The sequence below is a fragment of the Falco punctatus genome, assembly GCF_963210335.1.
Source record: "Falco punctatus genome assembly, chromosome: 1".
Lineage (NCBI taxonomy): Eukaryota > Metazoa > Chordata > Aves > Falconiformes > Falconidae > Falco > Falco punctatus.
In genome coordinates this window covers 91,223,812-91,367,990 of record NC_137580.1, presented here as the reverse complement: position 1 = coordinate 91,367,990, position 144,179 = coordinate 91,223,812, and the positions used below count along the sequence as shown (strand labels likewise).

General features: G+C 44.6%; 1 long non-coding RNA gene across 2 annotated transcripts; it reads left to right on the top strand.

The window, feature by feature from the left end:
* Nucleotides 1-31,567: 31,567 nt before the first annotated feature.
* On the top strand, nucleotides 31,568-95,745 carry LOC308064221. Of its 2 annotated transcripts, XR_013928313.1 has the most exons (4): nucleotides 31,568-51,050; nucleotides 56,528-56,698; nucleotides 60,495-60,591; nucleotides 61,365-95,745. It is a non-coding gene; the product is annotated as an uncharacterized lncRNA (long non-coding RNA). The 2 variants fall into 2 exon arrangements; XR_013928314.1 differs by having other exon boundaries at nucleotides 56,528-61,474; nucleotides 61,607-95,745.
* The last annotated feature ends 48,434 nt before the right edge of the window (nucleotides 95,746-144,179 follow it).

The window sequence follows — 144,179 nt, the reverse complement described above, 5'->3', positions numbered from 1 at the left end:
TTTTGGTGTTTTTTTTTTTTTTTTTTTTGGGGGGGGGGGTTCCCCTAATGTAACCAACTGCCAGACCCCAGGGGAAGGTAAAGAAACTGTTGGCAGGGAGCAGAGTTGAGTGAACCAGGACTGTCACTGAATATCGCAAGACTCTCTGGTAAAATTGTATGATGCTCTGCTGTGACTGCCTATACTTTATACCTTCTGAGGATCCTGGGGACTTATCAAACAATTGCCTTAACACCAGCACCAGAAAGTTTGGGGACATGGAGAACTGCTGGGTTGGTGCTACTTTGTGGTTAGCATCATTTTCCTTTATTTAGCTGCTTCTGCTAGAGATTCTCCACTCCTCACTTTGGAAGTTTAGTTTAGCTGTAAGAGTAAAAAGCAACTTCTGAGTTAATGTAATTTCTTGGTTACTGTTTCCTTTCTGGTCTGAACACATACATATGCATATGCACACACCAACATACATGTATTCTCTGTCACACACACACACACACACACATAGTCAGGTTTCCTCAGCTTTGTATCAGAAGATGTTGGAATGCCATGGCTGGCAGGAGCTACTAACTGGATTAGCTGATAAATCCATCTGGAGCTCCCAGTGGGAAGGATGGGCAGGTTCAAGATGAGTAACAGCTTGTCTGAAGCAGCAAAATGGATTATTTTATGAAAAAAAAGGGGGGAAATACCCTTTTTCCCCTTGTGGACTTTTACCTGAGACAGGAGGGGGTGGTTTCAAGAAGGTAAGGGAAAAGGAGATGGTTTTTGAAGAGGAGATTAATCTAACTGTGTTACTAAATACAGTTGTCCATCCTTTTGTAGTGTATTCAACTGCATCTTCTCTTCCTATTAAACTGTTCCTTTTCCTAAATCTTCGTTATGAATTTGAGACTGTAAGGGGCAAGGCAGCTCCCCATCAGGTTTCTTAGCAACATGATGAGGGCATTTTATTTTTAATTTTTTTCCTCCCTTGTCTCACTTTTGTTGTGCAAGATGTAAACTGCTTCCAGAAACATGCCTTGGTACTGACCCTCAAGACTTGGCCAGTGCATTGGGGCTGAAGCCACAGGGTTTCGCAGTGTACTTCCCTGTCCAGCTCTCAGGCTGAGATTTGACATTGATGGAGTGAAAAGAGTCACTTGTTTAGTAAGATCTGAGCTGAGATCAGACAGCTTCATCTGCAATTCAGCACCAACCTTACTGCAGATTTACCTGTGCAAAGCAAGCAAACCAGCAGAAACCAAAATGCTGGTGAGAGGGAGGAGCCTCTTTACGACTATTGATAGACTTGAACAAAGTTGTGTTTGCTGATGTATTGCTTAGATAAGTGGCTGAAGAAATAAAAATAGCTTTTCCTCCCCCTGCCCTCATCCTGTTGCATAATGTTTCCTGCAGAAAGCCAAATACAGCAAAATGAGAAGGGTGTTAAGCCTTTCCTTTTTCTTTATGGTTGTCTTATCCATCCACGGTGTTGCCAGTTGCATTGCAGGCTTGCAAGAATGCATAGCGTGCAGATGTGTGCTCTGCAGTGAAGTGCCAGCTTCTGGAAGCACTTCATCATGAGAGAGGCTCAGTCTCTGTTTCCTTTTTTGGGGTCTTTAGTTGTTTTTTTTTTATATTTGCTTCGTTGTTTTTTTTGTAATGAAACTTTAAAAGTAAGGTTATGTTTACAGGGAAAATGTTCTTGAAAGAATGACCATCCTTAAGCCAAAATTTCGTAGGATATTTCAGGCACAATGAGTTTTGAAGGTAGACTAATGATTTCCAAGACTCTGCTTTAGGATTAGTGCTGTTAGCATAAGCACACATAGCATCAGGGTTCGAGTCGTGGTTCTGCCTCAGATTTCTGCAGTCTTGGATAAAGTACTCAGTTGGCTTTGTACCTCAATTCTGCCATCTCTAAAATGCAGAAAATAATTTCTAGTTTATGTAACATGCTTAAAAATAACACAAGAATAGTGTGTCGTTGTATGAAGTTCACCTCAGTCTTTAGTGAAGTACCATGAGCTGCTGTAACTTCAGTTCATCTTTCTTTACTGTGAGCTTTTTGTCTGGTCCTTCCGTTACCTCTTCCATAGGATTACATCCTGCAGTCTGTGCTTTTCCAAGGCCTGTGTAAGCTGCTAACTAAATAGCTAGGGAGGGAAAGTAACAAGCATAATGTCTTTGGAAATATTCAGGCATGATTTCAGTAACCAGAATTAATTAGCTAGGCTGGGGTGGAAGCAAAGAGCCTGCCTCCAAAATGGGAGTGGACACAAAGGCAGGTTCTCGGCAGAGTGTGTTCGTTATCCCTTTGGTGCAAGTGCTAACAGCTTTTGACTGTTAAAATGCAAGACAGTTCCCAGTACTGGGTGATCCCATTGGCACCCTTGCTCCCTGCAGCCTCCTCCAGGCAATAGCAAGACCTTTTCTTCCTCCCAGCCACACCGTTCTTCATACCTGATCTTTGCAACTGTAGTAGATTAGGGCAACAGTGGGATTTCCCACTTCAGCCTGTGTCCTAAAAACATACAAGAAGTATAGGAAAAGACATTTGGATATATACTTTGTATATAGGCCATGAGGTTTGAGGCTGTGGTAAGAGAAGTCCTGTGTGATAAAGGGTTGCTAGCCAGTCTGGAAAACATGACCAAACTATCAGGGGCTGATTGAGGGAGTTTTCAGCATCATCCGAAAACCACCGTACTTCAGATTTTTCTCCCATCTCATTTTATGACAGCATCATGCAGTCTTAGACACAGCCTCCTATCCTGTCACACACAACACCATCATCCCCAGACCTTCAAGGGAGGAGCTTGGTTTTCATCTCATGGTGTCAATGACACAATACTGTGGCCGGGAAGGAACAGTCTTTAAAAGAAAGTAGTACAGCATCCAGCAGTTCAGGGCCAAGATTCCTACAATGGCAGCAGTGTTGTAAGAGGGGTTGAGGAGTGTGGGGGTGAGGTCCTGAGGGACTCCTTTCTTTGATTCTGGGCTGGGAATGTGTTGGGTTCTGCACAAAGCACAGCTTGCAGAGCCTGGAGAGAGCTGCAGAGGAGACCTGTGGCCAAAAGTGTGCACGCTCACATGTGCTATCTAGCATAAAAGGGCCTGTGTTCTTCCTAGATTCTTAGAACCAAGGATAAGAGCTATAATTAATAACAATAATAATAGTAACAGCAACAGCAATAATAAAAATAATTCTGCTGCCATTAAGCTGTGACCTGAAAAACAGAGTAGCTGATGAGAAGTTGTGGGTCTGATCTCTCCCCCTCCTTCTCCTCCTCCTTCTCCTCCACCCACGTTTCTATGCTTATTGCTCTCAGTCTTATTTTTCTTTTCTTTCTAATATTTTTTTTCTGCTCTGGACATATCCTTGAATCCTGGCCATTCCCTCAGCTTATGGGATTCCCATTATACACACTTGATATTTAACAGCTTTGGCGTCTTCCATAGCTGGGAGTGAAAAGAGAAAAAACAGCTCAAAAACATAATGGAGCAAAATCTGCATACTGAGCCCTGGTTCCATGTCCCTTTACACTGTTTACTTAGATCTTAAAAGCTACGAGCTGTGGCATCTACTCAGACTTCATCAGCCCATCCTGCCCTGATGCTGGCCTTGGAGACACTGCCAGCTCCAAGTTCCCTGCCGCAACCACCTCGTCAGACCAGGAGGATTTTGTGGTTCCTGTGGCCGCCCCATTCCTTTTCAAGTCTCCTTTCTCCCAGCCAGCTCTCCCGCAGACTGCTCCCTTCTGCTGCACCCGAGCAGGGAGGGGGCCAGGGGTACTACTTGGGCATTTGCAGGGACAGAATATATTCTCTTTTCTTTAATCAGAAATCCTGGTTATGGCCAAAAGCTAAATTTACCCCTACATGGATATCTGCTTTATTCGCTCAGTAAACTGTTGTGCATCTTTATCACATGGCCAGATGCTGGTGTCCTCCATCCTGCGCAGATGGGATGAGGAGCTGATCCTTCTCGCAGGAGATCCTAACCACTCTGTTTATAACTGTGCAAACATGGTTGTTTTAAAACTGTCGTCATCATCTTCATATGAAAGAGAATATTATGCCACAAATGAGTGGAATAGTTCAGTATGAGCTAAGCCCTTTAGAAGAATAGGTAAAATACCGTATCTGAAATCCTGCCTCCTCCCATGCCAGCCTAGTTCTGCTGCCTTAAGGAATGCCTAGAAATCCCTACACGTCTGAGCTTTTCTTGGTGAAAAAGGGTTGAGGTCAGGTGGACCTGCGTGTCATGAGCCGAGCAGTAGCCATCCCCAACCTTCTTTCCCACTAGCTTACTGGTTTTATTTTTTCTGTTGGGTATTTTTTTTCTCTTTCATTCTTTCTTTTTTCTGTTTTGCTTTTTTTTCCCCACTGGATGTGTGTTTTATGGACATCAAAAGAGCAGCACGCCGTTCCTGGTGACCTGTCTATTCTGAAAGAACTGGAGAAGTGTCTTAAGAGTATTTAGGCAGTCCATTTTATCTCCTTCCTTCACCTGTCTAAAATTTGGAAGTCAAAATCTGAGCATTGTCGTGTCACTCCCTGCGAGTCAGTGGGGACAATTAGACACTTCCAGAAGGCACTTCATGTGCCTGGTCTTAAATGTTTATTTTACAATTAGTTAAATTGCTCATTTACCACGGCTGTAAAGAAAATGTCTGAATTAGACACCTTGGTTTTAGACATCTAAGTTACATCTGACTCATTCCATGCTTTGATTTCCAGTTTTCATAGCAGCTTTGAAAGTCTTAACAGAGATTTCTCCTGCTGAAGCACCTTCTTTTCTGTCTTCCAACATTTTTCTTTCCTGTTCCCATCTTTTACACCTGAGATAAGTCAGGCATTTCTTTTTCAGTGCAAGAGCCAGAAGATTGTCACTAAAGTTAAGTGACATATTTAAAGCTCATGAAAGCAAATAGAGTTATGACCCATTGATTTGTTACTGAATGGGAACCAGTGCTACAAGTTACCAGTGAGACTTTAATTTTTGTAGTATAAAAGATTTTATATGATTTGTGACAGCATCCACAGTTTTATGAAACAGATTAAAAGTGCATAGGCATCAAGATGAGACAGCTGTTAACAGATTGGTATTACAAGAGAATTCCCTTAGAATCATCCATGACTGAGCATGGGGAGGGGTTTGTGATTCTTCATGAGTCTCCTTTGTGGTCCTTGCTATATATCCACTTGGCTTTTTGTCGTTATCTCTGACCCAGCACCACAGAAGGAAGTTATCCTCTCTCATACAATTTTATCTTCTGACAGACTCTGTACAAGTGTCTCAAAGGTGAAAATTCAGTCTACTTTCCCAAAGGTTTTTTTCCCTTTGCATTAGGGAGAACCTCTGCTGAAGCCCTGTTTACCTGGGAAGAAACTTCCCTGCAGGGCTGTTGTCTTTGGGTCCTGCTGAGCTGCAGACTCGGCTGTTTGATTTGTTTTATGCCCTGCCCAAGAACTGTGGCCCCAGAAAAGGCTTGCTTCCCTCATTTTGGGACTCGTCTATTTGAAAAGCCATTGCAGAGCTGGATCTCTGGATACAAAACCGGGAGGAGTGGCAGAAGGCTGCACTGCCATTCTGCAAGACCTGGGCAGGCTGGAGGGGTTGGGCAGAGAGGAACTAATGAAGTCCAATAAAGGCAAGTGTCAAGTCCTGCACCTGGGAAGGAACAACCCCATGCAGCAGCACAGGCTGGGGCTGACCTGCTGGGAGGCAGCTCTGCAGGGAAGGACCTGGGAATCCTGGTGGACAGCAAGTTGCCCATGAGCCAGCAGTGTGCCTTCGTGGCCAAGAGGTCCAATGGGATCCTGGGGTGCGTGAGGAGGAGCATGGCCAAGAAGTCCAATGGGATCCTGGGGTGCATGAGGAGGAATGTGGCCAGCAGGTCAAGGGAGATGATCCTTCCCCTTTACTCTGCCCCGGTGAGCCCACGTCTGGAGTGCTGTGTCCAGTTATGGGCTCTCCAGTTCAAGAAACTGGGAACAACTGGAGAGGGTCCAGTGGAGGGCTACAAAGATCATTAGGGGACTGGAGCATCTCCCTTGTGAGGAAAGACTGAGATAGCTGGGCCTGTTTAGCCTGGTGAAGAGAAGACCAAGAGGGGATCTTATCAATGCATACAAATATCTTACAGGTGAGTGTCAAGAGGATGCTGCCTCTTGGCAAAGGGCTGAAACTGAAGGCAGTACCATCTGAATATGAGGAAGAACTTTACTTTGAGGGTGACAAAGCACTTTTAACAGGCTGCCCAGAGAGGCTGTGGAGTCTTCTTGCCTGGAGACATTCAAAACTCACCTGGGTGTGACTCCATGCAACCTGCTCTAGGAGAACCTGCTTTGCAGGGGTGTTAGACTAGATAATCTCCAGAGGTCCCTTCCAACCCTGGCCAGTCTGTGACTCTGAAGTTCTCTCTTTCACAGGATGGCTCTCAGCATCAGCCCATTAAATGACCGAGGAAAGCTTCCTGTGCTGCTCTGATCAAATCTCCTGCTTAATGACACCATGAAAAAGCAGCAGCAAATATGTACATAAGTTCTTTGACGCAAGGTGCTGCCACATACTGTTGTCCACTGGGACTGGAGAACCCCTACATACTCAGGTAAAATTAGTGATTTCCATACTGGAAGTAGGGTGACAGTTGGGCTCACTGGGCTAACCCCCTTTCCTTAGTTGCATCTTTCAGTTTGGTAGATGTTCATATATTTATAGCTCTGTGTACAAGCAGGTCAGCATATTCTTCAAGGGCCATTATCCTGCTGTTCCCTACAGTGTTAGGTACACAGCAGGGAGTTGCATCAAGGAAATGCATTAAGACGAATCAGCAAGAGAGAAAGGTACCTCTGGGCCAACTCCCTGCTTCTCAATTATTTATACTTCATAATTTCCAGCAAATCACTGGCTGTTTATTGGTGCTCATCTATAATTGAAGAGTTTCCTAGATCACTGGCCAGCTTTGCTTAAGATGTAGCTGGCCGTGCTTTTGAAAGCTGTTACGAAAACCCCACAGGGAAAGGCAGGGTCTCGGGAGTGGCTGGTCATCCATTGAGGATACACCCTTTTAATTTTTGGCTTTTGTGGGCACCTGGGACTGGTAGGTTTCCAGCATGTGGTTTACCATCTCCATTTGACCGCACCACATCACATAGAGACTGCATGCTACAGTACCAAGATGACCCTGACCAGGAAGTATTTCAAGGAATATGCCTTTTCCAAGCTCTTGCTCGTACAGTGTGCTGTTTGTTCTGCCAAAAGAAAAAAAAAAAAAAAAAAAAAAAAAAGGAAGGTTTTGATGTTCCTGAAACTCTTGAAGAGGCCATGAAAAAGGGAGCTACTGTTCTGAATTGAGATGAAAAACCAAAGCCTTGAAAACTTTCAAGAGCTTAAAATCTGAAGGGAAAAAAATCAAGCGCATACTTAGGCAGGGGACAGAGCTGGCTTTGCATGCTTTGGATCGCTCCTTCGTCAGGCCTGGCTGGTCTTTCTCCAATAACATTTTGACCTAGCTTTTCTCTTTTAATTTCAAAATGAAATTATTTTGGCTGAAGCAATTGAACTTTTCTGTTTAGAAACACTAGAACAGGCTATTTTGAAAAAAATTTTTCTGGTGGTGTTTTCAAATAAAAAATTATCTGGAACCAGCCATTTCAGTGTGAACAACTTCACATTTGAGCAACTAGGAAATTCTAATGAAAAAATGTTTTGTTGAAATGTTACCAACCAGCTCTATCCATCACTTCCTTTCACTACTACCCAATAAAAATAGCTCCCACATACCACTGCAGTCAGGAGTGCCATGTTACCGAAGAAATAACTAAGCCAACAAAATGACTCACATTCCAAAGATAATATATAAGGTAGGGCCCGGCCAACTGGTTAGATTCAAATTAGAACCAGCCTCAGCCTTCCTGCCTGAAACAAAATGATCAAAAAATATGATCTGTTGTTATTTTTTGATGTTTGCTCACTTTACTTTTGCACACTTCTCTTCATGATCCCACTTCTGACTTAGTGGAAGTGGACATGCTTTTAATGCTATAGAAACTGCTATTTCTTCTCATTTTTAACCTAACTAAAAGCAGGAAGCACTAGGACTGTGGCAAGGGGATTTGTTCTTGTAAAGAGATTTTTTTTAGCTCTGTTTTGCCAGTTTGGATATTCTGATTGAAGTATGTATGAAGACCTAGACCCCTGCACAACTGAAGTTTTACACTATTGACTTCCTCTTTTTGAAGTAGCCAGAATTGTGGACCTCACAGAAACCAGCTAATGTAATTCTGTGGGATGCATTACGCATGGATGTAAAGAAGTAGAATCACTATCGTCCCATATGTACTTACTGCCTAAAATACCCTTCTTACTTTTAAACATATAAATCATAGACATAAAACTTTTAATTTTATTGTAGTTGTAAGGTACTGAACTAATACCCTGAAGTTTTTTAGCTCATTAATTCTGTTGATCTTCACTAAAGCACTTGTTCCAGCAGAACGAGTCCTTCATGTATATACAACTTTTCAGCCAGGTTGGTAGTGCTTTTAGGAGCAGCTCATGGTTTAGGGTGAATGCTTTTTAAAGCAATCTATAAATCTTTATGATCTTTGTTTTTCTTTCTCTTGCATGCATACTTGGCAAGGATTTTCAGTTTGCATCATTGAAAATTTGATTCACCTACGTACAATGGGTGAGATGTGTCCACATCTGAAAAGCCAACATCAAGCCCTTTGCACCTTTTAAATCTTCAAAATAGGACTAAAGCAGGACATTATGGTTTGCCAAGCTGTTGTACTGCCTTCCCCTGAAACTGAACTGAGTTTCAGCCAGGTGGAATGAAGGGGGTGATGGTGGAAAATGAATTACTGTGACCTTGCAATGTGCTATGGAAGAAAAAGGTAATTTGGGTACTGATTTTTGCTTTCTTTTCTCCATGGCTTTGGTACTTTAGATGGCTGCTTGGACTATTGCATCCTGTTTGGGGCAGCCTCCTATCAACATTTGGAAGCTTAGAAGAAAGTAAATTAATGTTAAAGGTCTACAGAGACCAACTTTTGGGGAAAGGTTTTGAGTACAGTAGATTTAGTTTACATGAGCAATATGCAGCATGGATAAAGTGAGAGGCCAGCACTTGATGGGCATACACACAAAACAGGTGGAAGAGTAGTGAAGAGTGGGCTGCAAGAACAGCTGGGAACAGTGACTAGATGTGAAAAGAGGAGATTTTTCTGGGCATGGATTTGTCTGCTGGCAGAGTCAATTTACTAGTTGGGAGACTGAACAAAATCCTGGGTGTGTGGTGGGCATGGCCACAGGGTCATGCTTTATGGGAGAAATAGATATTCTTTGTCTCTGGCTTAGTTCTGTGGAATCCCCTAAGGGTATAAAGAACTGGGATAACCGAAGCTTTGGATGTTTGGTTAAGATCTCAGCTGTACTTCAGTGACAGTCGGGGGGATGTTAGGACAGCGTTGCCCTAGAAGGGTCCCTGTGCAGACACTGCTGTGGCAGGGTGGCGAAGTCCCTGCCCTGACGACATACAGACGAGGCTAGTGCAATCCAGCTGGCTGCTGGCTGTCCCAGTTCCCCCTCGATGTCTGTCCATCTGGCCTCTCCCCTTTTTCTTGGAAAAGAAAGGAAACTGCTGTTTTACACAGCCAGTGATTGAGCAAATGCCTTCTCCTGACCACAGCCAGCTCCCAACCTGGAGCCACTGCCACGTCTGCACTCCTGTCACACAGGACGGCCACGTGTCCTCAGTGTGTGTGGACCTGAAGAACCCAGGCTGCTGCCACTGCCTTTCTGAAGTGAGGAACGGGGAGAGAAACCGGCCCCATAAACGCTTGAGGGTTACAGTGTTTGAGAGGGTGATTGAAGTGGCCAGAGTCCTGAGGTGCTGCCATGTATGTGTGAGGGGCGAGAAGGAGGGAGAGGTGGTGCAGATGAGGACAGGACAGCCTGAAACTGAGCCTGGACCCTTTGCCTTGTATCTGAATAAATCAATCCAGACAGGGTGAGGGCACAGGCATTTCATGGGAGAGTCATCAAAAAGGCTTTTGTGCCATATACCTTTGGCTTCCGCCAGCTTTGAAGCAAGCCTGGAATTGCCAGTGTTTACAACTGAGCACGAGCAGTATTTGGCGGTGTTTAATGCTTGGCATTATTAAACATCTTTGCTGTGTGTTAACTTACTGGTTCCTAGGGACGCTTAAGAAGGTTAAGGTGAGCAAGCTGGAAGTTGAACATTAAAGTGGATACTGTGGGTGCTGCAAAGTGGTCTTAGTTTGTTTTAGGTGAGTCTCTCTTCCGAGCTCTGTAGTTGGACCAGCCACTATCCAAGGTCTGTGAAAGCACCACAAGGAGCAGGATGCTTTGGAGACACACTAATGATCCCTGAAGCGTCTGGTAGGATTTTCCTTTGCCCAGGTATGGGGGGGTGGGGGGGGGTGGGGGGTGGGGCTTTTCAACACTGTTGTCAAATGTCCCTGGCAAATGTACTGATGATTGAAATGATCTACACTGCTAAATAAATAAATAAAAGACATAAGAACAGAAAATGCACCCTCCCAGGATAGCTTTTATGTAGCTAGAAAAGTGAGGTGGTTTCCTGTTCTAAATATTTAACATGATGTTTATGATATGTCCTCTGGGGGAAGAGATGCTTGAAAGCTAATGTTTATGAAGTAAGTCTGGAGGGATGGAAAGGGGTGGGAGGGCACACTAACTAGGAAAAAAAAAGGGAGAAAAAAAAAAAAAAAAGAACCTCAGGAGATGTCCTGATTTATGGCTTTACTTGCTGGAGAAAAATCTCTTGTTTTGTTAAAAAGGTTGCATCTGAAGGAAAGCAACTTCAACTCAGCTCCTTTTGAAACCAGAAACCTGTTCCCTCAGTCCAGACAGGGTCTGAGTCTGGGCCAGCAGGAATCTTTTACTAGCTGCTGCCTTTGTGCTTTCGAGCCCTGCAGAAGGCGTATGTGTCTACGCATCACGTGAGGGTTGGAATGATGGTCTGATGTTTAAGAAGCTGAGCTACGTTTCAGAAAGGAGGGGTGAGTTCAGTTTCCTACTCTGCCAAAGGCTTGTAGTGTGATATTTGGGTTTTTAACCTTCCTTTGTCTCTGTTCCCTGTCAGGGAGTAGCAACAATTTCCTGATTCACTGGGAGATTGAAAATAAATCACTTTATTGTTATATACTTAAAAAATAAAGGCCTGGATTGCCATTATTTCAGGTGGGATGACTGAACCCCTTGTGAAGCATGCTTTGAATGGATGGTATTTTTCAACCCAGTTTATTAAAAGTAAACCCATGCTTGGTTTGTTTCACTTTAGTAATTCTGTATGTAAGCTGCAGCAATTCAGGACCAGTTTCATGTATGGCTTTGCCATTCCCGCCCAGGGTGTAAATCTTTTGGGGGAGAGCTGTAGGACAGAGGTGTGGAAACACGCAGTGTTCTTGCTACTCTGATTTTCAGTAGTGTGAGTTACTGCAGTTTTATATACTGACAATGTCTGATAAAGGGTATGTAATGAAAGAGGCTGCATTTGAAGAAGGCTAGTGCAGCTCCTACATATTTTACTGTAATGTCTTCTGGGTCCTCAGCAGAGCCCTTGGCAGTTCTTTTGGCACATGCTGCAGACCGCAGCAGACCTTAGATCTTTGGACTGAGGAGGCTGGAAGGTAAACATAAGAAATTTCAAACATAATCTTGTCTAAGATGAAACTCCCTGTGGCTTTAGCACTGGACTTTGAAGGTTTCAAAGAAGTCAGAGGCCAGGTAGAAAAATCCCATGTCTTAATCAATACTTTAGGTTTCTTCAATGCATTGTGCTCAGGCCATTTGTTTCAATTATTAAATACAGATTTATGACCTGTTGTTTTTCTTGGAAATAGAACCAGGCTTGGGACCAGTTTTCTCCTTTCAAATAGCTGTGTTTGGCTGTAGTCGGTCCATGCAAGCAGAAATGTCAGTCGGGTTTATAGACATCCAGTTTGCTACTCCGTTTTCTCTCTATCCTCATGACTCTGACCTTTCTCATCAAAGTGTAACAGTTACACATCCCTTTTTCTGAGATTACTGTGTTTTGCACAGGACTAATCTGCATTTGATGGCTTTTCTTTGGCATGGTATCAGCAAGGGCTTAAATAATTTTCCAGCAGGGAAAATCACTGTGCCGTGGCAGTGCATCACTAGACAATCCTGTCTGGACAACAGGCAGGTCTGATTGGTCCGGCATGGGAAGATTGCAGCTAGTGTTGATAATATTAGGATACTTTCTCACTCAATTAGCTGATCTGCAGTAACTGTATTCTTCCAGTAACAAGCATGGATATTTTCCTTTTAGTTAGGTATTTGTAAACAACTGTTGTTGAACAAAGTAATTTTGATAGTAGTTGAAACAGTGATGGTTGAAAAGGCATTTGAACATGGGTTGACTTCAGATGTCTTGTGAAAAATTTATCTAGCAAAGTTGATAATGTGCTTTGTGTGCAACTTGTTTAACTGTAGTAGCACATTAAAAATGCAGGGCAGGGAGACAATGGTTTGTTACTTCTCCCAACTAATCACTACAAAAGGAGGTGTGAAGAAGGTCCCTTTTCTAAACATGTCAATAATATACAGAAAAGGCTATTGTACAGAAGTGGCATTTAATTTGTTTAATAATCCCCTTTGCCCTAAAGTTGTGAATCTCTTAAATTCCAGTATAAGAAATTACTAAACATAAGAAAAAGAGCAAACCCTTCCCCTCCCCACAACCGTACCTTACACACACCTCCAAAACTTCACGTATTACCTGAGCATCTGGAGCACTGAACTGAGGGGAACGTGTTTTTTAAAGTTTTTTCTAAACAAAAAATCCCTAACTCTAATCTACAACCCCCTTCAGACCTGCCTCTAGGGAGAAACCCACCAATTACTATTTACTTTACCAACCTAGAGTGATTTGTGGACGTATGTAAGAATTATTTACGGTTTCATGCAGGAAAAACTTTCAGCTCCCTATTTGCCCTTGTAAGTAATGAGTTGCCTCAGGGGATCAAAGGTCAGATTTTGGTTTTAATGCCCACCTCCTTTTAAAAAATAAATAAAGCAATCTATGTGAAAAGAAGAAAAAAACCCCAAACCCCTAACAGTCTGAAAAGGCTCTGACTCCGTCTCTGCTTTGATGTTTTAGGTCTGGAAGGGATCATAAATTTGCTGGTGTGAGATAGAGTGATAATAAATGTAGCTTTTAACTGCTGGGTTTTTAGCTCACACAGCATCCATTATCACTGGCAACTGCAAAGGGATGTACTTTTTTTTTCCTTGTTGCTCTTTAGAAAGATAAATACTCACCCCGCTATCCACTGATGTCCCAAAAGCTCAAATGAAGCCTCTCCTTGTGATCATTCCCCAACAACTTTCATTCTTGGTCGAAATGATTCAGTGGTGTTGATAAGAGTCTGGAGGTGTCAGCTTGCCACATAGTTCAGTGTTCACTATTTCACCTCTTTACTGGATGGATATTTTTCCAGTAGTTGGAGGTGTGGTGAGCAGGGAACAGCCAAGGAACAATTTGAAACACACACACGCGTTTCGTGCAAAGTTTGAGAACTCTTGAGGGTTCCCCACTGTAGCCAGAAACAGAACTACTATTTGGTTTTAGAAGGATCTTTGCATCTGTGTTGTCCAGCTTCCTGTGAAACTCATGCCCTGGAGCAGTTCCTTCTTGTTTTCTTAGGGACAAAGAGGTCAAAGACAATGCCTAGGCACAGTGACCTCTGCGTGCCGTGTCAGCACGCTTTCATGCCATCCCTAGGACTCTGTTAAGCTCAGACAAAATGCACTATTGGAGATTACTTTAAAAGTCCGACAGATACTTTGTGCCAGTATGGAGCAGTGCTTCCAACACAACCAGCTTAGTCATGTCATAATATTTTAAAACTATGTTGTTAATAAATGATTTTAACCACTTAGATGTCTATTAAAGTCTTTTTACCGAATGCCAGCAACCTCATATTCCAGCGATTTCCACAAGGACTTATTGATCATGTATAGATTTGGAATGAATTTTGCCAAATCAGTTTATCATCCCTATATATCTCTCTCTGCTTTGCTGTGTGGCATGAACACTTCAGCTATTGTTTTTATTTTCCCTAGATCAGCAATTAAGTCATTTTGACTCAACTTGCATCCATTATGGATCACTTCTGTTAGTAATATCTTTTTTTTTTTTTTTAAGGTCAATGTAGATTTGTTTCTTTGGTCTGCTGCAAAACTCAATGATTTTCCATATATTCTTTCAGGCCTTCAGTCTAAATGAGAATGTCATCTACTGTAAGTTCATTGCTTTGAGAGCTTTCAGAAACTGTTAGAAAACTCTGCGAGTAGAACAAATACTGGGCAGCACTTACTTAAATAAGTAAGATTGAAAGGGTGTATTAAAAGACACTGACTTGATCTTTACTTGCAACTTGCATGCAGTTAATATTGTGCATATTTTTATTTGCGGTAGCTTTTGTTCTTCTTCTAAGTGTTGTATAAAGTTTTTCATGTCTTGAATTAAATGGCATATATCAGAGGATACCTTTTCTTACTTGGCTTTCCTATTCCAATTTTCTATTTTCTATTCAAAAAATCTCTTTTTATAGCTTCAAAAAATGTAAGGTCAAAGGGGTTTATAATGTAGTCTAAATTCTTCTGCAAAGGAAGCCAGTCCATTTGAATTCATTTAGTTATAAGCAGCTGACACACCTTCCAGAAAAGCATCCAAACTTTCAAAAGTAGACAATGCACAGCATTTCCTAGCAGTTTGTTGTAACAGTTAATTACCATGACTTTTGAGCATTTAACTGCTAATTTGAATATGTCTGGCTGTAGCTTCTGGTCAATCTAATCCACCTGTGGTTTTACTTTAAGCTGGAGTAGTCCACCTTTTCATGTTACCAGCTTTACTTCCGACTTTACCATTGGGGCAGACCAGATTTTTATTGAGTACATCATCTTGGCTTTTTGTTGAGCCTGTGTCTTTGAACACATCTGAGAATTATTTCTGAGTGTTTTCTGTGTTCATCACATGGACCTTGGCTGCTTGTTTTGGCCATGCTTTTTGCTGCTTTCTGGCTCCACGCAGATGGCCATAGCTGTCACCCAGAGGTGGTGTCTAGCATATGCTAGTTAGAAGGTGAGCCATTTCATCCTCCAGAAGGTATCCAGAATCGATGGGTTGTCTTACCTCAGGGAGATGCCTGTGCGGTTGGCTCAGCAAAGAGCCTGGAAGATTGTCTAGGCTAGACCTCATTTTCTGACTACTAAAATTAACTGAGATGAATCCTGCTGAGTTGCATGCAGTTACCTAATTTCTATAGCTGTAGAAAAGTTTTTATGGAAAATTCGATCTTAGCCGTCTGGTTTTATTGAAAGAATCATACTTCTTCTGATTGGCCATTTCTATCAGTTCATTCTCAGTTCTCATTTTTGATAACCTCTCTACTCAGACTAGCACAGCTGTCCGGGATACCATATAAGAAAGTTTGTATGATTGTCAAACAAGAGACAACAGATCGCTCATTCTGTGAGTAATCTCATAGTAAAAAGGAGACCTACATTTCAGTGACCACCTGAAACTGAGTCTGGGAAAAATATCTTAGCATAATGTAAACTTGAGCTGGACTCCAATGACCATGAAGGCTGGGCTCTAGATAAGGTGTGTTCTGTGATTAAAAACATCTGCTTCCCTGGACTGAATCTTATCCATACTCCTTGGAATAGGACAGCTACTCACGGCGAGATGTAAGCCAAGTTCTGGATGTAGCTCTTGTAAAATCTCTCAGGAAGCTCCTGCTGTTCTTCCTCTGCATGCGCTGGAACTGAAATGCCTTGGGAAGATACATATACTAATCTTTACAGCTGCTATTTCAACTTCCGTACCATGAACTGGCCGTGCTGAATGTTCAGGTGGGCTGAACTGACGATGACTATGTTGAAATGACATTTCAGTGATTGTGTTTAGGCAGTAAAATATGAAGAGTATGAGGAACTGGAAATGGGTATCCTCAGCTAACCTGCGACTGCCTTTTGAAGGGCAGTTGTAGATGCATCTGTACATTGCAGCTAGAAGCTGGAGAACACTCTGCTTAATAGAAGACTGCACATCTAAGCGCAGCAAAGTCATTATTACTGTTGTAGCCATGATGGGCTAAGAATTTGAGGGAGGCAGATTTTGCGGGCAGAAGATAGGTTTTTTTTTCTTTTATTAAACCAAGTGAAATATTTAGGAAAGCAAAATTTTGGGTGCATCTCTTAACTGATTTCCTATTTGGGGCAGGTTAGCCAAAGCTGGATATCTGAATGTATACATGTGCTGTCCCAAAAAGGTTTGAAAAAGAATTCCAAGCGTAAAAACCAAAGAATTCCTGGTTGGCCTTAGGAATGAATGTCACAGTAACATGCTGTTTTCTTTTTGTTATCAGTGACTAATACTTATTCTTTCCATGAATGAAATAATCACTGTGGTGTGTTAGGTTGTTTTAAACTGGGAACAGGGATAAGAAAATCTGAGCATCCAAGCAGTCATGAATGTGGGCTTATCTGTGGAGCAAAGGTGGAATGAACATACACCGCTGCATTTTATGGAGTTAACCTCAAGGTCTGATAATTTGCATCACACCAAGATGCTGTTGGATTTCAGCAGTCAAATAGAGACAGGTAAAAAAAAAACAAAACCAAACTACAACTAAACATTTAGCTAATCAGGATTACACCCAGCTAATGGAGAGAGGTTGTTTTTCCCCCCTTCCCTATCATCCTGGTCGATTCAAATTGATCTTAGTTCTGCTGAGGGAGAGCAGTCCTTCAAAGTTTATTCTGGTGTCAATTTTTATAGTTTCCCCCACCGATCAATAGAATGCATAATCATTAAGGCAAAGTTTGTGAAAGCTAATCCTTCAATACGAGTTTTATGAATGGCTCAGAGTCATGGCTCTAACCATTTGGATGTAAGTGGAACCTTTAATCAGGTGAGTGACAGGAGACAGTCAATAGAATTTGCTGAGATTGGATTCTGATTTTCTATACAGCTATGCAGAGTGAGCAGGAGAAAGGGGAGTGGGGATGGCCAGAGGAACAGACATAGGCTAAAATGGAAGTTTCTCCTCTTTCATTATTTATAAAATGTATTTCCAGCATTTTTAAAAAACACTTTGCACTTGCATATCATTTTTCACCTAGGGAGCTCAAATGGGGACATTTGCTGATTAAACACTACATCATCTTTTTGTGAAGGTGAATAACAATTAGTGCTACTTCACACTGGTAAGACCTTACTGTACCAAGTTTTCCAAATGCAACACATTTGTAGCTTCTCAGAAAGGTGAGAGAAAGCAGAGACATGTGAAGTGACTTCCATTAGGGGCCATAGAGTAGGTCAGTGGCAGAGGAAAAAGGCACCTTGGAATCTGAATTGGTTTGGTTTCACCCGCTAGACATGTGGGTGTTACTATGGATTTGTTTTTTTCTTTTTTGACACATCCTTATGTCCTGTATTTGCATGGGGGAGATGATTTGAATTGTATACACTAAGAGGAAGAATAAGGAATTATGTAAAACAGGGAACTGGAGAACTGGAGGATTTGTGAGAAGAGTAGCTGTTCTGCTGACCTCATCACTGTTGTAGCTGATGAAAAACCACTTAGTGCCAGCATTAGTATCTCCTCTGCTCTCCTTTTCTGTCATTTCAAATGCAGTGAAATGAGAAGAGCAAAAATGCTAGCAAGACACTTTTTCTAGCAGCAAGAAGTGGTTTTGCTTTGGCAAATAATTTCTTTCTGCTGAAGGATTTGCCATAGAGTTCCAGGATAAGAAGAAAATAGTCAAGGGAGAATTTGTTTCCATTCGGTGTGTTGAAAAGTAAAGGGCTAGGTTTTAATATTAGTACAAAGGCCTGTACGGCAATCAGATGCTCTGAGCGCTCAGCCCCAACACTTAGCTGTTAGATTAGACAGTACGTTGAGGCAGGAAAATGAAACTGCTGAAAAGCAAAGCTGGTGTTTTCATTTGCACTTCCCAAGGAGAACAGAATAAAAATGTGAATAATGTAAATAGTGGTCAGTAGATTCCTTTGCAGCTGGCAGACGGAGTTTTTGAAGAATGTTTGAAAGTAAGTTTAAAGTTTCAGCAAGTTGCCTGCTCTAAACTCATACAGCTCCATTGGCTTCCTTTGCTTTGCATTAGCCAAAGAGTTGGCCTGGGGCTCATAATCTTACCTATTCTCTTTAATGATTTAACAAATATTATGAAGCAGATTTTCGTTTGGGTGATTGAGCAAGGTTGTCTTGAGCTTCATCAGCTGAGGACCTGGGGCTACATCTACAAGTGGTCTAATGTGATAGATCTGGGAGGGGGCTATGTCATGGCACTCTGTACATTAAGCTTGGTTCATGTCATGTGTCTCATCTTCTGACAGTGCTGGATCAGGAAATTGGTAGAAATAGGATATTTATTTTTTTTAGCTAATGTATTTTCTTTATTTATTGCTGTTTCATAGTCCCCAGAGCATTTTGTCATTGTGAGTGAACAGCAGCATGAGTAGATGGATGACAAGAAACAGAGAAACTCTGCTTATGCCAGCGTCTTCAGAAATTCAGAAAAGACAGACCTATGTGGGAAATACACCACCACTTGCTAAGAGGTGATCTCAGAATAGATCATGCCACAATAAACTCAAGGACTGTGGGGATATTGGCTCCGCATACTGGCACCGACCTGGAAATGTGGACTCTAATGCTGTCAGATTGACAGGTGCAGATGCAGCTCCAGTGCAGGCAGGGTTATGAAGGCTGTGATGGGGCAGCACCTCCACTTCCCCATGGTCTCAGGGGAAGCGCGTGATGGGTGAAAGCCCCCTTCCACAGCTGTCCCTTGCCTCATAGAAAAGTTACTACCTGGTGACTGCTGATAGTTTCACACCTAGATCTAGAGCCGAACTTTGTTTCTTGATCCCGTTGCTAAAAGATTGGGTTTTGGCATCTTCTGTGAAATGCTTGCAAGCCTCTACCCTGAATTTCTTTTGAGTGACAAAGAAAGATATGGGGGCAACTCCCAACTTGGAAATTATTAGTTGCTGAGATTTATTTCAAAGCTTTTGCTCTGACAAGAGCTAACCTTTGATCTGGTAAATGAGAACTTTACCCTATAAAGGCAAGAGAAGGGGAGGAGAAGGGAGGATTGATAAAAAGGCAAGAGTGGGATGCCTTGGGAAAGATCAGTGGGAGCTGAGAGCTGCATTTGTTGGTTCAAACTCGGGTGGAAGGAGAGACTGAGGAAAACGGTAATACATCCTCTGTGGGGCTTAGGAAAATACAGACAAGTAAGCTTGTAGACTGTGAGAGTGCTTCAGCTTTCATTCCTCTCCCTTTCCCTTCTCCATCTTCTCCACCTAGTCCTGAATGCACTGGTCGTCTATGCTAGGGTGGCCGGGGGGTGGGCACTGCTACTCGGGGATTAGGTAGTGAGAAGTGTTGTCCCACTCAGCGGCTGCCCCTGGGGTGTCCTGACCATCAAACTGTAGGGCACAAACATGTATCTTCTAGGAAGCTGTGTCTGGAGAGGTTTCACTTTCAGAGCAGAGAGTGGTTGTGGTTAGACATTTGGGAAGCTCACTGAACCTTGTTTTCTTGTTAACCTTGAGCATAGCCTTGTTGTCATGGAGCCTGTGAGAACCAGAGGACAAAGGCAACTTGGGTTCAAACTGGCCTTGGCAGGACACAGCGTCAAAGGTGCTTTCCCAGGGTTGTTTCTCCAAGAGATCAGGGGAGTTGTAAGAATATTGGCTCACTCCAAAGCTGGAAGGCTGTGTTTATGACACATCAGGTTTTCCTTCTTTTTTGTCACTACTTTCTTCTTCTCGCAACTTCTTGCTGATCCAGTAGTTTTCCTGTTGCACAGAACGCTTCATTTCCTGATGGGCCCTTCCCCAGGCTGACGGTGCTGTTTACAAGCGCTGCTGAGGTGCCTCTTTGTGAGTGATGACCCTGTTCCCAGTCCCTCACCACACACCCTCCCCCTGCCTTTCACTATGGTAAATATTTTAGTACTCGTTGAAATCAATTGAGCCTCATCAATTGGAAATAGAGTGTAAATCACTGGGAGTTTTGCATTCACCCCAGAAATCAATTTTCACACATTAGGGCTATTAGCTTATTGAGAACTGTGTGATAAATGGCTGTGGGCCATCACAGAGCCACACCTGCCAGCTCTACATTTTGCATCTTAGATAGGCTCAAAAGTAGGGGGACGCCAAGGGAAGGAAGATCTCAGGTGGGTGGAGCATTGCAGGGTAGGAGACACAAGGACCGTGCAGCCAGACAATCTGTGCCTGGAGATCAATAACAGCTACAAAGCACTAACTCATCCTCGCAGGGACTGGAGACAGACGGCGGCTCTGAGCCAAAGTTCTGGTTAGGCATCTAATGTTTTTCTCTTACAAAGATGAATGTAATTTGGGGAGGACAGGTGAAATGTAGATTACAAACATTTAATAAAACTAATGCAGTAGTTTAAAAAAGAACCTTTTCCATGAGTAAATAGCTTTCACACATCAGCTGCAGATAGGGTGTAGAAATGCCGCCTCCTTCTGCCATCCCAGCGCTCTGGGTAAAGAGGATGTGCAGTTTATCTCCAGCTGTGATATGGAGCTAGCTGAGGGTTCTACTTTCACTCTGTAAGTCCTTCCTATTCTAATAGTAGCAGCTAATTAGTTTTTTTCTGAACGAGCCTGGGAGAGATGAGGGATCTGGTGGCCCAGTTGGATGAAGTGTACGGTGCCCAGCAAATTCTTCTGTGGCCATCAGGAAGACCTTGGTCGCTGTTTCTAAGATAAGGCATAATTAATTCTTCTCAAATTACTACAACCAATCAAAAATGTGCGTGACTCCAGGGACTTGGAGGCTCTCCAGTGGTGTAGTCTGTGCTTATGTGCTTTGTAGTTTGGTGTTTTACACATATAAGCCACCCCTGGAGCTGAGGCAGTCAGGCATAGCTAGGGCAGTCTCTTTGACTAGAGAGCTTCGTATCCCTGTATGTCTCTAAAAACTTGCATAAAGCGTACATTTCCTGGTATTGGATATTTGTCTGTACAATACGAAAAAAGGGAACCTGGAACACATGATCACCAGATAGATTGTGCAACGTAAATGGCATTGATTTTAAATTTATTTTCTTGCTGTTAAGTGAATACTGTGCACATATACCCCTGTCATTCTAGGAGTAAAAACCAGAGGTGCTTTAAGAGATCTGTGTCACCAAAGGTTCTTTCTCAAGATGAGCGAGGTGGGCTTAGAGGCAAAGTTCCTTCCTGTGAGGATCTGGAGGAGAGTGACTCAGATAATTCTTGGTCTGCACATTTTGACAAGGAAGCCCAGGATGATGGTGTAACAGGAGGTATTTCCTTGCTCAGACATTACAGAGACTCGCCATGGCTTGGTCATTTTTAGTGGCAGTGCTGTTGGATGGACTCAAATCAGGAGAGCATCCAAAGAGCAGCAGGCAGCCGGGAGAGCCAGCACAGAAAGCAAAGGTGTCCAGTAGTAAGCAGCTTGGCTAATACCTGCAGGTAGCTTTGACCTGCCCCCTGGGATCCACTATTTTGCTGTTGATGCTTCATCACCCCGTATGCCTGTTTGCTTCCAGCTCACTTGCTTTGAAAGACCAAACCGAGGGACTGAGAGTCCTAACTGACTTTTGGATAATCTTTCCAGGCCAGCTGGAAGCAGGAAGCAATGACCTGCTCCCCAAAGACTGCCAGCATGGTTTGGCAGCTCTCACAGCAGCAGACAGCTGGCTTTAAAATGTTCACACCTAAAAGCTCCTGTGCTTCATTCAGCCACATTTCTGGAACATTTTCCAGTCGCTCCATCCAAAATTTTGTCTTTCTTCTTCCTTACAAGTTTCATATCTAGCAACACACCCCGTGCTGTGCAGACCTGTTGGTTAACTTACTCCCGGTATCTGGAGTTTCAGTCTGGCCGGCTGTGATCAAGACTCCTGGGCAGGGGCTGCATTACTTCTCTGACAGTCTTGGGCTCTCACCCTCAGCTAATTACTTTGATCCTTTACACTTTGTAAAAATTCTTACAACACAAAATAAGTCCCCCCTGGCTTTAACCTTGTGACCTAACTGGCCCTTGTAAAAGGGAAGGAGAAAACACACAGTCATGCACTCCCAAACACACGCACACGCACTCACGCATATGCCTATATACACATCCCCACAAACTGCCTAAAGCCTGTTCCTTTAATAGTTTCCTCCCAGGACTCCCACAAAAAGGCAAATAAAACTCCTTTTACAAGATAGCAGGGCAGCATGAAGGATCAACTTCACCAACAACAAGTTCTTTCTTCAGTTCATTTGTTTTAAACATACCTTTCCTCCAGATTTTGATCCTCTAAGTGCCTCTCCCTTCTCTCCCCTTCCGTTTTGAGGCTTCCATCATCATTCCTCTTACCTGCCTTGCTGCCAACAGCTTAATGGCTAAAGCAAGCAATGTATTTTTTTTCAGGATCTGCTTGTTCACAGGGAACAGCGTGTGTGTGAACACATACTTTTAAGTTCTTTTTCCATGAATAGGGAATGTTTCTTCATTCTTCTTCACAGGACCCAGCTAAGAGCAGAAATCCAGAGTAGAGAGAAAACCATCATATTTATGAAGAGCAATTAAAGAGACCAGGGATCTTCAGTCTGCGAGGTAGCTGAGGAGAGGTACAATAGAGGTCTATAAAATCATAAGTGGCCTGGAAAAATGAGTAGGTTGTTACTCTTTTGCCTCAGTCACTACAAAAAGCAGATTCAGTTCTTCACACAATGTATATGTTCCTTTATCTGGTAACCAGAGCTGGGGGAAGCATTTCGGAGAATTGTAACTTGGTGAAAAGCATAAAGAAATTCAAGTTTCTGTATGGTTTAAATTAAGCATGGAGAAACAAATTTGCATCTTGCCCCTTTACTGGCTGACCTGTATTTGTGATACTTACAGACACTTAATAATCTTGAGACTTCTTTCTCTCTGACATAATTGGTTAAGAATGCTCAACATTTTCTGAAGTTACCGTAAACCAAAAAGCAGTGCAAGATGCATATACATCATGATTCACAAGCCTTGCCTCCTTAGGAAAATAGAGGGGAAAAAAAGAAAAACCTTAATTTGCCAATAAAACCCACATTTGGATGCCTTTGCCATTTCCTCAGCTAAGCCAAAACCCAACTGTTTGAAACCTTTTAAGCTTTCATTTCTTTCTCCTGTCTTTCTAGTATTTTCTGTTTCCCGTGCTTGAATTAGAACTGGTAAAGGAAGGAGTTCAGGAATAAAATCCTGCATAGTCTGTCCTTCTTAACAGATCACCTGGATATGATAGTCGAAGAAATCACTAGGCTCAGGTGAAATTAAGGGTGTCATCTCAAGTTTTCTGGGGTCCAAGAAATGGATTCTGGAAACACTGTTTGAGGGGAAAAGCACCCTACCCTTCTATTGAAAGATCTGCAGTAGACTATGCTGTTTGATTTTGCTGGACATCAAAGTCTTGGATCCAAGGCTCAAGGCAGTGAAAGAAGCTTCCATAGCATTGCTGCAGGATCACTGTGTGTAGGCAGTACCTCCACAGGAGCTTGCTGTATATGTTCTTCAATGAGAAAAAACACTTATCATGAGTGCGGCTGGTTTCTGCAAATCCATTTGACAATTCTAATCCTGGGGGAAAGACCAGAGGTTCCTGTTAGCTCGCCACGTGAAGTCCCTATGCATCTCTTCTCCTCTTTCCACCACTCAGCCTGAGGCACAGGGCAGCCACAGTGTCTAGTTAAGATCTGGGAAAGTTAGTTCAACAGATAGTGACATAATTAGGAAATGTAGGTATTTGAAGAAAAAGTGGATTTTGCTGATTGCTTGGGCGTTAAGGCTTTGGGGGATCAAAATTGTGACCAAGACACTGTGAAGGACTAAGGGGGAGTCTTGGCAGGGTTTTCAAACTCACTTCTATTGCCCTCTTTGAAAAGGATAGTTGTTGGACAGGGAGCTCCCTGGGCTGGGGTCTCACTTTTTTGTCCTTGTTTATAGAGCACCTAGCACAGGAGTGCCCTTGCTACTGGCTTAGGAATCTTTGGGATTCTTCTACTATGCTTTGGCAGTGCTTGGGGAAGAAACTGTTCATGTAACAAAAATACCAAGAAGAATCTGCCCCAACACCTCTTCCCCTGTGAGAGATTCTTTGTGGGTTTTCTCATACCTCCAAGGCTTGTGAGCATGATTTTGTCCCATGTCAAGGGAAACTTGAACTTCCCAGTGCTGAAGTTTTTCTCCATTTTTGTCTGGGTCAGCTTCCCACACGTGTGAGTCTGAGTGGAGCCATTTCAAGGCTCAGTCTCCATAGGGTGCTAACCATGATGAAGCTCTTACCACATCCAAATTCTAGTAGAGGGCTCTGAGATGGTCCCTCTTTCCCCAAGTTGCCTGCTTGTACTAAATACTGAGGCAGCTCTCTAAAATACTGAAGGAATAAAGCATGCAAGGCAGTAAAAAGAGGCAATTAAACCTATAAAACCAGGGTTTACAAGGGAATTTATAGTGTCAGAGGCTTTTTATAGCTTTTTTAGATTAGTTTAAATAAAAAAGGGGGAGAGAGAAAGAGGGAAAGGGAGAGGGAGAAAAAGAGGACCTGAAACTTGAGGAGACTTAAAAGTTCGGAGAGAGGCTTTTAGGAAGCACAGAGGGGTAATAATTAGAGGCACATTTTCCATTTCACTGTCTTTGCAAATTGACATTAAAGAAGAAGAAAAAAAAAGCATGCATAGAACAACAGGCAGTTTACATTGCTCCCACTTCCTCCTAGCAGCATTTGATTTTTCTGTTGCTATTATTTTGTTTTCTGGCCAGATGAAAGCATCTTGTCATCTGGGCAAAGAGACTAAAGTGAAAGAGCAATCTCAGGTAAGGTGAAAGTTAGGTTTGTTTTTTTTCCCCCTTCTGTTGTGCTTACTTGCTGGTAAAGTTCACTGTGTGCCTTGCAAGTCTGGGAGCTTGTGTTCAAGAAGTGAAATGGAGCCAGCACCTGATTAAGGCAAATTTGGTCAGGTATTTGGTCATGTGAGATGATAGACCCTGTGTTTTAAACCTATTTCACTGGTTCATCCCACTTCCTTTTGCATTGCATGTACACAATGTACACGCATTAGGCAAGTCAGCTTGAGATTGCTTTTTGTGTACCTAATTAGACCCATTCTTGGCTTTTGTCTGTTTCTGTGTGGAACTAAGGAAAAGGAGATTCACATCTATGAAATCCTGCATCCTTCTCTGTGGAAGCATCTCCTTTATTTGGGCCTGATTTCTTTACCATCACTAGAACACATGGTGCTTTTAAAGTGGTGTTTTTCCTTTGCTCCATTCATACAATCATAGAATAGTTGAGGTTGGAAGGGACTGCTGGAGATCTTTGAGTCCAATGTGCTGCTCAGATGTGCTGGTCAGCTAGATGGAGTTGCTCACGACCTACCCATAGAGACTGAGGTGAAGAAGGCATGGAGTAACTTGGTCTTTTCCATGTCCTTTTTCAACATGACCCACATTTTCCCAGATGTTACTCTTGCTGCTGTACCTGTAGAAGCCCTTCTTGATGCTCATCAGTTCCCTCACGGTATTAAACTCTAGATGGGCTTTGACTTTACTATCCCAGCACATTCTGACAGTGCATCTATATGCCTTCTGGGTCACCTTACCCTGCTTCTACCTCTTGTATTCTTCCTTTGTATCTTCGGGTTTTGTCAGGAGCACCATGTTGATCCATGCGGGCTTCCTGCTGCCTTTGCTTGATTTCCTGATTGTCAGGATGGACCATTCTTGAGACTGGAGGAGGTGATCTTTGCAAATCAACCAGCCCTTCTAGACCCCTCTCTTCTACAGGACTATATCCCCTGCAGTTCTTCCAAGTAGATCATTCAAAAGGCCGTAGTCTGCTGTCCTGAACTCCAGGGCTGTCATTCTGCTTTTTGCCTTCTTGTCGTCCAGCAGTTTTGGTCCCTTTAGCAATGCCCCAAAATCTGTGCTCTGTGCTGGCATGGACAGTAGTCTCACCTTGTACATGTGGCCACTTCTTCCTCACATGAAGGGAGAATTTCTGCTGGCAACCTTGTTGTCATCGCTATCTTATCTGCATTAGTAAAATTACCCTTTCCGTGGTGTTTCTAAGATCTTTCCCACTGCAGCATTGCTAGGGAGCTTTGAGTGCTAGCTTTGTGAAATACTTTGCTTCGTTCCTTTACACTTCTGTCTTTTCCAGATAGTGTATGCTGTGTTCAGTGTGGTAGAGTATAGATCCTGGATGGTTGCTAGAATCTGCAATTAGTAAATTACTAATTTACCATAGCATTTCATCATCCTTCTGCTGTGTAGCTTTTTACATAAACCTACCTGTTCTCCAAGGCAATATAGATAAAGGACCTGTCCTTTGAAAAATAAACTTACAGCAAAGTAGAAAGCAGCAGCCTGCCCATCAGATCAGCTTACAGAGCTTATGTGGGGACATACTTGCTAATGGCGAGGGTGCTGTGAGGGAAGTGTTCCACCATCCTTGAGCAGAAGGGAAGGTTGCCCATGATAATCTCAGCTCATCTGAGTTGATGCGTTCCTTTTGTAACAAATAAAAAATACAGGGTGAAGGGCAAGCTGGAGGTACAAAGCCTAAAATGATAAAAGAGAAGGTAGATAAAGAGGAGAAGACTGAGATTTGATACGGGGCCATGCAGGTCCAAAGAGTTACTCTTGCCAACTTGCAAAAGGTATGAACAGCTCTGAATTGTATCTCTACATGATTTCCCATCTGAAAAAAATGTGAAAAGAGGGGCGCAGTGAGACAAAATTGCCGGTGTCTGATCACATTTACATTGGGGTAACTATCTTATTTGGAGATGTTACCATTTTACAATGAGATTAGAATAAAGCTCAGCATTTTTGAAGCTGAGCTTCAGTTTTTAAAGTCTGCAAATGTGTGCTATTGCAGTCACATGATAAATAATTCTGAAATCAATATAGAAAGCTATTAAAAATGTGGTTTTGTCTCTGTCTAGTATGGTACATTAAGATACATGTATCATTGTACACTGTCTTTCCCTCTCTCTCTGTATATGTATGTATGGGCAGAAATTTTAAAAGTACTCAACGTTGGTCAAACTGTCCCCAATGGAAAATAAAACACTGACCTCAAATAGCATCACATTTTAGGTAAATGATGAGTGATTTTTAAAATGCTACCCTTAAGTATATATTTAAAGAGGAGTCACTAGAGCAGGACTGAGTCTAACTTCCCTGATCCTAAAGTTCTGTTTGAGAAACGATGATGAGAGGCAGAAGATGGCTAGGCAGAGCTCACCATTTCATTCGTCCCACTCCAGTACTGCTTTGGCATGTCTGTTGCAATCTCCCAGCAGGGATGGCTTTTTTTTTTTTGCAGTCTGAAGAGCTGTTCAAGTAAGGAAGTAAGCCCACAGTGACTGGTTTATATCTTGCATGTTATCAAATACGTCAAGAAACAAAAAGCTGGCTGCATGAAGCTTTCAAAATAAAAGAAAAAAAAGCTTCACATTTGATAGTTGCTAAATACGACTTTTGGTAAGCACTGAAGTCAAACAAACAATTGTTACGAGTGAGAAGATCCATCTGCTATCACTAATCTTATAGATTGTTCTGTACTCTGATACTTCAGTATTTTAAATAACATCTAATGGGCCAGAACGTACAAAGTAATCAATGTTATTCAAACTCCACAGTCATCAGCTGCAGGTGTATGCGATCCCAGCACAGTAGGCTTGGAGCCAGAGCCTTGGCTCATTTAAATCAATGTCAGCAGTTTACAACTTACTCAGAACCTGGCCCCATATCATTCTAAGAGAAAAGAAAATTCTTGGCCAGCAAGTAGTCTTGGGCTGTTCTAAAAAAAGATCCTTCATTGATACCATTGGGATGCAGAGCCAGGAGGCAAACATCGTTATGCTACTTCAGTGCTTAGACACAGGGCTGCTCAGGCTCTTTAAAACTTGAGCGCACTCTTTCTGGGGTTTGTCAGACCTTAGGAGAGAGGTGACCCCACTCTAATAGACCAAAAAGCAACTAGCGAAGAAAAGGAAGCCTGTACTTCATGCGTGTTTATTCTCCTCTTCATGGTTTGCAACACCAGTGCTCCCAGAGACCTTTGCTGGCAATCCAAATTCTCCTGGCAGGCTGCAAGGTTCAGAACCCCTATGGTGTGCTGAGCCATGCGGTCCCACAGGCAGCATTGATCCTGAGTAGCACTCCCAAAAAAAAAGACATACCTGGCTGTGCTGAATGCCTGGCAGTCTGTCTCTCCCGTGCGCTGTTACCAGTCGTGGCTGCAGACTCATGGTGGCCAGGAGAGTACGTGGTTGGCCTGAGAGCCTGGCGGTCTGTCTCTGCCTGTCTCTCTCTCATTTTTTTGGCTCCATATATTATATCAAATATCTTTAAAGAGCACAGTTTGAATGATGGAGCTTATAATTCCATCTCGGGAGTTCTGATGACTTGAGCTTGGTTCTTGTGGTTTATGATGTCACCAGGACCCATCGATGGAGTCATAGCCCCATAATTCACCATTGCCCTGTTATTTACTCTGTGCAATAAATGGCTGCAGTTTAATCACCAGAGTAAATTGCTGAAGCATCTTTGTGGAAACTATAATGTTACTGTAGCAGTATCTATGGCAACAATGATTCAGTAGTGGTGGCTAATGCAGAGGGAACCAGTAACACTTAGCCCTGTGCACCCTGTGAGAAAGGAGTATGTACCAACCTCAGAAAGATGAGAACCTGAGGACCAAATCCAGACATGCTGTAAGCGGAGTCCATTAATTGCTATAATGGTACATGCACCGGATATTATATGTAGTCTCTGTGAAACTAGGATGTAGATCCAGACTTTACCAACCTTTACAGACTTGTGGCGCTGAGTTTATGCAAAGAGATTTTTAGGAAAAAACCCTGATTCATCTGTAGAGATGTAAAGCAACAACATCTTTTCTGCATAGTACTTGCGTTTTGCCTTTTCCAGTTCAGGTAGAAAAAAGAACTGAGGACACGTGAAACAAATGGTTCTGAACGTCATACAATTAACGTTTTGTTTGGTTTCAGTATGGGTAAGAGAAACAGGATGATTCTTATTTTATCTGAACTGTCTCAGCTCTTCTTGCCTGTCATATCCTTGTATCTGTCTCCTTAAAAGGCCTTGTAGGATCTTGTGTATCAGTGTTGGTGGGGTATAATGTTCCTTGAACTAAAAATGAAACACTTCTTTTTGGCAAAATACATTTGCCAACTTATTTAATGTCATCCAAAGATGCCTAGTGGTTGCGGATATGGAGTTGGCATTTGAATAAACAGAGGGCTGCAATGTAGTTATCATAACAAAACATTATTATTATTTATTGTTTCTTACTGAAGTGCTATTTATGAAAAGGTTTTGCTTTCCAAATCTGAAGTTTCCATTCAAGCCCCAGATTTTCTGGGTTCTCTTATTTATTTATTCCCTCCCCCCTCCTTTTTTTCCTCAAAAAATCTAAGCTCTAACTAAAACCACTATGTTTTCTGATTCTAAGAAAATCTAATACTAAGAAAAGTAAGACACTTTTCAAATATCTCTCTCCTCCCCCCTCCCTTCTCCTTTACTTCTCCCCACTTTCTGTATTCATTAATTTTCTCTTTGGGAAAGAAATAGGAGAAAAAGTGTTCTCTGTTCATCCTCTTTCAATACCCTGTGAGTGCTTGAAATGCTCAGCTCTTTTTTTCTCATTTCCTCTGCTGAGCCGCCCTAGAGAAGTATTGCGGCACATGGTATCAGTGCCCTGACAGTCTGCTGCTCATGGTAAATGTCATTTTACAACGTAACTTTTTTTTTTCCTTTAACCAAAGGTTTATGATTTTCTACAAGGATCCATTGTTTTAAGCCATGAAACCAACATGTGTTTCTTGAGATATCACTTACCTTTCAAGCAAGTAGCAGTTGAGTTTTGGTCATCAGACTTGGCTGCCTCTGTAGGCATACAGTTATTCTGTTCTGGTAACCTGATACAGTACAATGAGTTAAGAACAGAAAGAAAAGCCTTTTAATTTATGGTGGGTCTCAGTTCTAATCATGTAGTTGCTTAGACTCTGGCTTTATCGTGAATCATTTTTAATGACAGTTGAAGAGAAAAGAGTTGAAAAGCAAATCTTACCTTTCTCATCACTGACAGCTTTTCATAACTTAAATCAGACTTTTTTATGGCATAGTCTTGCAGTACGAGTATTATGCAAATGAAGGGCTAAACTGAAGGGCTCTCCAGCGGGAGAGCGGAGAGGCTTTTCCTTCCTAGCACAGAGCTGCCTTTAAACAGAGAACAGTTTTTCAGTTTGTGGATTCCTAAACATTGTCCATGGAGTCCCTGATAGGAAACTTGTGTTTACTTATAGGAAATTTTACTTTCTTGGTCACCTTTCAGAAGACCATTAGAAATTCTCCAGGAACATCCCTTGTCTGTGTAGGCCAGAAGGTGAAAAACTTAAAAGTTGATGGAAAATGCCCGCATGAATTTTAATGTAGCCGGAATGTCACTCCTTCCCTCCAGTGCGCCTGGTGGCATCTGCGTGTAAAGAGCTCCGTCAGCGGGTTTGCAGGTCTCTGGTTAGTCATTTTCTTTGGGGCACATGCTGTTGGTGGCAGTCAGCAAAGAAAATTATCTGAGAAAATTGCTGGTTTGGCATTAGCCTGCCAAGAGACCTGGCTTAAGGGGTCATCCTTCTTCAGCAGAGCCCATGGCTGTGCATTCAGTAATCAAAAAGTAGAAGTTCAATGCTGATCTACTGAGTGTGGGCAGGAGAAGACACTGTCAGGGATGCTGATGTGGTGCCCAATGGAGTTAATAGAAAAGATGCTCTCATTGCAACCAGAATGTAATTGGATCCTGGCAGTATCCTGCAATGCATCTGCATGGTGAGTTCCCATCAGCACTAATGTGGCTTTCAAAAAGCTAATCTCTTTTCCTGGCATGGCCACTCTTCCCCTTGGTGGTGGTGTTAGCTCCCCCATCTTTTGTGTCCTTGGCCTAGCAAGTCTTAGAGTTGCTCTGTTCTTAGTGTGCTTCTACTGGCTGTGGCAAGACCCTGTGCCAGGCTGAAGCTTTTCACAGTGTTACTGTGAAACAAAAACAATCCGTTTCATGGACCCTAAGGGAGCAGTGAGATGCCCTGCATAGTATGCTGCCTCCCACGTTGCCACGGACTTCACATGGCTTCTGTCATTCTTGTGTTTTCTCCATGACCTCCAACTTTTTCCTGTTTGCAGATATGTCTCCAACTTAGGCTGGCTACATACTATGTTCTGTCTGACATATTTTGACAAATTCAGTTTGATGTTATCCTGGAGGTCTTTCTAGACTTAATTTTATGATTGTGGAAGGTCATCAAAAGGGCAGTGCTATTTAAAGACCAAATTGTGTCACATTTACTCATGGGGCTAGTACTCTTCTTGAAGATGTCCATTCATTTAAATGGAACTAAACATGGAGCAAAAATGGAACTAAACATGGAGTAAATGGCATTCATTCTAAGCGAAGGCACTGAAGCCTGCCTTACTCATCTCGGTGGGCTACTCAGAGAGTAAAAGTCAAGTCCTTGTCCTTAAGGTGGATTTTCCAGCCCCTGTTGCTACAAGGTGGCTTTCTGGCCCCCTCTAGTGACTGGCCACATAGAGTTTTATGAGCAAGATAAAACCTTTGCAATCAGAAACAGCCATTTTCACTCCAGCGGTAAATGGCTTGAAATTTAGAAGTGGCATTTAAAATCATGACGTACTGAATTTGTTCCCCTTTGCTCACAACCCTCTCAGGAGCGTCATGTTTCCAACTTGGTGGGACTTAGGAAGTTAGAAACTGTTCACAGTGGTTAAGGGTAAAACAATACATACTGATATTAATATGGTGACATGGCCCCAGTTACACTCCCATTAGCCCAAAGGTTCATGTTCATTAAGAGAAGCTGGATGGTTTTGGTATTACAGATACATTACCAAAGAAGCAGCTGTGAGTTGAAGGGGATGTCAAAAGGACCAAAGTGTGAATTGAGATATATAACCTTCTGTTGAATTACAGTGGAACCTGGAGTGAGAATTTGAGTTGGTATTGAAAAGGCGTTTTCAAAAGCCTTTCTTTTCATATTCTTTTCATACTACTGGAACTGCAAAAGGGCATCTCATTTAAAAGATGAATTAGAAATTTTATACTTTTTATGCCTCTGTATTTTTGAGAAGCAGGTACTTAGCACATGCCTGTTTCCTTGGGGAAGTGTGCAAGGAACTTTTGGAGCAGGTTTTCTACTTTTTGGCTAATGAGGAGCCAGACAGTTATTTAATCCGAGAAGCTGGAGCAAGGTTGAGAGCCTGGGGGTAGACCTCAAAGTGCCATAACACTTTCAGCTTTAGATGCTCTGAGATCCTTTAGAAACAACTGCCTTGATCTTTTAGGGTCCTGGTAAATCATTTATTCTGATCAACCACTTACAAATTTCCCCTCACCCATCCTATCAGATTAAATGACTCGTTATATGGCTCCCTGGCTTGTGTACATAGCTCACTGATCATAACCCAGCAGATAAACTGCAACAACACAGAACTTCAGCAGAGCTCCCAGAGCAGCCTGGTAAACCTCCTCAGTCAGGAGCAGCCTCAGTGAAGTCACAGCTGAAATTCAGATTCCTCTGACAAACAGGGTGTCTGGAGCTGGAGGTTTTGGATGGGATTCCCCACACACACCCCCACCCCCCATGTTACTGCACGTTGCAGACTGCAATCAGGATGCATGCTGTTGAATGCACTGCAATCCGCTCTGCTTCTCCCTCCTCCCACAATGCGCCTTTCTGCTCTTTGGCAATCTGTTTCAATTCTCCTTCACTTCAGCATGACCAGGGTCCCCCAGGTTACCCAGTGATTCATCTCTGTGGAATTTGGGAGTGCTGCTTCTGTGCTCCTACCCAGGTTGGCAAGAGGGTTATTAAAGCATTGGAGATTAACCAGAACCTCCTTTGGTGAATATTTAGGCTAAGAGCACTTGATGCCAAATGTGTTATTTCACATGTGCATTCTGAGGTTAATACTGCACCTCACATCTCTATGCGTGGTTTTGAACACCTTTTCCAACTATGATCATATTAGAGGATTCCTGATGCTTTGGGAATGTACATGAGGAATGACTTCAAGTGGAAGCGTGTTTGGATTGTCCTATTTCTATTTCTGAAGCCCTCTCAAGGAAGCTCGCTCTCTCTTCTCACCCCATCGCTTCCAATGGGACTGAGTCATTGCATTCAGTGTGCGCACAATGACACCTCAGAGAGACTTGGACTGTTCTCTTGTCTCACTTCCACTCTCTTCCAGGCTGGATGCACACCCTGGAGGTATGTAGTTTGTCTCAAGATATAAGACTTCCCCCCTCAAAAACTACATTACTTCAACAAGCCACAAAGGGCTGGCACGAGGGAGAAGGATTCTCTTGTTAGTGCTGCTTTCCTCAGAGATCTTTTCTGTGAACTCCATGCAGCTGGAAACATACTCTCCCTCTCCTGAGCTCATGTGTGTGCAGGTACAGGTGTTCCCTCATGCAGCAGTTTAACTGATGTGTAAGTACACAGACACTTGCCTACAGATGCACAGATACTTTTCCTTTGTTGTACTCATGCATATATGTAGAGGCAGAAATCCTCTTATTTGAGTGCATACAATCACATCCATGCAAACTCCAACCTGATCTTTTATACATGCACATTAGTGCTGCACTGTGCATGTGCCCTCTCTCTTGCGAACATGCATGGATGGATACAGGCCTGAAGGGACCTCTTGAGGTTTAGTTGAACCACCTGGTCCAAGCAGGCTCAACACTGAATTTAGAAAAGGTTGCCCAGGGCTTTGTCCAGTCAGATGTTTAAAGTCTCCTGGGTCAGAGATGTGATAGCCCGATTTCTTTTTCCCTTATATCCAGGCAGAACCTTCACTCCTTCAATTTTTGACATTTCTTTTGACCTTTAATTTATGTCTTTTGCTCCCCTGCCACATACCTGAGCAAAGATCCTGAATCTGTCTTCCTATACCTGCAGTGTTATCAAGAAGGCTGCTATTAGGTGTCCCCAAAAACTTGTACAGGGTGGACAAACTCGCTTGCCTCAGCTTATCTTCATTGGTTCTGTGCTTCAGCCCCCTGGCCATCTTGGTGGCTCTCAGTTGGATTTGTTCAAGTTTATCAGCCTCTTCCTTGTACCTGTGGGCTCACAACTGGGTGTAGACCAGATGGGGTCTGACAGCTTACAGAGGAATAATTGTTTCCTTTGATCTGCTGGCTGTACTCCGGTTGGTACAGCAGAGCATGCTGTTAGCTTTCATTGCTGCCAGATTCCTCTCACTGGGTGTCCATATGCTCTTGGCTGGAATTGGACTGATAACAAAACAGTAAATAATAAAACCAAACACTGATCTTCGCTTTTTACTGGTCTGGACTAAAATATAGTGGATCTGAGGTCTCAAGGAGTTCCATGACCCTCTTCAGAGATCATAATCATTGATCCAGCTGTGGGAGAACAGGATGGATAAAGTGGCCTGGTAGATCTCTTGCATGTCTTCTATAATTCTATGATAGTAATTGTCTTTGCTCTTCTTTTTGGTCTTGAAGATCCATTGAACATTTTACCTTCCCCATATTTGGAGAGATTCAGCCATTTGAAATCGCCTCATTTCCCAGTGGCCACTATCCATACTGGTCACAACCATGTCTGCCTTGTCCAAGTCCCATCTTTCAGAAGGAATACGAGATAGACATCCACAGTCACTGACTGATGATCTGCCCAAGGACAAACAAAGCTCCCAGTGCTTTTATTAGTGCCAGTGCTCCTGCAGCAACATGGTCCCCAGTGGAGGTAACAGCTGTGCACTTAGAGGTTGTTGTTTGTGATTCATCCACATCATCTACAAATCACATGTTTAAAACCTTGCCGTACTTGATGTGTGGAAGAATTTCAGATTCTGCAGAGACTCCAACCTACCTATTACCTTGTGAGGTGTGCGATGAAGGTAAAGGGTTTTTTTTTTTTCAGCTGACTCTTGCACCCCAGTTGGGAGAATCCCTATTTATACACTTTTCAACATCAAGCAGAGGGATCCTGAGCGGAGCCCCTCAGGTGGATGGGAAAATGGAAGAAACAACTGGAAGATTTCCTTTTAAGAAAAAATCTAAAGGAAACTTTGACTTTTTCCGGCCTTTGCCCATTTTTTCACAGTCAAAAACATTTGCCAAATTCTGCAAATGCTGCGAGATAACCCAGATCTGAATAATACAGTATTCTCATGACTAAAATATTAAGCTAAAAAATTCACCCAATATCAGATTCTGTTCTGTTTCTGATGATTTCTCATAACGCTAACTATGGTAAAATCAGAACACTGGCAAGGCGGGCATTAAGTGATGTGACTTTATGGCTGTCACAGTTGGTTCGGTTTCAAACCAGGAGAAAATCTGGAGCAGAGTGTAGGTTTTGGCATGGTGTTTTTGAGAGGTATTCTTGCTTGGTTTGTTCTTACTTTTTAGCTGGGGATCACAATAAAGGCTGAAGACCTGACTACTCCTCTTAGCCAACTCTTTGTGATGATTATTCTTTTTCTTTGCCCATAAATCAGCCTGCTTGGGAGAACTTATCCAGGAACTCTCCACTGTTGCTGAAGGAGCTAAAGGTTTAAGACTCTCATCTGTCCCAAAAAAGCAGGAAGCAGAGGAAGGCAGTTGCCACGTTTGAGGTAAGCACAGCAGCCTGAAATGGCTTTCATTTTTTTACTCCACTCAGTGCAAGGGCCACTGGTGTGTACATGCGATACTGGTGGTTAACCAGAGGTTCATAGAACAGTGACCTGTGAAAGCTTTCAGACATGATCATATGTGGATATGTATTTTTATACATTTAGCTACCTGTGGCTCATTGTTAGGGAGGCTGGGCTCTGGTATTAATTATAGATTTGGTCAAGACCAGAATTTGATGGAATGGCTTAAGATTGATGATATCTTAACTAAAAATAGCAGTTGACCTCTGTTACGTGTTTCCACATCTGTTTACTTTTAGGACTTTAGTAATAATTATTTGTGAGTTACCTTCAAATATACACAGATGCAAACAACCTTCTATTATATGTTCATGCGTGCAGCCTCAGTGGGCATGTGTATAAGGATATAATGTATGTTTGAAGGGGGATTTCTTATTTGGTGTGTACATCCTCCCACTCAGCCAGCCCTGTGGAGGTGTTCATGGGCAGGGCTGCAGACCATGCTCATGTATGTCAGGATATGCCTCTGTCATGGCACAGTTTGTCCAAACTTTGGCCTATGTACATTTTAGGACAGAGTGAGCACTGCCTGATTTGGGAAGTGGCGCCTGTTTTGCATTAAGGGGCCAAATCCTGACTTTCATGGTGAAGCCAAAAGCGTAAGCAACACAGTTCCTACTGAGCATATTGCCTCTGACTGACAGCTTGGGTGCAGGGGGGATGACTGTCTGGCCTTGCTCTCTGTTGCTCTGAAAAAAGCAGTTGGTGCCCTTGACTAGCGAGTGATGCCAAGTGCAGCATGTGTGATAGTGGCCTGGTCACTCATCTCAGCCAACCCTCCATGATTTTGTTTGTGGCCATTATCAACCGGATTGCTTTAGAGACAAGCTTCTTTATGAGATTTGTATTGCTGCCTTATAGGGACTTAAGGTTTAAATCTCTCATCTGTCTCCTATAAAGCATAGAGCACAGAGTTAGCGGTAATCCTGGGGATGTCTGCAGGTTCACATGTGGCAGTTTGTGCTCCGTGCGCAGTGAAGGTAGTTTCATGCTTGTGCTGCCCGTTGGCCTGGGTGTATAGCTGGGAGGGTGAGTCTGGGTGCGTGGTTGTGTCGGTGCATCTGTTTGTGAATGTGCGTGCGTGTTTCTGAGCTGTCTGGGGAGGAGGGAATGTGCATGCGGCGCTGCAGAGGTGTGTGTTATTCTCACATCCTTGCTAGCAGCAAACAATGTCAGGTCCCTACCTGGACTGCAACATGACATACACCTTAAAAACAACAGCGACAACAAGCTACAGAGCCACAGGAGAAGGCAGAGCTGCTCTTTTAGATCTTCAGTTAGGAAATCCTGCCAGCTCCAGCAAAGCATGCCGGGATCCAAACCGGCTTTTGGATTGGGACTGGGAGAGTGAAAGAGAAGGAGTAATTTGTTTGCCATTGCCCTCAAGCCAGGAAATCCAAACCCCAAGCATTTCCCAGGCCACAGCACATTTGAGCCGAAAGAGAGTGTCAGCGAATCGCTCACACGTACAGACAGAAACACACACCCGCCCGCACACGCGCGCGCGTGCACGCACATGGGGAGAACATTAGGGGCAGAGAATTGTTCCAGCAACACTGCGGTTAAGATGCTGAGACCATCTCGAGTTTTCAGGCCATAGCTGTCAGGATGCTTTGGTATATTCATCACCCCCCACTCCATGGTGATAAAAATTTACACAGCCAACGAAACGAAGATTAATTTCATGTGAAAAGCTGACAGAATGGCCCATGTCATTGCTTTATTTGTGCCAGCACTCAGTAACTCGGTGCAAGTTCCATTGAGGTGGCAGACACCCCGTCCCCTTGAGCCATCTCTTCTCTCTAATGATGCCACCGTTTTGACAAAACCAAGCAACACAGCTGGTATGTGCGAATTTAGAATTAATTTTCTTCAGAAAGGTCAAGTATGTTAATGAGCTTTTGGCTGCCTGTGTTTTCTTGCTTGTTTTTTTCCCCTATTAATGGGGGAAGAGGAAAAAAGAAGGGGGAGAATAATAATTACAGAAATAAAAATGAAGGAAGGATGAAAAGAAAGAAACTGTGAGCTTTTGGAAGAGGCAGGATTCAGTGTAGTTTTTCTTGGTTTCTCCTTTTCCAGGACTGAGGCAGACTAATTGTATCAGTGCAAGTCTGTGCAGTTTGCTTGAAGCTGTTGAGCAAGGCCAGGGATGTCATGGATAGCAGAATTGGAGTAACCTGGCACGGAGGAGGTGAATTGCACCTCCTTTGCACTCAGGAATTGACGGCAGCCCTGTGTGTTGGCAGCTGCCTTCATTTTCCATCACAGAATGGCTGAGCTGTGCTCAACACGGGTCTGTGTGTGCTGGGGGAGCAGAGAGCAAACGAAGGTGAAGGAGAGAAAGGGTTCATGGGCTCAAGCTCTTGCGCCCATTAATGAGAGGAAGCTGGGGAGAAAACTCAGCTGCCCTGGGAGAAATGCCAGGGCCGGCTAATTCATCCAGCTTAGAAATGTGACAAATAGGCAGTTTAAAGAGAAATTGCCCCCATCTCATGAGACTGGCATGAGATGTTTGAAGTAACTGTGATGCCAACTACTTCTCATCCCTGTGTTTCCAAAATTCCTGCAATTTGCCACTCTCTGGCATCCTCATGTCAGGAGTTGCCTTGATTTCTCAAGGGGTTGGGTGATGATCGACGTGAGTAAAGGTGGCAGAAACAAGACGGTATGTCAGGGCACGAGGGAGTGAAGCTGCACTCCTGGCTCCATCGCTCACGAGTCACACTCACCTGGGTAGGACTCACCTCACCTAATTTTAGTCTTATTAAGCAAAGTATCCAGACTAAACTAATTGTCTAGGTTTCCTTTCTTCTTAACAGAGAATGGTAAGGAGGAACACGTATCCCACCTAATTTAAGATGAGAGAAATTCCATTCTGGCAAGGAGTTTCTTTCTCCATTGAATATAAAGTGAACTTAAACAATTAGTTTGGACCGAATCCCTACCTTTTAGAGGATTAAAATTATGGGGCGTGATTTCCCCCTTATTCTCTTCTCCCTGCTCCCATTCTGGCTCTGATTTCCATACGTAGTCTAATCCAACAGGCAGAGGAAATCCAGCAGGTCTCACAGAGGCTATATTAGCAGTATAAAATCAATGTCTTTCACTCTGGCTTGCCCAGGCTGGCTCCATGCTTATCCACTGTTGTGGCAATACAACCTTTGGCTGTGATCTGGTCATTTCTCCCTAGGTTTGCTGGAGTAAGCCCAACTTACGGATTCTTGGGCATTGTCCAAAAAGCCTTTGTTGACTTTGGAGGGTACATGTGCTGCCATCCTGGCTACAGTGCAAGGATAAATGAAGTGGAATGTAACACTGCCAGTGTCACATGTGAATATTTAAGGGTGTCCTTAATTAGATTTTTTTTTTTTTTGGTTTACACCTTACACAGCTGGTTCTGTTGTATGAGTCCTTCTGCATGTATGGTCCTTACGTGTTCACCACATGAGTCACTGCAGCAGGGCTGCCTCAGACTCATGTCTGGGGCATGAATTTCAAAAGCACTCAAGTGACCAAACTTAATGATTTTCAGCTGAGTCCTAGTATTGTCCTAAACATGGAATTCCTACCCATAAACCACCATGCTGCCCACACTCTCCCCCCTCTTTCCCAGGCTCTGTAGTGTGCATGGAGGCACGTTCTTCTCTGCTGACCCTGCTACAAGGTAGAGTGCTCTGGCAGACAGGCGGGGTGGGGAGTTGGGGGTGCTAAGATTCACCAGAGGAGCTTGTGGGATGTCTCTCACACATGCTTGCACACACTGTCTCAGAACATGCATGGGCATCATCAGCACTACAAAAAATCAGTATGTATTTTTCCACTGTAGAAGTTGTGTTGTTAAGTGGTTACTTTATTCATCCTTGGAGATGTCTGCATTTCTGTGATAGAAGGAAACGATTTGCTAAACTCGGCTAATGTCTTTGTGTAAATTTAACAACAAATAATAAGTTGTACACAGGAAGACTGGGGTACAAGAGATATTTAAAATACTTCAGTGACAAATTATATTTTGAGTACTCAATTCTAGCAACAGAAAGAATATTTGAAGCATATTTGAAGAGATTGCCTCATTCATGAACATTGTGAGGTAGGGCATCCCTGTTCTTTCTGTCCTGTTGTTGCCTGGGATGTTAGAAAAGGACAAGATTTATAAGAACTTGAGTTCTTAGGGGAACTTCTCACCCAGTAGCTCCCTGGGGCTTTAGCTAAACTGTGGGATATTCAGTGTTTCCCAACTCTTGTGTTGAGGACTGTCTTCTGTCTTCCCAGATGTGAGATGTGGCTGTGCACCATTTCTGTTTTCTCCCCTCCCACGCTCTGGTTTCCGTAGGAAGGAATCCTGGGCATGTGAGTCAGGGAGCTGTAGTGCTCTCTGGTCATGTCACTAGTCTGAATGATTCAGGACTGAGACTGCACAACACACCTACCCCATGATTTACATATAGCCCTTGGGACACTCAAAGCCATATTTTCTCAACATGCCAAGTTCTTGAGAAAATCCAACCACTCGTTTTGGTGCATAAATAGAAACTTAACCCTTAAGAACAGAAATGGAATCTATGAGGTGCATCAGGGTAGTGAGTCTGCTGTCCCCCTCCCAGTGCTCCCCCTATGTTTATAGATATCATTACCAAATGACTGGAGTGTGGTGTCCCTTTCATCCCTGTATTGCAGTGATTGCTTGGACCATTTTCTCTCAGCTTCTGTTTCTTTCTCTCCTTCTGTTTTTTCCCCTGTGTGAGAGCACTGGCGCCTACGATGGAAGGTCACCAGTGAGGTTAGTCAACTGGCTCCAAGTATTAAGACTTCCTGCTCTGCTACAAAGAGCTGCCAAGTCCCCCCTCCCCGCTGCTTACCACAAAAACCAGTGTTTGTCTCCCGCTCTGCCCTTCTCGTTCCTCCTCCCTACCAAGAAATTCACATGTCTATCCAGCAGACAGAGTGGGAGGGCAAGGCACCCAGACTACCTTCAGATGCATTTGCTTGAGTCCCCAAAAGCAGTAGGGCCGCAGGGTGATGTTGTCTGTGTGGCTTATCAATGTGCTTATCAACAGTGTCAGAAAGTGAGCTATGCCAGTCTACAGTAGAGATGTTCCTCCAGAGTCTGTGGCAGGTTCCTATGGGGAGCTGACCCAGTAGTTGGGCTGACAAAAGGCTTTTATTTCCTCTGGAAAATTCCATCAAGCTTTTCTACCAGCAGACTGAGGGGATGCATGGATATCTGGGAAAGAGTTCATCAGAAGTAATTAAGAACATGATTTCTGCCAGTAGATGTGAATCAGCTGTGCAAGGACTTGTGGCTTCCTTACAAAAGTAGTAGGGAGTTACAGATTGATAAGAGTTAAAAATCTCTGCCCTAGGCATGAACCTGGGGAAAGACAAGAAATCTCCTGTCCCAGATGAAGTAAAGTGGTGGCCCCAAGGCTGCCATTGTCCCCAGGGGCAATGTGGCGATCGATGGGTGAGCAGCTATGGAGCAAGAAAAGAGAACTGCTTTTCACGGCTCTGCACCTGGGCATGTGGGGAGGGAGCCAGAGAAGAGAAAGAGATAGAACAGGATCCTATCAGGAGGAGAAGAGATAAATATGGTGGGAATGGGAGAAGATGGGATGGCTGGGAGCTATTTTTGTAAAAATTGAGGGGGCAGGCATGGATACTGCTCCAAAAAGCACCATCAAGGTCAACCACATTCCAGTGAAAACATAATTTTCTTTAAGAATAATATGAAAGCCCTACATACTAATCTTTCAACAGGATGAGAAAAAACTGCTTGCTCCACCCTAATACGTGCTGGGGTGAGGTTAAAACCTCAGCTCCTTGGGCAGGAGGCTGCCAGTGCTGCACACACAGCTTTGGACTCCCTTAACGTGATGAGCGCATATGGGGTGCTCGACTTTGCAGGGATCCTGCTGTCGAACTAGAACAGAAGCAGCTGCTTTGAAGAACTGATTTTCATCCCTCCAGCCATGGCTGAGTCCCTGCAGCTCCTTCTTTCTGCTCATAACTCCCTTTTTTAAAGATGATGTAGGGGACTTCCTATGGTTGTGCAAGGCTGCCAGGGACACCAGCTGTGAGCTCTTTGTCTTCTCCCTAGGAACTCTGAGGCTGCAGTAGGCATACTTTGAGGAGTTCTTTGTGAGCATCACGTGAATTAGTCCCACTCTGCCAGTTTATGCTAAATTGAGACCACAGAGACCTTATTTAATTACTCCATTTGTGTAGGTGTAAATATAGTTGAGTTCTCCATAAACATGGGTATTTATTCATTTAGATTAATTTTAATTTTCTTTAAGATGAATTCATTACCAGTGAGAAAGCCAAAGCCTCACTATTAAAAATCCAAGTCTGGCTTTTTGTTGGTTGGGGTTTTTTTATTACAAAATGAAACCAGTCTTAACTAATTTCTAATTATGGTCTTGGTGTTGGTCCTTCAGGGTGCCACCATCAGCACATTAGCAGATCTGTCTTCTGGGGACTCATGGCCAGACATCAACAAGGAAAAGGTGAGAAAAGCATTGAAATAGGAGGACTGAGGGGAAGCTATTGCCTTATTTGATGGCACCCTGTGTTAGCTGCTCCTTTGGTTGTTGGGGTTGTCGCTTTCCAGGGACACATTGCTGCAGCTAAGGGTAAAGTGAGACAAGTGAGAGGGACAGAGGTTACATATGTGAGCTACAAGGATGTCCCCGTTTTTATGCTGGGTAGAAAATCAGATGGAGTGTATTTGCTCCTGCCCTGAGGCTAAGAGCAACAAAGGAAAAGAGCAGGGAATTTATCTAGCTACAGTCTAATATTCCTTTGGCTGCAGCAAAGGCTGCAGCACTTCCCGACTATCGGCTGGCGCTTTCACTCACACACATCTGTGATTGATGGGCAGAGAGTATAAACACCTCATTAGTGCTATAATTCACTGGGTAGGGCTCAGACTGTGCTGTGGGAGGGAGGAAAAAAAAAAAAAGAGTTGAGAAAGTTTAATAAAGAAAAAAAATGGAAGAAGGATAAGAACGGATGTAAAGGCCACACATATCATTCCAGGGAGTTATCTGACCTGCTTTGAAAACTTTAATTGCTGATAATGGACAACCTGTTGGGTGGTATTTTATTAACACTAATAGATTTTTACGGGATATTTCTCACATTGCTCTCCCAGAGCCTGAGGAATACATTAAATATTAAAAGTTAATGCTCTTGGTTGCTGTTTCAAGGATGCCCTGCTGATAACGAGCTTTCCCGCAAGTTAGAAACCAGGAGAAAACATGAGCTGCTTTTGCCACTTACGGCCTCTGCAATAACAATGAGGAAAATACTTGAATCTTGTGTGCACCTCACAGCTGAGTTGTTGAAGTCTGTCTGACCTAAACACTGTGTAATGGCGGTGCCCAGCCCAGAGGTGGTAGGTGTATATAATATTCAATCATGAATGTGCAAGAGCTGGGTCCCTGAGTCCCATGCTGAAAGCGAATGCTTCTAACCCCCATATGCTGCTTTACATTTCAGTTATTCAAAGCAGAGTCCTGAACTGACAACCTATACCTGTTTCTCAAGAAAGCTTGTGCCTGAAATGGATGCTACATGATATTTTTCTTTAATATGCCTAATCTTTTTATGGAAGTGTTGTTTCCACACTGATTTGTTACAGAAATGACCCATCTACCTGGAACAAAACCAGAAGCACCCCCAGAAACAGCTGCAGAAGCTTACGAGAATGTGGGCAGCAAGGAGTTTCCTGGAGGAGGCTCTTGGCATCCCATACACACAGTGGAGAACCCTCAACATGTGGAAAAAAAGGTCAGTTATGTACTGTAAGGAGATGGATTCAAGCAGCAAAGAAGGAGAAGAAATTAACGTCAGTGTAGGGAAGTTTGCTGGAGGGAAAGTAAATTTGAAACAGCATAAGCAGTAACCAGCTTATGTGGTGAGTCAGAGTGAGGTCTTGCATTAGAATTGAAAAGTCATAAAACACATTTCTGCTCACGGAGGAAACCTGGACTTCCCCTTTAGTGCCTTCTTAGGACTCACCAGCCCTGTCAGCAGTCGTGGCCTGGACCTAGAAAGCAAACAAATTTGTTTTGCCCTGCCTCAGTTAATTGCCCATGGCGGCCTGTCTCTTTTGTGTCATGCCATCTTCTCTTGTGGCAGCAATGGTCTTGGTTTTGGATCTCATTCTGACCACTGTTTATGCAGCCACCTTCCTGTGCCAAACCAAGCTGGACTGGATGGCCACATCCATGCTCTCTGGAACAGCACTGGTACAATCTTGGTGAGCAACACTTCTTTCCAGGCCTGCTTGGCTGCGGAGCAGCTTCCCAGGTTTTTTTGTGCAGGCAGCCAGCTACATCCTACCAGGAGCCTGTATTCCAGCTACCAGCTCTATCTGTAGGCAGTCTACAAGAAGATGGATTTCTGTAGTTACTTCCTCTGTCTGTAGTCATGCCATGAGCACTTTGAGCTGGATTATCTTTGTTTCTGAACTCTTCTCACAGATTTGTTTTTCCATACAAGTATTAAAAGCAATTGAAACTACCTACTCACCATTGGCAGCCTTCCCCACCCTCCCTGCTGAAACAGGACACGTTCCTCTGTATTCCATGGCCTATTTCTGTTGAAGTTTTTCAGGCTAAGCAAAGGGCTCAGCTGCTTTGGGGTGGTGCAGGCAGAACAGGAGGGACTCTAGTCTGCTAAGTCTGGCTTTAATGACCAAGATTTCATCTTGGCATCTTGAACATGAGCTGCTAGATCCAGTTTTCTGAGGAAGTCAGGCCTGATCACAGATACCAGTTGTCTTCTCTTATATATAGGGCTGACTTGGGTCAGAAACGCACATTGCAGGTTTCAGACTTGGCTAGGGAACATGTCATTAACCCTGTCTACACCAGAGGATGTTTTCCTTCAAGGAGTGGGCACAAGCTAGTCTAGGTCAGTTGGTTTAGATGCCATGATTTTTCCCTAGAACAATCCAGCAGGAATCTTACAGCTTAAATATGAATATATAGATAGTTACTGAGTAAAGCTTTTTGTCTTGCAGTAAATGACATCATAGCAGCCGCAAGGTAGGTGTGAATAAAACGGGGAACATCAGTTTCTGGAAGGCCTTACCTTTCAAGTTCCACAGGGTGCTGAAGCCATGGTGCAGAGCATGGGCAGGGCCTGTGTCGTGCTTCCCTTGTACACAGGGCCCTTAGGTTGCTTGAACTGAGCTCTGTTCAGGTGGTTTAATGGTCTTTTCAACTGTGCATCTTCCATCTCTGAATGAAGGATTTGAATCTGGGTCCTAGCTGAATTTGGGAGGAGGATAATGGGGAAGAAAGGACAGGAGACTTGGTACAATAATTCTTTCCAAAGCAGTAGATCCTTTGGCTCACATGCTCCAGGATGTGCTTTGTTGCTAGACTGCTGTTTAGCAATAAAATGGTCTTAGTTACTTAACGGGAATTGACTGCTTGGTCACTTCTCCTCCCCCTGCCAGCCCATCCATTCTCCCTGTCTTCCCTCCCATCCAATAATGACAGCTTTTCCTGATTGACCCCACAGGCTTACGAAAAACCTTTTTACTTAAACGTATATTGACCTCAGTCTTGCTGCCCAGTGAATTATGTCACAGCTGGCAATCTGAAAATCATAAATTAGGCCTCAGACCCAGGGAGCTGTCTCGTAATGATACGGATCTGAGCCTTTATCAATGAAGGTTGTACCAGGTGCCTTCATGTCTCTGACAGCTGGGGAGGGATACCGTTTGTATGGGGTTTTCTATCATCATCCCATAGGCCCTGTGATATTTTTTTTCTTTCCTTTGATTTTTGGGGGTTTTTTATTTCCCTTCCCTGTCTTTGCACTGTGTATAAAATTTCATTACTTGCCTTAACCTACCTTCAAAGGGAAGGAAAAGGAAGCTGTCAAACTTGACATCTTGGGGAGTCTTAGTTCTTAGGTAGTGTTAGTATTATCAGCCTTTCCTTTCTCCCTTCCTATTTGATTTTGTGTTGATTTGTTGTTGTTGTTTTCCCTGATGTGATTCTTATGATCTGGACAAATGCACTGGATAAATGAGAAATTTAATGATACTGGAAACATTTCTCCCTTACTTTGTAATGCAACATAATTCCAATAGATTCCCTTTACATTCATCATCTTTTCCCCCATGACTCGGGATGTACTTGCTTGTTGTCACTTTTGTGGTTGAGGTATGGGGAATACCCCACGAAATGTGAAGCATCGCCATAAACTAAACCAAGCCTTCTGTCTCTGTATGCGTATCCATTGAGCGGGAAGGAGGGAACTTGCTCCATGACACAGTTTGTAAAAGGAAGATCCGTGTTCTGCTTGACTTAAATAGTAAAAATGCCACGAGTTTTCATGATTCACTGTTCTTTTGGAGTGGGGAGGGAGGCAGAGTTTGATCTTCCTCTTCTAACAGACAAGAGCAAGGCTCGAGTATCTGCATGTCTTGCGTGGTTGGCAGGTCTAGAAAAGGAGGGATATTTGCTTGCTTTCTGACATCTCAAAATGGTGCTACATAAACAATTTTTGCCTTTATTCTATCTATGCTGGAATGCACTGATAACAAAGCTGGGAAAGAAAAAGAGATATTTTTTTTTTAGTTCTTCTAGAGTTGGTGGAAATAGTTTGGTGACAGACCCATTTCTTGTTTGAGTTCTTGTAAGCCTGATTTTATATCTGTGGCATATTCCTTCAAGTGTGCCATGTGAATTCTTCAACTCAGGAATGTCTCGAGTTCAGGGTATGTTACCTCTTTCTCTGTGACTTGGCTTGTTTTAGAAAATGCAGAAAGATATCTTTGGTGATAGCTACTGACAGTACACATGACAGCATGGCCAGACCTGGCAAGGATGAAATCTGTTCAGGCCTGCTGAGGTCTGTTGGCTCAAAACATCACCAGTGAAGTTGTGAGGGCCCTCAGCACCTCAGTGGTGTTCAGTACTATGGATGGAGATCAGGCCCTAAGATAACAAGGTGATGAAAAGCACTTTCAGAAATACTGACACATAGACAGATAAAAGAAGATGCAGTAATACTGTGTAGAAATAAATCCTTCTCGTTCTGCTTTTGATCTTCTGAGTTTCTTAAACATAAGAATTTTAATACGAGTTTCTTAAGTCATCAGTGAGCTTGTGTCCTGAATTTTTAACAGACTTACAAAATGTTACTATAAGAAATGGATTCATGCACTTATTTTAAAGACGCTGGATTAGACTCTATCTTTATTTACATTAAAATACTCCCCCACAATGTTTGCAATGTGGTACTGGCATGTGCAGCACTGCCCAGAGAATGAAATTGGCTGGAAATTCCCTCATCTGCTTTTGTTACTGGAGAGGACATAAATGCAAATGACCTAGAAGTTGGACTGGTGGGAGGAAAAAGTAGTAGATTATGGATTTTATTCCTCTTTTACTAATGTAAATTGCAGGCACAGGTAATGACATTTCTGATTTTAATACAAGATTTTAAAGTAGATTGTGTCCCTTCAAAGAAACTATGAGCTCATAAATACTGCGAGATTAGAGGTACTGAGGCCTGATGTGGCAATGGCTCAGGGTTTATGGCATTCCTCAAGACATACAGGGTAAAACGTTCTGTGACCTGGCTTTTATGAAGATCAAAAGACTTAAAACTGTTGAGAATAAGATTTTCACATCATCCAGGGGGAGACACCAAGCTGTCAAATGGGAGGAGGCTCTTTGAAGTGTAGAAATAAGGACCTTTCTAGCCCTCAGTCATGTATGAAAGCCATTTCCAGCTGGCAGGGGAACGTGTCATTTGGTTGGACTCACTGCACCAGGGTAATTCATAGGAACGGACCGGCTGAGTTCAGGTAAACAGCTGGCAGTATCTCAGCCAAATTATAAACAGGACCAAAAGTGAAAGTTTGAAGACGATTGAAAGGACTGGGAAAATTTTAAAATTAATTTATTGAGGAAAATAGGAATGATACTTCTGTGTATCTCCCTGTACTCCAGGACCAACCAGCCCAAGTCCAGCAAAGCACTTATTCTGGGGAGTTGGAATAACAAATATACTCCTACACATACTATCTCAACCTGGTATCTGAATGTGGAGGAGAAGGTGGGAATGCTTATAAAGAGCTTCCGGATGGGAAAAGAGTGAGGAGAGATAGAAAATAGCCTTACACCTCTGCTTTCTGGCCAAGGAGCTGAGCCAGTGCAAGGACAGGAGGGAGGAAGCAATTCAGTGCTGCTGTAGGCCAGGAGTAGCTTGCCACTGGTAGGAAATAGCTGTGGAAGAAGCATTTTGTGAAGAAGCTCCTTCTAAAGGCAAGGCAGCTGCACAGCACTGCTTTTCAAACTGTCCTGGAGCTGACCATCCAGCACGAACACTTACATGTTTGTTCATTCCCTTCTCAGATTCCTCAGGCTGGTTGGCACTGGCAGCTGGGTTATTATCGTGCCTTGAGAAAGTACTTCTGCACAGTATTTTTCATGTAAGCAAAAGCTGTTAGCACTGAAAATCTTCCCAAAAAAGGATCCTCCTGAGCTGGTAAGAATAATTTCTGGTCACATTTATAGAAGTTTAAATGACATCTACACAAGATAAATATCCTTTATGTTTTGTCATCTTTGTGCTGATGAAAACAGCTAAGCAAGACTGAATAAGAAAAGTTTCATGGCAGATGCTGTCTGATACATGTGTTTCCTCTATAATAAGCCCAGTATCTTGGCTGACAACAAAGTAGTATTTGTCCATAGCCAACATCTTGAAAGCTGAAGGTGAAAACAGAGTGGTAGGAGTCACATGTCCAAGCATTGAATTCTCTCACAGCTACATATTTTTAAAAATCTTGTCCTAATTATCACAGCTCACATAGATACTCTCTAGGAACTATTGTACATAGAATTGCTCAGAAATACTTTGATAGTCTGGTTTCCATTGGAAAGTGTCATTTTGGCAAAACCGAAATCGATGATGAAATCACAATGATTTGGCTCTTTTTTTGTCTTCAGAGGAATAGTAGGGGGGAGAACCTGACACAGTTGAAGCCACAGGTTTTACTTAGGTGCTCTTTATCTTTCCACATGAGTTCTTTGCTTATTGCTTCTTTTTCTAGTAATATTTGGTTGTGTATAAGACATCTCCAACATATTTCAGTGGGTCCAAAATGAAACTGTGGATGAAATATTGGGATTTTGGGGGTTCTTTTCCAAAACAAAACACAAGTAATTAATGAAAGTACAAAATTATGTACCCAATGGAACTTCCATTCTTTTCCTCATCCCAACAGTGCTCTTAGAAACACACAGACTGAGCCATGCATGGATTACAAATATTCTGGTAGTATTGCAGAAGCTCTCTGTTTCTCTCAGCAAGATTTTCTTTTTCTTTACTCCTGACTATTCAGTTTTCCTTTGTCATCCTTCTTAAAGCAACAATTTCCCAAATACCAGAGCAGAGAGTGCTATGTTGTCAACTTTCCACTCTCCAGCATAATGAATAGGATCCTGCGTTAACGGGCCCACAGGTCTGATTCAGCAAGGAAATTACTGCGTCCCTGTACCCTTTTAATTGGAGGTTTTAAAACCAAAGCATGGAGACGCACATAAATTATTACATTGTCATTTAATCTGGAGTCAGTCCAGTGTGAACCCTGAACGCCTGGAGCTGGTCCAGCTGAGTGGCAGGAACAAGGCTGAGAGTCCTAGTAAACACCACATGATTTCTGGTATTTGCAGGGCATCTGTTTTGCCTGCCCTTGCAGTACCTTTGTCTGGTCTGGAGAAGATCCTGAGTGACTGGTGATTTTATTATGGCCTGGCACATTTGAGGGTAAGCCATTCGGCTTGTCAGCATGCTCCCAGAAGAAAAGCTTCAGTGAAAAAACCTTGCTCTGGGCTTTGAAATCTGAACTGCAGCCAATTCCAGCTGAGGGATGTGACGATCGCCTTTTGCTGTGAAGTTGCCATCTGAACAATGACACTGTTGTGTGGTTTGAAAAGACAACAAGCAGTGAAAAGGATAAGTGTCTGTCATATATGTGACTTGGTAGATATCAGTTAGAAAGCAATCCAGGCCCTCGGCCTTTCCTTAAATGGTGCACCTCAAAATCCATGTTTAGAGTTGTTTCGAGGGGACACATATGCATCTCAAGTTTTCATTTTTTACAAGATCTGTTTTGCTAGACCATCTGGTCATGCTTCTGCTCCTTTGAAAGCTATGCCTTATTAAATAGTCCTGGGAACTCAAGAAGGAAAGTCACAGGAGGGGAACAGGGAGGGGGATTTCTAAGAGATGTGCTTTTCCTTAATAAAATAATAGTCTAAGAGGAGATCACAGCTTTTAACAACCAGTGAGATTCTGCTGCTAATACTGACTGCAAAGCTCTTCTTCTCAGGGCTGTGCTTCACACCCAGAATCCAGCTGCGTTGTGCATATGCTGCACAGCTCTCTTAAAGTCAAACAGGCCATGGCATGGGGGTGAGTATAATTCTATATTCATCCAGATTACAGCATCTCATCTTTTGTTCTCAATTTGCTGGGACAGACAGCTCCTCTCTTATTATTTATTATTTGCCACTCCAATAAGATCCCAGATGAAATCATTGCACTAGGTCTTAGCTAGTTAGTTCTGTGAAATGCCTGAATAAACAAGACAGTGAATGGTGAGAGGAGGAGGAGGAGAGAGAGAGAGACTTGTAGCTGCTCTGTCTCTTTTACAAATGGGGAGCTGAGGTCTGGAAATGGAACAATTAGCCCTGAGTCTAAAAAAGAGGCGGTGGCAGAATCAAGACAGCAGTTCAGCTCTTCTTCCATCAAGACAGAAACACCCTTTTTCGCCATTATTTTCTGTGACAGATGGAATACGTAGCCTGGAGGTTGGCTGAGAAATGGTTGTTTTAAAGATCAACAGTGTTTATGAAAGAAGTCCTGCTGTCCTTGGTTTGCTCCTGCGTAGTTTTATTGCAGGGTGAGGACTTCTGTTTTCCCACCCAGGAACTTCAGGGCACCTCAAGCATCTTGAATTTACAGAGTTTTTTGATGGACTCTTCATGCAGGTCCAAACACAGATACTGCTCCAACAAGCTTAAATCCTGGGGGAGTGTCTGAAGCATTGAAATCTCATGAGGACAGAACTATCAGCTGGACAAAGAGGGCATATCCAGGGATGCCAAACACAGGTAAAGCTCCAACAGAATTAGTTATCCAAACTTTCAGTTACAGATTTAGAGTAACTCTGGCTTTTGGGCTCCCCACCTGAGATGCATTAGGGCTGATATTTAGGTTTCCCATGGGAGCTGGGCATCTAAGGCATTTTTTTTTTGGTCTGGATGTTGTGAAACTTGTGGCCTCATAGTAGATCCTGTATTGTCATCTTACCCTGTGAAAAGCAAGTTGACTAACAGACTTCAGGAATTTAGCATGTGCTTTGTTCTAGTGTAAAATATGATCATACCCAAGCCAGGGACATAAAGCATGATGGTCCTTTGAGTTTATCTGAGTAACAGGCCTTACATGGAGCGTAAGAAAATCCACAGTTACATTGGTGTTCTCATAAGAAACAAAAATCCTTTAAATCTGGGGACAGGGAAGTATAATTAGTGAAAAGGGTTGGGTTGCATTAGAGCTAGGTTAAACCAAAACTACAGCAAGCAGTTGCTTACATTTCCCTATGGGTGCAGATTTTGGATGAAGTGAACCAGCACTTTGCTTGTGGTGACAGCCTGGTATAACCCATTGGTGACCAACAGGTAGAAATAGAACATAAGTAGTCGCTCATATTTTCCCAAAAGAGTAAGAAAACATTCAGATAAATACATAACTGCAGGCACGAAGACACCAGCTTCTCTTCTTCACTCTGCTGTCCATTTATTGTCTGGATGCAGCAAGCCTCTTTGCTAATCCTATCTGTTATGGGCTACAGAGATTTTCATCTGTCCAACACTGTGGTGCGGTAAGAAGCAATACAAATGCTATTTGCTATTTACTAGTAAAGAGTGCAGTGAAAGAGCTAGTGTTGCAAGATGAAGCATCCCTGTCAAGGCTACACCTCATTCCAAGAGGTTGTCCATACCCATTTCCCATGGGTTAGAAGTATGCTATTGCAATTCTTCATGAGATCTTTCTTACACAAGCTACAAACCTTGTAACATCTTTCATTCCCTTTGTCCAGACTAAGAGCAGATGTTGGGAGAGGATCCAGGCCTGTGTATTACACTTGGAAGAGGCCATATGTATAAATCCCCCTTCTTTCTACAGCTGTAATGTACAGGGTATGCACCTTATTATCAGAGAGATCCAGAGTACAGGGCAAAGTATGGGGTAACCAGAATAATGCAGTCTTGGGAGATTTCTCACTGTTCAGAAAAGCTGAAAGAATTTTATGTGGAAAGCCAGACTTGGGAGAAGAAGGACAGGGGTGAGGAAGGAGGAACCACTTCAAGTTTAAAAATGTCTGAAGGGAATAGGGAAGTGAGAGGTTTTAAGGCTATATGAGCTAGTGTCATATGCAAGGATAAGAGAGCCTTGGTTTAGGCTAGAGATGAGCCAGCAGTCAAGGAATTTGCTCCAGACAGAGCCCTTTGTAGATCCTGCATGCTACTATAGCTAACAATCATGTCAATAGGGTTTAAAAGGTGCTTCAGAGGAATTGGGAAGCAAAGACAAATAAGGTGGGTGGCTGAGGGAGGAATGGAAAGTCCAGTGGTTACTGAGTGAGGCTTGAGTGTGATGAAAATCCTGGCTGTGCTCCAGTACAAGATTTCCTATCACATTAATTATATTGCAACAGGCTCCAGAGCTTTCTGTGATACAGACTTTGTATATCAAAAATGCTACACAGACAGCAGTGGTGGAGGTAATAAGATAAGCTTGCTGTGTCGTCTCCAGGCCTTCCACTAGGATGCCTTCAAAGATGAAGCCTGAGACTCCTTGGTGCTGTTCCCTTTTTGCACGTGGGCAAAAAGCAAATAATTTACGGGGAACGAGGAATAATTAGCTCTTGGAAATGTCATGTTTCTCTCAATAATTAACTCCATCCCCTTTCCTTTTGTTAAAATACATATGCCTTTGGATAGCGTTTTCGTGACACTAAAAGGTGTTATATGAAAAGTGTTTATTGCTTTCAAAATAATTACCTAAACCTAGAGGAAGATACTGGGAATACTGTGGTACTGTCACTGTTTTCTATGGACAGAACTCTTGCCAGGTATCTCATGAAATTTTATCTGTTCAAACCAGTAGGAGTGACAGCTGCCACTAGTGATCAGGGTTTACTACCACCTGGCACCCCAAAACTGAAGAGAATAGCTGGCAGCATCCATCAGATTTAATCCTTAGCCTTGATTTGTGTTAAACCCCAAGTACCTCCTGTGTTCATTTATTCTTCTGTCCTAGCCAAAAGGATTGGCTTGAAATTCCTTCCAGGACTGTCACCAGCTGTCTCCTGTACTCTTGTGGACCTTGTTTTCCTTGTTGGGCAGTGATATCAGCTGGTCTGAGGGACTCTTTTACAATGGATAGCTTCTTCTCTTCAGTCCTCCTCCTAGCCGTGGGAAAGGGACTGAGGTGAAGACTCTCTTTCCCCTCCAACAAAGAAGTGTTTCCTCTCCAGCTGGGTGTGCTGCATGACAAATGCCCTTGCAACCATGGAAGGATAGAAAATTGGCATGAAAAAAGTGTGGTCTGGGAAAGAGAAGTAGCAGCAGATCTAATACCATCCTGAACAGCAGTGAAACAACAGCAAAAGCCAGATAATACTGACAAAAAGAGAAGCAAAGAGGGAGGAGCTGTGCCAGCATGGTCTTGTGGTGGAGGAGAGTCTGATGCTGTGTTTTGCACTCCTGACTGTGCCATGGTGGTCTTCTGTCACCGGGATAAGAGGTAGATGAGGTAGAGTGTCTCCAAAGAATGCCTAAGGAACTTTGCTGGGTTTCTGTGATGGGGGAAGATGCAAGTGTAATAGCCACCCTTCTCTGGAGAGTGGGTAACGCGATGTGTGTAAGCCAGGCTTGCCTCAGACCTGGGATGTGGAGACTGTAAGACCTGTTTTTTACTGACAGCTGGGGCAGGAATGAGGTTGGGTTTTAAGCCTCCTCTGTCACTACAGCATGGAGGTGTAAGTTGGGGAGGACAGAAAACCACTGGAGCTCTGTTCATTGCCACCACACCACTGTTGTTCTCCTTTGTGCTAGAGGTGAAGACTAAAGCTTTGTGCTGGCCAAGGAGCTCCTTAAACCAGGAAATACACTGTGGAAGCCGATTCCAGATCCTTTTTTTCTAACCAGAAGTGTATCAAAGAGATGAGAATTGAGTCCATTCTGGAGTAGCCACCTGCCCCTCCCGGCCTTGTGACAAACTGGCTGTAAAGATTCGGAGCATCCTCTACTTCTGCCTCCTTCAGTATGGCCAAAGCAGAGTTAAGCCTCCTTGTCCCACTCTCCCCGCCCCCCCAAAAAAAAAAAGTGCATTATGGGATTCTCTTTTCTGCCTCTCTCTCCTCTCTCTAGAGCTGTGTGTTTGAAATGATATCTATTTCTCTTTGTGACAGCACACCGTGACTGCTGCCTTGACATTCTCCCAAGCTGACATCCCGACCGGTATGACACTGATGCCTTTGGGCAGAAATCAGAGCCGGTTTGCTCCATGCCTCTGTGTAGCCACGATGCCTGTAGCGCCTCTGAGAGCCCCCAGTGCCCTGTTGGGGAAATGGAGCGAGCACGTGGGCCCCAAATGAACTCCAGGAAGAGAGCAGGCATTATCTACAGTGACCCAGCTACCCATTTTCAGTTTTAAGTGTTCGCATTGACATGGTTTTTTCCTTCTTTTTTTTTTTTTTTTCCTTTTCTCTCCCTTCTTCCCTTGCCTGTGAGAGGGTTGGTTTCCCATTTCTCCCCCGGTTGCAGAGTCCTTGGGGAGCTGGGCTTTCGTGAGCTGGAAAAGGAGCGCACAAGCATCTGATCAGTCCTTATTAGTGTTGAGAAGAATCTAATAGTTCCTGGCTTCTGGGACCATTACCTGTCATTTAGTTTTATTAAGTCAGTGATGAGAAAGTTTAAAATTAAAGGCTTTGTAAATTGGATTCCAGTTTGAAAGGGAGGCACCTACCAGGAAGTTAGTGCCAAAGCTTGCAGATGGGCCACTGGGAGCAATACCAGACTTGAGCATTTATCTTCAGCTCCTTTGACAAGGATCCTGTGCCAAGGCGTGGAGGGGAGGCAGTTTGTGGCAAAGCCTCAGGGTATTCAGGAGTCTTCAGCTATGTGAACCATATAATCCTTCCTTCGCCGGGCTACTCGCGCTCAGACCTCCAGCTACTGTTCAAGAGGAAGGGTGGTCTTCTGCTTGAATCATTACCCAGTGCTGTGAGTTCTGATTCAGCTGAAGTGATGCCGGGCGAGTCATTCCACCTCCTCATAGTTTGTTTCCGGATTTATAAGGAGGAGGAGCTAGTGTTAATACTGATTAGAGTTTTTTCTTACCTGTTGTCTGTTCTGGGCAGTCAGTTCTTTGGGACGGGTACTGTCCTTGACTCTTGTGCTTAGAAAAAAACCTCCAATTCCTTTGAGTATTCAAAGCAAAAATAAAGACTTTTGTTAATTCTGTAACAGAAAGCAAGCAAAACGGATGAGCCACCTAATTAAAAGAATCATCCACTGTAGTTTTCTCTGGTTTCGAGACTTTGAATTAGCCATCCAAATGCACTTGCGAATGAAATATCCAAATTGCAATAAAGCGATCCAGCTAAGTAATTATGGTGTGACAAGGGAACCTTAGGGGCCAATCGCAACAAAGAGCTGCTGTCACTTCTGTTTTCTCAGTTGAATAAGAGTCTCATGGTGACATTGCTCTGATGAGAAGCAGCATGAACTAGTGGTTATAAGTACAGTCTCAGAATCAGAATTCTTCGTTCTTGTGTCTCAATTTGTCTTTGACTTGAATGGCATGGGAGAAGTCAACTGAGGTCAGAATTTTAAGGTTGACTCCTGCTCATCTTTGCATCATTAAATACACAAATTGTATTTACACAGCTTTACATTAAGATTTAATGTTCACACTTTGTCTCTGGAAGGCAAGGTACAGCACTCCACCAAAGCACAGGGTTTATCCATTTAATAATAGATCACAAAATTGTTTGTCTCCTGAAGGCAGAATGTACAGATTCCCTTTAAAGTAATGGTTTCTTGGAAAAGTTTACCTCAGGCAGATCCTTCTCACATCCTTGGCATTTTTCATCTCCCAGTGCTTTGCCATTTTTATCTGGGATTAACAGAGGCAAGATCTGTGAACCTTTTAGACTGGAGGGGATGCCCTGTGACCATCCACCCTAGCACCCATATAACCAAGCTTCAGACGTGAATCCTGACTTGAAGGAAGGTTCACCTCTATTGAAAGAACCAGGACTGAGAGCAAAGTCTCACACCATACAAACTGACAGTGAAGGATGGGTCTTCCACCTTCTTTACTCAGAGAGCTTTCAAACCACCCGGGCAGAAGGTGGGATAATACACCCAGAGGAGACCGAGACACAGAGGGACAGATAAGGAGAGGCAACACTCATGCAGAAAGTAGGCGCTGTGAGCAACTCAGGATCCAGAATTTGTGCAAAGTGAGACTAAGCATGTGTTAACTCCAAGCCATTCTTCCTGTCTCTCCATAGGCATAGCAGTTCCTTGACTTCAGCTAATTACCACGTTCCCTTGAAGGAGTGACGCCTCTCCCATGTTTCTCTGCTAGCATCATGAAAGAACTGATCTATGAGCTATCCAGTGGTTACTTACATCATTCTTGTGTTTCCAGCCACGTGACTTGACCGCAAGGCTTTCAGAAGGTAATCTGGGGAGATTTTATCAAATGCAAAATGTTCCTAGACATTACTGGAGCCATGATGTAATGAACCAAGGTTTTGTTCTTTAAATTCCACTTTGCTGAAAAACCACAGGCCCCAAAAAATTATTCCAGAGGAGCTGAGGAGTTTTAAGAAGGAGGCTGAGATGTTGTGCTGGGTTGAGCCATTGTGTGCTGCAGGGCTAGGAGAGAGGAAGTCCTGTGTCTCTGGCTTGGGAAGGTCTGGACTGAACCTCTGATATGGGCAATGGCCTCTTTGCAGCAGCCGCTCCTTTGTTTCTGCTGCTGTGATGGAAGGTGCTGCCAAAGGAAAAGGCAGCACGACCAGGCCTGCATCGTACCTCGCTGCTCTGAGTTTGTTGCATGTTTAGATCTTTGGTATTTGTTGTAATTGTGGCTGTTCCCATTTTTGTGAAGCACCATTCCAGCCCAAAGTCTTGCCTCAGCAAAACCAAAAATGTGGTCCCCCTCATGTAACACTGCTTTCTTGGTATCGTCTGTGCCGGAGCTGAGAACCTAGTTTCCAGTATCTCCACACTTTAAAACCCTTTTTACAGGGACAATGATTCCTGAGTCACATGTCTGTGAAAGTCATCCTGGCATATTTATATCTGCCAGACCAGAACAAGACTGTCCATGCTTTGATGCTTTGGATTTCAGTACCTGTTGAAATCCCCTGAACAAATGGTGCTATTAATTACAAGGCCTGGCTTTGATGAATGATGCATAGGGGACAACATTTCATTTTGTCTAGGGGGAGGTAAGTGGGATGGGGCATTTCTGAGTGTTCAGTGATGCAGGAGAGGTCCCGGGTGTTGCCTGATCAAGGGGAAGTTGCTTCCTTTCTCTAGAGTGCTGTAAAGTCAGTGTCAAGTCACTGTGGCATCTGGGTTATGTCACCTTCCGATGGGGCTACCTCTTTATATGTAAGATTTGCTCAAACAGAAACCAATTCAGCCCCTTACCTAAAAAGCTTTTAGAATTACAATGGCTTCTGCCTGCCTGAGGGACTGCCCCATCCCCAGGCCATTTTAACACCAAAGTGGTGAATTTGGGGTTCAGATTCTTACTCAGATACACGAGATGGAGGAAAGCCATGGGGTGTTTGCAGGGAAGGCCCCAGGATGTTACCACTGTTTCTTTCCCCACATCCTTTGAAACTCCCAAATTAGTGAGCAGGAGTCTTACAGAAACTGTTTAGTTTACCCCTGAAGTGGTGAAAAAAACCTTTTTTCCAAAGATTTGATTTAGTAGTTAGTAAAGTTAATTGCTTATCTTTGTGTGCCGTTATGTTTTGGTGCTGGGAGATCATGTTTGTGCCAAAAATCTGAATTAATTTTGGGGGCACCTGAAACTTCTGTTCTGTGCAGACAACTCTACCTGTCATTTCAGTTTAATTACTCACAGCCAGCTGAGAACATCTCTAGCTGGTTTTCACAAAGGGGCTTCCGAACAGCGTAACACAGTGTTAGAACGCTTTTCTACTGGGACAAGACGACTGCTCTTTGTAGCAGGACTACTAGGTAGTAGGTTGGTGAGATATCAGCTGATGTGACTGGTAGGAAACAAGACCATTCAAAAGGAAGAGGAAAAGTAGGAGAGTCAGAAGACAGTGCCGTTTAAACTAAGGATAATGGGAAGAGAGTATTCACTCCTTTTAAAGCACCCAAAATGACAAGGAACAAATTGGAGCGTGTGATGTTCTTTTGTGTCTTACCAAAGACAGAAGGCATGATTTCTTTTAACTGAGTTTAGGTGTTTACACTGTCATCCATATTTCAGTTTAGTGATTCACTTCAGGATAATCTGAATCACACTCTGGAAATTTCTATTTCTTGTTATTGGCTGCAAAGGTTTCCTAATGGTACTGGCTCAGGTGAAGAAATCTATACTGCATCCATCTACCTTTGTCAGAATTAGACCCAGGGTGTCAGGGACAGAGAGTACGTGTCAGGATCTGAGTGAGGGAGACCTCAGTGCAGTAACAGGGTACATGCCTGTTCAACAGATAGGGAGGTACAGGGAAGAGGTAAGTTTGGGAAGTCAGGTAGATCTCTGCTGGAGCAGCAAAGGCACATTTGTGGAAGTAGGAGTTCAAGAGTAAAGGTCAAGTGAACAAGAAATGTGCAGAGAACGGAACTGGGATGCAGAAAGGGGTTTCATGTCTGTTCTAGTTTAAAACAAGCATATGGTTACTCAAAACTAGAAGTTGTTAAATCACCCCAGAATAAACCAGTAATGATGGCATGTGGCTGTGGGATGGGAAACCAAAGCTCAGGTCTGCACCTTAAGTCACGGACTAGAACCAGAGCCTTCCACGCTGTGTCTGAGTGTACTAGCTCAGGTACAATGGATGGTTGGGACGCACTTTTGTAGCTTGCCTTCCTGGAAGCACTCAGTTTTGTATACATGGATTAAATACTTGCAAGTAGTGTGAAACTCTGGGTACCCCACATTACACAAAGTAATCCTAAAAGCAGGATGTGGAGTGGAGTGGCAGAAGAGATTCCATGCAGGACCTGAGAACTTATTCTTTTTGAAACTCTCATATTCTTTCTGTGGTAAATTTCAGTTTAACTTAACTGACCTTTCCCAATGAAATTGCACCAAAAAAACTCCTGAACAGCTCTCATGAGGGGGCTTTGGAGTCAGGAGGACCAGAAGAACCCTCTAGGTAGTAAGTTTTAAACAAATCAAAGGAAGTAAGTCATGACGTGAGTGGCTAAATAGATTGCAGAAGTCATTGCCAAGGAATACAGCGGCCAAAGGCACAAAAATGTTCAAAGAACATTTAGATGTGTAAATGGAGAGTGGCTCCACCGATGGCTGTGCTAGCCACCTGATGTAGGAAGCCTTTAAGCAGATTACTAAAATGATAGCCAGGTATAACAGAGCAAAATCAGTCATAGGGGATGTGAGGTTTGTATTCTACCTTAAGCAGGCTGCCCATGCCTTCTGGTAGAGATCAGGTACTGAGCTAGGTTGGGTTTTGGTCTGAGACAGTATGGCATTTCTTACTCTTGTTCTAAGTACTTCTGCATCTTCTTGCCCTTGTGACAGTACTGGAAGAATACACTGGGGTTTGGTCGGTGTAGTGTGTGTGCCTGCTTTTGTGTGCTGTCTGCCTACACTGGCATGTAGGATATGCCTGTGATGCATCCCCATGTTAGTGGTCACACACCGTTTCTACATACACGTAAGATTAAGAGTAGTATATTGCCCTTGTGCCTTGTTTTTCATAGGGTGTGCAGTGTCCCAAACCAGGCAGTCTGGCTTTTGTTAGTGCTTCCCAGATCCCAGAAATGCAGAGCAGGGCATAAGCTCCAGGAATGCATTTTCCAGATAGACTATGAAGCTGAGAATTAAAGACAAGTATGAATCTTCTTCCGGCTCCTTCTGTTATTTGGGCATGCTCATGCCACATGTCAATACAAACTGTTGAGACATCTGGAATGAGTTCATGTGAGTCCGTGGGTTTGGGGTCATGGTGCGTGGGAAATCCCTCAGTACTCTGCTCATTTCACTGACAGGCAGCTCATGCCTCTGCATGACAAAATAGAGACAGACCCTTTGCAAAGCGTAATGGAGGAGGATGTTCTGATTGTGATCCAAAATTGCTCTCACAATAACATCGTCTGACAAGTTTAGCCCTCCAGATGGGACAGGCTCTTCTATCTAGCACAGGGATGTGATGTGTAAACATCTAGAAACAATTATTTTGTTAGTTCAAGGCAAAACCTGCTCCCATCCTCCTAAGTTTTACCTGTGTTTAATTCCAGTGATCCAGTTTCTGCATGGCGTTAACCATCACCACACTTGAGTCTTCCCAGCTGAGGATCTATTTCATACCCTTCAGCTGAAAGACATCTGCCTTAGGTGAGTACACACCTGCCATCTCAGCCTGAGCAGGGCATTTAACCATATTCTTGGCTGAAACTGGGCTTAAGAGTCGGTGAAACTTGGCACTGAGGGGGCATGTGCAGTGAATGCCCTGTGAAAAACATGTAAAAAGGAGGTAGGGTATAAACTTGAAGCCAGTGTTTACTACATTTTATGTGGTTATAGGGCAGCTGTCTGACCTCCTCACCTAATTTGCAAATAATCTTGTCGGGACAAATTAGTCCATGCTGAGCCTGTGTTGTTGAGACTAGATGGTTATCAGGACCAGCACAAGTGGATTTTAAGGTAGTTCTGGTATCTCTGCAGTATAGTAGAGTCACAATGGTAATAACTGCAGTGCAAAGAGGTGTTTTTGTATTAAACAAAATATATACAGAAAACCTCGTCTACACAGGTCTTCCTATCTGGTTTCTTTCAGGCCATTTTTGCTACGGGGATGAGTGTTGAAAATAAAGATTTAAACTACATTAGAAACTGCAGCTCTGAACACTGTGAATTGCTTAATTCATCTTAATAGAGGTGTTCATTTTGAACCCGAAAAGCTTTTAGTTGAGATTTAGCCTGTGGTTTGATATTACAAATTGCTTGGTGGTAACATTGGTTTAAGACATTGTTGTCTCCCAGCCTCTTGTTCTTGCTGCTATGCTGGCACAACTACTCCTGTGGTTGGGAACCAGATGGGATGAGCCAGGCAACTTGGCAAAAAAAAAAAAAAAAAAAAATTTAGTGTGTTTGTTTATTTAAAGCAGGAAAAGTTCCTCCATCTGGTTCAGTGCCTGGTCACACAGAGTTTTCCTGGCACAAATGAGTGGAAAGAGCATTTTGGCATGGAAGGGAAATGAGCAACAGAGGGTGAAAGGTGAGCAGCGATTACTGATTCTGGTAATGCCACAGTGTACTTTTTAATATCAGACCATGATGAGAACTGATCTTGACATGTGAGAAATATTCAAATACCTTTAAAATTGTTGGTCTTAATCTTTGCTTTTAGGTGTCTTGGCAGACACTTCCAATTTGTGTCCTTATCTCATGGTCTCAAGCCATCTTCAAAGGTTTTGCAGCTTCTTGTGTTTTCCAAGTTCAAAACCTTGCAGCCCACTGGTATTGAAAACGTGTGAATGAACAAAATAATTGGAGCTGAATGACAGTGTAAGTATCAGCTGTCACTGCAAGGGGCGTTTTCTTCATTTCCATAATGAGTTCATTGAGAAAGAACCTGGTTTAATATAAATGAAAGCAGGGTTTCCACGGTCACTTTCTCAAATTTAGAAGATCTTGTCATTTAAATCCAGTTTGCCATGGAACATAAAGATCATTTGTTATATACCACATCAAACCATCTGAGTCCAGAGGTACCATGAAGAATATGGTGAGGTGCCTGGAAAAACAGAAGCCAAAATCTATAAAAAGAACAGATTTTCAAGGCACTAGAAAGTGGGAAATTAAATCCCATTGAAAGTTTGCCACCGCACTCCCAGAAATGGAGTTGTCTGATAAATAAATTCCCTGCAAACATTAAAAAAAGAAGCAAACCCAGAACAGTGGAATACCCAGATGATTTGGTTATGAAATGTTTGCTTTGTTTAATGAATTATGATGGTTTTGATGAAATTTCCATTTGAAAATTTAAGCTGTACTTGACAGCAGAAAATTTGTACCTCCAAAGCCTGTGAAAAAATGTCTGTCTGCCTTCTGTCTGTCTGTCTGTCTGTCCATCCACAGAACAATATTCAAATAGTTCCCAAACAGTGTCTGGCGTACATGTTGAAAGTGAAACTTCACAAAGTCTCTTTGGCTATAAATAGCTGTATATCCAAATATTATAGTGCACTGACACAGCTTGAGATCTCAGATCTGTCCGTTGATTAACATATCTCATTAATGGAACTGCTGGGCCCTGAAGTGTGGAGTTTGCTGCTGAGTTCACTGGGAAACTCGTGCTAGCAGCCGGTGTCTTTGTGTGAGGAGCTGGGAACCCCTCTTTCCTCTCCATCCTTTTACTGCACTGCCCGATACTGTGAAAGAGAGGGAGAAGGGAATTTCTGCTTTGATTTCTTTGCAGCGACATGCAGACAGAAGCAGCTCAAGGGAATCCTGCACAGCAGAGGTTAATGTGACCCACATATAATTGTGTGAAAAGATGCCACTCTGCGCCTTTGTCAAAGAGGCTTCTTGTTACAACCCAAGCTATCTAGTCCCCGGCCCCTTCAGCAAAGCAGTTTTCTTGCATTAAATCACCACTGCCCTCTTGCCAGCTGCTTAGAGTTTGCACATTATACAGAGGAGATATGTAATATATATTTATATATTTTTAAAATGTGACAGATTGTCTTGGAACATATGTAGTATTGCCTTGAAATGAACTACGTGCATGTGATGGCCGAGCCAGCAGACCTAGTGTGTGTGTGTGCGCGCGTGTGGTTTGTATTTTTTTCCTTCTGTTGGAAATCTGAGAGGCTGGGACACTCGAGCTTTTCATGTTGCTTCTCTCTGAAATATTCATGACGAGTTGATGACCTTGATTCTTTGATACCTGCCATTTATTTATGTGCCACTGACGATAACTGCTGCTAAGTACATATGTCAGTGACATGGTTGAGTGAGTTGGATGATAAGGAGAGGGAGGGCATCTGAGGGATGTGTGTGCTGGAATAAGATTACTTTATAAACTCTGAGGGCATTTTAGGATACTGCCATGCCATCTTATTCACCCCACTTTGTTTTTATGACTAAAGCCTGTTTTCTTTGCTTCTTATCTAGCTTTTTCTTCCAACTTGGAAATCTTCTAGTTCGTTGCTGCTTTTTCTAAAGGCGATCATTGGCTCATTATCAAGTGAAATGCTAATGAATTGGCCAGTTACACTTACATTTTACAAAACAAGATGCAAGTCTGGGGAGACCCAAGGAATTCTTTCAAGTGAGAAATAGATCCTCATTGAAACGTACTCCAGGGAGTTGGTTAGATGATCAGGGGCATTTTGGTGCTCTGTAAAGGCAAGGAAAGATGAGGCTAGAGCAAAGGAAGATAAAAAGAAGAGTAGGTGAGCACCAGTATCACATATAACCTTGTAATCATGAAACTTAAGCAGGCAAATCTCATTGCTTTTGAGAGATACCATTCTTTGAAAGGATTGTAACCTGCAAGGCACCAGGCTTAAGGTTTTGAGGGTGGGGGTAAATACATTAACAGGAATGGTAACAGCAGTGATGAAATAATGAAATATATGGGGAAAGAGTTCCTGAGTGAAAATTAAATGTAGTCCAACATGAACCAGTCTTCACAGTGGTTGGCGAAGTGTAAAGGCATAGAGAATTAAAGAGACATTGCTGGATCAAGGAGTCAGTGTGGTTCATTTTGGCTGCAAGTTATTCCACAGGCTTTCGGAGACATAACTAGTGTCAGGACCTGGATCCAGCCTACTTAAGTTGTTCAACTGAAGGATGTGAGTAGGAGCCTTGTTGTCCTGGGCTGACTTAGTTGCTGGAGGTGCTTTCCATAGTGGTGACCTGGGGAGTGAAGGGTGGTGCTTTCCTGACCCAGATAGCCTAGTTCAAGCTGGACTTTGGATGGGAATTGGAAAGGTCGGATGGAGATAGTTGGTCCACTTCTGTTGGATGCTGAAGAAGGGACTCTGACAGGTAGATGTATTGACAGAGTTTGCCTTCACCTAAACTGTGAGGTGAGGGAAGCCAGAGCGAGGGAGATAATGGAGCAGAACATCTCCCATGGATTCTCTACTCACTATATTTCATATAGAATCTTGCAGCACTGTCTCTTTTTTGGGCTATCATTTTTCCCTTTCAGAAGTCACAGTAAGCGCACATCTATATGGCAGTGTACATTCCTCTGAAGATAATTTCCTTCTCTGTAAGAAAATATGGGGAAAAAAAAGAAGACACAAGGATGGAGTGAAAATTAAAAAGGCTTAAGAGGCTTCTGCATATGCTTCTTGAACTGCAGCCATTCTAGAGGGGCAGGAGATAAGGTGGCTTAGGGAATGCAGCTGAGTCCAGAGAAGCATTTATTTAAGATTGATATCAAACCTTGGAATTGTGAGTGGGAGGTTTTTTGAGGAAGGAACAGGATGTTGCCAGGAGGGAGAGAGGCTGGCTGGGATGATTTATTGTAAGAGGTCAGTGGCAGGAAGTCACTGGAGATAGGCGATGGTCTAAAATGCAGGCCAAGGAGCCTGGGTGAGGACACTGTTTTATGCTCTAAGATTCTACCTCCTCGAAATAGGACCAGCACAGTGACTGGGTGGTCTAAATTAGGGTCATCCTTGGTGGTCCTGCATACATGTGTTTTGGTCAGCTTTCTTGTCCGCATGTGTGTGTCTGTGCACAATGACCCGTCCTGCTCTAGGGTCTGTTACGCAGGCTTGTACCATTAAAAAGAAATTCACTGCACTTGGAAAAGAGATGATAGACCTTTCTTAGAGCAAGGAGTCATTTGATGCTTACACAGATAATTGTGCACATGGGGGCATGAAGTAGTCATATTTATCATTAGGCTCCCCTCCCCCCAGTAGGAAAATTCCCTGACACAAGAAATGAAAAAATTGGGAAGAGAAGAAAAGTCACGGCTGGGAATGACCTTTCGGGCCATGAACAGAATTGGAAAGTTCAGCTGGATGTAAAGCTTTAACTAGTTGTCAATCTGAAATCTGCAGCCCCACATCAATGTAATGGCCCATTTATCTCGAAGAGGACTACTGCAGGCATCACTGCTTTTTGATAGTGATGACTATAAATAAATTATTGATTATTAGGCACAGCCACCTTCTGTCTAACCTACTTCTGAGTGTCATTTATGTGTATTTTGCTGTCCTGTCTTCTGACACAGCCAAACTTGGAATCCTCTTGTGTCAGGAACAGTTGTCTTTCCTGAGAAGACAGACATTGTCACAGAGAACACTCAAGTCAAACAGGCAGAAGCATGGAAGAAGGGGTTTGGCTCCCTGGGAAATGCAGCATGGCTGAGAAGGCAGCAGTGCTTTGAAGTGAATGGGAGGATGCCCTTTGACTTCAGATGACCTTAAGTGACTTGTCAAAGGTCACAAAGAAAATACAGTGCTTGGGTAAAGGACCAGGTTCTTATCGTCTTCATAGGGGTGAATATCTAGACAATTCTCCGGTATCCCTGTTCAGCATCCCATTATTGCAAACTTGGCTGTGTTGTGGGTTTTTTCAGTGTATTCAAACCCTGCTGCTGTGCTTTTTGTTTCTTTCTGCAGCTATTCAGCTATTTCTGCAGGCTGTCCCTGCTGATAATAGCTCAGATTAGATCTACACAAGGGGGTAACATCTGAGCTTTTAATGCTGTCCTTTTATCTAATGTCCTCCAGCTCGTGGTCCTGTTGTCCCTGCACAGCTTGGTATGTGGTGATGTTCACTCTCCTGCTTACACTCAGTGAATGATTTATCATGTGTTATCAGTAGGACTCTGTACAGTGTCCAGGGACAATGTTTTCTTCCATCTGGTTCCAAGCTGGTGGAACACCCTTCCATATGGTTTTCACATGTGGTTCTCCTAGTGCCTCCTTTTTATTTTTTCCCTCTGGATTCATCATTATGCAGTTTGTCTAACAAGTATACTTTGTTTCACTTTATAAATTAATCACATGCGTGAATTAAAACTTCAGCAAGTGTGGATATTTCTTAAAAAACAGAGGAAACCTTCACAGCTGGGTGAATCTATATTCTAGAAGAAATATCCTGTCCCACAACATACTGGAAATTAACTGCTGCAGTGTTTCATGCCCCTCTTCATTCAGATATTAGCCTATGACTTGTTCTGGAAGAGTCTTATCTTATGATTTGTGGGACAGTCTTTTAGTTCTGTATTATGAAGGTGCTGGTTGCAGTTATAGGTTCATGACGTGGGCAGAATAGAGACCATGAAAACGTCTTTTTATATAAATCATCTTGAGACACCAGACAGTGATTCACAATGACTTGATATTGGGCACTCTGAGAGACAAACAGCTTCTTCCAAGTGATCCAACCTGCAAAAGGGCTCCTCCATCAGAATCACTTGCTGCTGGATTTGCTGGTCTTTTCAGATAACTTTTTTTCTGTGTCTTTGTTGATTTTATGTTGTTAGACCTGGTAACACACTTTTATCTTATCTGGCTTTTTCTCTTCTTTGCTTTCTGTGTTGTTTGCTATTCCAGAATAAATATGCAGACCACCTGCCCCTGGAGGCCAGTGCACTGTGTTCCTCCCGCAAGAGCATGCAAATATTTGCACCACACCAGCCTCTGAGCCTGAGACGTGAGCAGCGACACAAGGAGGTGCAGCAGAGGGCAGGGGTGGAAGGCCAGAGGGTGTGAAACCAGCACACGGCGGCCAGTGCAATTGCCTTGGAGCATTTAGCAAGTAATTGCCTTGTCTTCAGAGCAGCAGGAAAAAGGGGACTTGACTTGGGGGTGCACATGTCCACACTGGTGTTTTTGGTGAGGTCTGTGTGCATGACACTGGTGGACTTCAGCTAGTGAATGTACGTGTGTAGCAGGTTCTCAGGAGCAGCAGCAGGGATGGTACTCCAAGCTGAGTGCCATTTTCTGGCTTTATCCATTTTGCTTCCAGGCTCCTGCATTTCAAAGCAGCACGTATATCATCTGTGTAGGAATTTGTGGGTTTGTGTGTTTGTAATGTGTGTGGGCATGTTGGTGTGCAGGGTGCAGGTACTATCTGTGTGAATCAGCGAGATTAAACACTTCATCTGGAGTTTTCTACCCTTGCAGATGCACCTTGTATCCGTTGAGGATTCAGACCTTATCCCTTCACTGAAGGAATGATGGAGACAGAAAAGTAGTGTCTTTAGGTCTTTCTATCCCATTTAGTTTCTCACTGGAAAGAAGCAGTCTTTCCTCAGTTTTGCAAGAGGACACTTACCATTTGAATCCTTCTTCCCACAGCCTGTGATGTGCTCGTGTGTTTCAGAAATCTTCATAAAGTCCTGCTTCTGAGGTGTCTGGCGTCTTAGAGCTGCTTCATACTGCGGAGTTATGTGGAATGTCACCCCTACTTCATGCCCCATTCATAAGCAGAGGCTCTTGCATAGCTTGCTGTGATGGTGCCTGTCCGAAGAGAAATAAGGCACTGCTAGAGCTAGTGCAGCTGCCACACCATGGAGCATGTTAAGCAGTAATTTTGTAAACTGTTGAGGCCAGTGTAAGCCAGTGTTCTCACCAGAAAAAGATATTTCCACTTTTCCTCCTTTCTTTAGCTGCTGCTTTTCCATGCTTTCTCCTCCCTTGATGGCACAGACATTCTTACAGCTCCATGATGAAGTCCCCAAAAATCTCAGAAAGGAGTTATAGTTGTTTTTACCTTAGATCTGTTCCCTAATTTACCATTGTTGATAGCATGTTTGGGCAACTGTGGTGCTCATTTGTGGTGGTGTCACTCTTCACCTGTGAGGATGTGCTGGAGAAGTGGGAGGGTGTGTGCTACTGGTTGAGATGTGCTATTTCGTCCTTTAAGGGCACCTCCCCACTGGTTCCCTTGTTGACTCCCTGCACCGTCCTCCTATCTCTCTCACCTCACTTAGCTTCTTTGATTTGGAGCCGCAGCTGGGTTAGACGAGGTGGTTTCTTTTTGTTGGGTTTGGGGGTTTTGTTGTTTGCTCTCTGTTGCCTTTTTCCAGTTTGAAGTTTGCCGCCTTCTGGCCTCTGGGCCGGTGACCCTTCTGCGAGCTGTCGGGCCACGCAGTGCACACGGCGTTATCATCAGGGAGGCTGTTTCATTTCCATCTGGGGCTTTTGGTCTGGATTGGATCCATCGTGCCGGCAGGTCTGATGGATGGCCTTATTGACAATCAGGTTGACCCTTGTTCGGCAGGCTGACATGCTCCATATTTCACGGGCCGGTATTTGATGTGTATCAAAGAGGTGGTCAGGTCATCAGAACAGCCAATTAAAACGATAAAGAGGGAGGAGTGGAAGATGAGCTTTTAACTCTTTCCAGCCCATCATAAACATCTTTATGAAGTGGAGGTATTTTTTTCAGCCAAAACAAGGGGTGGGAGGGAGGTAAAACCAAAGGTCTATCTCTATAAAATTTATCTGTGGGAACTCTTCAAAAATTGACTAAGCAGAGATCAGGAAACAATTAGCTGTCTATATAGTTGTCAGTTATGTAGAGCCTGGAAGGAGACTGGATCAATTGCCTTCCTCTCAGTTTGGGGTTGGGGTTTTTTTCTGAACAGCATATTATGAGGGAGACTGTGAAATTCAGCATAGGTTAATAAACATAAAATAATTATCTCAAACTCAGACACTGCTTGGAAGATAAGAATTTGTGTCATCGCTGTTGATACCTGAAAAGGAGAAAGGCATTCCCATTACAGTTGCTGGTAGCTGACAGCTGGCAGAAGGTAATAAATCTAGGAGTTATTTAGCATCAGCTTCTGAATAACGGTATCAGAACATGCTCTTCACATGAGGAACCTGATAAGGGAGAAGTGCTAGAGCCAGGAATTAAGAGTACCACTGGGATCGCAGATAGTAAAAGGTCTATCATCTGTCAACGGCTGATGTTCATACCAGCGCAGGGTCAGTCCCAGTTGCTTCAGTGTTACTTTGGGGGCTGTGTTTTAAGATAATGCTGCCTTTCCTAAGATGGCAGCAAAAATGTGCTAGAACCCAGGTTTTTCTGCCTGCTGAGCTCTAATGCACATTTGCATTGAAGTTTCCAGGTATCTTTTTAAATGGAAATGCTAACAGAGTAATTCTTGGGGTGAGAGTTAGGTGTAGAAATAGTAGGTTTTGAACAGATCACCACATCCAGATTCAGTTCCTTGTTCAGACACAGAAATTCAGGGAAGCTTCATCTGTGCAGTACTTGAGTTTCCAGCCTATAAAAGGGGGAAGAACAACCCAATTTTCCCAAGAAGTTAAAATCTATGAAACACAACAATGCCAAAAACTTATCTTGGTATCTGAATAAGGGAAGAAAAAAAGTCTCCCTGCTCCTGGAAAAGATACTATGCTATACTCGCAGCACAGCACAGACTCGAAGATCTTCCTTCACCTGCTTGTACTCCTTCAGTTTTTGCTTTAATATCGTAATCTAACTAATGCAAAGGCATTGAATCCATTTTCTAACTGTTGGGTAAATGATGGTTAAGTGTCAGGAGATTTATTTAATTGTCTAGCTATTAAAAAAAAAAAGGTAGGTTTGCTGAGTGAAAGCTTTTATGCTTTTAAATGAGGTATTGTTGTGATTAGAGTTTAAACAGCAATGATTTCCTCAAAAATGCATTGGCAATAATCACTGGCTTGTTTGATTGTCCGTGTAACTGTACCACCCTCACTGCCAAGAAACTCATCTGAACCACCAATGATAATAATAGCCTTTTTTTTCCATTAAGTGTGCAGCAGATATAATATTCAGGGACAGGAACATCTTCATTAGGCAGTACGGAAAGTGAACACATTGTTCACAAATCAGCCTCAAGAATAATGGACTAGAGAGACTTCAGAGGTGAGGGAATGGAGGTTGTGGGGTGGAAAAGGGGCTTAAAGCTTCGTGAACCACATACAGAGAGGATTTTAGTGGGATACAGGCAATTGATTCCCTTAAGTGTCTTTGAAGAGGCCGGTCTAGAGGTGAAGAAACTCCAGATGACTCATTATAATACTACTTAGTCTCATCACAGTGTCTCAATGATCATTTTACTCTTTTCTATTTCTTTAATTAAAAAAGCCAAGAATACAAAGCTAATTCATCTGGCATAATCAAAAACAACAACACAATGATGACAGGTTCTGAAGTGAGTTGATGACCTGCAGGTGAGAAAACAGCTGCCCTTCAGTATGTGGGTGTCTCAGAGACTGCTGAAAATCTGAGACATTTGCAAAATGCAAACAAGCCAAATGCCTTCTTTGTGATTTTTTTCCATGGGAAATCCATTTCCCAAGTGAATGCCACTTCCCTGCTAGCTCTTGTCCCAGAAATCCATCCTGTGCCGGGAGTGCAGCTCAGGGTGAGTCTTTGCTGGAGCATTTGCTGCTGCAGGGCTGTGAAGGGCCCGGCCTCTAGAAAAACACCTGTACCCGAGGGCAGAGAGGGATACACTTCTGTCCTTCTTCGTGTCTTCCCTTTCATAATGTCACATTTGGTAATACATTTAGGCACAAGGAGCTACTGGTTCCAGGTGTTATGCTTGTGTAGGATTAAGGCTGACACTTGCCCTGAGACTCAAGCAGGAATATTAGTTTCCCATTTTTCTTTGGGAACTCACAGGCAGGGCCAGCAAGGAGATCCAGTTTGTATCTCCGTCAACACACTGCACCAGCAAGAGGAGGGCTATGTGTGAGCAGGGCTAAGCTCCTTTTTCCTCCTCCTTGCCCTCATCAGTCCTAAGTGCCATTTAGCAACGTTAGCTGCCTGCTCCTCTCAGTTGGACACCGATTACTCCCTGTTGGAGAGCTGTCAGTAAGGGGAAAGCCATACATTGCGGTGGGAAGTAATCTCACCCGGCAGGGGGGCACCTCTTTCCAGCCAAAACAATGTGGCTTTGACAGGCTTGATGTATTTATTATCTTCTTGGTGCAGAAATGCTGCTACAGCAGGCAGCGGCGGGGGGGGGGGGGGGGGGGGGGGGGGCGGGGCGGGGAAGGGATGCTACTGGTGACTTGGAAGAGAAAGCCAGGAGAAGTATGAAGTGCCAAGGAGTTGTCTGCAGACAGCTGATGGCAGAGTGCAGGAATGGATAAGGGGAAAGAAGGGTATGAAGGAAAGGAAAAGACTCGTAAAGAAGGCAATTCCTTTTGTTCATGTGCTTAACTCATCTCCTGAACTCAAGGGACTCAAGAGGGCTGAGAAAAAGCAAACAGCAAGTGAAAAACCAGAGGTTACAGCGCAGATGGGGCATGGTATCCCAGCAAGGCTGCGCCATTTGAGGGTGGGTTGTGAGAGCTGTCACCTTAGTGAGGAACACGAATCACTGGCTCTTGTGCTCCTTGTCCTCCTGGACTTGGCTCCCCTTTGGTTTTATACTGCAATCTGGAAGGGTTTCACACAAGTGCCATCTGTCAGGTGGTTTTGCCAGCTCCAGTTTGTGTCCATTTTGCCTCTGCAAAGTGCCAAAGGACATTTTGACTATAAGGAAAAGCAGTCAGGATCTTTCAGGGGCAGAACTGTGTTACATCCTCAGCAGCTTCATCAAATTTAAACTCAGCATAGCTACCTGGTTTGAGCTCCTGGTTAGCAGTGAGGGTAGATCAAGAGCCTGTGCTTTTGAAAGACAGCCAGCTGATCTGAATGACAGACAATCCATTTCTTTTACTCTGGTGTTCTAAGGGTGAAATCCTCTTACAGAAATCTAGAAATTTCTCTAGGTAGAAGTTCCCTGGGCATGTCCAGATGTCTTCAATTGGCAGTAATTAATTAAAAATCGCCAGGGCCTGAATGTACCAGCAGGGCTTTATTGCCCTGAACAGCCTCACCTGGCTCCTGGCACAGCCTCTGTTCGCTGGTCCAGGAGCTGCATTTGAGCTCAGTTCCTCACCCCCACTCTCATTTGGGGTCTGAGGCCACCTTTGGATCTTCCCTTCAGGGTTCACATGGAGGATTCACATTCAAATCCTGTTGTTCTACAACTGGGGCATGTTATCTGGTGTCTGTGCTGTTTTGAGAAAAGGAAAAGAAGCCAACCTGTGCCAATAAGTGAAAAGTGAACTCTTTGTTGTTCTCAGTCTGAATGCAATATTCCAAGTGGGAAGCGTGCGAGTGGCTGCAGAGTCTCCTTAAAGCATGAGAACAGTGTTTTTTGTGTTGCGAGGAAGACTCACTGGGGGATGAGGTTGCTTTTACTGAAGTCTACTGATTGACTGGCTGAAATAAACCACCTGCTTCAAAGCCACCTTTGCTGCAAAGGACCCGGCAAAAAACAGGGATGACCAGAAGATGTGAAAGGAAAGCTGCTATCTGCTCCTGACTGAGTAAGTAAACTTGATGTGTGGTTGGGAATATGGTATGCAGTGACTGATATAAGAAGAAATGTATGTAGTGGGTAGCAGGGTGCAGAATGGTGCCTCATCAGAGGGGTGTTTGGGTTTCCCAGGTGGATTGGGCAGTGGATGTGTTAAGAGCCAGTTGGCTCTTCTTAGAAAATTCAGAAAAATGTTGAAGCTTGGTAGCTTGTAAGTATTGAAAAATGTACACCTGACTCTGGTTTTAGTTCATGGCTGAAGAGAAGGTGCACACGGAGCTCTTTTGTCTATGTTGAGCTTTTATTTTTGTCGGTTTTGAAGTTGGCTGTTTGCTTGGTTTTCTGGACAAATGTGGAGCGTGGCTCAAGTGTTTTCTTGGCTCAAGACAGGCCAGATATACTAATGCCTGTATGTTAGACTTGAATTCTCAAAAATTACTTTAAGGTGATGAGATTCTTTTGGTGGTTCACCAGATCATGCTCAGGTGGAGAGCTGATTATGACCTTGCTCAGACTGACTGAATAACAGTAATTGGACTAAAGACTATGCTACAGTGAACAACTAGTCTTTTTATCTAGTTCTTTCTCCTTAACTAAGCAAGCATATCAGTTCTAATGCTATGATCTTTGTAACAACAAAACATTACTGTTATTGTTGCAGCCAGAAGTGTTTGATATGGGTTGTTTAATGAATGCCATCATTCTGTGTTGCATGACATGAACATGTGGATTGCTACAGTGCTAGTGAGCATCCTTTGTGCAGGTGAACTTTGATTTTGAAGAGAAGGCTGCATCTGTGTTACTAAGGGCTTTCTAGATGCTTTGCAGCAGTTATTTATGGTATATCGGGAACATTATCCATATGTATTGCATATAAAGACTTCATGTAGCTGTTCCTTAACACCTTCTTCCCCCATGCGCTTCTGTGTACGCTTGCCTTCTTACTAATGCACTCTGTGTGGCAGACCTTGCACTGGTTTCTCCCTTCCACGTGACCCAGGTTCCTATACAAGCACTAAGGGGCTTCCCTGGTTATTGATTATCCCAGTTGTGGTGGCATGCTTTGGAAAGCTAAAGCCTGGTAAGGCCACAGTAGTCAGATGCATTAGCGGTATAAACTCTGCAATTCCCTGCAAAGTATCTCCTCCTCTTCTTTGTTTCCAACGATACAGGGGAAATGCTATTCGGTCTGTTTTAGGACTTTCTATCATCTGCAGAAGTGTACTGTCTGATAGCAATACTGAGTTCCTTCTGGGATTTCTTTAACTATTCAACTCTTATATTGGGAGGTAGAAACTGTGGTAAGGGTGAAGTGTGATGTACTGGTTTAGCTTATTAAAAATACTTGGATTTTGGTTTTTTTAATTGATGTTGAATATACTGAAAGGAGGGCTAAATGTGGTCCTTCAGGGTAACAGAGAGTATGCGTATAAATTTTTTTCTCATAAAATAGTCTTTAGGAGGGCGAAAGCTTTGCAGTGCGCCCTCAGGGCAGTGAGGTGCTCGACTGCCATGCTAGCTTCCTCTGGAGGTCTGTTCCACAGCCAGATTGTTTTCTTTGGAAACATTTTGTCACTGTTGCGATCTGTGCTGGGCTTTGTGACCTGTGAGTTTCTACAAAAACATCTGCATTGGTAGAGCTCTTGGTGAGAGAGGCAAGGCTGCTTTAGCATGACTGCTGGTCCTTCACCAGTTCACATCACCTTGGTTATAGCAGAGGCAGAAGTTCAAGTAGGGAATTTGCAGAGATTTACTCATGTAGCTGTTATGCGCATAAATTAAGGGTTTGTTTCCCTCCGCTAGCCCTTCTAAGCTGTCAGCCCTGTAACTTCCTAACCCCTGAAGTCAGGCAGATGTAAAGAGGGACTCCTTGCTAAGCACAGATTTTCTTGTGCAACTCCAGCCTTGACGCAGGCATTGGCTCTGTCCTGCTCTGATTTGATCCTTCCCTGACTTAGTCAGATGTAAGCATGCCCTTCCTTGCACACCCCCGTGGACCTCTGTGCTCCGGCAGCTCCGCCATGTGCTGCTGTTAATAGCTTGTCCAGTCCTGCAGTGTGAGTGTGAGGCCATGCTGTTGGTTTCCTGTCATATTTCATGGCTCTTGATGGCAGCTCAGCTGAGAAGTTATGAAATTCATATCCTCCCTGCCTAGGAGAAAATGGCAAGCAGAAGATTTAATATCCCGGAGGGTTAGTGTAGGAAGTTGTACCAGAGGGAAGAAGGTGGGGGTTAAAGCTTCAGGTCCTCCACAAATCTGTATAAGTCGAGGTTTCCAAAGGTTGGAAAGCTGTGAATTAAACCAGCTGAATTACGTTCACAGCACAGTGTTATAGCACTCTTACTGAATTCCCTTCCTCACCAGTAATTCTAGGATTTACGTTTGGAGGAAATGGCCTTGTTTCAGTTGGTGATGGATTTCACTTAACAACACAGAACGTTTGGTGATCAGGAAAGACAAAGCCATGCTAAAATCTGTTGTTATTCCTCGGTCTTGCTTTGGGGTCAACACCTAGGATCAGGTCTTGGTATCAACAGCAAGCATTGCATACTGGGATTTCCAGGGGGAGCTGTGTTTGACCCTTCTCTACAACGTGTCAGATGAAAGTTTGTTCTTTGTCTTGGGCTGACAACATATGGAGATCTCCAGGTCCTTCAAAGATGAATGCTGTGCTCAAGGTACTCCTTGCAGTGGAAGGGGCCAATGGCACAGATGAAGACTTGATGTGATTTTCTGGCTAGCCTGTGCTCAAAAGGCCATAAATGCAGCAAAAGTCACATATATGGTGGTGTGTCAGTGGCACCGTACAGTATCGGGACTGTGTAGGTGCCTCAGCGTGGCTTGCATCCCAGCGCAGATCACTACTCTGTGCTTAAGCAAGGCATGAAGTGGGAGTCACACAGGGTGGAGGAAAATGACAGCTTAAGGGTGTCTTAAAGTCTTAAATCTCCTTCAGTCTAGAGCAACGCAGTGATTTTTGCATGAGGCATGCTGGCTAGAAGCCTCCTGCAGGTCGGGCAGGAGAGGTGATGACTTGGTGCTGCTTGGGGAACGCACCAGGCAACTTCTGGGGGAAAGCAGGAGCTCTGGGCTAAAAACTGCCAGGGAACAGATGAAAGCAGCAAGGCTCCCTAGCCCTGGTTGTTCACATGCTATGTGTGGAGGCAAGTGGTGTGTGCTAGTGGCATGGCTGGACTCAGAGCAGAGATACTTATTGTTCAATTCCTTCTCTAGAGGCAGTCCTTTAAAGAGGAAGAAGGTTGATTGTGGGGTGTTTTTTTCTTCTTTTCTTTTCCTTTCAGTTGTACCGTCTCTCTAAAAATCTCACCATTTATGTTGCCTAAATCCCAGAGCTGCACCCTGGGAATTTTATTTAAAAAAAAAAAGGGGGGGTAAAAACCTTGTTCATTTTTACAATGAGCAGTAATAAAACGGTAGTTTAAAAAGATTTATTTTTCTTCCTTAAAAAATCAAAAGCTTCATCTGCATTCCAAACTCACCCAAAATATTTCAGCACTGAAGTACTTTGAAATCCACAAAAATGGAAAAAGAATTTAGAAGAGATTGAAAAGATAACTGAAACACTGTGTAGGTGGAAGATTTCATGCAGTAAATGAAAACAGTTTAGCGAAAGTCAACAAAAACTCCGAAACCAAAATAAAAAAAAAAAAAATGTGATGGTCAGATGGCAAATATTTTTGGACAACCAAACAAATTCAGTCCTAAAAGAATAACAATTGTTGTCTGGCTTTCAGGAACCTTTGTTTTTAACTCGTGGATGTGTCTGATATGGAGCTCTCTGGTTGCTAGTTACCAGACTGTCTTTAGTGAAGCTGTTTTTCTGTCACATTGTCCTTTTTCATCTGCCCCTTCTGACATGAGACATCAGAAGTAGGAGCAGAAGCTATTCAATCATAGTGACAGAACTCCTTTTTTTGGATGGTAAAATGTTCTGTTGGTTCCTTATATATAATCTCATGTTTGTCTTTATGCTTGCATCCAGCATATTTGATGAAATACAGCATGAAGGGTTGTTCTGTGAGATTCCTGCCCCGTTCTGCAGGGCTTAAAGGAAAGAATCCAAACCCTCCCCCTGCCCCCCGAGTGCTTATTCTGGCTGAAGAGCAAGCAAGGAATAGGTAGGTTGTTGGCAGACACTAGGGGTTGTCCTAAATTTTTGTCTGTTTGTCACTAGTGGGAATGCTGTACATGCCACCTGAAACTCTGTGGTAAACCCATTAGGTAGATGGTGGAGAAAATGTAACTGGTGATACCTACAGATTTTGTCAACTCTCCACCAAGTATATCTTCCCAAAAGCATCACAAGTTAGTCTTATGAGCATGATGTCACCCTGGCTGGTGGTGTGGAGGACCTGGCACTGGCTTGATTCCCAAATCAGGCACTGGCCTGCAAAATGGCCTCAGCCAAGTCACTTCACTGCTTTGTGCTTCATTTCCCTGGCTGCAAAATGGGGTTGATAACCAGCTCAGCTGATGACAAGTGTGAAAGGAGAAATAAGCATTCTCATTTGATGTTTGTCAGGATGCGGGATGCTGACCTAGATCTGCACAATCAAACTGCATATAAGCTACATTGTGTGGTTTCATAGGACAGCATCTATGCAGATTTAGTCTGGCTGGCAATTCACTGCCATCCATGAAGGTTACAAGCATCAATAAAAGGCAGACAGAGCATCTGATGCTCCCTACTTAAAAGGGAAGAAGTATGACTTTTCAGGCAGCAAATTCCCTGGAAGAGTAAAAGAAAACTTGTAAAAGTCCAAATCTATTGGTGGCAGTATGTGGCTTTATTTATGTTCAACACAGGGTTCTAACAGATGGTCTTCCTTCTTTGGTACCATTTAAATGTCTTGCACTGCATTGGCTAAGGTCGCTGCAGTAGAGACTTGAAATACTAGTCTAATACAATTAAGTCCTGGGTCCTTAAAATCCTGTAAGGTCCTGTCTTCCTGTGGAACAGCTTGATTCCTGCCCTGGCTCAGCTCAGAACAAGTTGGTTGTGTCTGGTTTAGGATGATACAGACTTTGTACTCCTTTGACTTCACCTCTGGGCTTTTCCCCTTCCTCCTCTGTCCCAGATTAAGAGGACTCCTCCTGGTGCCCTGCACAGGGACCAGGGCAAGATCTTAGAAGGGTCTTTCATCAGGACCCTGTCACTCCAAGTGTACTGGCAGTTGTGCCGCTGCTGCTGTGTCTGCATTGTGCGGGCCAGTCCTCTGATTCCTGACATCTAACTTATCCAGGAGGGGGATGAAATCCAAGTGGCAGGGCAGGCACCTCTGAGGAGATAGCTCCTAACTGTTCCCACAGACCTTGAAGAAAAAGATTTGACGGATTTACAGAGGAAAATGGCTGAGAAGGGATTGATAAACACACAGAGAGATCTAACTAGTGTGTCCCATCACTCTGAATAGCTGATCATAGCGAAAGTGCTTCAGGGCAGTGTCGGGAAGAATTTGCTGATGTGAACTCGTGTCTCCCTGAGAGAATCATGCTGTTTCAGGGAAGGGACCATCCAGAGAAGGTTGTCGTGAGGAAGAATGCAACAACAGTGGGGTGGGCATCTGTGTCAGGAGGAGCTGGAGAAATGATCAGTGCATTCTGAAGGCAGAGCTGTGAGGATGCCAGCTAGGACTTGATAGCTGAGCTTCCTCTCAGCAGCATCAGTGCGAGCTTCATTCCCCTTGGTGCAAGCATTAGCAGCAATAAGGTCTCGATGCCAGCTGGGATCCCAGGCATGAGAAATCCTGTGCTGTAGTTGGGAATCTCCTATAGCTCTCATGCTTAGGGCTACCCTAACGTGACCATCTGCACAACAGTCAGCAGTGTGAACAGGCTTAACTGATCGTATCTGAACTTTGGTCAACTACTTCTTATAGTCCCTTCAGTGCTGGCAGTAGCTCAGGAAAGGAGAGCAGATATGCTTTCTGCAGTAACCTCTTGAGAGGTCAATCTGCTGTTGTCATAAGTAGTCAGAAAGGCTTGGGCAAGTCTTGCTTTGGAAGATCTCGGGGTAATGTCCGTTCCTAGGTAGTAATGCTGAAGAAGGACCATGTGTCACAAAAACCCGGTGTTTGAAAACTTGATGAGTTGAAGTGGAGATTCAATTTGAGCTCAGTGTGAGCATTTGAAGGGGAGGTGTGTTGGGTGTATCCTGCCTAAGAGAACAAACATGCAAAACCGCAGTAAATATTCCCTAAACTGCTGCTTTGGGTTGCTATGGTTCACATAAACCATTGGATGCATCACTGGAGAAGCTTTTTGCTAGAATCTGCCCAGGTGGGAAACTGACCAAAATGACTGTGCGTACCCTTGTGAAGTCTTCCCTTACGTGGAAAACACCACTGTTGGGGGAGCTGTATCATCTTTTAAAGTTGAGTTCAGTTTCACCTTGACTGAGATGTCTGGGCACCTAATGGGTTGAAAATTTAGATGTTCCCAGCAGGGCACAATGTTTAGAGGGATGCATCAGACATTTCATTAGTAGATACCGTATGCTTACTGGTTTTTTTTATATTTTATTTTACCTTTGCATTCAATTATTCTGCATGAGAGTAATCATCAGAGTTAGTATCTGGTTTTTTCAGTAAGGGAAAAGATCCGAAGTTGCCATGCTAATGGAAGCATCCAGACAAATACTTGTACCATGCTTTGATGCTCAAAACCAGAAAATTATATCCAAGTGCAAGAGAAAATAAGATACACTAAGACTGAAACTTTGATAAGTGTGAGTATTTTACATTGGCTTTAGTAGGAGAGAAGTGTCTAGCTCTTCGAAAGCTTTCTCCTAAAAACACAGCTGAATTGAGCTGAACACAAGATTACCAGTGATATTTACATGCATTGAAGAAGTGCTCTAATTGTCTAATAATTTCTGCAAATAGGAAGGTGGGTAGCATGGACACTGCATCCCTTAGCTTTGGAAGGCTAAAGTTAGTCCATTCTTTGTAACAGTATTTTCAAAAGCTTTTGTGAACAAGATATGTGTGTGTGTCTCTTACACTTTAGGTAAGGCTAACAAACTGAGATGAGCCGCAGCAGCTCTGTGAAGGCTGGGTATGCATACACAAGGGCCTGAGTTGATTTATCTTGATGTTTGGTTGAATTCTTAGCATTTTGGGTCCCTTCTGTAACCTTTTCACCTCGTTCTTTTTTAAGGTGGCTGCCTGGCTGTTACAATTTATCATGAATGCATCTCACTTCACTTTTGGCTCCTCTGACGGAAGGAACAGCCGGTCTCCAGGAGGTCAAAGACATTATTTTCCCCTCGTCTTTCTCAGTTTCCAGCACATATTTGTCACTTTGAAAAAGCATGAATTCTGGATTTGATGCACTTTAATTGATTTCACCCTCAACAAGTCCAACTGTCCGTCAACCTTTCCTTTTTCTTTACCCCTTCCCCTTCTTTATTTCTTTCCTCTGTCCCTTTACTTTGAGAATGATGTTTTCACCCGCCTGCATGTTAAAGCTGTTGCAAAGCACATGACCCTATCGAGGCTTACTGTCACTAGCCATTTCTCTCGTTTTCCTTATCCTCCAAGCTGAACTCTGGATGCTGAGTGAGAATGAAGATGCCTTATGGGAGTACTGGTCTTGTAGAGTATCTTAGTGATGTCAAAGTAGAAGTGACTACTGGTAGCTGGCTAAACCTGGCTGATGGTCCACTTGTTTTGAGGCAGCTGTGTAGTATTGGAAATGTGAGGGAATTAATAATTAGTTCTTGATATAATGGCGTTGGTATTTTAAAATGTTTGCAAAAGTACTATGGCAGAGGTGAATGTACTGTTTCTCCTTTCCTCCTGGAAGGATGTATGTATGCAGGGATGTATATGCATACAGCATTGCATGCTTGTAAATTCAGTTGCGTGAAACGGCATTGACGCCTCATAAAATGAGATGCCATCACGCTGTCTCTTGCTTGTATGGTGAATTCATGTGGCATAAGCGGAGATATGGACTGAATAGCATATGTGGGTGTGTAAGAACTTGGCCTTTGCACAGAAGTCCTTTAAGTGTGTCTTGGAAGCCAAGGCCGCTTTAACAGTGGAAGCTGGAAGAGAGGTTCATAGATGTTCCTCTGAATGCTGTCATGACGTCCTAGTTGTTGTCAGGACAAGGGCTGGTGAAGAGGCTTCTGTTTACAACAGCACAGAGAGATGTAAAGTTTTCTGCGCTGCTCTAAGGTTCCCCAGAACCCAGCAGAGTTAATGGCATTCCTTGGGCTAATGCGCGCGCACTGAAGACCTCCAGCGCTCGGGATGAGCAGAAACGGTTGGCGATGCTTTCTGTGAGTGTTTTCAACCTGTAGTCCGGGGTAGGTGAGCAAAGCCAGCCTGTCGCGGAGCCGGTGTCGCCGCGAGCCCCGGGCGGAGGGAGCCGGGCGCACGGCGCGCTGCCGGCCGGCGGTGGGAGCCGCTGTCCATGGTGCTGGGTGGCCGCAGGTGCGGGGCTGGGCTGGGGGCGCGGGGCCAGGCGCTTCCTCCCCCTGCCCGGGGCCGCCCAGCGCCAGCCGCCTCTGCAGACGAAGCTCCGTACTTGCCAGCATGCCTGGGTAGGGATCGGTGCTCCTCACGCAGCTACAAAGGGCCCCGGCTAGGACTGGGGGGCCACCTACTAACCCTTTCATTCCACGGTTCGTTGCTGGGAGGGTTGTTGTAGCCTTGGGAAGGCTCTTCGTGGCCAGTGAGGCTGGGCGGTCAAATATTGGATCATCTTCTGAATGTTATGTGAATCTTTGGAGGGGAAAATCCTGGACTGTTGTTACCAGCGATGGGTGGGATTCCTCACTGGTAAACCTACAGTCTATTTCTAGCACAGGAATTCTTGCTCAAAATGTTAGTTTGAGGCAAAGCTTGTTCTTTTTCTGTTTGTAGGTTATTTTGATCCCCGTATCGGCTGGAATTTTTTTTTTTGTTGTGTGGTGGTGATTTATTTTTCTGAGAGGCATAGTGAGAAAAAACACTGCAGCTTTCTGGTGGCCAGAGCTGTGACATGAGAGGAGCTAAACAGTGTTCTGTACTGGTGTGAATTGCTGTTAGTAGCTCTCTGCAATGCTGGGGAACCCAGGGCTCAGAATAACACGTGTTATTAATATGATGATAGAATGTTTCAAAAGATATACAATGATTTATTTTCTTTTTGTGAGTGGGTACTATCCCCCTTAAATTCAGTGCAATGTCTGCAGGAAGAACCCATGGAGAGCTCTGGAAAAAGTTCACTGAGCTACTCTAGGCACTGTACTGAACAGGAAGATCAGATTACCCAGTGTAGAGTGCAGTAAACCAGCAGTTCACCTCACCAAAGTGTCTTTTCTGTGGCTTTTGGTTCCAGCTTAGAGTTCCAGGAGATACTGATGGGACATGAGGTTTCACATGTGCATTGGGAAACCAGAGAGCTATTAAAAAAAAAAGACTTTACATATCTGAAAGACCTCCTCTAGAAGTGGTTCTCCTGAAGAAGAAATTGGAGCCCTTTCCCCTCATCTATAAAGTAATCACTTCTACTATGATTTAAAAGGTTTGGGGGGAAAATTCAGATGTTTTCAGGTCATTGGACTACAACATTCTCATCTCTCCTCTAGCAGAGGACCTGGGAAGAAGATTTTGTGATTCTGTTGTTCAGTAGGATAGGGAAACCACACCAGAGTGGTATGTAGGGCCACTCAGATTCCCCCTTTCTCTTTTGCGCAGCTATGGCCAGCCAGGCAGTGGTACATGGGGCTGATTAGATCAGTCAAACCCTGTGTGTGTTCACACTGCAAGGACTAATGAAAATTTCATGCTCATATCAGTTCTGTATTGCCATCAGATGTAAGTGCACATTATATTGGCTGGCTGCGGAGCTGGGCTTGGAAGATGGGGAGTGCTGACCCCATGGTAGTTTTTTCACACTTCATTTGTGGCAACATCAAAAAGATTTTAATGTGCTGGCTTTTTTGCGCTAGGTAGGTAGATTCTCTTGGGGAGCGGGATGTGGAAGGACTATCATTTATTGGAAGCAAGAATGTAAATTTTTGTAGAACCGCAGTAGTGACTTAAGATTTCTGCTTGGTTTTACCTTCAAATAGTGGCATACAATTCAGCCAAATTATTCAGTATCTCATAGGCTTTCAGTTTCATTTAGCAACCCGTGTATCGAGCCTTTCAACATTCCGAGAAAGCATGTTTTATTCAGAGACACCTAGAACTAATTGGTATCTATGCTTTGAATGTTATCAGTCTTACTGCCTTAGAGATAAGGAAACTGAGGCACTGTTGAAGTGAAGCAACTTGTTCAAATCCTCTTGCTGGACAGTAGTAGTTTCAGGATTGGCAATCTAGGCCCACATACCATAATACCTACTCTGTATATGTGGTTTAGGCATTGTGATACCTGGAGTAGATGTTTGCTCCAAGGGAATGAGATGGGAGTGCCCAGACGCTTAGTGGAGTTAACCAAGAGCTGGTGCCCTCCAGGGGCATCATGGTGCCCTCTGTGCTGAGCTGGGAATCTGGTAAGAATGTTTTAGCTGGTTTGGCCCCAGGAACCGAGGATGACCCTCTGGATCTGGACTGAGGTCAAATAGGAGATGGTGCCTGTAGCTTAGCTATGCAGAGGAGCTTCTGCACAGCTCAGGGGAGAGTATTGCAGCCTGAAGTAGCTGTCAATGAGATCTGAGCCTCTTCTGCATTAGGCAAGTTTTGAGAGTAAATGTTGGGAGTGCTTGAACAGTGTCGTCGTTGAGGTACCTGATGAGGTAATCTTGAATCCTGCTAGAAGTTTCCTAAATCCCAGGCCAGTGTGTTCTCCAGTAGGCTAACCTGCCTAGGAGTCAGTTTTATTTTACAGCCAGCAAGTTGTATGATAATCTGATGTGAAGGCCAAAATTGCGTTCTTCAGAGCCTTGCTAACCCAGCTAAGAATTTCCCAAACCATGCACAAAGTCACTTCTGTGTCTCTTCTAGTGATTGTCCCCCTGTACTCGGCACTGGTGAGGCTGTACCTGGAATACTGTGTTCACTTTTGGGCCCCTCGCTACGAGAAGGGCACTGAGGTGCTGGACCTTGTCCAAAGAAGGGCAGCAAAGCTGGTAAAGGATCTAAAGAACAAGTCTTATGAGGAGCAGCTGAGGGAAATGGGGTCATTTAGCCTGGAGAAAAGGAGGTTCAGGGGAGACCTTATCACTCTCTACAACTACCTGAAAGGAGGTTATAATGAGGTGAGCGCTGGTCTCTTCTCCCATGTAACAAGTAATAGGACAAAAAGAAATTGCCAGGGGAGGTTTAGGTTGGATATTAGGAAGAATTTCTTTACCAAAAGGGTTGTCAAGCATTGGAACAGACTGCCTGGGGAAGTAGTGGAGTCACCACCCCTTGGAGGTATTTAAGAGATGTGTAGATGTGGCACTTAGGAACATGGTTTAGTGGCAGACTTGGCAGTGCTGGGTTAATGGTTGGACTTAATGATCTTAAAGGTCTTTTCCAACCTAAAAGATTCTGTGATTCTGTCAGGAAGAGTACAATCTGGGGAAACTACTGTGCTAAGGTTACTCAGCATGACATTACTGGAGCTGGGGACACCTTAGGCCCAAGCCTTCCAGTCTCTAGGATGTACGTTAGGAAAGTAGCAAACACTAGCACTCCATCATGGTTGCTTACAGCAACTTCCGAATAATGTGAGGGGAGTGGGAATGTTCAGCTAATGCTAGAATTATTTTAAGATGCAGATTCAGGCTTGATGCTTGGATCAGGATTTAATGCTAAATCATCTTTAAAATTCAGTCCAGTTCAAGTCTAGTGTTCAGAGCATCCATCCCTAGGAATCCCTTTGCATGCTGGAGGCTTGGAGTTTTTAAGCAGCTTCTGTGTTCCTCTCCACTGTGTCAGACAGGCATGTGAAGCAGCACTTGCTACGGATCAGCTCCACATTCTTGAACAGAGACACTTTCCTGTCCCCGGCCCAAATCCAGAAGAGTGTGATGTGAATTTACCCAGGTGTCTTCAGGGGAGGCTACACAAGCCATGGTTTGGCAAAGATGTGGGAGTATTCATACCACCTGTTTTTGATAGATAGTCAAAAGGAGTGAGGGAAATGGAGATACTGAAAAGGAAATGCAGAACAATTGCATTAGGCTGTTGATAATTTCAGTCTGAAGAGCTCTGAATTCCCCTCTGAAATCTCCTCTTGGGAGTCTTAAGTTAAATGACTAATTAGAGCATGTTCACACCACAGATTAGCCCAGCAAGGCAAACTCGTAAGAGCTAATGCTGCTTACTTGCTCCCAGTGGAAGCTGAAGACCTCAGGAGCTTACAGAGGCATTTGCCCCCCTGGAAATCTATGCCTGTTACCAGGACATTGGAGAATTTATGGCGGGGGGAAGCAAAGAAAAATCCTCCCCATCCAGACAGAGCCTGTATCAGTCCTTTCCTCAAGCCAATTTCTTTGCCTTGTTCTTCCTCTGCTCCAACATCGTTTAGCAAGAGAACAAATTTGAAACTAAGTGCCTCAAGCTGAGAGATGTACAGCATTCAGCAGGACCCTGACCTTCCTTGTAGGTGACAAATGAAGAGGGAGGGAGGCAGGTGACTTGAAGGGGAGTTAAAATTACAAAGCCAACAGCTGTTGCTGAGGGTATGGGCTGCAGTAGTCTGCTATTCCCCTCGGCAAAAGGGGCTGGCTTCAAGAAGGCACCAGGGTCACCAGAGGACAGAAGCAGGAATGGGCACAGCGGGTGTTTCTGAGGGACTGTAGGAATAGGTGTAAATACATAGAGTAGATCCTGAGGTGGTAGTTGCGGAGGGGTATAAGATGGAGAATGACGCTTAAGAAGGAGGAATGATATGTCATCTGTGGAGGTTTTGCCAACATACAAAGTCTGGGTTTGGTTTTTCTTATCTCAGGGCCCCCATAGGAATTAGTCATCTCTGAGTAATGGAGGGAGGCGTAGTCATTGTTCATCTCTCTCCCAGTTACTAAAAGTCTTTCCTTTTGATAATTTCCTAGCCTCTTTGATCAGTCTCTAACTTCAGTCTTCCTTGCTATTTAGCACCATGAGCTACTGCAAAAAAAAATTAGGACTGGCAGTCTCGAGTCATCTGGAGAGATGTTGGGCCCCAGCTTCCGTGGAGGAACCAGAAAGCCTGGGCAATGGCATCTCTCTTGCATCCAGCTGTGAGATTTTGCCCCAAATGCTTTCTGTCATCTCAGCAGACCCCATCCTTTTTGCTTTAATTGATTCTGTCTGGCTTTAATTTGATGTGAGAATAGACCTCCCACTGTGAGCAGTCAAGAGTCTGTTTTGTGCAAGGGGAGTTGGAGGCTGGGTGTAGCTGTGATCGGGGCAGGGTTTTTTTATCGTAATAGGGAGACAAGGATGTTTTGGGGAGGACCACTGAATTCTGCAATCCCGTTAACAATTGAAATGAGGCTTTTCACTTCCATACTGGGTTTGTGGGAAGTGTTTGTACAACAACTTGAACATAGAGACTGTAATAGTAATTTTTCACTATAGCCATGTGTTAGGATTTCCTGAAGAAGTCTACAGCCCTGTTGTGTTAGCTCCATGCAAGCGTGCAGCGGAAGACGATCCAGGGGGACTGGCCATCTGAATGGGCAGGGAGGGGATTCAGGGAAAAGGAGAAGGGACTAGATCTGGCTATGGTCACCTAACTGCATGATGGCAGAGATGAGAATAACTAGGGAAGTGGAAAAGGAAACCTCCATTGTGAGTCTGGTCAGCCAAAGTCTAAACAGTTGTTGAGTTTGTTTTATCAAATCAAAATATTTTGGTTCAGTGATGTGTTGACTTGAGTCAGTGTTTGTCTAGGCTGACGCAGTGTTGTAGAAACATGCAGGTTCGAGGGTATCCCCTGTCACTGGAAGGGTCAGAAGCTCTGCTGTCTGTCCTGAGACAGGGGAGAGGGGTGTGCAGCTTACTGTGGCGAGGGAAGGCTGGATAGGAGCAATCCTATTTCTGATGACTTCAATTCATACTCCTCAGATATTTTAAGGCCTCTTCAAAGCTGCTCTACAACCCTGTTCAGTCTGACAAAGTGTGCTGCTGGTTGGACCACAAATAGGGTTTTAAGTCAAATGCGAAGATTTTTGAGGGAAAATAGATAATTAAGTATTCAGAGTTAATTATCTGTGGATTTCTGAAATGGCTTGAGTAATAGATATGTACACACTTATTCATATCGTGCCATTAGTGGTCTCTGCTTCTGTGTCAGGTGATGAGTGCGGTGAAAGGTTGCAATGCATAGAAGCAAAATGATAATCCAAAATACAAAATTATTGCCTGCCATCACTGAAGGCTCAGGTCTTTGAAGATAAGATCTGGTTGAGGTGGTCTTCCAAAAGTTTCTTGCCCAAAAACATCGGGGGTGTGGTGAGGTGCTAAGAACAAAACAAGTAAAACAGTTGAGGTTAAGCTAGAATAGATCCCATATAGCTCCCTACCTTACCCACATCTCTCCCAGACTCAATTCCTAGTGGTGGCTGAGACTCGTTTTTCCGTAGATCTGTTCCTATCTGGTAGTTCTTTTTAGAATTTGACAGAAACCGTAGAAGAGATTATAATGTAGTTGCTTTTGCTTGAAATATTTCCTCCTTTGCTTTCCCCTGTACCAGAAACCTTCCTATTTTTTAACTTATTTTTCGACATTCCACGTGATCCTTCAATATTTCTATATTTCAAGGAGATTTAGCCAAATGGCATGTTTCCATGGCTGATATGCAGCCATAATGCAGGGTTAATACCTAATTAGTTCCCGGGGACACTGAGCTTTTCATGGATATTCAGTAACAAAAGCAACAACAAACAAGCTGAATTCCTAGGTCTTAATTCATTGGGGAGGAGGAAATAGGAACCTAAAAATGCAGGAATTATTCAGTGCAGTATGAAAGCTTAGTTCTTTCTCTCATGAAGCTCAGAGGATGCTATAGCAGCTGACAGGGGAAATATAACCACCTCCTCCTCCTTCCCTCCCTCCCTTCGGGGGGACTGTGTATGTGTCTGGGTTTGCAGCCCTGACATCTCCAAACAGGAAAATTCCCAGTTTTGCAACACGCTTTAAATAGCTCCTTGCTGATTCCCCTCCCTGCCACAACCCCCAGTCAGCCTGACCCTGCTTTTTTGACATTCAGCCATACCTGATCAGTTGTACCCTGAGCAGCTGGATGTGATCAGAGCTGGCCTTCCACCTCACAGGATGGCGAGCATATGGGCCCACGGGCTCCAGCCATTATGTTCCTGAGCACTGAGCTTGTCTGCCTGTGGCTACTGAGGTTTTTTTCCCCTCTCAAGCAATTGCAAATAAACCTTTCTGATAAGTAACAGGAAAACAAACAGGCCCTTTGGCTCTGTAGGCAGTGAGAAGGAGAGAGGGGAAAAAAACAAACCCAATAACAAAATCTTTGCTGTGTTTAGGCAGTGCACAGAGCACTTCAGAGTGCCTTCAGGAAGGAGGAACCGTGTCTGCCCTCAGCCAGAGACTGAACTTTTCTCGGAGCAGAAATGGCTCATTTCAGGATGATTAGCCCTCAGTGCTTTACAGCCAGGCCCTGGTGTGGGAGCTCCAGGGGATGGAGATGGTTTGACTCGGAGAACAGCCCTGGAGATCATCTAGACCGAAATGGAGACTTTGAGCTGACCCATATGGGCAGTCTGGTATTAGCATTGAAGTTGTAGGGAGCTGAAGGCTGAAAATGGCTGTTGTGAACATAACCAGCCCTCAGCCGTGGCAGAAAGGGACGAGCAGGGAAGGCAGTACAGTGCAGGCATTCAGAGCAGTTGAGGGAAGACGCTGTGGACAATCCCAGACAGCTCCTTTGTGTCCTTTGCCATTTCCAAAAAGGGGTCTCAGTTTCTGGAAGGATTCATAGGAAGCCTCTGGCACTGTGCACTGTATGTGGCAAAAAAAAGCCAAGCAGAAGTGTAACAAACCAAAGCAAAAGCCTGTGTCCTGGGGGCTCGCTGTAGTGCTTGGAGAGCTGAGATGGGGTCCCTGAGTGCCCCTGTCGCCTTAGTGTGACCTGAGCCCTGATCACTGTGGAAATCTTAGGACAACCAAAGAGATTTTTGCAAAGAATGTGTTATAGAAATTATAGGTCTTGCCTCCCTTGTATTTTCCTTTCCTGTATGCCAAGGAAATAAGGCTTCAGCCTTCCCAGACAACCCTGGCTTCCCAAAACTATGTAGCTCAAGCAGCAGCATTAGAGGTACACCCCAGGGCATCCCAATGGGACCTGGCACTACCTTAGAATTATGGTCTAAACCTAAGGATGGAAAAAAACCCCTTGTTTTCCCCTCTGCACCCTGTCAGTACAACACAGACTATTGCTGCCGCATGTGTGTATGGTACTTGAATACACCAGAGCCACAAGAACCTTCTACACATGCAAATGGGTGGGGGGGTGGGGGGAGGGAGGAGCTTGCTCTGAGTTGTTCAAGAAATAGATGGTGAAAGCTGCTGCGTTTTGCTGCCTTCATAGGCTGGGAGAAAGCTACCAACACCACAGAGACATGCTGCTATGCCAAGGGGTGAACTAAAAAGCTGCCTGCTAACACAACACCTTTTAGGGCAGGAGTCTGCCTTCTGGGGAGATGTACAGTTTTTCAGGGTGCCTTGAATGACAGCCTCTTGAGCACGCGCCCAGCTGGTAACAACCTCGTTCCAAGCCGATAAATGATGGACTCTTTCAACTTGGAAGTTAGACCCATGAGGAGCCTTTGAAACCTTTGCCTCAGCAGATATGGCCAAGGTTATCATCCTGGCATGCCTGCAGTGAACTTGGACGCTATCTTGAAGTGCTGCCAGGCTCTGCAACACGCTTATGCTGAAATGCTGAAACCACATGAAGGGCCCTGTGGCCCTGTCACCTCAGCCTCCTCCTGGCTGAAAGGAGCCAGAGTGCTAACGTCACCACCAAGTTACAACAGATGGTACCAGGTACAAGTTGTATCTTTGCCAATGCATCTTCTCTGAGGGCTTCAACAGGAATTGCTCCTATAGAGTGATGTAGTTCTGTGGCCCTAAATACTTAAAACTGCAGAGAGGAGTGAGAAATTCCTGTGGGAAATTCATTCAGAGAGGGGGAAAATGAGAGCATAAGCCATGGGATCAGCACCAAGTGGGCCAAACACTGCTGTCAGTTACTTCTCAGGCAACTCCATTGAAGGAAACAGCATTAACTGTAGATTTATGCCAGCATTTCTGAGAGTCACTCTTGGGACAGAGCCAGTTCTGGTAGAGGATTAATCTTGCTGGAAAACTCTCTTGTGCGTTGCTTGGTCTCTGACACTCGCACATGCACACAAACAAATCTCGGTGACCCTACAACAACCCAGTTAGCTAGCAGGGAATTAAAGGATGTGAAACCCTAGCTTCCCCTTTAGCACAGCCCTGCATCTGCCACAGCCCATTCGGAAGGCAGGACTAGCCACCTGCTAGTTGTTTTGCTCAAAGAGAAAATGTCTGTTGGACACATAGGAAACGACTAATCCAGTCTCCTGGGAGGGACTAGCCATTTGTCATTCCCACAGTCTCCAGCACAGGTACCCAGCACCTTCCAGGACTGGGACACTGGCTTTTCTCTGGTTGTTTTTCCACCTGGCAGTAGTTCTGCATTTTGTTTTTATCTAATAGTAGTATTTCTCAGACATTTACATTTGACCAGCCTCTTCAGGACAGTGAAAAATATGATATGCCCTATTCCCACACATGTAGCCCTTCTTCTCAGCTTAAAAATTAATGGAGAAAGCCATGTATTGCCTGTGCTGGATGCATGTCTCCTTTATGTGTGTATACTTGCTTTCTGCTGGTACATTTGTGCAGTTTAAGACCTTTGAGAAACATGGATCTTCTCTAGTTACTTCATCTGTGTGCCTTAAGCACAGGTCAGTGGCATCCTCTCAGCACTACTTCCAGTGTCACTGCCTTCAACGTGCCACAGAAGTGTGAGATTTTTTTTATTTTTTTTTTGTGACCCAAATTTGCCAGTGTACTGGAAGTGCAACAGATGCTTCCCTGGAGTCTGTCTCAACAGTAGAAGGGATAGTTTAATGGTCTTGAGCAGCAGGCTAGGAATGCCTCCGTTCCTCAGGAACAGCAGGCTCAGCTCCACAGTCTGCTCAGCCTTTCCCCCTTCTGAGGGCAATAAATTGAATAACGTGCAGTTTACTGCCTGCCCACAAGTTTTAAGTTGGAAGGGGGGGGAGTGGTGAAAAACCCTGAGGCCAGCCACTTAGTGGGTGCAAATCAGTACGCATTTGCTAGCTTACACCAGCTGTAGAACTGGCCCCGAAGTTTTGTGTTCACATTATCCTGGGGCTCATATTGCAAGAATGCAGGGTTGGCCAGATGTGCTAGCTCCAGTATCCCCTACCCTCCTTAACTGACAGGGTACCAGCTGCCACTCCCTGCCCTCGGAGCAGCCAGGCTTCCCTGGTGCTCTCTGCGTTCAGCTTGGAAGGTACTTTGGGATCCTTGGGAATGGCTACCAGCACATAAATATTATCCCTGTTCCAGGACACAACAGTAAGAGGGTAAAAGCAGCCAAGGAAGTTTTTCCCCTTGGAAGTGATGTTCATCTCCTCCCCCAACCCAGCATATGGAATTCTGGATCACATTTCTCTCTCTTGCCAATAAATATTGCAGATTTATTGCTCTATACCTGGTGGGTAGTAAATTGCATTCCACCTCTGTTATAAGGCTCTTTGCTATGACACAGTCTTGCAGCTCCATTAAACCTTAATTACAGCAACACTTCATTGGGTTGCTGTGATGGTCTGAGTGCCATTGCAGTAGGGAGGATGTATGGCCAAAACAGGCTGATGCAGAGAGGCTTTGTTTTGTTTTGTTTCCTCCCTTTTTAAGGATTATGGAGAGTTGAGCCCAGCAAGGGGAATAGATGGAGACTCGGTCTCTTGCTTTCTGCTCATTTTCCACAACAGCTGGCTTCACCTGCCGCAGCCCCAGCAGCTCTTCTGCTCCCTGATGAAGTGATCGGCAAACAGTGTTGCCTCTATTAAATGTCTTAATTACATTTGTGCTTAGGAGATACATCCTAGATTCAGTGTTACCTGTGTGTTTGATGGCATGTGGAGTGTGGGGTTTAGTCAAACAGAATACTAGGAGGAAACCAGGGCTTGGATTTCTACGGAGTGTAGCGAGACACATTTTTTTAAGAACAATTTCACTGGGATGCGGTCAGTCCAGGCTCAGTAGGCAGATTGCTTCTGTGTCAGCCACCACTGGTGCCATCCCTGCCAGCTTGTCACTGTCCTCCCCTGTAGCCTCTGAGAAGGAGTAAGGCTTCACTTCAGCAGCTGCTGACTGTTGTAGCAGCTCCTTGGAGGTCAGCATCTGAGGTTTTCACCATGCTTCTCTAACCTCTGCTGCCTGAGGACTGACTGAGGCCACGCTGAAGACTGGGAGAGGGTGGAGGTCTCGGTGCCAGTGGATGTTGAATTGTGGATAGATGATTCTCGTTCCCCACACCCAGCCAGGCATGGAAGAAGCACAGCTTAGAGCTCCAGGAGAGGCTGGCCAGTGCCTGCGCTCCCTCTGGACCAAAGGTGTTCTGCTTGGCCTTAGAGCTTTTGTTTTGGAGATCACTCCTGGTCTAGGATGAGTCCCCTGGCCCCTCGCGCAGACTCGGGTCAGTACTAGTATGCATTGTACAGACATCCCTTCTTCAGTCGACACTCAGGTCATGCTGCGTTATGATGAGCTAACCAGAGAGCACTAATGGCTACACCAGCCGCTTGGATTCGTTGCACCGTTTCATAGGTGAACCCTGTGCTGTCAGATCTGGCCAGGAGAAGGACTGTTTCATTCCCAGTTTGGAAATTATTGGCCTCCTCAGTCATACTGGTGCGATACCAAGTATTAAACGTGGCGTAGCTATGACAGTAACAAGCTGCTGCAGGTTATCCTCAGGATTATCTTCTATTAGCAGGATGCCTGTGCTTCAGCGATAATTTTGACTGTTGTGGTCACTTTCTGTAACGCTCGTCATCCTTATAAGTCCACTCATATAAGGAAGGATATTTGACTCTTTTACACATCTATAATTTTATCTAGCCAAACATCCATATAGCATGTACCCTGTTTTCCACAGGTATTTGCAAATAGGCAGCACAGAAATCTCTCTACACCACTGCTACTGCAAAAAGCAGCTACCAGAAAGCTACTAAAATCTTCCTACAAATTCGGTTGCTGAACTCCTTAACGAATAAATAACACATGGGAAATACTTTTCTTTGGAGGGCTTGTTATAGAGCCTTGTTTGTCCTTATTCTCCCCTTCTGCAGCAACCTTGAGATGTCAGATGTAGGAAATGTGGCCACAGCTGTTTATGCACTTAGAGGTTTTTTTCCAAGGCCACGTCCTTCTATTCTCCCGTAGATTACTTGAAAAGATGCTACAGGGACTCTAGAAAGCCAAGGTCTATGTGCCATGTGCAGGTGTTGCCAGGAGATTGACATTTTGAACATTCGAAAACTATTGGAGAACTAATTTGGTGGTGGATGTTTTTTTCCTTTCCTCCTTCCTTCCCTCTTCCACTGCGTGTGAGAAGACTCTCGCTGTAGATTGATATTTCTAACAGAGCCACATTGTTCAAGCAATAGTCCAACATGGTAGCATGTACTGAGGAAGATGGGTACCTTGTCACTCGCTGCTAGTAAAAGTAAACAGTGTTCAGCTTCTCTGCATCCTGGACTGGGACAAATTGTCACTTGTTAAAGCCCTGTCCAGCCATTGACTTACCTTCCTCGATAGGGTGGTTAAGTCATGCCAACCCCAAGTTGTTCAGAAAATGCTGCTGTACCAGTTTCTTCTAAGAAAATGCTATCACTTTGATGAAAACTGATTATTTTTCTGTGTGCAAATGGCTATGTTTTCAGGAATTCTTGTTTTAAATAATGTAAGAGGGAAATAATGTCAGAGGTCTGGCTTCAGTAGTTGCAAACCGAAGGAGTTTATTTTTCCTCCTTGGGGGAAAAGTTTTAATTTTTCAAATGCAGTTTATATTCAGACAAATTAAAGAGGTGTAAAATTAAATGGGAATGCTTTGAGGGGACTGAAAATACATATTTTGATTAACTCAAAGGAATTTTAAAATAAATCATGGGGAAAACGAAAGGTTGGTGGGATTTTTTTGGTCCTCATTTGAAATGAAAAATAATTTGCAATCTTGACACTTTCTGTGGAATGAAAAGTCCATTTGCTGATTAAGGCCCAGATTCATCCTGGTTAATTTCAGGCACTATTGAACTGCTTAGTGCCAAAGGGCACTTTAATCCACCTGAGGTTTAAATTGCCCTCCGGAGGTACCTGTTTCTTTCATTGATAAGCCAGGGGCAATGTGACTTCTCACGTGTGTGTGTGTGTGTCTGAGATAACTGCCTGAAGCCGGGTGGATGCCACAGGTCATGGTGCTCTCCCTTTTCTGCTTTTGTATTCATACACCCTTCCATCTCTCCCCCAAAAGTTAGGGGAGTTGAGTTGGGGTTGGGTTTGGCTTTTTTTCTGAAGGGGAAGGAGATTTCCACTACAATACAAGTTTTTATCTACTTGTTTCCTGTTGGTGGAAAAAATGCTGGAGGACTGGCAGGGTCATATCCTATGAGAAGCAAAGAAACAAGATTTGTAGTGAAGCTTGAGGGAATCTGCAGTCAGGTTTTTTGTTCTCTTTTAATCGCCACGTACCACGACTCTCAGCTCTCACATCTGGTTGGCAGAAGGCAGGTCCTCTTCAACAGCTCCTCCACAATGTGCTGAACACTCTGCTCCATCTTCAGTACTCCTTGACCCGGAACAAAAGTGAAAATATTTGGCATGCCAGAAAAGGTTAACAAATAGTGATGCACAGCCTTCTCCTCCCTGTGACGTCACCTCGCTGTGAGTGAACAGTCTTTGTGTCACACCTGACAGTCCAGTGACAGCAAAGGGACATATCTGCTATAGGTATTTTCCCATGCTGTTGTCCCACAGCACTGTCTTGCCTGGCTGAGTTTTACGCTCTTCTCCAGATTGAGGAGGTGGTGTCCCAAGGTCCATGGCCCACTTCTATGCCACGGTCCCAACTAACATCATCTTGACATATTTGTGAGAGCTTTGGTCATCTGTCTGGTCAGCCAGATGGATTTGCTTTAGGTAGCTGGACATTTGGGAAGCGTTATTTCTTTTAAATATGTAGCCTGTATTGTTCTTATTTGGGGCTCATAAAACATAACGATATATGGGTCAACATTTAAATCCTGTGGAAAATTACATCCTGGAAGACTTCGTGGAGCCGAAGGCTTAGCTGGTATTAACTCTAATTATACTCCATCGAACTGTGCAGCAGCAGCTTTGGCCTTTGCCTAAGACCTTGTTCTCCTTGCTAGAAAGCTCACCACTACCATTGCATCTGGATATGCGTTGGGACACAAGCCCATGCGAATGAGCACCATTCCTTCTCTGCTGCATTTTGGTGGGAATGGAGCACCTTACTGTGTCAAGCTCCTTTCTTGTCCACGATGTAGCATTTTATTTGCCTTTTTAAGTTTCCAGCAACTATTGCAAACTCCTTGCAGCAGCTATTTGGCAAAGCACGCAGGATACATCCTACTTGTGCTTGAGTCTAAATATCGCAAGTTGAGCGTGTGGTTTTGCAGGCAACATAGGAGGGTGGAGGAAGGAGATTAAAATACAGTTGTTGGCTGATATGAAAAAAAAAAAAAAAAGAAAAAATAACTTAAATAAACCACAAATTACAAAAAAAAAAAAATCCTGTGAGAAAGAAAGAAAGTAACAAGTCTGTGGAGGATGGATGTTTGGAACTGTTCAGCCTAATGCATGCCAGATTCCTTCTCTCTTCTCTCCCCCCGCCCCCTTCCACTGCCTTCCCCTTACCGAATGCTGTCTGCTAAACTTCTGAAACACCCTTTGCCTTTTTGACCCTTCAACTCATCTTGAACTTAGGAAAAATTGGGGAGGCGGGAAGGAATAGTTGCCTCTATAATGCATGTGGCTGCTCCAGGGTGGGGGCTGTGCGCTGGGGGTCTGTAAGCAGGGGGGGATGACACGAGTTTGTGTGGTTGATGCTCCCCTGAAAACAATTTGTATCCTGTTAATAGAATTAGTAAATATTTGTAGCTCACTTTGAAGCCTGTGTCCCCAGGGGATGTTTTGGGGGGGGGGCGGGGGGGGTGGGTGGGCAGAGAAATTAAAGAGACAAGTTACTGATTTAGTCATCCTGTCCCCTTCCCCCAACCTCTTTCTTTCAATTTCTACCTCCTTTATGAAGACACTAAACAGACAAATTGGAGGTTTGAAACAAGGCTTGTGCTGCTGCCTGCGGAAGTGACAGGGGTGGCACATGGGGCAGGGGGGTGGAGGAGCAAGCATGAGAACTGCTGATGCAAAAGCTGTTGACATCTAGCGAACCTGTTGGGGAGCAGAGCTCTCCAGCGGTGGCGGGGCCAGGTGTGGAGCCCCACAGTGGGCAGGCACCCTGGGGTGCTGGCAGGGGCCTTGGGCATGGCACTGCCCTGTGGCACGGGGGGCTGAGCTGGGGTGGCCCTGGCTGGTGGGGTTTGCCTCGTGTGGCAGCTTGGCAAGGTCTGTCAGCCCTGTCGTGCACCAAGTGACCGTGAAGGAAGATACGTATGCTTATGTATAATCTCAGTGGTTCAAGTCCCCCTCTCTTCTTCCTCGTGTAGTATTATAAACTGATGAAGGACAAAGGAAGAAGAAAGTGATTTCAGATCAGCAAACGTGAGTCATGTAGGGCTGAGATGTTTCATTTCCCGTTATTCCCGATTCACGTATTTACAGAGCTGCACAGATGCACAGGCTGAGGTTAGATCACCTGCAAGTTTTTAGATGGTGGATACGTTCCAGAGTTTTGCTTCCATCAGCTGGCAGTTGAGGTACACATGAGCGATGAGGGCCACCAAAGGAGGATCAAGTTTGAAACAGTGGGAATTCAAAGAACTGTTAGCATCTCCAGGCATGCCATTGTTACTTAGGAGTGATTTTGACGGGCACTGGGGAAGAAACTTGTGTGAAAAGCTCTTGGCGAAACAGTGAAGCTTTTATAGGTGAAGTGGCTTCTAAAAATGTACATCTGAAGTAAGCTTTTGCCTTATACATAGGCTCCAAACAGTTGGGTGGGGGGGAGTTGAGGAGAGGGCACCACATTTCCTGGGAACCATTGGGGCCATATTAGAAACACTAAGCTTGTACAACAGGAGTTGCTGTGTTCCAGATGTTGTAGAATCTGATAATCTGGATCTTCTTGATTATTTTCCAAATTAAACAGGTTGGACTGGAATGCCCATATTTTGTGGGTTCACTGTTGGTAGTGTTAATGCTTTCTATGAAAACATTTTGACCCTGGGTGAGGAGGAGAGCGTGGATCCCTGCTTCAGCCCTGCAAGCATGAAGGCAGGCGGCGCTCAGCCCTTCACCAGGAGAAGGTGTAGCTCTGCTGCTGCTGGAGGGTCAGCCCATGCTGGAGAGGAAAGGCAGAGAGGACTAGATGCGAGCCAGTTATAAAAATTGAACTGGCCATCATGCAGCCTCACTGCCTGTTCTAGAGGATCAACTTGTCCCTTGGAAAACAGAGTGACAAGCAGTATTAACTGGTGGTGTGGCTGCCTTGCTGGGTGAGATCAGGCCACCATGGCATTTCGTGTGGCTGATAACATGGGGGAGGCTGGGGAGCGACTCCCAGTGTCTGGGTTGTGAGGTTGGAAACTTTACTGGGGGCTGTGGAAGGCAACGAGTAAACCTCGGGTGGCTAACTTCTGACTTGAGCTAAAGAAAGCACAAGGCAGGCTCTTCAGTTGTGGATTTACTGGGTTGTCTACGTGCCAGGAGCGTTAATGGGATTGATGGGCTTTGCTTCTCTGGTAGTAGGCAGCTCAGTGTCACCTAGCCAGTGTCATCTCCCACAAGTGCCAGTGGGGAGAAGCAGGTGGCTCAGGAGGGCAGTTCTTCTGCATGTCTCTTGATTTGTCCATTTCTTTTCATGAGTTACCACATCAACCAGGGTTACTAGCTCTAAATACGGGGCCTAAGTTAGGATCGATAAATCCATTTTTCAGCTGGGAGTTTGGTGTCTTGGAAGATTGCAACCCAGATAAAAAAGTTTCGTTCATTCACAGTTGGTTGAAGGCTGGTATTCAAAGTTTGCTCACCTAAAGAATGAAAACCTTTAAAAAGGCCCTGACCTTCAGTTGAAATCTAAGTCTACATAAGAAACAAAACTGTAAATTGTTTTAAGCTTTTGAGTTTTCCTTTCTTGAGAATAGGTTTAGAAAGAAACAACTGCAGAAATTGTCTTTAGTTGTGGGGTTTTTGTGAAAAGGCAACAACAGAAATGTTCACAAGTCTTTACAAAAGAAAACTTTAAGGAAAATAGTTGCAAAACACATTTAGTATGCTTCAACCAGCTGGATTTTCTGGCAGCTCCAGTGAAATCTAAACAAGGAAAATTATTGTCTTTTTTTGTTGTGTTTTGCAATTATTATTTTTTTTAATCCAGACTGGACAGTACAAAGCACATCCTCTGTGGGAAGGTGTTGCAGGCTGCAGATGAGATAAAGTTCCCTGTGATTATATGGGGTGTTTCTCAATTGAGAGTCAGCACATGTGGAGGTCCAAGCCTTTTAATACACACATACAGGGAGAAGGGAGGAAGTGGAGTCCATTAAGGAGAATAGTAAAACCAGGAGTCAAGTAATGAATGAGCGACTGATCCAGTAACGTCATGTGAGCACCTTTCACTCCCACTCATTGCAGGAGGTATTCGACAGTTTTGCAGGGCTGAGCCCCAGATCGTGCAAGCAAGGGCCTCTTTTGCAATTCTATATGTCTGCTCTGCCTTTTCCAGACATGCATCTCTGGTTTTATTAAGCACACGGCTTGCCGTGGTCCTTAAGTTCCCAGCAGCTCTTTCCACTCCCATTCCCACCCAGAGCTGAGAGACCTATTACCAGGTAATGATGTGTCAAGCAATACACAAGGTAGGGGGAAAATCACTGAAGGAAAATGCTGATGTAGGGGTGGAAGCATCTATATTTTTTTTTAATCTCCTTTATGACCAGGTTTTCTATACCCAAGGCCTTCAGCTTGCTGATGTTTCTCCCTAGATGAATGGGTGGGTTTGGGAAATTGACAGAATGGCAGCAATTCTTGTCTAAGAAGTGCTGTAATGTGTCCCCTGTCCTAAGGAGAATTAGGTTTTCCAAGTCAGGGGATTTGAAAAGTTGCTTCGAAGTAGTGAGTTTCATCCTCGCTTGGGTCTCTATAGTGACAGAAACAGTTGAATTGCCTGTAGCTTTGTGCTGATCTGGAAACTGATGGTGGTTTTCTTAGGTGGTCCAGGTCTCTGAAAATGTGGCCTGACTCCTTCCAAAATTGAGTCTAGTACAACTCAAAACTCACCTTAACTCTGTTTGAACTGACCTTGCTGGGATCCAGGCCAACAATAGATGACTTCTCTACATTTCCCCAGGGAGCTGATTGCAGTCCTTGCAGAATGACCAGGACTGGAAGCATCCTAAGTAGTTGTAGAAAGCTCTGCAGTACCAAACCTGCACGTAGGTGATCTCCCTGGAGAGCATCGTACATCTGCAACCTGGGTGCTGTCCGGGCAGCCTGTGATCCAAAGCCTGGCTAGAGGCTGCTCCTTTTAGTAGTCCTGATCTCAACCTAAACAGGGGGTAAATCTTGCCCAGATTCTTGCTTCATTGTGCACCATTTTAATGGTTTCCCATATGTTAAGTATTTTCTCAGTAAGTGGGAAATCCAGTGTTCCTAGTGAACTTGATATTTAATAAAGCCGTTTTGAAATTATTTCTGGATAGCAGAGTCTGCAAATGTTCAGAACTTACTTTTTTAACATCTAATGCTCAGTGTTATGTTCTGAGATTCTCTGCAAAGACTCGAGCCCAGATTGTAAAATGTACTTTGAAATTTAATTTCCATCAGTTTCAATGTGGAAGAGATTAAAATATGAAACTCCGCAAGGAAAAAGATTTTCTCAGGAACAAAACAAATTCCAGTGTGAGCTGGTGACAGATTTTATCAAAAATATTTTAAAAGCTGTCATTTCACATTGTTTCTGCTTTACAAGGTTTGAAATGCTGTAGAAGCTAGATCCATTTTTAATCTCTTCAGCAAACTAATTTTACAAATCAGCCACCGTATCTTTGATTACAGCAAACTTTGCTTTCTGAAAACAGCAGCTGTGGTAATGAGAAAAAAATGAATATATTTTTGTTTTGCAAACGATTTTGGTAAGTTTAGTTAAAATATTGATAAATTATTCCAAAAGAATCCAACAGGCTTTGGAAAATGCCGACAGTAAAGAGAAATTCTGGCTAAAAATTTTACTTTGTGAAGAGAAGAAAAAAAAAAAGACTGATTTCAACATAAAACACTTTTCATGCCAAGAATTTAAGCCAGCTGTCATTGTCTTTTGTATCCATAAACAAATGCTTTGGTCTCCCTAACAAATCTCAAATGGGTAAAATGAGAATGGGAAAAGCAAGGGCTGGCTGTCTGCAGTGCAGATGCCATCCCGCAGCCAGCAGGTCTGGCGTGGCTTTGGGGCTGTTCCTGCGAAAACCTTCGCATGTACAGAAAGCTGCTGGGGGCTCTATGCCTGCACCTCTGGCGAGAGCACCTGGGGCTGGAAGTGAAATCCCGTACACCGCATCCCGGAGGAGAGGAGATGCAACTCTGTGATGGATGTGTTAGACCCAGAGAGAACCTGCCGTGTGGGGGGCAGGCGTGGGGCTGTACCTGCCCAGCTATTCATGTCCCGGTGGCTGCAGTGCTGCGGCACTCACTGGGATGCAGTCTGGGGCAGTGTCACATGTAAGCAGAGTTTTGAACATCTTGGAACTTTGTAACAGCTGGGAACCAGGACCAGTTTGCTCCTCAGTCTCTTTGGTTCAAGTTTGTTCTTTCTTGGTTTTTGTTTTGTTGGGGTTTGTGTGTTTGGGTTTTTGTGGGTTTTGTTTAGGATTTTTTTTTATTTGCTTGTTTTTTTCTGTTTCTCCCCCCTGCCACGTCCTAACCCCAGCTGATGGCATCCCTGGAATGTGGGGGACTGTATCCCCCCATATCCTTTTTTCTTGCAGTGCTGAGATCAAAGCCCTGGAAACATAGATGAGGATTCTGAGCAGTGCTTACGCAGCTTGCTTGCTTGCTCCTGTGGCCTGCGCTGCCCTGGTACAGATGGCTACCATAGATTACTCTGTCTGATAGATTTGTGAATATCCTGTAACGTGGTTATCACTCAGGCAGTGCTTCACCGGTGGAAGAAGGCAGCCTTTATTTCTGTGGTCATAATTAGGGATTTTAACTAAAGTCATTCAGGCCGTTTGTACCTCTGGAGAGGGCTGAAGGTTTGCAGAAAGCAAGCTCCAATGTGAGATTTCTTGGAAGTTTTCTATTCCTTTTCTGCCAGTATTTCAAAAGCAATAATTTTGGGTGCTGTCATCTAAGTAAATAGCCTGGACTCACAGAGAAATGAAGAGCTGTTCTAAAAAGAATTGTGTAATGAGCAAATTAGGCCTCAATTGCTGTGATTTTCTACCTTGTAGGATTCTCTGGTGGCTGCTAAGAGTTTGGGGTTTCCCTTTTTTTGGAACACTATGGGAGCTCTTTTCCACCTGGCTTCCTTATAGTACAATACTTGTAGGAGCTGTGTAACTATGAGATCTTTACTGCATTGAAAAATTTAGTATTTCAACCAAATAAAGATCTGTGGCTCAAAGATGGTGAGGTAACTGAGGGTAGACAGGCTCTGATCGCACTGGCCTTGTCTCCATAGGAATCCAGGAAAAAAAAAAAAAGCTTACATCATTTCTGAATCTTCTGCCTCTGTTTAGCTTCAAGCTGTTGGTGAAGGTTAGACAGAGATGTTCACCAGATGGTTCTTCTTCCCAAATATCTCTCCTTTCATAAGGATATTTGTTTCTTTCTCTCCTTCTGTGCTCAGCTTTGGAGCATTTAATGGATAGGAACTGTTGTCTATTTTTTTTTTTCTTCCCCACTCTGAATATATCCCTGAGACTCCACCTGGGTCCAGGGAGTCATTGGACCGACATGCCTGCTAGAGTGACATCTGATGCATAGACCAAGTTAGTTTCTGAATGCAGAGTCCGTCAGCTGTATACAACGTGTTTCGCAGTAGACTCTACCCTTCTCTTTGGAGTCAAACTCAGGGTCAGGAGAACATAAGGTGCTCAGCTGCGCTTCATTCACAACATGAGAGATCTGCAAGAGATGTTGTCTTGAAGTCACTTGGGATGCACTTGCATAGGCTCCGGTATGGATCGGCTGTCCTGCTCATCCTTCAGCACAGGAACCCTGTGGACCTCTCTCCTGCCATGCCTGTGAGCCAGTAACATCTGCCTTTGCTGTGCCGAGAAGATGCTGCTAATGCGCACAACAGTGTCCGAGTTTAAAGATTGAAGCTGGGCAGAACGCAGAGGTGGAGTAAAAAACCTCCCGGTGTAATTAATCCAGTCATATTACTCCAGCTTTTGGCTTTGTTTTTTTTCTAAAGCTGGCCTGGCCTGCAAAACCCAGGTCTCAATTAATACTATTATCCTAGGGATGACATTTCCTCAGTCTGTCGTCGGTTATTTTTTAATTCTCTAATTTGTTCTAATATGCGCATTGCCTGCACATCAAGTCAGCCATGAAGACGCTGCATTTCCAGGTTCCTTCCTCTCCATCCTCCCAAAGAAATTAAAGCAAGGAGGCTGCGGGACCACAAGTGCAGGAAATAGAATTAGGGAACATATTAATTGGGGCATCAAGTAGGATTTTGTTCCAGGCGGTTTCCTTCCGTAAGCCACTTTGATGCTTCCCCTTCGCAGCTCTGTTTCTCATTAAAAGTATCCCTTAATGGCAAATGTTGTTTATGCATGTTGCAATTATGTCATGCTGTAACCCTTATGCTGGCAGGCTTGGCTGATTGGCGGGGAGGAGGAGGAGGTCAGTTGTGGGGAGGAATTGGTGCGGAGGAAGAAGGGGGGGACATGGGGTGGGGAGGTAAACAACAGACAAATAGTTTCAGCTTTGCGGTTGAACACGATGGCTGCTCTGAACCCCTCTGTGTGTTCAGCCAGGCTGGACGCCTGCGTGAGAGCCAAGGCTTGTCGCTCCTTTTTACAGTCGGGTTTTATTCTTTCTGCTATTTACTGGCTTTGGGGTTTGCAGTGCTGCCAGAAAAATGGCCGGGTAATATTAAAGCTCTGCTTTTCAAAGTGAAACCTGGGTTCCCTTTTGCTGTTCTAGCTACTGTTTGATTTAAGAGAAGTAGGGGTTTGGTTTGTGGGTTTTCTGGGGAAGGGAGGGAGCATCTTTATTGTCATGCTCCTTGCTGTCCGCCATGGCTCTTGTGCATCTTGTCCCAGCTGTGGCTGCAAACCTTCTGCAGGGATCTTTGCTATGATCTTTTCAGACCCCTTGCCTTCAGTGAGGCTGCTCCTAGGTGGCTTTTGCCAGCACTAATTCAGGGCTGTGAGAATAGCTCATTTGTGGGAGGGTATTTGTTTTTCCATCCAGGCAGCCAAAACCTCCAGCTTCCCCTCTCCCTTGCTCGCGGACTGGGAGTGCAGAGGGTTCGTTCTGCCCTTGATCTCTGAGCTTATGCAATCAGCTCAAGACAAACCTGGTGGTGAACTTAACAATTTTCCTCCCATTTTTTTGATCATTCCTACTGTAAAATGGATTTGCCCCTGTGTCTAGATCTCAAAAGCAAACAATTAGCAGCCATAACGAAAGAAAACAGCTCATGTATATGAGGAGAGCAAGCCAAGCCATGTCCATGCCCAAGCAAGTTTAGAAGCCAATACAAATACCGCTGCTTTGTTTTGGAAACTGTTGGCCTTTTTGGATTTTGGGAGCCAACACACAAGTGACTGAAGCCGATGGTGAAAGCAGCAAGCAAAAACCTCAAAGCTGCAGAAACCAGAATATAAAACAAATCTATGAGCGCAAAACAAAAAAAAACAACCTTCCTCCTTCCTTCCTAGCTAATATCCTATCTAAAGTGACTGGAGCCTAAGCAGGCAAACAGGCCAAGGAAACCACAGGAGCTGGGACTAGTGGATGAGGGGAAGCAGACAAGTGTAGGAGTCACAGAGGAGAAGTCACTCGGTGCCTAGAGCCAGAGCTGCTGTGAAATGACTCATTTTCACTTTGCATGTATGATATTTGCATGCAAAACACATTCTGTGAACCGTCACATGGGTATTCTGCTCATGGGTTTTGATCTGGGATGAAATTTCACCCTTTCCTCCAGCAAAGTCATTTATCTTTCTTTCAGGGAGGAGAGAGGAAGTGGGAGGGAGCTGCAGAGAGAGAAAGAAATTGTCCTTCAGGCATAAAATTCAGGGGCTTATCCCTCAGAAGGGTCACTCAGCTGGTTCCTAACATGGGGACAGGAGTGGGGAATGCTGGTGGGAGCACAAGGTCAGGGCAGGGATGGTTCTTGGCTCTGCTGCCTCCACCCCACTGCTAGACCAAGCCAGTGCAGTCCCAGTGCGGTCCATTGGTACGGACTTGGAGCCTTTGTACTGCTGTGACTTAAATCCTTATTCAGCTAAAAATCTCCTCTGCAATTAAGTAGAGCTCCAGAATTAGACCCACGATGAGTTCTGGGAGTCGCAAGAGGTCAGACAGGCAACAGCATAAAAATACGAGTAAGTGGCAGCATGTGTGCTGTGCTGGGCTGGATGGCCACTGGCTCGTGGTCAGGCTGAGAACTGCAGGGATCCCTAGGTTAGGAATGACTGAAGAGGCTCAGAGTTTGAAAAATAGTGAACCGAATTCTGTAGTAAGTCTTGGCGCACTGTTCTTGTCCATTTCATCGGTCTGGGGCTTGGGCGGATCTCGGTGTCCCTGTAGGAGCGAGTTTGCAGCAGTCTCTATAATCTTCCACTTCTCCCACTGAAGGGATGGAGTTTCCCAAGAAGGATTGCGTTAATGCATTCCATTAACTGTCTCCTGCTGCTTTTTCTTTGCCATTGCCTGGTTCCAAAGCCTGACAATGCAATATGTATCCTTATGGGAAATGTAAACCTTTGGTGCGCTGGTGGTGTAGGCAACCTAGCTGGGTTTGTGAGTAGCTGCTGTTTGCCCTTCCAGGGCTTCTGAAGCAAAATAGGCAAATCCAGAAGCTGGAGCCTGCCACCAGACCTCTGTCTCAAGGCTTGATAGCCATTGAACTATTTAGCATCTTACACACGCAAAGAGGTTTCTTTAGCATAGCGCTGCTGTGGTCCCCTGTACTGATGAGAGAGATCCTGCTGGTTTTGGCACTGCACGCGGAGAGAGGCACGGTACGAATGCAGGCAGCCTGCCACCGTGGGCGTTGGGTTACAACCGTTTGTGCTTGTGCTGTTGGGATCCTGCTTCCTTCAGCCAGAGGCACCGGTTGCTCTGCTTGGAGAGCTGGGGCAGGAGGGTTGTGTGTCAGTCAGCACCTTTCTCAGGTGGGTGCAGAGGTCCGTGCCGGGGCAGGGGGTGGTATTAAGAGGCCATTTTTGGATTTGGTCTTCAAGGTACTACTCAGTAGTGATTCAAGTGGAAGGCTCGCCCGTGTAAGCCTGGTCCTGTGCATCGGATGGTGGGCATCTGAAGAAGCTGTGAGGGTGGGTAAGGATCTACCTTGCCGTTACTGCCCATGTTCAGACCCCTTCTCTGCACAAAATAATGTCTCTGGGGAGTGTGTTACAGAACAAAATCTGTCCAGTTGCTCTCGAGATAAACCTGGAGTTGATATGGTGTTCAGACCCAAGCCTGTGCTCGGATCAGTCTTGCTGTCTGTGTTACGAGCATGGGCTGCCCTCCAAAACGGAGGCATGATGAACTTCGGGGTATGCCAGCAAAGGGGAAAACCTGGAAGCCATCCTTCCCCTTAGCCTGAGCTCAGTTTGCACGGGTAGCAAAACAGGCAATGCCCAGGGTGGGTGCTACCAGCCAGCCTGTGTGCAGGCTGCTGCTCTTGCAGTAAGGTTACTGCTATTTTCCAATGACATAAACCAGTGTGGCAGTAGCAAAGTATACACCAGCATCTGAAGAAACGTGGCGTCAGGTCACTCTGGTAGTCAAAAACACTTTGAAAGGACCTATTTTAGTGCCAGGGTAGAGGAAGGACATCCCAGAAAAAGTACATCTCATAAACAGAGGTACAACAACTGCCTCTGGCTCCTTTCTCTGCACCTGTGATTTTTACAAGGTCTTCTACCATTTCTCATCTGTTAGGAGATGCTGAATCCCGAGTTGGAGGGTTGCATGGGCGAAGGAGTGAGGCTGCAGTGTATCAGTTCACTTCTCCTCCTGTTTAAATGCAGTTTTCTCAGAAGCCTGAGTGAGGAAGGAGGGAGCATCACCTAGTAAACAAGTTTTAATGAAGGCTATTTTGCTGGAAATGTTTATACATTATTCCCAAAAAATACACAAAGTGCACTGATAGTGTAGCCCAGAGGTCAGTTTGTGCAATCGGGAGTGTGTGTTTGCAAGGTATGTCCTTCCCTGAAAGTAAGTTTTGGAAAACAGCTGCCAGCAGGTGAATTCCCCTGTAAGAATTTCTTGAAACATCCCGACCCATCTGCACTAAGTCACTGGGAAACAGCAGTGATGAACCCCAGTGCTTGTGTGTTTCTGCCTGGGTTTCCTGACAGAATTATATAGGCAGATGTGTAGGGGTGTGTGCATAATCAATCCAACTAAGATGCACTGGAAGCAGGCATGGATTGGCAGAGCAGCACGTGTGTTCTGGATCTGGCATGTGCCAGAGGCTTGATGGCACTGGTATTCCAGGTATCTGGGTGTTTAGAGCTGCTGTGCAAACCAATATCCCGATACCTGTGTCTTTGCCAAGATTGATTTTAATCTCTGGTAAAAAGAGGACATGTAAGGACATCTGTGGTGTGGTGCCCTTAATTAAACTCCTGGTCCAGGGCTGGAGGAGTATCAGAAAGGCCAGGGCAAAGTCCCTCATTTGGTAGTAGAATTTTAATCAGATAATCCCAGGAACCCCTGATGAGATGTTTTGGCTTGTCCTTTTCATTGTGCCATAACACCAGGGAGAAAGGCAAAATATGCTGCTGCTAAACGATGCCACAGCGATGCCTCAGGATGCTCATGAGGAAATAACATAGAGGCAGAGCCATTCCTTTCCATCTGTGCCAGTTCCTTGGTCTTGGATGTAAAACTAATATGATTCAAGGAATTGGAAAAGTAAATTTGTCTGAAATAAACACAGTTGCAATATGACTATTCCCAGTGAGCCATGCAATTTTCTGCCTTTTTCTTGCCATGTGTTGCTTTTCTGCCCTTAATCTCTGTTGCCCCCACTTACACATACAGAACAACATGCTTCTTATTTTATATGCCCTCAAAATCACGTGTGTTCCCATGTTCTGCTAATAGACACTAAATTTCACTGTCCCTGCAGTACTGGAAATCTCTTCAAATGAAAGATTTTCATATGAAAATTCCTCTGTAATGTAGTCTGCTTATGAAAAAAGTGGAAACACCTAAAGTCAACAAAACAGCTTACAGCTTGGGTGGCCAAGGGGTAGCAGGTGGAGGTGCCATGGTAAAACAAACCCCAACTTAATTACAGAAACCTCTGTTGAAGAGGTTTTCTTTTCTCTCACACACACACATACATGTGTGCACTTATCTCCTGCAAATAGATTTTTCTGAAGGATGAGAAGAGCAGGGTTAGCTGTAGCACATAAGTTATTCTTGTTGCCGCAAACCATTTTGCTGACTCAGTCCTAGGAATCCTGGCATGAGCGATGCCAAATTGCACTCTGTTGATCTTGATTTGGTTGCTGCTGAGTATTTAAAAAATCTGTATTAAGGCATTTTTCTAGCAGGCAGCTGAGAACATGAGCCCCAACTTTCTGTCTGTTGCTGCGTTTGCTTTATGAAGTACTTGGTGCACCTGCTTGCTCGGGGAAGGCACCTCAGTAAACACTCCCTGTGTGAGCCTCCTCTGATGAGCAGGAGTAACACAACTGAGTCAACAGTATCATCCAAATTCCAAAGTGTGGGCGGAAGAAAAGAATCACCCTTTGTTGCCGAACCTAAAATCCTGAAGCTTTCTTCACCGTGTAATTTGTTGGTGTCAGCAGATTCTGGGTGTTTTGCTGCCAGCAGTCGGATTGAACTTCCTTCAAGTTGCAACATCAGGAGGGTTAATTATGTACAAAGTGCTGGCCGGTGCTGAGGTCTGGCATGCAGGGATCCAGCTGTGCTGGAGAGATGATCCAGAGGTGATTGTCATGGCCAATGTTTGCGTGTTCCTGGGGACTCTGGGCTGGTTGCGTTCCCAGTTTGAGGTCGGTGAAGGCAGGGGAGAGCAGGCAGACTCTGGAAGAGGCTTTCCTTTCTGTGAAAGGTCCCGGTTCAAAGGGAGTCATGTTAGTGTGTTAGAGGATCAGCATCCCCAGGACTGGAGCTGTAACCTTTCCGGTTCAATCTGGTTCCTTTTCAACCCTTTCAAGGGTTGAAAATGCCATTATACACATTTTCCTTAAAAGATTTATAAAAAAAAAAAAAGTCTTGGGGGGAATGTGGGGTGGGGAGCAAAAGATGTTCATTATTATTCTTTTTTTCTTCTATGGTGGCTTTACAGCTGTAGGACTTCTTTAGCATTAGTGAATAACTGATGAGTTGTATTCAGCTGAAGTGTGTGGAGATGTTGCTCTTAGGACGTGGAGTGAACCTGGTGGTGAGGAGATCCTCCCGCAGGGCTCCTGGAGCCCATGTGCTGGGCCCTCCAAAGCGGGAAAATCATATGTTTGCTCTTTCCAAACAACCTGCGGTGCTGCCAAGCCTCCATCCTCCCCCTTCCAGCAGCACTTAAAATACAGTTTGTGGATTTCCCAATATTTGTAACCTCATCAGTCAAGGCTTATCGCCCTGATAAATAAAAGGATGCAAGGCACACACAGCCCTTATCAGAGAGCTAACAGAGAGCTCGCCTTCCCTCGCTGAAGGCGAAGACATGGGAAGCGTTCTGTCAACAATTTAAACAGTGCAATTAAAAATATGTATCGATTCCTTTTCCACTTGCACTAGGTTCATATCAGTTTGCTGCTGAAGCAGTTTTTGACACCCAGCTTAGCCAAGGTGATGGTGCCAGTTCTTTAAAGCATGAAGTTTTCCTGTTGCGCTTCCTTTCCCAGGCATCTGGCAAATCCCGAGGTACCACCCAGCCACAGACCCTGCAAACTTTTTTTGGTAGCTTTCAGTTTAAGGTCCTTTGCCCTGATGGCCGAATATTGGTCTCCTTTGCCTGTTGCAGGACACTCCAATGTCCCTGCTTTTTAAATACAATTTTTACTTAGTAATGACACAATTCAGTTACAACAGCGGCAGACTGAAGGATGCCTTAAATGCTTGGCTGTCCTTAGCCTGCCCTAGGTCAGATGTCAGAGCTGCCAAATGTCAGTGTTGCCAAACAGAGGAGGGGATGGGACTTAAATAAAATTTAAAGCAACTTTTTTTTCCCTTTTTTTGGCTTATTGGCCATTTTTCTATATGTTGCAGCACCATCTGAGTCTTCTACCCACCGTCTTCCTGTTCAAAATACCCAACAAGGGAAAGCACAGTTGTTTGCGCTACTGGTGGGTGATTTTAAACAGTAGTTTGACTCAGTTCCTGGCTTAGATATGTGCAGGGCAACCGTCTTGTGTCCTCCTCACTCTGAAGTGAATGGCTGTTTAATCTCCATCTCATGGAAAAAAAAAAAAAGAAAAAAAAAAAAAGACATGCTCGTCCCCTGAGATGGGCTTTTTAATTGCTCTAGCTTGACACTCCAACTTAGTGTCCTCATGGCCACTGATTGATTTCAATTAACATTCCCATGCTCCAGGCACTATAAATAACCCTTGTCTGGCCGGCTGCTTCTCCACTGCCAGCTCAACCTTTCTCCTTTAGTTGCTGCTGCTGCTCATCTTGCTTCTTGGCTTGGCCTCAGGCTCAGTCTATAATTCTTTCCAAACTTCCCTGTATAAAATAATCATGTACATGAAGTAAAACAGGAGTCTCATATACACACTTAATAACTCTTGTGTACTGTATGAGTGGGAATTCCACTTTATAACCCCTAGAGCTTTCAAATGGTTCTCATTTTCGGCAGCATTCCTCCTGTGAGATCTAAAACTTCCCATTTTATCCCAAGCCGTTGCTTTCCCTTTCAACCTTTTTATTTCTCCTTGAGATTTCAGGGTATAGATGGCTTCATCTTCCCTTTGGGCTGTGGTTTCAGCAGCAAGGCAGCTTGGGAGCTGATAGCACTGCTCCTGAGCTCTTAAGCCAAATGTCAGGGTTCTCTTCCCAATGCCACGTTTTCCAAATTAAAGCTTCAACTCACTTGCAATTCAGAGCAAAAGGCTCTGAGTTGAGATTTAGACTCAACTGATAAGATAAGCTTACAGGGACCTAGAGCTAATATTCTACATGTGTTCGTCTGTCTGCCTACCTGTTATCTCTTTCCCAGTGAAAAAGAGAAGAAAGACTATTGTGTGTGTTTAGACACATACTGTATGTGACAGATAGATAACATCTGTGTATATATATGGATGCAGGAGCAAGACTGATAGGCAGATAAGTTAGAGGTAGCAATCCACAGATTTGTAAGGCCAGAAGGGACAGTTACATCAAAGGCGTGTAGAACTGAAGGGTTTGGGTTTGAGGGGGGGGGTGGGGTGGTTATTTTGATGACATTTTGAAAGCCAAGGGAAAATAGACACCTCTTTGATAAAATGCACATGTATTTCTCTATTTTTTCTGCCAGCTGAAGATATGGTTGAAGTTTCTCAATCTTGAATTAAAAAAATAATAACAAGAAATCATGATTTGTCTCTATTGTCTGGCTTTTTTTCTTTTTTTTCTCCACCCAGCAACACATTCAGTGGATGAATTGCACTTTAAATTAACGTGATTTGTGTTGATTTGGGATTAGTCACAAGTATGGAAGAACTGAAGGGGATGATAGGCATTGCCCTGAGAAACCAAGAACCTCTTGCTTCAAAAATTCCCGTTTCCCTTTAGAAAAGGGGCAAGACACAGACTGCAGTAAAATGAAAGACAGGAGCTTCTCCACATCATTCAGTACCATTGGCAGTTGGAGGTGCAGAAACACGTGCAAGCGGTGAACCCTAGGAGAGCAGGGAAGGTGTGCACGGACAAGGAGGTCATGGTCAGCTTTCTGCCTGGCACTGTGATGTGCTGCCCGGCCCCAGCTTGCTGCAGGTGACCGGCCACGCTGGCAAGCACCCTTTGCCACGCTGGTTATTGTGACTTTAATCTTCCCTCATGTGCCATGAGCCCAGCTGCGTGCGGAGCCCATGTGCTCTGTGCATGTCACGCAGTTGCCGGTTACCCGTGCTAATTGAAACATCATTTTCAATGGTACATTCTTTGGCTTTTTTTTTTTTTTCCCACCCCTTTTTCCACATTTGGAGCCTGGCCTCGGTCCCTCTGTTGTGTCCCTGACTTTATTTGCTGAGCTCTGTCGGTGCTGTATCTCTCTGACTGTCGGTGCTTGGCCAAATGAAAGAATCATAAACCTGTAGAAACGTTGGGTGGCTGGACCCCCTCCAGCTCCTGCCACCCGCCATGAATGCAGCGACCCAAAAACTGGAGGCTCTAGTCCAGATACCATCTTACCAGTGCTGAACAGAGGTGGATAATAACTTTCTTTGATCTGCTGGCCATGCTTTTTTGAATAAATGGTTTGCCCTGTGCAATGAAAGTGTGCTGCAGGCTCGTATCCAGCCTGGTGGCGGCTGCAGCCCTTGCTGCCTTCTCTTCAGTGGGGCTGTTATTCACGCTGCAGTTTGCAGACTCTGCTGGTGCTTGGGCTGCTTCCAGGGTGCTGAGCTTCACCTGCTGCTATCATATATGCTGGATCCATGAACCACGTCTCAGTATGAGCAGCGAAGTTTTCCCCTTGCTGATAGGACCACCTGCCTGGTTTACTCCTGATGGAGATGTGGTGCTGATGTCAGTGCAACTCATTTATAAAGGGCAAGAGACTGCTCCACATTCTTAATTAACATTATTTTTCTACCTGGTTTTGGACGAACTCAGAGTTTGGTACCAATGCCTTCAGCTTCTGTTTCATAGCTGGTATGGGGCAGCACCAAACAAAAAATAAAACCCTATATAAAACAATCAAATGTGTTGGCACTTGAGGGAAAAAAAAAAACAAAACTTGAGCAATGATTAATTTGGAAGGAAAGTTAAAAACATCCAAAGAGAAGTTAATTATCTTTTGTTTGGTACAGTGTCAATAAAATTAATATTTTAATGCCGTTTGATACTATTTTAATACTATTTCAGGAAAAAAATACAAAGAAAGAGTCTTTTTAAAGAGAAACTGTGTTTCTGAAAGTGTTGAAATTTGCCAATTTGATGGGTTTAGGTTTAGCAGAAAATAAAAATATAAAACCCTCAAGTCAGCAATATCAACATGCGTTTTAGTCCTGAAAGACTTTTTCTACAAAAAAAACAGTGCAAAAAAAATTCACATAGGTCTAATCACGCAATCTCCCAAAGCTATTAGTGGATATGCTTATAGATAAACAAGAAACAAAACATCCTGAGACCAGTGGGAGAAATAAATAGATTTTCTGGAAGAGAGAGTAAGTGTGAGAGCAAGGGGAGTAATGGGGCAGATGTGCGCGAGTTTGAAAACTGTTTTTTGCATTACAGGATGTCATTTATTTAGTTAAAAAAAACTTGTTTTTATGGTATTATTCTGTGCCTTTTAGAGTTCTCATGCACTGGAAGCCAGCTCTGACTTCTGTGTCAATGGGCACTTGGGGACTCTGAGCCCTGAGTTATTTGACTGTCAGATGCTGTTCCCGAGTCACTGGAAATCATGGGGTTTTTTTTAAACAAAACTAATTTGTTTTACTCCAAGATGCTCAGAGCAATCATTTATAATATAAAGCTGTAAGTGGTAGGAGGATGTCTAAAAATAGCACATTCCGAAAGCTCAGATACAGATACTGGGAGAGAGATTTTTCCCTTATTCATATTCTGCATCATTATTTAACCTGAAAAACCGCAAAGAGGTGAAATGGGGAAGTTGTGGTATAGAGCTATACATACTGTGTGCTTGTCATTTGTGTCACATTAATCAATCACAAAAATCCTGCCGAGTTCTGTGTATTGTGCTGGGCCAAACTGGGAAGACTTGCCAAGCTGGTGGCTGTTAAACAGGGGTGTCAGCATTTTGTCTGTGAAAATACACAAGTTGCTCCCATGCCAGCTGGGGAGTACCTTGTCTGGGTCTGCAGAAACATCCGTGTTGTGGGAATCTGTCAGAGAGATCGCTCTGGGCTCCCTCTTTGCTCATGGATGAGGGGGTACATCCCGTGGGTCCATACGCCGTAGGCGGCTCCATGGGTGTCTGACCATGGGCAGGTGGGTTACTCTTCTCTGGTGCTTTTTCTCTCTGATTGCAAAGGGAAAAGTCCCAGTCTGGCTGTTGGCATCTTCTGGGGGAGGAATACCCCACTGTGGTTGTCCACAGTAAGCCTTTGATGGGTTTGTTTCTGAAGGTTCATAGTTCTGGCGCTTCTGCTGGAATTTAGAGGTGGGATGAGCTCTGACCTTAAACTTGAAATTTGGCAACAGATCTCTCTTTTTGCCTGTCTTGAGGGCTTCTCCCCTGTTCGCTGGGATCTCTTCCCAAGCTCTTGGGAAACGTGGCCCAACCAGGTTACAAAGAGGTGTGGAGGAGATGTGGATCTAAATCCCAGCCCACCTGCTCTGGTTTTCCTTACATGAGTGACTTCTGTGACAAAATTTACACAAATCTAGTTGCATAACTGAGCCTCTTCTACCACCTGGAAATGTCATTTGGAGGAAAAGAATTTGACCTTTTGTCTCTCATTCTGGACTTCCACCATCCCAAGTTCTTCTTGGCCAAGCTTCATTATGGCTGTATAAAGCAGTATCAAGAGGCTGACTGGACATCGCTCCCCTTCATGCCACGCTTCGTTTATAAGCCTGGATTATGATTCTGTCCCAGACAGCTTGCCCTACCCTAATGGACTGGCAGTCCAGATGAGAGGAAAATCAGATTAACTGTTCCTAGTAGCGAGAGAGCTGAGACCTGGTGTGAGGAGTGCCTTCTGCTTACAGCAGATGCTGCTGCCGAGCTGGCAGCTGACCATGAGCATCCTCAGCCGGCGCTGCCGTTGCGCGATCCCATCTCCCGTCTCTGCCATGCCTGCCTGTGCTGCTCCTCTGGCGTGTCTGGGAGGTTTGGCTGGCATCAATAGCTGGGAACCTCTGTAAAACCAGAGGTCATCAAGGAAATGGTTAAGAAATGTTCAGCTCTAGTAGTGAGGCTGCTGTAAGTCGCTTGGTTGCATTTTAGGTCTGTCGCTCAATCTGCTTTAAGCTACGTTGGACTTTTGGGGAGTTTGCTACTGTTTGTAGGACAAGGGAGCTGAGAACTTTCCCAGCTCATCCACTGAATGGGGTCAGTGCTTTCCTTACCAGGTGCAACCTGCAGCCTTTCCTTTAGCTGTAAATGAGCTATTGCTGTGGGAAGACAGATTCAGCTGCTGTGGCTGCATTTGATGATCTCCAGCGGAGGAGAGTCCCTCCGGCGGTGGCGGGGGGCTGCCAGCAAGTGCCCTGCTCAGCACGGGGGAGCTGGAGCCCTGGCTGCCAGGGTCGGCTTGGGACCCTGACATCAGTCTGTGAACACTCTGGTGAACTTCGTGAAATGCTGAGCGTTGTAAAGAAATCCTCCTCTTGGTCTCTCTTGATGCCAAAGTGAGTTGCATCCCTTCTTCCTGGCAGGGCATCGCAGCAGGAGGGAGGAAAGAAGGAAACTCAGGTGTAGCTAGAAAATCCAAGCAAGGAAAATAAGGACATGCCGTGTTGGAGTGTGAGGGGGGGGGACTAGCCTACCGTTGCCCCCTTTGTGTAGTACTAACCCTCCCGGCCCCAGGGGGAGGAAGAAGTGAGGCCGCCAGGCTCTGCTTTGCTATCCGCACTCTCCGGGCTTGGCACAGGGTGAGCTGCCTCGTTTCTAATGTCAGGGACGTTTCATTGACTGAACCCATGGAGGAAAGGTTTGTACAGGTTACTGGACCATTTTGACCTTTTGCCTGCTTTATCAAAGGCCAGAGAAAAGGTTTTGTAGTTTGTTTTATTGTGGAGCCAGAGACTGACTTGGCCATACGTGTTCATGGCTTTGATATAAGCTGAGGTCCTAACTGAAACAGTAAATTAGTTTTGACAGCTCTTCTTTGACGGGGTACATGCTGCTCTTCTCATTCAATATAAGTGACTTTCCATTTCCATCAGCTAGCCAGTGGCAAAGGGAGTCTCTGAGTTTGGGAAGTCCCTGAGCACAAGCCTCAGGGACGTGCCACATCCATCCTGCAGCAGGGCAGGGCCATGTTGTGGCCTTAGCACGACTTTGTACGACTAAACACAAGGCTTAACACGACTTTGCACAGCTGGTCACGTGGCTGCAATCTGCAGAACACAGGGAAGTTTTGTTGATACATTGTAATCCAGAAAGTCTTTCTAATATGATGTTCTTCTCACTGTAGGTGAAAAAAAACTTCTTGTGAGCTTTGGATGTCTGGGTGGTACCTCTCATGTGCCATGTGCAGCCCTGTTCTCCCACCATCAAGACTCAGTAGGTGAAAAAAAAAAAATCTTTACTATTTCCATTCCTCCTTTTTGATTGATCCTCAAATTAAAATGTCAACATTGCACAACGATTTCCCATTTCCCTGTGTTTTACCCTTAAAGTTCTATGACTATGCAGACACCTAAAATACTCAGCAGACGGACTCGCTGCTTTGACGCAACCCCTGCTTCTCGTGGTCCTCTTGTGGGAAACCATATTTCACTCTCTTCATCCCCAACTTCTCCCTGGTTACTCATAGTTACCTGTGAGCTTATTTCATCCGTCGCAGTTGATGCTAATTTAATGTCCTTTGCACAACCAGTGAGCCTTGCTGCATGTAGTCATTCTGCCATGTTTCTGGAGGTGGTCCCCATACTTACCTGGCAGGTTTTTTGCTTTCTTCAGGAGTTTCCCCAACTGTGTTATTTAGTTTTCCTCAAAATCCAAAGGCTCTAGGCTGAAAAAAGGAGCATATCTTCATTTACTAAGTGGTGTGTCCTTAATTTCCTAGACTGGCCAGGAAATGTGACTGATCACATGAAGTGTTCTGTTACCATGGGCCATGTGTTTTTCCCCTTTTATAGGGTAATGGTTGTAAATGTCTTAAGAGTTTTGTTTTAATTCTCTCCTAAGATTGGGTGATGTCTTGGCTGGTCGTGTGAGATGAGTTACTGCGATGTTCTGTACTGAGATGTGCTGCATATTTGGCTGACAGTGACTTGTCAGTGATGGAGATGTTTGCAGGCTGTAGCCATCATTTCTGCCTGTGATGTGTGGTGATGGGTTTGTTCTTGTGCTTGTTGTGTCTTTGGCTGCTTGTTTGTTGTGGTCATTGTGTTTTCATGTTCTGATTTTTTTTGGTTATCGTGTAGCCGTGGAGACCACCACTGTGCTCTGCCTCCCGTTGTTGTGGCTTCCTGCTAACCAGTGTTTGTTGTGGGAGATAATATGTGGTGGTGGTTTTCGCCTTGTTCCTTTGCTCTGGCTGCTTGATGTTTGCATTGTAGCCATAGATTTCCGTGGTAAACCCTTTGAGCTCAGAAAAAAAAAAAAAAAAGAACAAACAAGCTTTCCCTTTCTAGTCATTTGTGAAACTCAAACATGATCTTGTTCAGCATGACCACGAAAACTTGAAGATCAAACTGAGTAAATTGAAAGTGTCCCACAACACAGAAATTCCGTTCTTCTGCCTTTCCACTCTTGTCTCTCCACAACCAGATTCCTCCTGCCAATTCCAAGCAGAGGGAAGATTTCCCTACTGCTAAGAGGGCTGCTTGTGCTCCCGCTGAGTGGGGTGGGACAGCAGTGATGGACTGTCACCTGAGCAGAACTGTATTGTTGGTAGTAGTAGATTTTAGGCATTAAAATGCAAATTCATACCTTTGCCAGCCTTATGACTCCATAAATCCATCGGTTTTATCATAGGAGAATAAGGTCCATGTCAGGGAAGTGGAGGGGAGGAGCTGGGAGGGCAGAGGTATGTGTTTATATCAAGCTTCTCCACACAAAGAAAAATGTACTTTTTGGAAGGCTTTGTTTTGGTGATATGTCTACAAGCTCCATTCCACTCCTCTTGCTTCCCCCACCACTCAAGTGTCAAATGTCTCCATTTACCTGTACAGATTAATGTGGAGGGGGGGTCAGGGCTTTATGAACCCAGTGGTTTTCCCTAAAGATAAGCCCACTGGATAATCAGGGTGGGGAAACATAGCTATCAGGTACTTAAAATGAGATATTTGAAAGCTCCTTGTGAAAACTTTTCCTAAGTCTTTTTTTTTTTTTTTTGATAGTTCAAAAGCCCCCAGTTCTCTCCCCACAAACATGATCACCAACACTGAAATTCATACAGTTGTAATCAGCTCTAATAGGAGCAGAAAACCCAAGTGCCATGCGTTATTATGCCTCAGCCCCTGTAGCGCCGGTATCCGGAACCTCACTTGTGCTGGGATAACAGTAAACAGATGTGAGGGCAGTAGTTGCAGTACTGAGTTACCCTTTAAAAATCTAGCTTGCCCCATGGATTTTTACAGTTCTTGTTAAGACCCCTTCTTACTGAAAACTTTTTCTTTCTCTCTCTCTTTCCTTCTCCTTTTTTGCAAGGTTATTTTATTTTTTTGCAGGATCAGCTCCCTTGGCTGGTTCACCATGTGGCTCCATAAATAGTTGGATTGGCATAATTGAGGGGTGAATGGGATTTGGGAGTGAGTGAGTGGTGATTGAGAAAGGAGGGGGAGTGTGATGGGATAAGCTGGGCTTACCACCGAAAGAAATGTTTGTGGAGCCAAGGCTTTTCCACAAGGAGCCACAAGTCTATCGGAGCAGCAGAGAAAATGCCATGACCACTGGAGGAGTGAAATCCTGTTCTCTGGCCCAGATGCTGATATCGTTGCTCAGAGAATATTGTCTTTGGCTTTGACCTGATGCAGACATGCATACCCGTAGCTCAATGCGCCGAGCAGTCGCTTCTGACCAGGAATAGACACAATCTGGTGCTTGTGGGCAGGTGCCCTGCCCTTGCTCCTGTTCCCCATGTACTCCCCCTGCCTCCCTCGTGCTGTTCTTGCTGTCACAGTGACTGTGTAAATCCGCCAATCCTGTGAAAAATTAGCCCACCAGTGAAGAAAGAAAAAATTTCCTGTTTGATCAGCTTGCTGATCCAATCCATTCTGCACTTTCATCGCTGCCAGATCTGACCCTGGAGAAGGCAGGGCGATACAGGCAGGTTAGTGGGTGGTGAGCAGGCACCGGTGAGCTCTTTCTGAGCAGGGACAGGTTACATGAGTGCTCCATGAGCAAAGGAGGTAGAGTCTGGCCTTTTCTCATGACTAGCCCAGCAGTCCTTCCACACTTTGTTCTTGGCAGCTTCAGTTCAACATTGTCATCAGCTCTGCCCTCTTCTTTGCAGGCATCCCAAAATGCTGTAATTTGTAGGTGTAGTATTTTTAACCATGAAATCGGTGTCTCTAGACACCATGACCACAGGATGGCTTTCAACAGAGGGGTGTGGACAAAAAGGATTTATTTGGGTTCATAAGCGCTATTGAAGGGTTTTCTCCCTGGAGAGGGACAGCCAGGATTCCTGTACTAAAGCTCACTATCCTGTTCTCTCAGCTGTGAGTCCACAGGGAGAAGCCGGAGAACCGGAGCTGTGCGTGTGGATGTGGGCAGTGACACATTACTAGGGCATGTGCAGAATTCCTGCGAATGACCACAGCACTCTGCTGAACAACTATCAGAAGGTTTCTCACCCTTTCTTAGGGGAGGATGCTGCACTTCCAAAAAAGACTCCCAATGGGTGTAATGATATTCATCCGGTTCTGTTCCAACCGTTGCTCTTCCTGTGGCTGTTTTGCTCTTCATTATCTCCCTGGGAAGAGGTTGTTCTCTTGAGCAACAATATCCCAAAGCCGGTTTGGTTTCTGCAGCGTCCATATTTAGTGGGACTGTTTCTTATTTAAAAGCAGCCTTTGCATGGGTGTGAAGATGCTCTGCACCATGTGAGCAATGCTGAATGGGCTTTGCCCCCTGGTCTGTAGCTGGAGAAAATGTGTGAGAGATTTCCCTGCTGCTAATAAGCATTGTGTTTGCCTTCCTCTTTAGGGGTGGGAGAGTTGGGGGGGAAAAAAAAAAAAAAAAAAAAACAGGCCTTCCAGTGGGACGTGAATGTTTCTGCCTGTGTTCTCACATTGTTCCCAGCTTTCTGCCGGACTCCAGCTGTATGACACAGGCCTCCAAAATGTAAACGAGATTCCCTGATGAATGACGCATGCAATCACAACTTGCCGCTTGCGTGGACGAGGCGACAGCAGTCTTGTGGGTGGCGAAGCATGTTTGCTGGTGGGGAAGAGGGTGCTGAGGGCCGCATGGCCGTAGCCAGCAGCATGCGTGGGACCCTGGACTTTGGCAGGCGTTGGACCCAGATCCTTCTGTGGCCCTGATGTGTTTGTAGAAAGGCTTTAACTTCCTGACAGCCCTCTGAGAAACGTTTGCTCCTCTGTAGGTAGCTAATGGGGTCACCACGGGCTGACAGGTACCAGCGCCCAAGGGTTTCTGGAGAGACCAGGGAGCACGGGGCTGCCGGGAGGTGAGAGCGCAGGAGCAGCCTCCAGCAGCAGCAGCGAGTCTTTGCTGCTAATGCTTCCAGGGAGGGAATTTGAGGAAATGCTTGGGTAGGAATAAGTAGAGTTGGCAACAAATGTGCATTTCATTTTATGAACATTTCATGGTGAAACTTAAAACTTCCACAAAATTTGGGGGACTGGATAGCTCAAGGGATTAGTAATGGGATACAGAGCCTTTCATCTCACCAGTGCCTTTTCAACTGCAGCTCAAGTCCATACCAGTGACTGAAAGTTGTTACCATCTGATGGCTTATGTGTAATGAGTTGATGGTCTCACTCCATTTCCTGGTAGTCAGGTATCTGCGGCTGACGCACACAAACACACCATAAAGCCTGGCTGCTTGCCAGCCTTGTTGGCAGCCTCTGCCAATGACTGGATGAGTCCAAGAGTGAAATATCCCATTTGCTTCTAGCTGGGAGCTTTATCAGGTAGTATCCTGGCATGTGCAGCGTGTGAGAAACTTGTGAGGTGGGAAAGCAGTGGGCCAATTTAGAGCGGTGGTTTTACGTAGACATCTTCCATCTGTACTGAGGTCTATAAGGAATAATGTTTTGTTGCAAGGACCTCCTCTTCAGATGCTCACCCCTCAGCAAAGCTGCGAGGTATTTGAGATTTATGTTTTGCAAACAAAGCAAAGGCATTATGGCACAGGGCTTTCTGTTTAAAATAATGTCACTGCTTTTTTTCCCCCTCCCCACAGCAGTTCTAAGCAGAACCCGGAGCATATTTTACAAGCATTTGTTTATTAATGCATCTGTGATGTGACTGTAGCACAGGGATGCACCATCATCCCCATTTCCAGCTGGGGAAACTGAGGTAGAGATAAACGAAATGAAGGAGCAGATAAATCCAAGATAAAAAATTCAGGAGTTTGTGGGTGCTGGCCCTGTGCCAGGTCTGATAATGGATTTAGACCATTGGTATGCTCTCTGCTTCTCCCTCAGTTAGGATATCTGCCCTTGCTCTTCCCATCATGGGTCTAAAAACAGCCCCTGGGATGAAGCCTAAGAAAAAGGCTGTTGCTTGGGGGATGTGTTCTTTCACCATTTTGTGTTCTCTAGACCTGGTAGTTAGGACATAGCTAGGAACAAGGTGGCTCCTAATGAAGATGCCCAAGCGTAGATTTTGTTGGTTCTGGTCAAAGGCATGGTGAGGGGTGGTGATGGGATAAAGAACCAGTTAGAGATGACTGAGCTGTGGGGCTGGCTGTGGTCCCCAGGTGAGACGCTGCAGCCACTGGGCAGCAATCCATGGAGGACGCCATCCCCCTGATGGGATGTGCAAGACTGAGCATCCTTCAGTATCCCCTGTGTTTGGGGGATTTCTAACCTTGTGTCTAACAGGGGTTCCCCTGGCCCTGCCCATGGGGAATGGATACAGCCTGGTGTAAGCTGTCCCCCGCAAGAATCTATGTACCCAGGTGGTGGGGGGATGAGACCCCGTGGGCCCCGCTGGCCTTTCTGTGATCGTACAGAGTCAAACAGAAGCAGGCCGTTAGTAAACAAATGATGTCAGCTCCCACTGGTGTTATCTTTTAAGCACTTTGTATACATGACTTGTTCTGTATGTATCTCTGGACTGTTCCTTCTCCCCCTCCCACCGCCCCTCAATCACCCACAGAGCTTGCCTATTTTTTTTTTTTTTTCCTTTTGGTTAAAACCAACATCTGTAGATTTGTTCTTAACAAAAATAAAGCCATCCATCTCCTTTGGCCTGCCTTTCTGTCATGTAAGCTCAGGAAAACTGGCTCGGTCAAGGTTTACAGTAGCTGTCGCAGCCTGCAGTGGGAAAGGCACTTATCTGTAGAAGAGGGTTAGCAGTTCTCAAGAATGCATCCTTCCCTCGGACTGAGGGGGTGGCTTTTGTTTATCCTCTGGCACACAATGAAATTATGGGAAAACATGCTTGGATGCACTGCAGTAGTAAGGTGGGGCAGGGCAGCGGTTAAAAATGGAACGAAGCCTTTGATCCCTGGCCAGAGCAGATGACTCCCAGGGTTTGGGTTTTAGGGTGGACGTCATGTTCTTTCTCTTCATCTCCGTGTACAGATCGAAGAGTTCCCCTCCTACCTAGTGAGCAGAACAAAGCCTCCCAGGCAGGCCTGGGGGGAAAAAGGGATTGTGAGCAAGGTTGGAAGGAGGGAGGGGAGTTGGGAAGCCCGGCTAGCCCCTGTTGTCATGCCTGGCTCAGGTGGGTGCTAGAGGAGGGGTGCAAGCCCAAGCATTCCCAACAGCCGGCCAAGGAGGGGAGCCTGCAGCTAGATGCAGCATGCATCCCGAGATCTCAAAGCACCACAGCAAAGAGCACGCGGCTGAGCCTCTGGGCTGTTGCCTTGGTGGGGGACGCAGGGGCTGGCTGGGGCTGAGCACTGAGTCATGACAGCGGCTCGGGTTTGTGACAATGTTTTTCCTGTTAATCTCCCCCACCATCTCCCCCAGAAAACACAATGGAAACTCCGTAATCCAGGAGATAGCCTGGGGCATACCACAACTCCAGAGGGTCCTCAAAGGAGGCTCTGAGTCCTCCCCAGATTGTTCAGCAGCCAGACCAGGTAGTAAATAACCACATGAGTCCAAAGGACCCGAAGGGGAGTGATAGAAGTATTACGTGCTTGCGCTTAGTCCTGCTCTATCCCAGATCTGGAGTGGGACGCTCAAAGACTCCAGAGCGCTGACTCCTTGGAGCCAGAGTATATCATCTGTTAAGTCTCTGGCACGACAGACTTGCTTTAGAGTGAGCAAATTGAAGGTCATGTCTCAAGATCTGGTTAATGCCACATGCCAAAGTAGACACAGAAGCAGAAGGATGATAGATACTCAGATGTATAGATCAATCTATGGCTCAAGGCATGTTTGTTTCTTACTTGGTTTTGTATCTGTAGTCTAGGTACATTGTTTTTATTATTTATGGTGTTGGGGGAGTAATCCTCTGCATTTGAATTTATTTGCTGTGCTATGTGGCTGATTTGGAACACGTCCTCTTGTGGTTTTTTTGTTATTTTTTTGCAAGGGAGCTCAGCAATCGTTTGGCACTGAGTACAGGGGGAAAAAAAGAATCCCAAAATTTCATTTAACCATTTACCTTTTCAGCTGCTTTTAGCCACTGCGTACATGTTAGAGATAGCCGAGGGACCCTGTGTGGCCTTGATTCTACAGGTATTTGGTGGAATTTAAGTGCATGCCTAAAGCTAAAAATGCCTAGCCAGGCGGTGGACAGGGTGAGGATGGCTTTGCCTGAGGCGGCAGCAGCACTGCCCGGGAGATGGAGCGCAGCAGCTGGTCGGCAGCAGCACGGGAGCCTCAGCCAGTGCCGCGCAGGGAGCCAGGAGGGAAAGAGGATCCATTACATTGCAAGTTAGCTTTAAACTGGCTTCAGTGTTTTAACGTGAATCATTCATTCCACTAGTGAGATGACTGAGGAGTCTGGGCGCAAAAAAAAAAAAAAAAAAAAAAAAAAAAGAGGAGTGTTTTAGAGGAACATCTGAAGGGATGCAGATGGGGGACTTGGACCCAAGGGCTTCAGCAGCTCGAGGGCATCCTTCGGATGCTTGAGCAGGAGTGTTGCTTTTACCTTTTTCTTGATGAAAAAACATCTTCTTGATGAAGAAACTCAGGGTTCTGGGCTGCTTTCCTCCTTGCATTTGGATCTCTATGGCTGGCAGAAAAAGCCTGTAACGACACCCCGGGGCTTTGCGTCTGAGCTGAGCTGCAGTGGAGCCGGCTCCACATCTGCAGTGGCTCTCATCTGGGGGACACGGGAAGGCAGAGGCAGGGCAAGGAGGGGGAGGCAGTGTGAATTTTTTATTTAGGGTACCAGGAGCAGAGAGAGCTGCTTTTGTAGTCCTCTGAGCAGGGGTTAGAAAGGTCCCAGTGCAGATGTTAACGTGGTAGTTGTCCCTTGGTCATGCAGCTGAACCCGAGTCAAGAGACTCTGGAGCCCAACACGTGCAAGTGTATGGCTAGGGTAGGAAACGTGGCTCTTCTGCAGAAGACTTTCCTGAAAAATCATGACTCTTGAGGCGCTGAGCATTGAGTCGTGTGGTCCTGGACAGAAGGCAAGGGTCATCCCTAAGCCTTGGAAGCCCCTCAGCAATTCAGTTTCCTAGTGAATTCCTCCTCTCGCAGTGTCCCGTGTCAGGGATTTCCATGATCACATCTCTCTCTGCAACTCAAACTAACAGCTCAGGCTGTGCAGCCAAAAGCCAAATTGGACACATGTCCTCTGAGCACAGGGGACAGTTCTGGCCCGTTACATTTGCAAAAGTAGTTTAAATGAAACATTAAGGCCAGGAAACCCAACCCGCATAGCCTGGAAGCTTCGCATTGTAAGTAGGCTGACGCATCATTAATTCAGCTGCTTTGCTCACCCGTGGTATTAACTACGCTTGTTTTCCTTGTTACATGTAAAACTTGACACTTTGCTATTTCTGACTTTTGGTCTGTACTAAACTTGAGACCCAACATTCTCCAAACACATACAGTTTGGCTGAGTGGGTGCTTCAGTAGAAACTTGGGTTTGTCAAACTGTCCACCTTAGTGTGATTCCTTACTCTTAATTTGGAATTTGGGGGTTTGTTTATCGTTACTGTGCATTCAGGGAAGAGGTGTTTCTGCTGGTATTGTATTGTCTCATTTCCAAATATTGGAGGGGAAGAAAGTACACGAATGCTTGGTTTTAAAAATGTGCAGCATTGCTCTTCCTAATCAGCTCTGAGGTGTGTGACTGTCACTATCAACAGATGTATTTGAATTATTTTCCCAATCTGACTGTTGAAAATAAAAATTTTCCTAATGATTTCATTACTGTTGTGCAAGCAGAATAGCTTCATGTAGGCTGGTACAAGGAGACAAAAGGTGGCCCTGGCCTGCCCCGGACTGTTTGGATGGGAGCCAGCTCAGGCATGGGCAGAGGAACACAGGTCCTGGCACCCCATCTTCTTTTGGATGTGCCCTCCAAGCTGTGTCCACATTTCTATGGCAAAATTCAGCACAGTACGTGGTCTCCAATTAGCATGTTCCCAGTAAAACTGGCCCAGCCTTTCTTTATTCTCGGTGTAACAGGTTACACTGAAAAGAAAAAACAGATTTTGGCTAAAATTAAAATGTTTTTTAAGACTGTCAGCTTCAACTAAATTTTCCAGCAGATGAAGTTGGCATGACTTCCTTTAGCTTTCATGTTTTGTTTGGATAACATCAAAAGGCTCTTGTTTCAATGGACTAGGATCTTGTCATTTCAGCACTAGCATTTCACTTCATCTTGGCTTCTCTATCATAGTAAATAAACTTTTCAGTGTTGCAGTGAGCAAGGGGGTTGGTGACCCCGCACGAGGTGTAACAGACCTTTAAAGGGAATGGATGATGCCTGTATACCTCTTCCAAAAGGGACTTGGGGACCATGGCTTCATAAAGTGACCAGAGGTAGGGTAGGACTTCCTAGTGTGGTGACTTACAGACAGGAAGCACGGAGGAGGCGCCGGTTGCCTCTACAGTCGGTGGTATTGAGCACCAAAGTGGGGCTGAGCTGTCCTCATCCATGGGAGGGCTTTGGTTTTGCCAGAACATGTGTGGTTTTTTCTTAATAGAAAACCCCGGGACTTTTTACTTTGTAGAAAACTTCAAAATCTCGACTGATTTTTTTTTTTCCAAATGGGAATCTTAAGTGCATTTTGTCACACTGGAACTTGTGACAGGGGACATTGCTTCGTGTCCCACGGCAGCACCCAAGAGCAGCCGGTGTTGAAAACCCTGACACGCTCCCAGGGAAAGCTGACTTTGACTGCAGCAAAAGGTGTTTGGTTGGGTTTTAATCCACACAGAAGTGTTTGAAATAAAGGTGCTTCCAAGGCTTGGAGGAGCGCTGTTCCCCCAGCTTTGGGGCTCTTGAGTGTGTCCCATGGGTAATGCTGGTGATCTTTTTTTTTTTTTTTTTTAATCCTATCACTCCACTTCAAGGGGTTTATTTTAAATGATACTGTTTTAAATGTATTAAGTTTCCCTGGGAGGATAAAGATAGATCTTTCCCCCATGTCCTCGATGGGGGGAAAAGGCAGACCAAGCTGCAAGAACAGGTGCTTATGTTAAGGTGGGATGAGTTCCTGTTGATGGCTCTTTGGTTTCCATGCCCAGTGGTGTTCCCAAACTAAAGCCCAGAGGATGACTTTCCCATTTCTGAGGCTGAATTGCTTTTCTGCATTTCTAAATTCATCGGGTGAGTTTGCTTCTCAACAGGTACCACTAGTAAAAGCACAGGCAGTTCTTTGGAGACACTTTATCCCCCTGGTAGGTGCCGGTGGGGAAGGTGAAGAGGAACTCTGCTGCTTCTTTCCTGGGTGTGGTTACAGTCTTTTCTCATGGCTGTGGACCATTAAGCAGGGCATGCTGCCTCACCTCGGTGCCTGCACCAGGGCGTTGGTTTTACTCAATTCAAAGATATATGGTTGCATTTTGAATGAAAACTCCATCTGAAACCAGTTTTATCAGTTTCCTGGAAGATGCGGGAGAGGAAATATGTGCAAAATGTCTTTTTCACCACTGATGGGGTTTGGGTTTTTTTCGTCCTTTGTCGTCCATTGCATCAAGCTTCCTTAGCATTTGAGCTTGAGAAGATGTTGTCACCCAATAAAACAAAGGCCAACCCTTATGTGTTCATTAAGAGTTAACTGGTATGACTGGAGATACCTGATCCTGAGCGCAAGAGGAGCATCGGCTCGGGGAGCTGTGCTTTAGTCCGGCATTTATTTGCTTGCAAGTGATGTTATGGGGCAGGGAAAGAGAGATACATTTCACCTGCTTAAACCAGCTGTGCTGGGATGAGCTTGCTTGCTGGGCATGAGCTCAGCTCTGCTTGCAGGTAAATGAGAGGAGCAACCAGCACTTTGCTGAGCTCCTCCTTTCCCCCATCGCTTGGGCAGGAAAGGGCAGCAAGTGCCGCCTCTCCTGGGCTGTGCTGGGGCTCCCGCTGTGAGCAGCCGTGCAAAGGAATAAGGGAGTCTTTGGCAGCCCATAACGATCTTGCACAGAAACAGGGCAAGAAACATTCTCGCTTTCAGTGACTTCCCCACTAGGCAATATATTTTTCCCATTTCTCCTGATGGATGTGGCTTTGCTATCTGCGTAACAACGTATTAGTTAGGTCACTTCACAGCTATGAGCCTGTTGTGTGGATTCCCTCTCTTCTAGGAATTCTGCCGATGAATCATCAACACTTAAGGCTGTAGTTTGATGTCTTTATTCACACTTAATGCTAGTACTTGGCTGCAAAAGTAATCCTGTGGAATCCAGTGGGACTAACTGTGGAGTTATATACTATTAAATCTTTGGCCTTTTAACAGAGTAATGGGTTACAGCCAGATTTGTGAATAAAATTGAAATGCAGTCCTGGCCTTTGGAGGGGTTGGGAGTAGTAACAGGGCAAAATTTTTCATGATGAAACTTAGACCCATGTGAAAATTCCCTGCTATCTGGCTTCGTTGTAAACCCTCAGATGTGATCCTCTGGGGAAAGGCGGTCAGGCCCACCTGGCCTCGCTTCTCAGAGCGACCGCTGGAGCTGGGAACAGATTCCATCCCAGGTCGGGGCTTTTGTCAGGGTGTTTTCTTTTTTTCTTCCATTTGTTCACTGTTGTTGTAATTGCAGTATTTCAGGACATAATAATTGTCTTTCCAGAGAATTAGCTTTTGAATGCATCAGGGCATTCTGCCTGGTGCTGAGTGCCATGGGCTGTTGGGAGATGCAGCCATGGGAGAGGCAGTCACACTTTCTGGGAAGGGATCTTTGGTCTGATGGTGATGCTGTTTATCTGTAGGAGAGCATTGCTCAGATCTTCACTCAAATTGTAGGTAGGTTTGCTGGAGTTTTCTGAAACTGATGTGCCGGCTTCAGTTCCACTTCCTTGGTGGGTGGGTGAGTGAGTACCGTTAACCTCATTTTCTTCTATTTGAAAACACAAGGAAAAAAATGTTGTTTGAAAAAGCAGGAGTGTTATCATTGGTTTCAACAGTATCTTGGTAACATGGTGCTTGATGAACTTCAGATGTAACACTAATTGAGATCGAGAGTGCTGGATCGAGAGTTTTGGGGGAACCACACACACAGTTTAGACCTTGTAAAAGTGGGGAAGCAGTTCGCTGTTTGTGTCTGGCTGATGCACTTTCCTGCGTATCAATGGACCAAAAAGTGTGGAAGGCAATTAAAGAAAATAAACCCACCTTTTGGCTTGCTCTCCACCACCTGCAGCCCTGCTGTAGGACAGGGAACAGCAGTGCTCCCAGCTACGTCCTGTCAGAGCAAGGGAAGATTGGCCGGTCCCTTGCTGCACAGATCAGGCTGCAAGCAGCCTTAAGGTTGCAAAAAGAAGGAGGGATCCAGACCTGGTGAATCATGCCATTCCTGTGCCTTAGCATTATCTAAGAAAAACAAACTTCATAAACAGTTGTGGATCACAAATCTTCCTTTAATGAACTCTTAGGAGTCACCTTCAGCCGCAGGGCTGCAGGCTGGACCGCAGAGGGGCCGGGGCCGCTCGGTACAGTGCCCTGGCATGACAAAGCGCTGCCCAGCCCGGCTCAGCCAGGAGCGGAGCGAGCTCCTCGAGCGCAGCCGGACCCCGGGCGCCACGACAGCCTTTTGCAATGTGCCCAAGACAAGAAACACCAGCAAACAGCAAAGACACTCCAGTGCAGCTGTATAAAATTACACTGCAGGGGAGGAGGGTGGGGAAATGAAGAACAGCCATACATCCTCCCTCGGACAGGGCTTGGTTTACACTGCTATGCCGAGGGTTTGTTTTCTTTTATACTAGATTGGACTGTGGCAACGGGGGCTACGTGAAAACATGACCCAGCGTGGCAGCTCTGTGGCTCACGGCGTTGCTGGTCTGCTTGCCTGAGCTCCTGCAAACACTCAACATGGAAGCCTTGAAGTCTCTTTCTTTTTTCAGCCTCCGCCTCTCCCTCCCTCCCTTCCCCTCCCAAGGTGCTTTTAATCCCTTTGGTTAATGTGAAATTAAGATAATGAGTCAAAGAGAAGAGAGGACTGGGAAGGGGGCAGGAGCAGGGGGGGAGGGGGAAAGAAAAGAAAATAGAAAGAAGAGAGATTCTTCTGACAGATAATTAGGGAGATTGGTTTACCAGCCAGGGACTAATGCTGGCTTCCCTGCTCAAACTGTCCCTCGTGACTCATTTTGTGACTTTAATTTCTATGGGGTTCCTTAAGCAGGTGCCCTCTGACAGGTAGTCAATAGAGGACTTCTGGCTGAGCACCAGCGCCTCTTTGGAGAGGTCACATTCGGAGGTCAGAGAGCAAGGCTTGGGAGGTTGGCGGGTCAGGAGCCATCACGGTGACAGATGAACCTAAACATGTTCCCTTCTCCCAGGCTGTCCCTCGCTGAGCGGCAGCGCGGGCGTCTCCCGAGACCAGCCCCCTCTTTGCTAAGAGACGTTCCTGTTTGTCTCCCGCTCGCACCTCTCAACTGCTCTTCATTAGCCAGAGGATAGGGCTTGTTCGCTGCCCTCGATCCGATGGTGAGAGGGTGCTGTCTCCATACCTCTCAACTGGTCCTCATTAGGTAGAACAGTCCCCTTTTGTCCTGCATGAAGCCCCCTTTGTTCTTCAGCCACAGCGGGGCTGCGGGAGCAGAACCTGATACAAAACAATGCAGCATTATTTAGCCAGAGCCTAAAGTCAAGGAGGGAGCAGCGTTTCGGGAAGCTCTCACTGCCTTAGCATGTGCATGTGTAAACACCCACAGACCCTGGTGGCTGGCTGGCCTCCCTGCTCTCAGCCTGGCTGCTCTTGCTGGCGTTTCTAGCTGGAGTTCGCACCATCTTCCACCAGCTGATGTTGCAGGACCCCTCAGAGGATGTATTTCAAAGGTGGCATAGCTCCGCAGAGCATTTTCCTTCAATTTTTCCACCGGCAGGGAGCAGCTTTTATTCTTCTTTGCTGTGTTCTAGGGGGACTTGGCACTCCCCCCTTTTCTCGAGTGGTTTGCACAGGGTCCCCTGCTTGGCATGGGGGATCCATGACCATTTTGCTTTGCTTGCACCCCTCCCAGGCTGCCTCCCTGCTGCCAACAGCTGAGGTTGTGTTGGCTGGAGCCTGATTAGTCATTCTGTCTGAGATTTCTTTCAGATTGAGGATAATGATGGCAAAAAAGAAATTAATTTTCTTTATAATTGGATTCCTGCTTTTCCCTGAAGAGCTGATGTCTTTTTAAAACGCAGCTTCTATCACCTCTATGTTGGTGGCTGTGAAGCTGCTGCAAAGTGGTATCACCACAGGAGTGTCTGGTAGGTTATAAATCGGGTGGCAGAATTAAATGCTTACATGCCTGGAGTGCCAAGGTCGGGTCTCTGATCCCATTAGCCACTTCTTTTGCCTAGAAACAGCTGGAGCAGAGCTAACCATCAGCTGCAGAATGCCTCGTTCAAGTAGAAACTGCAAAGGCAAACTGAAAAGAAATAAACACAACTGTTGTGCTTTTGGGCCCCATCTACTGCAAAAAAATAGAGGACTGGGATTAAACAGTGTCAGACCCCCAAGAAAGAAAACAAAAGCCTGATTATTTTTTTTTTTTTTTAGAGCAACTGAGGAGCCAAAATGCTGCTTGCACTGAATAGTGTTTGCAAAGTTAAGGTGGTCTTTAAGTATTTAATTTAAAAAAAAAAAAATTAAAAAAAAAAGAAACCCCAATGTGGATCAAGCCACAGCAGAGCTTGGTAGAAGCAGGAGTGAGGACAAGGAGCTCATTGTCCGTGTGCCAGTGATCCAGAGAGAGGGACTTCTCTGTCCTGTGCAAGAGCCTGAATATGAAAGTCCTCTATAAATCCAACCTGATTTGTGAGTTAATTGGAGTAGGGAAACCAGGACAGCGGCATGGAGAAATAGGGCTTTGTGGGTTTCCTGGTATACCTCTCCCAAAGAGATCCTCCTTCACTTGGGTAGTGTTTCTGTGGCCCACGGGGCAATCGTTTATAGCGGCATCTCCGTGCCAAGGCTGCTGTGTCACATTGGTCAAGGTTTATTTTGATACAGCCGCAGACGGCGTCACGTGTTGCACAACTGATGAATCAATGTTTCAGCCACCTTGGGAAGCTCTTGCCTGGTGACCTTGAGCCCTGCCACCAAATACAAAGGGCACTGTGGGAACTGGAGCGATGGCTGTAGTTCTGCATCTACAATCTGTTGGGTGCTGGATGTTCCCACCCTATTGTACGCTGTAATTCTGTGTAACCCATGCAGAGAAACTGGTATGGGCCTCCTGTGTGACTCAGACAGCGGTGACACACGCGGGGCTGGATGTCTCTGGCAAGCAGATGTTTCAGTGGGCAGCTAAGCATTTCATTGGGGGCGAGTGGTTGGTGGTTTTTCTGTAGAAACCTCCAGTGCTGTTTGCAGAAGGACTGGAAATTCTGCTGAGTGGCTTGTTAAGGGCCCTATCCCGTGGCTGGGCTGCAGGCAGGTGCCTTACTTACATTTTGGGCTCTCCCCATGCCCCTTTGCTCGTGGGTGGCTTTTTTGGCACCACCAAAGCAGTTTGTGTCAGGTGCCCAGGGCTCACCGCACCTGCAGCACAGTGGTCATCCCAGGAGGACTGGGAGCAAACTGGGAGCCATTTGCTCCCGGAGCTTGGATTTGCTTTGTGGCCAAGGTGGGCGGCCAGCACAGCCCCAGATAGGGTCTGGCACAGCACTGGGCTTCGGGACTGTTCCCTCTTCATGGCTCTTTCAGCACGCAAATGCTGCAGCAGGGTGGGACATTCAGCCTTGCGGTCGAGGGGTTTGTGTTTTGCTTTGAACCGTAAATACAACACAATTGTGTTTATATAATGCAATTATGTGAGATGCTGCATATGGGTTTTAAATAGAATAAGGGTTAAATTTAGCCTCTTTTTTTTCCTCCTATTGATTTTGCAGAGATAGACTTGTGTTTGAAAGACTTCTCACCCTCGAGTTTACCAGACTCTGCACTGCATGATCTCATTGCTAGTATCTCGCTCTTTCTCCACCCTTCCCTCCCGTTGTTTGCTATTCTGACTGAAGATGAGACGTAAAAAGTTAAACAAACTTTTTAAAGACAGGGAACGCATCATCCTATGTGTTTATACAGTATTAAACACAACAAGATCATTATCTGGAGACACTGGAGACCGGATTCGCATTGGATATAAATGAGCAAAGTTCCCAACAAGTACATGATTTACACCAGGGCAGGCTTTGGCGCCAGGGTGTATAAAGATGAGTAAGAAAAAAAAAATTCAGTTTTGCAGGCTTGTACTTTTTAAGCATGCAAGCACTTCTTATTATCCTCCAATTAGAAAGTGGAAAAAACAATTGGAAAAAGAAAAGAAATAGGCTGAACGTAATCACAAGAGCAAACTTTCAAATGATGAACATATTTGTATTTTTAAATCTGACTCGGTTCTTTTCCAGCCAGCAGCAAAGTGACAGGCCCAACAACTGGGTCTGGATTTCCCTGCTACTTAGAGGTCAACACGTGGAATTTACCTCCTAAAATGAGCTGAAATGATAATGTGGGACTTGAGGGCCAAGAGCCAGTGACACAGAGGGTTTTGCAAATTGCACTGGCCTTGTCATATGGGATTCCAGGAGAAGCTTTTCTTCAGCTTCAGCCTTTGCTGAGGTTATTTTGAAGTTTCCATTGTGATCCACAGGTCCTGGGATCTCTGCAGTAAATGACCACAATTTTATGCGGGGAGACAAATCCTTGGGTCAGCTAAGCCGACTCAGTGCTTCATGCTTTCAGGGCTCTCAACCAGCAGCATCCCCTCAAAAGTCTTTGATACATAGTGATCTTTGGCTTACAGACAGGATGTCTGAGGAAGAAATTCATTTTCTACCCAAAACCATGCAGAAAGTCTGAGCAAGATTCCAGCTCAGGCTGTCACTGTCCAGCTGGATGCTGCTGCTCCTGCTCTTTCCACCCAAGTAATACCTGTAGCCGCCTTCTTGGGACACCACAGCCATCCTTGTAAGAAATTCACTTATTTTATAGCATACAATGAAATATCTTCCCTATTTAACAGGTGAAGAAACTGAGCAGGCAAGTTGAAACCAGAGATAATTCAGAGGAAGAGGAGGGATGGCCCAGCGTCATGCCTGTCCCTGTGTACGTGACCTGGAGCGTGTCTCCGTGTGCTGAGGGACAGGTTGTGCTAATGCAAAGCGGGACAGCGGGACAGTGTGTCCCGGCAGCTCTGCTTCAGCGTTGTGCCTGCAGGGTGATGGAGTAACCTGGCCATGGGGAGGCAGGAGCTCTTGCACTGTCCTAGCTGACTTCAAAGAAAATTGTTTGCTGAAAGACTGGAAAAATTCTTAATTTCTCAAGGGTTAAAAGACTGGCCTGGTTTAAAAAGATTTATTTTTCACCTCAAATAATTAATATTTTCAATGCTAAAAACATTAAAAAAGACTTTACAAACTTCTTTAATTTACTGAATCTGATTTCCAATTGAAATCCAAGGCAAAGAGAGGTTTTTCGGTAAGCTGATAGGTCTTTCTATGAAAGAATAAAAAGCAAAATCATAAATGTTGGGGGGATTATTCTCTTAAGAAGGAAAAAATTATCTGAAAGGGATGCTTCTGGAGGAAAAAATGACTGGTCAGCCAAATTTTTGGTCGTATCTTATCCACAATTCCCTACAACCTGGAAGAGTCTTCCAGTTTAACACTGGTCTGTCACTCATATTTGTGAAGTAAGTACAAGTGCAGACTTCGTCAGCTCTAACAAGGATGGGATATATATGGGGAATTTGAGCAGGCAACAGGCAGAAATAGGGTTTTTTTCTAATATGGATCCAAGGCTTAAAATAATCTGTACACTCTGAGGACCTCTCTGTTATCTTGCTGCTCCTTCAGGAGAGAACTGCGATTTCTTCCTGGCAGCAAAGATTTGATGCACAAAGGAAATCTGAATAATTTGTCCTGTTGTGAGATCCGGAGCAGTTGTCTCCCAGTCCATGTAAGGTTTAAATTGGTGGATGAACTGGCATTGTTCTCTAAGCCTACTGGTGACATACCAAGTGTACGTGACTTTTCTTCATTTCAAGCTTGGTCCATGCTGGGTTTTTGAAATCCAGGTTTATTTTTGAAGGTGGGACAATTCTGTGGTTGAATGGCACATAAGTCGATGCCCATTTTTGCCGTTGCACTGTCTGTGGTCTCTTCCGTTGCTCCTTTCCAGGACTCCCTAACTCCATGCTAATTGGGTGCTGGCTCCAGGCTTTCTATTTTAATGCTGTTTGATGATAATAATCATTCCCGCAGGATGAATGGTTGAGAACAAAGACAGGAAACGTCCCCCTGATTAGATAGAGGCAGGGGAGTCATTGGAGGAAAAAAACAAATGACAAAAATGACAAATGAGGGTCCTGTAACTTCTGCCATCCTCCAGGGGCATGTGGAAGGGCCTGGAAGGATACATGAATAAGACCATAATTTACTGATTTGGCAAACCTCATGTTGGAAGTCTTCAAGTATCTTCTCCGTCTGCAAACAAAGGCCAGTAGGAGAGATAAGGCCAGGCAGCTACCAGAACTGAGCTGTTTTGGGCGCAGTTACGCGAAGCCTCCTTCATTCCAATCATATTGAAACTAACAGTGACCTTCCCTGTTCTGTTAATGCTGTTACCGGGTAAGAGGGGAGGAGACAACACTCAGATGTAGGTTTGGGTGATTAGCAAGATACGAGCTACATCTGCAAAGGTCTTCTAAGTGCAGACCTGAGCACTGGTTGGAGTCTGACCTTGTTTCATGTTGACTTGTGCTGATGTAAGGCCATGCCTAGGCTAAGCTTGGTGTGCTCATTGGGAAACACCAGGGAAGGGAAATGGGCCATGCTGTTCCTCAACAGCAACCCAGATGTGTACGTTTCTGGATATCTGGCTTCTCAATTTCTGGGTAAATCTGTCTAGGATCCTAAAAGGGCTCGCAAGACTCTTGCTGCAAGGGCAGGAAGGTTCTGCAGGAGCTTGCGTTGGGCTTTAGGTGTCAATCCACATGTAGAAACATGAGTCTGTGGAGCTTGGACCAGGTAGTGCTCAAGCCTACATCCTCGCCAGGTAGGCTTGTTAGGACCTAATTTTACTTGGGCCTTTTTCTTCCTCCAAATACAGAAGTGCTCTGTAAACCAGTCAAGAGCAGTCTAGTATTCCTTGGGGGAAATAATCAACCAAAGCAAACTCTTTGACTTTAGTCAAATTATTGTCAGGATATTGTAGCTTTTTACAAACGGAAAGGTTTTCATTTCCAGTGGTTGAAAACTGAGTGGGAGCTGGAAGTACAGGGGAGCTGGTTCTGATTAGCCCTGAGTCCCCACATGCTGTTGTGCATTTCAGTTGTATTTTTGTTTGTTAAACTTTGTTGCAACTAATTCTATTTAGTGCTCGCGTTTAGAGCATTGCCTTGGTTTTGTTTGTGATCGTTGTGTGCTGAGGGTGTGAACAGAGTATGGGCATCTCTGCAAAGCCCCCAAAACCAGGGAGCTTGGGCTAGAGGGGGCTCTGAGGTGCCCAGGAACTGACATTTCCATGGCTTAGTAAAACCTCCAAAAGGTTTTTGGAAGCTGCATGAAACATAAAGGCCTAACTTCTTCCTTTATCACTTTTTTGAGTGTAATAAAGGCAAAAACCTGACCTGGAGAGCACCTCTAGGTCTAGTTATCTTTGTTGCCTCTTGGCCAGCTCCTTACAAGACCCTTTGAATAAGGGGTTACTGTGGTTCTTGGGGATGTCTGGGTTTGAAGCCAATAGAAATCTGCTGAAAGAAAACGGAAATATTCTGACTTGAATACCTTCAACTTAAGCTCTGGGATGAAGTACATCTTCTAATGCTACAAGGTTTTTGTTGATGTCATTTTTGAAAGAGAGAACAACTCTTTAGGTGTGCTTTTATAAAAAACAAGTCTTCCATCTGTGCTTAGTGATAATTTATAACTGCTTTCTTAGACCTGTGCTGTGAAATAAATTAGGGACACGCCTGGAAAACACTGGGTTGGCTTAAATGTACTGCAGAGCCGTTGTAGTTTCTTTTATCCCACATTTTTAAATTAAAGAAATGTGATGATTTAAGGCGTTTGATCTCTGAATGTTGCAATTTTTATTACCATTTGTTTCCAGTTGTGTGCTTTCCTGGTAATCGGTTTATGGAACCTTTCACCTCTAGATCTCCACCTCCAGTGTCACATGCATTGCTCAGGTCCAGCCATCTGGCTCTTCTCTCCCACCACTGAACAAGTGGGGGGGTCACTTTTTTTCTCTAAAGTCAGAAGAACAAATGCTTCTGCAACGGTTGGTACTTGGCAGCTCTGTTGGATGGCCTCAGCAGGGTCAAGGACTAAAACACTGCAGAGTGACCTGCTGGTCCCTTTCTAGATAGGATATTTCAGCCTGGCACTGAGATGCACTAAGTTGCTGAAAGTTCTGCCAAGCAAATCAACCTGATGTGTGATTCCAGTTCTGGATCAGCTATTTTTCCCTTCCCCCCACCCTCCTTGGAAGGGTCTAGCAAATCAAGATGTGGCTTCAAACCACTCATTTCAAAATCGGCCAGCTCCGTCTTCCCCGTCTTGAGAGCAGGTCAGGATTTGTTAGGAGTCCCTGACATTCACAGGCAGCAGCCAACAACTGGCCTAGAGCAATGCTGTGTGAAGAGCTGGCCTGCCTGCAGGGAGTAGGTTTTAAAAAGGTCACTGAAGTTTAAAAACCTCTAATAACTTGTTCTTATCCTTTATTTCCAGTAGAACCACTTCCAAAAACCTTCCTATGACACTCCTGTGCCCTTGTACCTTCATATATGTACAAGAAGGACGCTATTTCTGAGTTCCAGTAGCCCACACTACTCCAGTTGCTCCTACATGTGCCAGATCTTCCTGGCAAGGTTCTGCTTTTCCCACAACGCTGTCCTGTCAGCTCTGGTGTATCCCAGATGAGCTACCACTTCAGCGAAGTGCCATTCCCTTTGTAAAAAGGGAAAAGCTATAACTTGGTTTAAGCAGACGCAGCTTTGGGGCTTGGATTGCTCCCCGAAAGCCCAGCCTATGATTCTGACCTTAAATAGGCTCCGTAACATGTCGTTCCAGCCTCTGTGTGTGTGCGCGCGTCTTGTTAACTGTTTCCATGTTTTTGACAGATGGCTTGGTGTACCTCGCAGCGAAGCCAACATCCTGTTGAACAAACAATGAGGAAAGAGGAGGGAGGAAGAATGGGGTGTGGGAGAGAACACAGGATGCCATTTATATTTTTATTTATGCAAGTGCTGGATTTTTTTTGAAATATTGTGTATGTGGCAGACTAAGAATTGGGGAGAAAATGGAACTTTGAGGCTTCATTTATGAGGAGTCTTCAAAGAGGAGACTTCTAAACCTCCCCCCAGAGACTGTGAGACTTGTCATTACTCATATTTGTACTGACATCATGGGGAGCCATGCCGTTGCATGAATGGAGTTATTGGGTTAGAAGACTTTTGTAAGGAGCTCTGTCCATCAGGCCCTGGCAGCCATATTTCTTTGGGAGAAGCTTTCAAGGTTCAGGCTGTACAGTGTTTTGCTTTCAAGGCTTTATGCACATGTCTGAAATGTCAGAAGCCCTCACGGGGCTTCATTTTTCAGTGAATTGCTTTGTTAAGTGATCCCTTATTCCATGACCCCGGAGTTGCCATCCATGGTCCAGCATGTGCTTCAACAAAAACAGACTGTCTCATGCAAGACAGGGGTGATGTTCCCTTTTGGTCAGAGCACTGGGTTGGGACTTGAATTTAGGTCTGTGGGGTGAACTTGAAGAAACCAGAGCAGAGCCTTGCCAGTGTGTAGTGTAAACAGGAATGTTTGGCTGCTTTTGGAAAGTGTTTTTGAGATCTAGTGGTACGGAACATGGTAGGCTTGGAAACATCTCTGGATAGCCGATAGCTCTCTGCAGCAGATACCTTGCCTAGAGGACCGAGGAAGTGGCACTGATGCCCAGTCTTGACAGAGGAATAATCCCAGGTCAGCCAGAGAGTGGGGCCCAAATGACAGAAACCTGCCTGAATGGCTCGAGAAGCAGTACAGCTTCTTGTCTGGTACAGTTAAAGCCCTCCCTGGGCCATAGCTCCTGCTCAGATTCCCCATAGCAGAGCACACTACCATTTCCAGTGGCTTCTGATGGCTGTCGTAGGAGCAGGTCCCGTTCCAGGTGTCCCTCCTGAACAAGGTTGCTTTTGCAGGACTTCAGCACTGGCTGGTGCCTGTCCTCCCTGGGGAGTGTTACTGATTTAGATGAACACAGAGTTCAGCTGACCCCAGCTCCTCAAAGAAAAGCCAGCTCTGCTTTACACCTCTTTCTTCCATCTCTGCCTTGGTCTATGTGTTGCTCTACTCTCTGTCTGCCGTGATCCAGCTCCTCTCTTTACCTTTGGATCAGCTTTTTCTTCCCTCTTGCGTGAACCATATTCAAATTTACTATCTTTCTCTCCTCCTTCTATGCTTCTGCATCCCTCTCTCCTGCGATCTTGTCCTATTTACAGTAGCGTTCCTCTTGGTCAGATGCTGTGCGTGTGGCTGGTTGAAGCAAATCGCCCCCATTTGGGATTTTCCTGCCACAGGACAGGAACAAACCAGATCTTGCTCCTGACTCTGATGGTGTAGATCCCTGTTAGCTTCTTGACACACTGCTTCATGATGCAAGGGAAGCAGAGCTGGTGATAGGTCCCACAAGAGCTGCCGATTCCAATTCCCCTCTGCTTCCGTGCTTGCTCTTTAGGTAATTCCAGTTAATTTCACGTGCATGATCCCTTCTGCCTTGCAGCCAGGGTTTGCTGAGCCAGCCCACCAAGCTATTGCCAGAGGCATGTGGACAAAGGCATTCTGCTGTCCAAACATCAAGGTACCCTTTCCGAATTTCTGCTGAATGCTCTTCCCCAAAGGTGTACCCGTTCTCCCCAGAGCAGGCTATATTGGTACTTTCCCCTGAAAAGCTGCCAGTTCCAAGATCAAGAAGGAACCAGGAACCCCTCAAGTTCCGCAGAGACATTTGCCCAGATCCCGAGCGGTTCTGTCCCTGAAATAGCATGCCCGTTAAATGCTACCAGCTGAGAAAAAAACCCACGCGCCGTGGCAGGCGGTTTGGGAGACATCGCTATGCCAAGTCCCCATTTGCAATACATCATCTCCCTTTCCACAAGTTTCCCAGGCAGTGGGAATGTTTTTCCATCCTTCCCTCCTAGGAACGAAGCAAAGCATAAAGCGAGTTATAAAGATGTTTAAAGGAGCTTTTGCCCTGGCCTGGCCTGGAAGATCTGAGGTCATTCACAGTGCACATTAGTAAATATGTGTAGGGCCTTTGGAGCTTTCTTCCAGGGAAACAGCTAATAAAGCCAGCTGCCTGTGTTTGTTGTTCATGCCAAGACACATTCCAGCATCTGATTATTTTATGTCATTACTTTAATGTGGAAAGAAAGAGAGAAGCATTAATTTTTCCAGGTGGATTGGCCTGGTTTGGGGAGGTCATGGCTTATGGTAGGTGGATTGGATTAAAACTGACCCAAACTACTATGTCGGTAATAAACTTGGTGTAACTAAACTTTAAATGTTAGTGTAAGTGAAGCTGAAGAAGGGAAGGGTATGACAGCAGAATTGCTGCCGTTCGGAGGCATTGCTGCATTTGCAGATTTGATGGGGGATTGAAAAAGGAAAGAAAAAGAGACAATAGCATCATAATTGCTTAAGTGGCTCAAACTGCAAAGGAAACGTTAGAAACGCATGTAAAGGACCTCCTTGTAGCCATATGTAGTGCAGAAGGTACCAAAGAGAATTTCTGCTCCCTCAGAAATTCTCTTCTTTGAGAGGGACGAAGGGATTGTTCCCAGTTGGAATAAAATGCCAAACTTACCGTGTCCTGCAGACCCACTTAAAATATGGATTTAATACTAGCAGAAGACTTTGTCAGGGGGATTAGTCACTTGAACTTTCTTACTGTGGTAAATAATGCAGAAATGTAACAAACATTCTGACATTTCCATGAAAAAAAGTCATCAAAATCAGTACTTCCCTTTAGATCTCTGCTCTTTTAAGATAATGACTCTGTTTCAACTCTTTTAAACCAGCTGTGCTCTCCATCCGAGGTCTTGGTCCTTAGGTATGTGACCAGTCTTCACTCATGGGAATAGAGAATAATGAATTTTGTAAAACTGGATACATAAGTATAGACTCTCTAAATCAGAAAAAGTCATAGGATTCATGTTTTGTAGGTCTGGTTTAATTTTTTACTTTTGTGTCACTTCATTGGCATTTCTTTTAATTCTTCCCAACACAGCCAGAATAGGAAACAGAACATCTAAGTCTGGGAATTTGTGGCCAGCTTCTTATCTCTTACTGGTTTTCCACTACTGTAACTTCAATGACGGATCATCTTTTTTTGTTTAAATATTCTGGTGTGAAAGAAATGAAGACCAAAGGACTTTGGATAGTTTAGGATGGGTTACTGGATACAAGTGGAAAATTAGAAGTGATCCGTATCTGGGTGTATTTAACTCTGTTATCCATTTAATCATTGCGATTCCAGGCACTGTAGATTTCTAAATGTTGTTTGAAAATGAAGTGGCTCATTACCATTGATGTTGCTAATCCTTCTGCTGGCAGTAAGCTCCACTGCTGAAATGATGTAATTTGTGACTCACAGTGATCAATGGTGGTGTATGCAGGTTAAATCTAAGCCCCAGTTTTCAGTGGTTTTGCTCATATCTTACAGCACAGTTGTTAACTACTACATGTGGCTGTTACGTTTGACATTAGATGGCAAAGAAGTGAAAATAAATATTTAAATCCTGCTCATGTGCGGTCCTGCCAAACAGAATGAAGATAGCAGACTGGTGTCCAATACTCTTAACTGGAACTACATGGCTCTTGGGTCTAACTGAACATGGAAATTCCTGGGTTGCACTCTGCATTACGAGGGCTTTCTGGCTTGTAAAGGGTATTATAAAGATAATTTTCCAGGTCTGAGGATGGACAAGTACTAATAGGCCTCATTTTCAAGATACTAGGGAAAAGTTTTCTGTATAAGCAGCAGAACAAGATTGGCTGTTCCCAACAGCTGTCTAAGTCTGATCTAAATTGTGATATAGGATTCCTCTCTGGTAGTGATCTGTGAGTAAATCTTCATTGAAAACTCCTTGAGATCCCATATTCAATGTTTCCTCCACTCCTGCTGAAGATAACATTTCTTGCTGCAGCAGCTGCAGCTATGAAGTTCATGGGCAGCACTTGACCAGCTTGGTGAAATGGTGTCGTGAGTAGGGAATATGCTTATGCAGATCAGCCCATTTTCAAACTCGGCATCTAAAGTGTAGATTAGTTTATTTGAAATGTGAATTGGAATGTACTGACTTCAGCATTTGGTGGAACATTGCAGGGACAAGCCCAAGGAGATGTGTGCTTTGAATCCTGATCAAAACTTTGGAACAAATGTGATCTTTTCACTTTTAATCCTGAAAAACTGGGTCTAGTGCAGAAGGTGGAGCATCATGTGTTGGTGAACTCAGGTTATTTAATCCCATGGTGTTAGCACCTTCTTCAAAAGTGATGTTTAGTACAGCTCTCGTTTCTCTAATCCACATTTCTGGTTCTGCTCTGCATTTGTGAAAGTTTCTTATCAAAAGGAAAAAATTCATGACTGCTTGAAAAAGGAAACTAAAAGCACTGGCAAGGCAAAAAAGGTATCCCAGGTTGGTTGCTCAGCTCTCTTAACAAACTGAAGTTTAAACGTGGCCTTGCTCCTTCAGCCCAGCTTCTCTTTCTTCCTGGCTTCAGCTGTGGAAAAATAACAATAAAACTCTGTATTGTAATGCAGAATGTAATGTTCACAATGTCAGGATTCATTGCATTCACCCATCACAAGAAAAACATGACCGTGGTCTCGATCTTGGATGGACTCTAGGGGCTGGATATAGGCAAACCCAATGGGTCAGGTTTGGGTATTTTTTGTTGGCCTCTCAGGCAAAGAATTCCAGTCTGCAAAAATGAAGCATTCCTAGTGTCTCTGAATTTGCTTCACACCTATTGTTGAGCTGTAAGCACAGTGGAACGTGAACAGAACAGACACAATAATGTGGAACAGACCAGAAAAATCACAAGTGACCTGCATTGATTTCTCTGCTGGGCAGCAAAAGCAGTTGATCAAGGCCCAGCGATACACAGCATATTGTGCTGTGCGTCCTGGAAACCCTTCAAAACCTCCAGGGTTGGACATGCCTCCAGATATGATGGAAATAAGTACATGCTGGAAAATGTAAGGCCTTCGGTTCCCTTCAGATTGTTTCAGTGGTATTTTCTTGAGTTGTCCTGGGTATCTTGGGGATGAGTGGAGAAAAAGGAAATCTGCGAAACCGAACGTTTCAGCAATATTTAGCTTTATGATAATGACATTGGTAGAAAGTTAGATCATGCAAAGAAAGCAGCTCGCTGCTTTTTGTAGCCTTCAGCTGCTTTTGAGTTAATTTTTCAACAGCTTACACAGATTCTTACACCCTCCATATTTTTCCCATAACTCAGAGTGAAAGCTGCCTTCTTACCGAACGTGCTCACACTTGGTGTGGCATTCACCTCTGAGGAACAGATGTTTGACCCAAGTGCTTTCACAAAACTTGGGAACGTCGCCTCTGTAAGTGTTTGCATGGCCAGGGGGATGGCAGGGAGGGGTGGGCAGGGGGAAATACCTGTAGCTTCCTTATTCCAAACACATGAAGTTCACAGAGTAGTTTATTTCCTGGGAAAATTACCCCTACAGGCTAGTTGGGCACTAGTAGATGGTGTGTGCAAAGCACTAATTCTGAACTCTGTACAGCAGCAGAAGCAGCTGGGAAGTTTAGGAAGACTGGCCCTTGGTGCACGGCACCATTTACTGGGCACTAGAAGAGAGATTTTACCTGGAGTTTGGAATGTGTAGCAAACATTTAAAATTAAGAGAAAAAACAAACCACTACAAAGCAAATTCTTTTCCCTTGGTTTTCTGATTATTGTCTTTATTGTTGCTGAAATGAAGTTGTGTCCTGAACTTCTTCAGATGCTCCCCCAGCTCTATATCCACCTCCAAAGTTGTCTTGAGTCCAGACATTTCATCATGGCAAGAAGCTCTAGGGATGAGTTGGGGCTTCGAAGTTCTCTGCGATGACTGCTCTGGACTTACCCTGTGGACCCAGGATACTGTGGTTGCAGATTGATCTGCCTTTCCTACAGTCCTAAAGCCTGCTGGGATGTGGGAACCTAAAAACTGGGCTTGCTCAGCAGCAGACTGCTAAGAAATTGGAAGAACGAGCTGGCTGATGGTGCAGCAGTTTTCCATTGGAAACCCACGTGGTTTATGGCAGGATTTTATTGAGGCCAGCATGCCTTTAAGGAACATCTTGGTATTTGACACATTTGGACTCGACAGTTTTCTGATACCATTTCTGGACCAGTTTGGATTGTGGTTACATGCCTTTGGTGAAGCTGTAGTAATGAGTATATCATGAAAAGAAAGGATCTTACATCCACTCAGATCTGCCCCACTACAGTATGTCCAGATGGACAGATGACCTCCAGAGGTCCCTTCCAGCCTAAATTATTCAGTGACTCTGTCTCTAGCATTCCAGAGGGAGCGTTAGGTGAAACTGGGACCATCCCATGTGGGGAGGAGGATAGAGTTATATCTGCAAGTCCTGTATCTTGACCCCATCCTCTGCCCTGGCCATCCGTCACTGGGCACTGGTATTTTATTCTACCAGGACGTCAATCACCATTTCAATTAGTGAGTGGGAGGAGAGAGTGTGGATGATAGCACCCGATCTCCCATTTGATTTAGGATGAATCACACTTAAGAGGGCATCTGAGGTTAAAGAACACAAGATTCTGGACACATGTATAAATCAACAGGCTTGAGGTTTTCATTATTCACCTTCTAGTGTATGAAGTGATATGACTCATTGGATCATAAAAGAGATCAAATAGCTTTGTTGCTAATAATTCTTTCCTTGACCCATTCCCTGGCACATTAGGTTTGTAAACAGAGTTTTAATGGCATCCCTTGGAAGTAATAACATCACGCCTTTATAGCACCTTGGCTGATTGTATGCTCCTTGGCTATAACTGTGCTTGGGTTCAATCCTTAGCCGTTTGTGGGAACTAATGCACCTTCATATCTGAAGTTTTCAGTTATTGCCTTTTTGAGATTGATCATCTCCAGTTACTCTGCCTCCCGCCCTCCTCTTCCATGGATGACATTTGAACCCTCCTGGGAGCCCAGAACTCCACTTTCCCCAAATGATAAGCGCTCCCTGTAATGTTCTGGTGGAGATAACATGCTTGAACTTCAGTGTGGTGTTAATGTCTGATGAGCTCATGGCGCCATTTATTGTTTTATGGCTAAGTCATGATTGTTCATTAACAAATGTAGCATTGGACCGTGTGCCAAGTTGGGACAGAGGAGAAGGTAAAGCAGACTGGTATGGTGGAGGGGAATGAGAGTGTGGTACCTGCAATAGCAAAGACAGCAAACTTCCTGCTGGCTCCTGTGGCCGTTCTGTGCAGTGCTGCTGCGGAGAAACCTCACATGGAGGGAGAGCATCTCTCTGCAGTACAGGGCTCTGGTGCTGGGAGCAATGAAATGCCAGGGCCATAGTATGCTGTGGCTTTAAAGGAGCATGGTATCAAACAACTCCCGAATTATTAAGCTCTCATACAATAGTTACTTTTGTCCTGCTGTACATCACCCTTTGCAGTCTGCTTTGCATTGCTGTTTGCCTCTGCCTACATGTCTGTC